The 144,179-nt window shown below is 34.8% G+C and overlaps 5 protein-coding genes, 1 long non-coding RNA gene and 2 pseudogenes across 11 annotated transcripts; 5 read left to right on the top strand and 3 right to left on the bottom strand.

Annotated features, from left to right (window-relative positions):
• Positions 1-13,125: 13,125 nt before the first annotated feature.
• On the top strand, positions 13,126-16,998 carry LOC126720352 (inosine-5'-monophosphate dehydrogenase 2). Its single transcript, XM_050422697.1, has 4 exons — positions 13,126-14,240; positions 14,672-14,851; positions 15,554-15,811; positions 16,525-16,998. The coding sequence occupies exons 1-4, from the start codon at positions 13,212-13,214 to the stop codon at positions 16,594-16,596; spliced, it is 1,539 nt and encodes a 512-aa protein (XP_050278654.1). The 5' UTR covers positions 13,126-13,211; the 3' UTR covers positions 16,597-16,998.
• Positions 16,999-30,550: 13,552 nt separating this feature from the next.
• Positions 30,551-35,264, top strand: LOC126720351 (54S ribosomal protein L51, mitochondrial-like). Its single transcript, XM_050422696.1, has 5 exons — positions 30,551-30,710; positions 31,755-31,838; positions 33,421-33,527; positions 33,622-33,795; positions 35,060-35,264. Exons 2-4 carry the CDS (start codon positions 31,759-31,761, stop codon positions 33,792-33,794), a joined length of 360 nt encoding a protein of 119 aa, XP_050278653.1. The 5' UTR covers positions 30,551-30,710; positions 31,755-31,758; the 3' UTR covers position 33,795; positions 35,060-35,264.
• Positions 35,265-35,656: 392 nt separating this feature from the next.
• Positions 35,657-39,098, bottom strand: LOC126720349 (ent-kaurene synthase TSP4, chloroplastic-like; annotated as a pseudogene).
• An 11,847-nt stretch (positions 39,099-50,945) lies between these two features.
• On the top strand, positions 50,946-53,159 carry LOC126720247 (exopolygalacturonase-like; annotated as a pseudogene).
• Positions 53,160-63,715: 10,556 nt separating this feature from the next.
• On the top strand, positions 63,716-64,871 carry LOC126720246 (uncharacterized). Its single transcript, XM_050422563.1, has 4 exons — positions 63,716-64,066; positions 64,278-64,380; positions 64,471-64,540; positions 64,745-64,871. Exons 1-4 carry the CDS (start codon positions 63,716-63,718, stop codon positions 64,869-64,871), a joined length of 651 nt encoding a protein of 216 aa, XP_050278520.1.
• Positions 64,872-65,430: 559 nt separating this feature from the next.
• Positions 65,431-67,727, bottom strand: LOC126720350 (uncharacterized). The gene is made up of 4 exons (XR_007653355.1): positions 67,510-67,727; positions 67,108-67,192; positions 66,015-66,171; positions 65,431-65,919 (listed from the first exon to the last, which is right to left on the bottom strand). It is a non-coding gene; the product is annotated as an uncharacterized LOC126720350 (long non-coding RNA).
• Positions 67,728-68,805: 1,078 nt separating this feature from the next.
• Positions 68,806-96,846, top strand: LOC126720348 (cytochrome P450 714C2-like). Of its 3 annotated transcripts, XM_050422694.1 has the most exons (6): positions 68,806-69,284; positions 69,998-70,224; positions 71,472-71,713; positions 72,047-72,416; positions 73,014-73,313; positions 96,505-96,846. In XM_050422694.1, the coding sequence occupies exons 1-6, from the start codon at positions 68,966-68,968 to the stop codon at positions 96,628-96,630; spliced, it is 1,584 nt and encodes a 527-aa protein (XP_050278651.1). In that variant the 5' UTR covers positions 68,806-68,965; the 3' UTR covers positions 96,631-96,846. The 3 variants fall into 3 exon arrangements, with proteins under 3 accessions (XP_050278651.1, XP_050278650.1, XP_050278649.1); XM_050422693.1 differs by lacking the exons at positions 72,047-72,416; positions 73,014-73,313 and adding an exon at positions 95,229-95,598 and having other exon boundaries at positions 96,205-96,846; XM_050422692.1 differs by lacking the exon at positions 96,505-96,846 and having other exon boundaries at positions 68,807-69,284; positions 73,014-73,601.
• On the bottom strand, positions 86,030-127,258 carry LOC126720347 (ent-kaurene synthase, chloroplastic-like). 4 transcript variants are annotated; one of them, XM_050422691.1, is made up of 15 exons: positions 127,118-127,258; positions 126,223-126,275; positions 125,842-126,127; positions 125,589-125,769; positions 124,973-125,190; positions 124,750-124,870; positions 124,485-124,582; positions 124,186-124,406; positions 123,975-124,087; positions 123,742-123,840; positions 123,151-123,366; positions 122,888-123,029; positions 122,044-122,289; positions 121,722-121,931; positions 86,030-86,282 (listed from the first exon to the last, which is right to left on the bottom strand). In XM_050422691.1, exons 1-15 carry the CDS (start codon positions 127,167-127,169, stop codon positions 86,187-86,189), a joined length of 2,352 nt encoding a protein of 783 aa, XP_050278648.1. In that variant the 5' UTR covers positions 127,170-127,258; the 3' UTR covers positions 86,030-86,186. The 4 variants fall into 4 exon arrangements, with proteins under 4 accessions (XP_050278648.1, XP_050278646.1, XP_050278645.1 ...); XM_050422689.1 differs by lacking the exons at positions 121,722-121,931; positions 122,044-122,289; positions 122,888-123,029; ... (8 more) ...; positions 125,842-126,127; positions 126,223-126,275 and adding exons at positions 86,605-86,850; positions 87,167-87,308; positions 87,430-87,645; ... (7 more) ...; positions 90,121-90,406; positions 90,501-90,553 and having other exon boundaries at positions 86,030-86,492; positions 127,118-127,256; XM_050422688.1 differs by lacking the exons at positions 121,722-121,931; positions 122,044-122,289; positions 122,888-123,029; ... (9 more) ...; positions 126,223-126,275; positions 127,118-127,258 and adding exons at positions 86,605-86,850; positions 87,167-87,308; positions 87,430-87,645; ... (8 more) ...; positions 90,501-90,553; positions 91,432-91,706 and having other exon boundaries at positions 86,030-86,492.
• Between the last annotated feature and the right edge of the window lie 16,921 nt (positions 127,259-144,179).

Below are 144,179 nucleotides of genomic sequence, written 5' to 3'. Positions count from 1 at the left end.
TTGAGTCCGAGGACCATACAATACCTTGGTTCTGTCCAAAACTTAGCTTTTTAAGTAGTTGGTTTCCCCATAGGTTTGAGTCCGAGGACCATGCAATACCTTGGTTCTGTCAAAAACTTAGCTTTTTAAGTAATTGGTTTCCCCATAGGTTTGAGTCTGAGGACCACACAATACCTTGGTTCTGTCCAAAACTTAGCTTTTTAAGTAGTTGGTTTCCCCATAGGTTTGAGTCCGAGGACCATGCAATACCTTGGTTCTGTCAAAAACTTAGCTTTTTAAGTAATTGGTTTCCCCATAGGTTTGAGTCCGAGGACCACACAATACCTTGGTTCTGTCCAAAACTTAGTTTTTTAAGTAGTTGGTTTCCCCATAGGTTTGAGTCCGAGGACCACACAATACCTTGGTTCTATCCAAAACTTAGCTTTTTAAGTAGTTGGTTTCCCTATAGGTTTGAATCCGAGGACCATACAATACCTTGGTTCTGTCCAAAACTTAGCTTTTTAAGTAGTTAGTTTCCCCATAAGTTTGAGTCCGAGGACCATACAATACCTTGGTTCTGTACAAAACTTAGCTTTTTAAGTAGTTGGTTTCCCCATAGGTTTGAGTCCGAGGACCATACAATACCTTGGTTCTGTCCAAAACTTAGCTTTTTAAGTAGTTGGTTTCCCCATAGGTTTGAGTCCGAGGACCATACAATACCTTGGTTCTGTCCAAAACTTAGCTTTTTAAATAGTTGGTTTCCCCATAGGTTTGAGTCCAAGGACCATACAATACCTTGGTTCTGTCCAAAACTTAGCTTTTTAAGTAGTTGGGGGGATTAGCCCCTCGGCCAACCCCTAGAACCATCCGCGCTACTGACACTTCGAAGCGTAGCCCTTAATAAAACTTTATGTTAGGGCACTACAACGGGCTGTTGGAAGTGATGGGGGGACTTTCTCGACCCACCGCCTGTGCCAACACACGAGCCTTCCCACAGACGGCGCCAATTGTAAGGTCTCAATTCGTAACGACCCCAAAATGATATTGGGTTCTTACGTTAAAAGGCCCAAACAATATAATTTGTAGAGCGTGGGTTTGAAAGGCTAGGCCTTGGTCACCGGACGGTAGTTAATCAGGGTTTCCATAGCAATTTGCACAAGGATGAACCTGAAGTGTTTAATAATAATCTATTCTGGTACGTCATGAGTGGCTCCGGTCCTTAGACCTTGTCCAAGGAGCTTCATGTTCTTATTATTCTCCCTTTTTTAGGACTCCATGGTGTGGGAGCCCCCTTTTTGGCGTATAAGTCTTCACATTATATAGCCCTTCTTGGTTGATCCTGGCCCTCCACCTGTTGATCAGGCAGGTGCCTATTCAAATACCTGTCCCATCAGCCGCCCTCCTGCTTTCTGTTAGTTGTAATAACCGAAGCCACACTGTTCAGAAGTCTTTTCTCATTAATATGGCTAGGACGTTTGTGGGCGCATTCAATTCGGAGGTGACGTGTTTACCTTTAACCACTCCCACTACGTACCTCCATGTAAGTCTCATTCTACTCACCTCTGCCTCTGGGGGCGCCTCGGAGGTTGCCTTTGATGACATGTCGCTTTTCCTTTTGAAGTTTTGGGATGCCGAGGACAGGGTCATCCTCGGCTGCCTCTATAGGCTATTTGGTCTTTCCCTACTCGTCCTTGGCAACTACCTTCCTCGGCACAGGCCCTGGGCCCTAGTGGAAAGTGGGCCGGGTTGTAAGTTCTCTAGCCCCACAATTTCATTATTATTTTATGGAAAAAGTTAACGGATACCATAAGGGTATTAGTTTAGAAAATATTTTAGAATTTTTTATGGGAATAGAAAAATATAATTGATTTTTTTAATAGTTTTTTATATTTTCCATAAAAGTTGTATAAAAAAAATCTAAAACTATCGTAAAATGGTCCATTAACAAAAACCTTAAAACGATGTCAAAAAAAAAAAAAAAAAAAAAAAACCTTGAAACACCCATTAGCCAGACCCTTATTTTATTTACACAAAATTTAAGGGTTTTTATTTTTTTTTTTTAGTTGAAAAAAAAAATTCAGGGTTTTATAAAAACAAATTATGTTTGTTTTATTTTTAAAATATTTTTTATTTTAATGTAAAAAATATGTGGGTTCACAACACCAGGTTAAAGAATGAGATTTCAGAACTATCTTTATTCTTTACTCCTCAAAACCAATTTGATTTTGTTTGTATATGATTAATGGTATGTTTGGATGAAGGGGGGAAGGAGGGGGAGTGGAGGGGAATAGAGTAGAATTGGATAAAACTAAGCTAATTTTGTACTAAATCTATTCTACTCTACTCTACTCTACTTCCTCTCCCTCAATCCAAACGGACCATAAATTTGAGAGAGAAAATAAGTAAAAAGAGATGGGTGATTTTGGCTGGTCACTGACTCACAAGTGAAGAAAGATAGTGGCATGTTGAAGGCTTGAAGAAAAAGAAAAAAAATTATACATAAAGTATGCATGTAACTTGATTTAACATATAATATTTTCTTATATATAACAAAAATATTTACATCAAGTTAATCTTTATATGCCTGAAAATATAGAAGTCAATATATACAAATAAATAAAAAGTATAACAAATAGTAAAAACTAAAGGATTTAACTCCTAAACATGAAATCAAAATTGTCCTTTTTTTTCTTAAAAAAAATCCTAGTGTTCATATTTCTTTTTTTATAAATGAAATATGAAAAAGAAAATAGAGTAGGTTTTTATTATAAATATTTACTTATTTATTTGTAAGAACACATATCCTAAATGCTTTTAAGTAGTACTACAGACACAAACTATTTTACAACATTTTTTTTTAACAAATTTTACAATATTTTTACAAAATACTGATGTAGCTTTAGTAATTTTCAAATAATTATTAGTAAACATAAATGTGATGTTAGTAGTAGATCCATATTAGAACTTGTAGGGTCGGGGAGCTTATGATCCGGCCCACGCTTTATCCGGGCTCAAGGCCCGTGCCGAGGACGAGTGATCAAAGGCCGAGGTGTTAAGGGGAACAGCTGTGGACGACCCTATCCTTGGCACTCCAGGACTTCGGTGAGAAGAGCAACGTCTTGGTGAAGGCTATCTCCAAACAGCCCCCTGAAGGGGATGTGAGCGGAATAGGGCCCACGTGGAGGTACGGTGCAAAATTGGTTGAAAGGAAAATACGTCCCCTCCGCATTAAATGCACCTGCCAGCGTCCTGATCATGTTAATGAGAAAAGATGCTTGGACGGTGTAATTTCAATTATCGCAATTAACAGAAAGTAAGATGGGACAGTTGATGGGACGGGTACAGAAGTAAGCACCTGCCTGACCAACAAGTGGAGGGCTAAGATCAACCAAGAAGGACTATATAATGTAAAAGTTAGTGCACCAAGAAGGGGGTTGGGAAAAATAGCCAAAAACCAGAGCCTCCCAGCCCGCCTCCAAGAGGAAGACTCTTAAGGCGAAACGACTTAATCATGTATGAACACCACGAGAAACCCACCGTTTGGTGACTGAGGCCTAGCCTTTCAAACCCACGCTCTACAAATGATATTGTTTGGGCATTTTTACGTGCGAACCCAACACTGTTACGGTTCGTTACGAATCGTGTCCTTATAATTGGCGCCGTCTGTGGGAAAGGCTTGTGTCTTGGCATAGGCGATAGGTCGAGACAGTTCCCTTATCATTTCTAACAGCCGGTTATAGTGTTCTAGCGTAAAGTTCCACTAGGGGCTATGATTCTTGACTAGGGGCTACGCTTTGTAGCATCAATCGCATGGATGGTTCTAGGGGCTTGGCCGGGGAGCTAATTCCCTTAAAGCTAAGGCCCCATGCCAAAAACTGAGTTTTGGACAGAACCAAGGTATTGCATGATCCTCGGACTCAAACCTATGGGGAAACCAACTACTTATCAAAATCAAGTTTTGGACAGAACCAAAGTATTGCATGGTCCTCGGACTCAAACCTATGGGGAAACCAACTACTTGGAAGAAAAATTGAGTTTTGGACAGAACCAAGGTATTGTATGGTCCTCGGACTCAAACCTATGGGGAAACTAACTACTTATCAATATCTATCAAGTTTTGGACAGAACCAAGGTATTGTATGGTCCTCGGACTCAAACCTATGGGGAAACCAACTACTTGGAAGAAAAATTGAGTTTTGGACAGAACCAAGGTATTGTAAGGTCCTCGGACTCAAACCTATGGGGAAACTAACTACTTATCAATATCTATCAAGTTTTGGACAGAACCAAGGTATTGTATGGTCCTCGGACTCAAACCTATGGGGAAACCAACTACTTGGAAGAAAAATTGAGTTTTGGACAGAACCAAGGTATTGTATGGTCCTCGGACTCAAACCTATGGGGAAACCAACTACTTATCAATATCTATCAAGTTTTGGACAGAACCAAGGTATTGCATGGTCCTCGGACTCAAACCCATGGGGAAACCAACTACTTATCAATATCTATCAAGTTTTGGACAGAACCAAGGTATTGCATGGTCCTCGGACTCAAACCTATGGGGAAACCAATTACTTGGAAGAAAAATTGAGTTTTGGACAAAACCAAGGTATTGTATGGTCCTCGGACTCAAACCTATGGGGAAACCAACTACTTATCAATATCTATCAAGTTTAGACAGAACCAAGGTATTGCATGGTCCTCGGACTCAAACCTATGGGGAAACCAACTACTTATCAAAATCAAGTTTTGGACAGAACCAAGATATTGCATGGTCCTCGGACTCAAACCTATGGGGAAACCAGCTACTTATCAAAATCAAGTTTTGGACAGAACCAAGGTATTGCATGGTCCTCAGACTCAAACCTATGGGGAAACTAGCTACTTATCAAAATCAAGTTTTGGACATAACCAAGGTATTGCATGGTTCTCGGACTCAAACCTATGGGGAAACCAACTACTTATCAAAATCAAGTTTTGGACAGAACCAAGGTATTGCATGGTCCTCGGACTCAAACCCATGGGGAAACCAACTACTTATCAATATCTATCAAGTTTTGGACAGAACCAAGGTATTGCATGGTCCTCGGACTCAAACCTATGGGGAAACCAACTACTTGGAAGAAAAATTGAGTTTTGGACAGAACCAAGGTATTGTATGGTCTTCGGACTCAAACATATGGGGAAACCAACTACTTATCAATATCTATCAAGTTTTGGACAGAACCAAGGTATTGCATGGTCCTCGGACTCAAACCTATGGGGAAACTAACTACTTGGAAGAAAAATTGAGTTTTGGACAGAACTAAGGTATTGTATGGTCCTTGGACTCAAACCTATGGGGAAACCAACTACTTATCAATATCTATCAAGTTTTGGACAGAACCAAGGTATTGCGTGGTCCTCAGACTCAAACCTATGGGGAAACCAACTACTTTAAAGAAACCTAGGCACTAAGCGGGACTTAGCGACTACACGTGACATCTAAAATGATGCCTATATCTTCGTTGAATGAGGGTTAGAAATGAGTCCAGGGCTCTGCGGGTGCAGGTAAGCTAGGGTTTTGAAACATGATGTTAAATGTATCGCATGCACAAATATTCATACGTGTTAAGATAAATTAGTTCAGAATTCATAAATAATAGTAGGTATCGACAAAGGCAACTAACAAGTAACCAAAAGGAAAAAGGAAGAAAAAGATTTCATATATACATGTTCAACAGGTTTAAACTACTAATAGATTACAAGGTTTTCAAAATGAAAAAGAAACAAGCTAATCGTTAAACTAAAAACAAATACGGAGCCTAGCCAGGGTTTCTATTTCTTTAGTTTTGCGTCAGCCACGTTCTGGGAAGGCGGAACGAAATCAGCTTTGACGCCCTGGAGGATAGTCCCTTCTAGGGAAGGCTGAACAGGGTCAGTATCGGTACTCTTGGGGACCACAGCAAGGGGAATTGCCTGTGGGGGCTGGGCAAGTATGGCTGGCTCCTCAGCATTAGGCATCTGAGTGCCAACCACGGGCTCAGTAACCTCTTTGGGTGCCTCAAGATCCGTATGCTGAGATATTTCTATCACGTCCTGAAGTTCTCCCTCTTTGAGCGTCTTGCTAGGAGAGCCGCTGACCTGTAAGTCTTCCGACTGAGTGACCCCTTCCTTGGGTTGGTCACCCATAGCCACGAAGCTGGAGGAAGTGGCCTCGCGGATGGCTGTAGGGTAGACTATGTTCTCCGCCTTCCATAAATCGGATGAAGCATTCACCCCAGCTCGCTTCAATGCCTCTTCCCAAACCTGGGAGCAGTAAAGCCTGCATACTCCGGGAATCTGGGCTTTAAGGATGGCTTGGGTTTCAGCTACCCCCGCATTATAACCATCATCCTCGATCGTTTCCTTGGCAACCTCAGCCTCATTTCTGGCAAACTCGGCCTCCCGCTTGGCCCTTATGACTTCGTCGCGGGCATACTCCGCCACACCTTTGTCATGCTCGACCGCGGCCAGCTTTTTACTTAAATCCTCGATCAGATCTTTAGCTATTTACAACTGATCCTCGGCTTCAAGTAGACGTTTTGTTTGGTCCTCGGCCTGTTTTTGGGTGCTAGCTAGGCCCGCTGAGGCGCTATCCCTTTCACGGATAGCAACTGTTAGGTCAGCCTTGGTCTTGGCGAGTTCATCCTCAGAGGCTTAGAGAGTCTTCGCGGCCGTTATGCGCTTGGTGCGTTCATTCTCGACCGCCTTACTCTTATTATTCACCTCTTCCTCCATCCTATAGGTGGCCTGGAGAGCCTGGCAAGGGAGATAAATGCATAGTTAATAACAAACCAGGAGCGAGAGTTAATAAAGTTTTAGGTTTCAAGAAACCTTACCATGCCCAAGTACCTCTTAGTACTAAGGAAGACCTCCTGCATCCTCATTTTCCTCAGACCATCCATGTCAGTAGGAAGTAGCATGGTTCTCCCTAGTGCGTCTGCCACGTAGCCACCCTCGCCATCTCCAAGGTCCCTCATGGATGCAGTTTCCAGCAGTGGACCCCCGTGAAGCATTGGGGCAGGAAGCCAGGCGCTTGGCAAGGACTGGGCCTCGATCCCCTTTCCCTTGCCTTGAGAGGATTGGATTTCAGTCTCTTTACCCTTGCTTTGGTGCCCAGTCTTCAGTTGTTTTGTACGCGGAGCCTCCTCCTTCTCCTTAGAAGGTTGGGATTTTCTCTCGTCCATGGTTTCCTTGCCCTTGGGGCTCCTCTTTCTCTTTGAATCAGTGCCTTCCGGCCGAGGAGGTAGAGATGGTTGGGAGGAAGCAAGAAGTTTGGGTGGGGGGATTGTGGCTGTGACTTGGTGGAAGATGACCTAGTCTGGACAATCTGGGGCTGAGGTGGTGGGAAAGGAACCTTGGGTTGTGGCGTTCCCTGCGTATCCTTCCCAGGTTGACCCTCGAGGAGTTCGAGTAGGGGAGTCGAGGGCTTTCTCTTGAGTCCCATCTCGGCCTGAGAAGAGGTGCCTACTGACGACAATTCTGCCTCGGACAAGGACGGGTCACCTATATCACCAGAAGGATCCTCGGATTGGTGGGCTAGGTCAAATACCCCAAAACCTTCCTCGGGCCGGTCTAGCTCGTCTTCGTCCTCTGCTACTTGATGAGACAAGGAGGGGCCCACCGGTGGGAATTTCTCGGGGACAGATGGTTCCTGGGAGAGTAAAAATCCTGTCTCGACCACGGTAATTTTTGGAAGCCAAGGACGGCTGGCGCTGATCACGTGCCTTGCGTCCGCAAATGACTTCTGAACAGGAGGGTACCCTAGTATTTTGTGAGCTGCTTGGACTTGACCATCTCCGTCATTTACGAAAATTGCCGCTTGTAAGACAGTCTCCAAGTCCGCCCGGTTGACTAAGTGAAAATGCCGTTGGTAGGCGTGTGGATCTACAAAAAGAAAAACACGTATGCATGGTTAGTTATCGAACAACATCAGATTAGAATGGCGTAAAGATTCATCGCCTTTCCATTCCCAGTACCCCACCTGGTTCTCCTTCTACTACGGGGCACGGATCGCCATCGTGCCATTCACCAGAGACGATGAGGAAATTCTTGTTTAATCCCTTGTTGGAGTCAGGGAGGCATTGGATTAATCGAACCCTTTCGTCCCTCATCTTCATGTAGTAGGTTTTTCCCTTCAAGTTTTGGAGATTATAGCACCGGTTCACATCATGGTAGGTCAGTCTTAACCCCATTTTCTCGTTTAAAGCGTCCACGCAACCCAGAATCCTAAAAACGTTGCCGGCGCACTAGGTGGGGGCTAATCGGAAGTGCCTGAGGTAACCCCTCGTTATCGGCCCCATAGGGATTCTCATACCCCCCCTCTACAAAGGCGAGAACAGGAATTACTATCGCACCCGTTTCCCTCTTATAGTGCCATTCCCCCATCTTATAATGCCTCAGACTTACGTTGGGAGGAATCCTATAATCGACGATGAACTTATTCATTGCTTCTTCAGTATCGACTAATTTCCTCAGTCTCAATTTAGCCATCTCTATGATTTACTAAACAAACCCAACCCGCGACGGTAGAAGAAAGGGAACCAAAGAAAAATAAACCCAGAAAAGAAAAAGCACGAGTTAATGGAGGTAGGGAACTTACATAAAAGAGGAAAGGCGCTTCGGATAGGCCTTTTGTGCTGGAGATAGACTTGAATTTGGACAAAAGTTCAGATGAACCCAGAATATTCGCGTTAGAACTCTTAAGTGCAAAACTGAAGAAACAGATCTGTTCCAAAAAATCTCTTATACTTTCTAGGGTAACTGCACAAATTTTCCTGCCCATAAAGACCAAGGGATCACCACCGTTCGATCTCCATCATGCCGTAGAACGTGGGAACCACAAAGCCGCCTGTATTTAATGAGGCCACGTTTCGCCTTCCAAGAGCTCTAGGAACGTGTCTCGGACAGATAAAAAGTCTCGGAAACCGATAAGTGACAAGGATGGACAGGCATTGGCAGATATCTGATGTCATCAAAACCCTTCTATCCGTTCGAGGAATCGGATAGCAGGATTTTGAGGGGCTATTGTAGGGCCGGGGAGCTTATGATCCAGCCCACGCTTTATCCTGGCTCAGGGCCCGTGCCAAGGAGGTAGTGTGCCGAGGACGAGTGATCAAAGGCCAAGGTGTTAAGGGGAACAGCTGTGGACGACCCTATCCTCGGCACTCCAGGACTTCAGTGAGAAGAGCAACGTCTTGGTGAAGGCTATCCCCAAACAGCCCCCTGAAAGGGATGTGAGCGGAATAGGGCCCACGTGGAGGTACGGTGCAAAATTGGTTGAAAGGAAAATACGTCCCCTCCGCATTAAATGCACCTGCCAGCGTCCTGATCATGTTAATGAGAAAAGACGCTTGGACGGTGTAACTTCGATCATCGCAACTAACAGAAAGTAAGATGGGACAGCTGATGGGACGGGTACAGAAGTAAGCACCTGCCTGACCAACAAGTGGAGGGCTAAGATCAACCAAGAAGGACTATATAATGTAAAAGTTAGTGCACCAAGAAGGGGGCTGGGAAAAATGGCCAAAAACCAGAGCCTCCCAGCCCGCCTCCAGGAGGAAGACTCCTAAGGCGAAAACGACTTAATCATGTATGAACACCACGAGAAACCCACCGTCTGGTGACTAAGGCCTAGCCTTTCAAACCCACGCTCTACAAATGATATTGTTTGGGCCTTTTTACGTGCGAACCCAACACTGTTATGGTTCGTTACGAATCGTGTCCTTACAGAACTAATAAGAATTTGTCACATCAACAGTTTGTAAAAATGTTGTAAAATAGTTTGTAACTGTAGCATTACTCAATTCTTTTTTATTTAATTAACGTAAGATATAAAGGTAATAAGAAGGAAAAAATAATGCATTGATTAATTTTTTTATATGACTTATCTCTTTTTATGAGAATATACTTTAAATACACTTTGATTGTAATTAGATATGTATAATATACAAATAATTAGAAAAAACAAAAATGATACATTAGTCATCTATAGAAGTGTTATACATACATACACACACACACATATATATATATATATATTAAAAAACCTAAGGCGGTCATTACTTAATTTTATATATGGAATTATATTTTTAAATTTGTATCCCAAATTGATTGATGGGTTGTTGTGGCAAGAGAGAGAATGAAAATAGAATATAGTGATTGGTGGGTTGTTGCGATGAGAGAGAAAGAGAATGAGAGGAAGAAAAAAGGACACAAATTTTATAACAAATTTTAACTTAAAAATGTTCATCAGTTTTTAATGGTCAAATGTTGAGTATTTGGCATATAATGATCTTTGTAGATTGAGATCCCATGCAATACCCTATAAAATTTTAACTTAAAAATGTTCATAAGATTTTAATGGTCAAATGTTGAGTATTTGGCATATAATGATCTTTATAGATTGAGATCCCATGCAATACCTAGGGTATTGCACGGGGTGCAATAGCTTAAATCTCATCCATTTATTCAATCCAATGCCTCTTAAATTTGACACATCATCAAATTATGAAAAAGACAATTTCACCCCTAAAACCCCGCTTGTATCTCCTCTGGAACAAAAACCAAAATTCAAAATTTACTCTCTCTCTCTCTCTCTCTCTCTCTCTCTCTCTCTCTCTCTCTCTCTCTCTCTCTCGGATTGAAGCTTTCTCTCTTCACAGCATAGCCACTGGCCCGGATCTCTGTTTCCGACAATACTGGCCTTTTTCTCTTCGGAAAATTCCTAAAATCCCCACTAATACAGTCATCGCCGGTGCCAATCAGATTTATCTGTGATTCCTAGGTCGTTTCCTATATCAGACTTCGCAAGGAGGTGAGTTCTCTCTTTTGTATACATCGAATCGAAATAAAAATTACTTATGAAAAATAGACACTCCATTGGATAAGAGGAGAGTAGGGTCTACTAGTGCTATATATTTCATCGATGGGATAATTATTTAGTTTTTTTTTTTTTTTTTTTTTTGGGTAGTCTTTTGTTGCCACGTTAATGTTGCACATTTTCAAATGGAGAATATGTGAAATTTGGTCTAGCAGAATTAAAGAAATGGATAATTAGTGCTACAGGGGAGATAGCTAAAATCCCTATTTTACAAGTTCGATGTTATAGACTATAGTGGTCGAATCCTATGCTTCTGGGTTCCTAATGTTTTTAGCCTGTAGTGTGCAAGAACTTCTTTATATGAGCTAATTTAGACAAGCTATTGGATTTCTAGTATTAACAATAATTGTTATTATTAGGGATTTTTTTGATGAGAAAAAGGCCAGAATCGTCAGAATTGAAGATCCGGGCCAGTGGCTGTGCCCTGAAGAGAGAAAGCTTCAATCCGAGAGAGAGAGAGAGAGAGAGAGAGAGAGAGAGAGTAAATTTTGAATTTTGATTTTTGTTCCATAGGAGATACAAGTGGACGCGGGGTTTGAAATATTTTAGGGGTGAAATTGTCTTTTTGTAATTTGATGATGTATCAAATTTAAGAGGCATTGGATTGAACAAACAGATGATATTGAAGCTATTGCACGGGATCTCAATCCAATCTGAAAATCCCCACACATACATGGACTTCACTTGTGAAAAGACCAAAGTACACCATCTATTATTTTCGTTTTAATCCTTTATATTTTTTATTTTTTATTTATTTTAATCCATTCATGTTTGATAAATTGATATTGATATGATATGTTCCCAAATTTGTTTTTTGAATCTACAAATTCAATTAAGTTTTTTTTTTTTTTTTTGTTTCCTTTTATGTTTCAAAATTTTTAATTTTTTTTTAATATAAGATAGAAATTCAAAATTCTATTCTAGCCTTAATCTAAGTGCATATGTGTGTGAAACTTCATTTTAGAGATTTGAATCATGATCTTTCTCCACACTTTACAAACATTTATACTTGTGAGGTGATTATCACTTTAAGGAGTGCACGGTGGTAAAATTTTTATTTTAAATTTCATGTTTGATTTAGTTTTTATTTGGTCAGTTAAGTTTTAAAATTTTCAATTTAATCTTTCATCAAAAATGAAAATTTGAATACTTAATTAAAGAGTAGAGGAAAGTGGAAACATGAGGTACCACAAAGGAAGATGATACTAATTAATATGCCACTAAACAAAAAATTGAATCAAACATAAATAACTAAAATAAAAATCTTTGAAACATTAAAAGACAAAAAAATAAAAAATAAAAAATAATGAGAGGTCTTGAATTTGGAGAACTTACTTCTCTTTGTATGCCAAAATTGGGAGGTCTCTTTGGTACATCAACAATAAGAAATGACATAACCCAATAGATATCGCTATCTATTTGAAGATGTGCAGCTTCCGTGTGGTCAATTTCATTATATTTGTTTTTTCTTTCAATGTAACAGTTCTAATAGTGTGGGTTTTTTTTTTTTTTTTTTTTTTTTTTTTTTTTTTTTTTTTTTTTTTTTCTCTGTTGGTAAGAACAGAAATGTATTTAGATAATAGAGCTAGTACATCAGAGTTGTCCATGAGACACCTATAAAAGATGCCTAATTATAAGAATTAAAGGACACTCTCGTGGAATTCCTATACACAAAAAGTCCCATAAATATTTACATAATACAAAAAATGGACATTCATAATACAATTCTGAAAGGCTAGCTCGCTCCCTCCCCTTTTTCCGTGAGACCATTTGTTACAGAGTTTGCTACATAGTATATGTGATGTAGATGAACCACCCATTCTCTACCGAGAAGCATCCAACAATAAAAAATTAAAAGAAACAATTACAGAGCCAAAATCTCATAGAAAAGTTACATATGTAAGAATAAAAGTAAAATCAACAGTAACATTTAAAAATTTAATACACATGTCCCTTACCGTAATTAAACCATGTTAAACAGCCCACAATTTAGCTTTATTATTGCAGAATACTGTTTAAGTAGTTTATGTATTTGTTTAAATATATCTTCACAAAAAATTTCTAACTTTCCTTAAAAAATAATGAAAAAAATTTAAACTTAAAGATTAATATGAAAATCAAATAAAAAATGAATTAAAAAATCGAAACCTTAAAGGGCAAAAATGTACTTTAACATTGGAGATGCACTCAATTACAATGAGACCCGCCACACCAATTCCACATTTGGACTTTCCCTCCACATTTATTTAACCAATCTCACTCTCGCGCTAACCAATAAACCCTAACTCTCTCTCTCCTCTCACTCTTTCTCTCTCTAAAAACCCTAACAATGGCGCCGCCGGAGATTGTTGAAGACGGGTTCGCGTCGACGCGTCTGTTCAACCAAGGCTACTCCTACACCTACGACGACGTGATTTTCCTTCCGCACTACATCGACTTCTCCACCGACGATGTCTCTCTCTCCACCAACCTCACGCGCCGCCTCCCTCTCTACACTCCGATCGCCTCTTCTCCGATGGACACCGTCACCGAGTCCGCCATGGCCGCCGCCGTGGCCTCGCTCGGCGGCATCGGAATCATCCACCCCAACCTCTCCGCTCAGGTCCAAGCCGCCATGGTCCGCTCCGTCAAGTCTCGCCGCGTCCCTTTCCTCTCTTCCCCTACTTTCCTCTCTCCCTCGCATCGCATTTCGTCCCTCGACGACTTCGACGCTTCGTCTCCGTACGTTCTGGTCACCGAATCGGGCTCCCCGAGGTCGAAGTTCGTCGGCTACGTGTCGAAGTCTGATTGGCTGAATCTCGAAGACGAAAGAAAAGGTTCGGAGGTGAAATCGTATATGAAGACTTCGAACGATATCGTTGTTCCGTGGAATCAAAGTTTGGATCAGATTGAATCGTTTTTCAAAGAGAAAGACTCGGATTTGGGGGTTTTGGTGAGGGGAAACGCTGACGTGGCGGCGGAGAGCGAGGTGGTGGATGTGGTGATGAAGGAGGATGTGGAGAGAGTGAGGGGGAATCCGAGATTGGGGCTGGGGGGTACTGTGGGGCCCGACGGAGGGTGGCGGGTCGGGGCGGCAATCGGGACGAGGGAGAGCGATAAGGAGAGATTAGAGGGATTGGTGAAGGAAGGAGTGGACGTGGTGGTGTTGGATAGTTCGCAAGGGAACTCAATTTATCAGATTGAGATGATTAAGTATGTGAAGAGAGTGTATCCGGAGCTTGATGTGATTGGGGGGAATGTGGTGACGGCTGCGCAGGCGGAGAATTTGATTAAGGTGGGTGTCGATGGGTTGAGAGTCGGGATGGGGTCCGGCTCTATTTGTACTACGCAGGAGGTTTGCGCTGTTGGGCGCGGGCAGGTATATCCATTTTTCGCTTCATTGGTTTGATGTGTATGTGTTTTGATTGTGAAATGTATTAGATAGCATGATAGTGTATTGGGATTTCATTTGATTGTTATTTATTTGTGTTTAATTTGTGGGGTTGTTTGGATTGTGTGTTTTTGATTTGATGGGTTATGGAGTGACGAAGTTTGGGTGAACGCTATGAAATGAGATAAATGGTGTGCTAGTAGTAGATTGTTAATTGTGTTGGCAGCTAAGGTTTCGTCTGAAAGAAGATTGAATGTGGGGGGAAGTAATCACAATATCATGTTTAATGAGCTACATTGACCAATGCTCCAATGCTTTGTTCAAGGAGAAAAGAAAATGATGCCTACATTTATTAGTGGTGGCATGCTTTCCATATACTTAATTAACATATTTTTCATTGTCTTATTGCTACTTTCTAGGCTACTGCTGTTTACAAGGTTGCTTCTATTGCTTCAAAATACGGTGTGCCTGTCATTGCCGATGGTGGAATTTCGAATTCTGGACATATTGTCAAGGCTTTGGTCCTAGGGGCATCTACTGTAATGATGGGAAGCTTTTTAGCTGGAAGCGAGGAGGCTCCTGGGTCTTATGAATATCAGGTATGACACTGCTAAGACAATTTCCTCTTTTATTGCTGAAGTAGATGATATACTGCTCAGCTGTGAAACAAATTTGTTTCTTTCACGGTTCCTTTATTGCCATTAAGCATTCGTCTCTTTTTTGGCATTCTGTAATTTTTTATGTGTAAATTTTGTATTGCTGGGAATGTTTGCAACTCATCATTGGATGTGATTCTACTTTAAAAAAAAGTATGTGTTGTTATATTCTTTTTGTAAATTATATTTTTTTAAAAAAATTAAGTTTTTTGCAAGCTGCAGGTGCAATTTAGTCTTGGATTCTCTTAATGCTTTCAGATAAATTTTGATTTAGATCAAAATTTGATCTTTAGTGCCTCATATCCTTTATCGAATGTGTTTTGTAGCAAAAATTCATTAGGATAAAATGGGGTTGTGTACGTGAATAGTACATATCTATTATAGATTTTGTGATTAAAGAGTCAGTGAATGGCTGAGAAGTCATTTTGATTTATGTACAGAAGATTGTAATATTCCTTGCATGTAATTGATTTGTGCCTGTCATGTGTGTCAAAGCTATTTGGAGGTGTGAGCTCCTTAAAAGTAGTCTTGTTTTCAACTTTTTATTGCTTCATGAAAGTTTTACTTTTTGTGGAGTGGCAAATGATTGGATTTTGCTTAAGTCAATATTTCAGTAATAATAAATTGTTAAATTTGCAATACCAGAATGGTCGACGGGTCAAAAAATACAGAGGTATGGGATCCCTAGAAGCTATGACTAAAGGGAGTGATCAAAGGTATTTGGGTGATACAACCAAGCTAAAAATTGCTCAGGGCGTTGTTGGAGCAGTTGCAGATAAAGGTTCTGTTCTGAAGTTTGTACCTTACACTATGCAAGCAGTAAAGCAGGGGTTCCAAGATCTTGGTGCTTCCTCTCTGAAGTCTGCTCATGATCTCTTAAGAGGGGGGGTATTAAGGCTAGAGGTATGGTTTATCATTGTATTTTACTTATTCTCCCTGTGGCTTTGAGCAGGATCTGATGTTCTTTATGGAACTATATATCAAGAAATTTGTGGCTGTAAACTTCGATAAGGGGTGGCCTTGTTATCAATTACGCAGGTCATTACCTATTATTCTGCTAAAAGCCATTAATATTATCCTAGCTCATCACTACAAATACCACCCTAATGATAAGGGAGGAAATTTGTACTTATTTGAAATAAAAATATAGCTATCTAGAATCCTACCATTGGATGCAACTTAAATGTGATATATAGTCATAAAGGTGGGTTTCATTCTGAAACTTTTATCTTAATATGTCTTCTTGGATGTTCCTTGTCCCTTTAATAACACCATTTTCCTCTTGAAATCAATTGAAATGGGTTTTTGAGATGGGGCATAGTGCATATGGCATTCCACCCTTGGTGGTGGTGAGTTTCATGGTTGGTGCGATCCCCATGTTAGTGCATGAGCGAAATGTCTCCTCTTCATTCTTCTTTTTTCTTTTTTTTTCTTCACTCCCCCCCCCCCCCCCCCCCCCCCTGGGGTTCTCCATTGCTATAATGAAAAAGTGTAATTTTTTACAAATTTCCTTAGACATTGGCTTGGTTTAGCTATTCTGCAGAAGATGTAATCTTGATGACTAATCAGTATATGATTATATGGACTGACCATGCTCATTTATTTGGTTTGTTCAGGTCCGGACAGGAGCTGCGCAAGTTGAAGGTGGTGTCCATGGCCTAGTTTCTTATGAAAAGAAACCATTTTGATATTAGACTCCCTTATGCTTATGTTATTGTTGCCGTGGCTGTGTTCTGGCCGGAAATTGTCTTTGTGGTTCACCCTGCAGTGGAATTGCTAATTTATAATGAGTAACATTCGGGTTAACCAGACTGGCTATCTGTTGTATGAAGTAGTTGATCATTCTCCCCTGGAGGCATCTGAAGAGAAGCACCCAAATTTTTGTTGTTGAGCATGATATCTTCAATCTGCCTTTATTCCATTGACAATCATGTGTGAGAGGATGATATATGAATTATTATAGCTTTTTATTACCTTTTTTTTATTAAAAAAAATAAAAATAAAATGTTATCAAGCATTAATGAATTTTAATGAATGCTTAATAGACTATCAACGTTTTAAGTTTATGAAATGATGCTTTTTATTATTCATTGCATTGTTCTAGTTTACTAAAGTACACAATAATTTTCCTTTAGATAGGTTTGTACATTATTGCCAAATGCAGATACAACAGTTTTCCCTGCTACACTTGCCCCCTATTTCTTTTATGTGGTTCATGGTGTTATACTTAAATTGTAAGGCTCTATTACAAGGTGAAAGCTTGAAATTTTGTTGTGAAAAAGATTATAGAATTTTGTGTCCCTATCATTACTTAATTTTGAATAGATAGAGTACTAGATTATAAGAATATGCCTTTATGCGTGGCAGAAAAAAGATATAAAGCCAAACGTATGGCAGTTCTGCCAAGTACTTTTAATCTAGAACAATAATTTAGAAGGTAGTGGTTAAAACTTAAAGCATATAAGAAAGAACGAAAGAATAAACAATAATTGTGTTGTATTGGCGCATTTCTCTGAGTCCGAACAGTTGCGAATGCCAGAGTTAACAGAGCAACCAGTACCAGAATCAAGAAACTAGTATCAGCCATGGATTCTCTGCGATTCTGAGAGAGAGAGATATTCTGAGGAGCTTGAATATTTAGGAGGGAAAAGCTGTTAGAATTGGTTGCTTATATATACTTTTTCTTTTATTGTTATTGAATCTAAGCCATTGATCTTTTCGGTGGAGTTAAGCAGAAATTTTGGACGGTGAAAGATGGACTTGGATAATGTTGCACCGGCGGGTAGTTAGTTATTTTGCAAAACAGAATTAGTCGGGTGCAGTGATGGAGTTACGACTTGGTGAAATCACTATCTCACGTTAGGACAAACCCAGGATTTTAAGCTAGCGAAAGCTTAAAAAAGTCAAAATTAACAAAGAAAAATAATTATAAATGCATAAAATCGTTGTTTCTAAATATATTAAAATACAATCATATATTAACAAAGACAAAAACAAAATAATATTTTTTTAATACAAGCTGTGCGGAGCCACATTGAGATCGAAGGGGCCTTGGCTCCCCAAAAATTTTGGAAAAAAAAAAGGAAATATATATATATATTTATATATTTGGAATTATCCTAATTAATTTGAAATTTTTTAAAAAACCCTTATCATTTTGGCCCTCATACTTGATAATATGCTTATATAGATTTAAGAAATATAACTTTCATTTAAATAGAATACAATCCAATTAGTAATAAATATAGATGTAAAAAAATTACAGTAATTAGACATTTTGTATCTTTAAAATGAACAAATAAATATTTTAACAATTACCTCAACAAATAAAAGGGGAATTTTTTTTAATCTTCATCCCATTGCCTCAACACATTGCTTAACTTGCACCACAATAGTAGCAAATTGGAAGGTTAGAGGCTTTGTTGATATGCCGCACTACCAAGTGTACCACACAATTGTAGAACATTTTGATTAGTAATCACACAAGTGTCTCTCTTTCTCACTCTCCATGTCTCCGTTTGCCTTTCTTCCTCTTTTTTCTTTCTAGTTCTTCTCTCCTTTAAGGTACACTACTGCAATTCTGTGATTTACAATATAAAAACTAACAAAACTTCCATGTGAATGTGTGAATAATAATGGCAAACTAGATTAGACAAGACAGACAAGGTTCTCCAAATTTCCGTGTAGGCTCCTGTGTGGCTGTGCTCCTGACCCACTCTGTTGCCCACTTTCCCAATTACCAGGTAATGCACTTTTCTTTTCATTTGTTTTCTTTTAATTTTCCTTACAATATATTATTTGTTACAATAATCAATATATATATATATATATATATATATATATATATATATCATATTGCATTATAAATACTTGATTAAAATATACTACTATATAACATTTAATTTATTGATAAAATAATGTAACATATTAACATGTATTTAGTTGTTGTTTATTAGATTTTTTTATTATTTTTTTTATGAGTTGAAATTTGAATGATTGTTTGTCTTTTATTTAGCAATCTTGAAATTATTAGTATTTTTTTAGTATTTTTTTTAAAATCTCAGTCATTTTATTTAATGGGTGATAATTTATTTTGATAAATCTAAGTTCATAGCTAAGTTTAGGACCGTTGACACATTCTTGAAATGTATATTGATTATTAAATTATATTATACATTACTATTCTAGATTTCATACCAAAAAAAAAAAAAAATAGTTGTCTAATTTTATGTATGGCTCCCTCTAAAGATAAATTCTTAGTGTCGCCATTGAATACAAGGTTGGTTAGGATTTTTTTTTTTTGAAGTTAGAACATTTATAGTGGTGATGTTAAAATTTTTAGCTTTTAGCACTTTAAAAAGCTACTTTATCTATTTTACCTCCTCACTTTACAGTACATCCAATATGAAATGTTCTATTTTTTTTATCACTTTATTTAAATAATATATACAACTCATTAAAATAATAAAGGAAGAGAGAACATTTGAGTTTTTTAATTGAAGGAAGAGATATAATTTTAATAAAATATTGATTTTTTTTTAACAACTTGCTATAACCAGCTGATATTTATATCAGTTTATTGTAGTTACAAAAAGTTTAGCTTTAGTTTCTCCTATAACACATGATTTTTTTGTGGTAAAAAAAAAAAAAAAATATATATATATATATATATATTTATATATATTCTAAAATTCAGTCACCATTGTGAATGATTTTATTGTTTTTATTAAGTTTTTGGGTTGGATAGTTGTTATTTGAGTGAGGTTAGCTAAACTTATTGAGAAGAAGGGACTTAAAGTGTTGGAAGAGAGCCCAATTACAAAAATGAAATATATAATAACAATAAATAAATAAATTGGACCCAATGAAGGCCTGGCCCCCTTGCCCCCACCTAGGTCTGACCCTGATCTCATGGTACTCCTCTAAAACTTATAGGATTTGAGAAATAATTGATTTATTATGACGAAATTACTCTTAATTGAACATGATTGGTAAACGCCAATCCCCCTGGCACATGAATAACACGAATAAGAATATATATATATATATATATATACTAGCATTATGTCTGTGCGATGCACAGTTTAATCAAAATTTATATGTAAATAATTTTTTTATTAATTTGCTTAAAATAAATGAATATTTTAATTTTAAGTTACATAATGAATGCATGTTGTGTGAAACTAAGGTATCATAATATGCATATATAAATATATATAATTGAATGGAAGATGGGAGAGGTACCTAAAATATATATATAAAATGATTTTCAATAATACATTGAACTTTAAGGCTCTTGGGTTTCAGTTTGCTCAACTGGTAAAGTCTTTGATAGTTGTATAAGAGATTTGGGGTTCAATCCCCGCCTACACCAAAAACTGATTGGTGTCTTGGTCTGATGATAAAAAACTATCATCAAGAGCGAACGCCATAAGTTGAAACTCTCTAAAAAAAAAAAAAAAAAAAAATTAAGGCTCAATTAATCACATATATTTAAATGGAAAACTCTTGAATTTAATAATTAAAAATGTCTGAAAAAATAATTGAAATAATGTTTAAGTGAAACCTCAATTCAATAATTAAGAACAATTTAAATTATTAAACATTTAAAAATTTGAAGTAGAGAGAGACTCACATGTGAATTTAATTTTTGTCCTTGAAAGCATGGAAGAAAGCACTGAAACTCAAGTGAGTTTCACCCTACCAAGTTTAAGTTTAAATTTAAAGTTTAAATCTTTTGCGTTGCATGCTACATGTGTATGTATATGCATGAAAAATGATCTAAATTTAATTTTTATTGTAAAAAAGAGGTGGAGTAGTCTTAACCCTATTTAAGTAATTCTAATTATAATTCCTTTGTATAGTGTGTGAATATGCATGAAAAATGATTTGAATTGAACATATATTTTAGAAAAGAGGTGGTGTAGTCTTACCTCTATCTAGCTAATTCTTATTATAATTCTTTCGTGTAGCGTGTGAATATGCATGAAAAATGATCTGAATTTAACATATATTGAGAAAAGATGTGGTGTAGTCTTATCCTTGTCTAGAAAAATAATTTTTTTTATTAATTTACTTAAAATAAATGAATATTTTACTTTTAAGTTACATAATAAATGCATGTTGTGTGAAACTAAGGTATCATAATATGCATATATATATATAATTGAATGGAAGATGGTAGAGGTACCTTATATATATATATATATATATATATATATATATATATAAATGATTTTCAATAATACATTGAACTTTAAGGCTCAATTAATCACATATATTTAAATGGAAAACCCTTGAATTTAATAATTAAAAACTATTCGAAACAATAATTGAAATAATGTTTAAGTGAAACCTCAATTCAATAATTAACAACAATCTAAATTATTAAACATTTAAAATTTTGAAGTAGAGAGAGACTCACATGAGAATTTAATTTTTGTCTTTGAAAGTATGGAAGAAGACACTGAAATTCGAGTAAGTTTCACCCTACCAAGTTTAAGTTTAATTAAACTTAAAGTTTAAGTCTTGTGTGTTGCATGCTACATGTGTGTGTATATGCATGAAAAACGATCTAAATTTAATATTTATTGTAGAAAAGAGGTGATGTAGTCTTACCCATGTCTTGTTAATTCTTATTATAATTCCTTTGTGTAGCGTGTGAATATGCACGAAAAATGATATGAATTTAACATATATTGTAGAAAAGAGGTGGTGTAGTCTTGTCCCTGTCTAGCTAATTCTTGTTATTGTCCATTTGTTTTGCAAGGAGGTAGAAAACCCCTCTTTTATATATATAAATATATATATATATATATATATCATATTATATATAATAAAAGTTGGACTTAGACGCCGTGGTTGCGCCTCTTGGCTTCACCAAATTGCAAAAATTTTATTAAATTTTTAGATTTTCAAAGAACTAAAAAGGAATAGTATACTACTAAGACTCTAATTCATTCTTATTATTAAATAAAATTAGATTCACATTATTTTTTTATTTGTTAGGATATATTTCTTAAATTAAGGGATAATATTTAACATACAAAAATTTAATTTAGATAATTTTTATCATCTAATTAACATTATTATTTTTTATTTGTCAAGATATATTTCTTAAATTAGGGGGATAATATTTAACATACAAAAATTTAATTTAGATAATATTTATCATCTAAATTTTTAAATTTTTAATATTATTAAATTAATATTATTTTATCAAAATATCAAGCTACAAAACTTGACTATTAAGGGATAAGCACAATCCAAATTCTTCAAGAGGTGATTAATATAAATCTATCTCAAGAAATAGTATATATCTCCAATAATTTGATAATCTCTATCTATTCCAAAAAAACAATATATATCTCCATTAATTTGATAATTTCTACATTGATGACATTTAAATATATATATATATATATATATATAGATATCAAAATTCCTTATAGCTATCAACCACGTTTTCTTTCTCTCTCTTTTTTTAAAATTTTAAAATTTTTATATGTTACGCTTATGTTGAATTAACTCCTTTCTTTTTCTTTTTCTTTTTTTTTTTCTTTTTTTGATTCTATTCATATGACCTTTTATTTTTTTAATTCCAATTTTTATGAAATAAAAACAAACACATTGATTAGATATCTTTAATTTCAATAAGATTTAAATGAATTATATTTCAAATGGAACTCTACCAATATATATAACCCTATATATCCTTTTTGAAGTGAAACTTATTTCAATATGTGAATGCCTAAATCCCATGACAATGCAGGTATGTATTCTTTCTTCTTTTATTATTATTATTTTCATTTTGTTCATTTTCTTTAGTGTTATTATTGGTTTTTTTGTCTTCATGTGATTTTAATTAATGAATTCAAAACATTCAAAAACATTGTCAAGTTTCTAAAGGCTTCTTCTTTGTTTTTGTATTTTGTTTTTATTAAATTGATTAGGTTTTGTGTATTGGTTGCATTTTGTTTAAACTAATTTTCTTAGCTTTGATCTAATTTATATGCTTAGGGTTAGGATCTTAGAATTAATGATTAAATATGGTTAGAATTAATGGATTAAATTTAACAATTTTCTTATTTGATTTTTATTTTACATCAAATTATCAAGATGTTCTACACGTGTATTCTTGAATTATCAACTTTAATTTTAATTTATAATATAATCAAGATTATATTAATTTTAGATTTATCAATTGTTTAGTATGTTTTTTTAAAATAATTATCAATTTAAAATTCAATTTGGAATTATCAATTTAATTTAGTTTTAGGAAGAAATCTTACCCCTTATTTTAGTAAGATAATTATTTACACTTGATAATTTTTTCTTTTACCTTTATTGAATCTATTAATATATACAATTATTTATACATTTATTTTATATATATATATATATATATATATTTTTTTTTTTTTTATAAAACCGTGCAATGCACGGGCCTATAACTAGTATATATAAAAGTCAGCATTAATATATAATAGCTAAGATATTAATCTTTGGAAGTAGTATCTCATACGGATTAGTATTTCAATTGTGGGTTTTGGTACTTAGAAGTTAGCGCATAGTAGTAAATAATTAGAAAATTACTTTGCAATTTTTTTAAACCAACCCCTTAAAAAAGTTTTAGAAGAGTTTAAATCACGTTAATAAATTATCTCTCTATTCATTTTTTTTAATCATGTTAAAAAAAGTTACTAATAAAATTATTATTAGTAAACATTTCTTAACCTTATCTATTTAGCTCTGTTGCCAAATTTATATAAACTCTTTTATTTTATTTTATTTCTTTTTTCTGAAGAATATAACACAACCTAAAACCTATAAACAATAATTTTTATTCAAAATAAAGAATATAATCAAAATTATTCATAATTTAAAATTAAGAAATTAACAAAAATTATAAATTAAGATATAAATTTAGAAAAACAATAAAGAATAAACCTGTTTATTTTCTCTATCACTTTGAGAGTGCATTTTTTTTTTTCACATAGTAATATAATTAAAAAAAAAAGGATTAGATGAAGAGTTTAAATTGTAATCAAATTAAATTTTTTTATCAACTTTTAAATTATAATAATAAAAGGATTAGATGAAGAGTTTAGATTGTAATCAAATTAAGATTTTTATCAATTTAGAAATTATAGGAGACGATAAGTACAAAAAAAATTATATTAATTTTTTTAAAATTCTAAAAAAATTTCTGCAATTTAGTGCAACCATTTGGCGCAACTACAACTTCCATGCCCAACTTTTATTATATAGTATATAGTATATGATATATATATATATATATATATATATATATATATATATATTTATATATATTGTAAAAATTGGCATTATACTACAATTATATAATCGGATTGTCTACTCATTCTAATTTCCATTTCCGCACAAATACAAGGGACTACCTTATATAAAAAAAACGTCATCACATCTTTGTTTTTGTTTTTGTGTTTTTTTTTTTTTTTTTGAGGGGGCATCACATCTTTGTTATTCAGTAAGAATGCGAACTTCATATGGCAACATTGTTCTCACTTAATAATAGTAATGCCCTTTTCACTATATAAGCTACATTATTTTTTTCTCAGTTAGATAAGATATTGTTGGTGATGAAATAAAATTGCGTGAGATCACTAATTAGGGTTATGCTGTTCACACCTTTTCTTCATCAATCATGTTCCATTTATGTTATCTCCTTAATTTCCAACCTGAATTTAAAATTTAAATTCTAAGTCGAAGTCATTAAACATGGAAGATTTTTTTGGAGAAATAAATCTGACTCTTCCAGTTTTTCATTTATTGTTTTGGTCCGGGGATAGGGCACCGGATGTTGATCAGAATGGAATTGAGTACTAAAATTCAAACTGATTGGAGGAAAATATGCCTCCACCAAGAAACTCTTTTGTAAGGGACTCTTTCCAGAACCACCATCCTTTGCACCAGGGCACCGCCACCAACCGTGACACCATGTCATGATCACCTCATACAAGACCAAGAGGTCCAGGATTGCTACAATCACCATCCTCTGCATCTCTACAAGGTGACATTGACTGATACTTGAATCAGGGTGGCTACTTGTATGAAATAAACGGATATGTAGCTTTGCTTTCAATTATTTTGTGACAAAGGGATTGATCCAAGTAATTCTTTTTACTAAAACTAAAAGTGACCTGTGCCGAGTGCATTTCAATGCAACATGATTGGTAAATGCCAGTCATCCAATTCCTAGACCATGAATAACAATGTAGGTGTGGGTGAGGTCATGGATTTTGAATCCATGGTGTTGAGTTCTTCTACCAAAAAAAGAAAAATATTGCAAAACAATTACGAGGGACTCCTTAAGCCTGTCAGTCTAAGAAAATAACCAAAATGATGTGCTATCTCTCTTTGGGTCAACATGAGAAAGAATTGAGCTTTTTAGTCACCTCCTCCTTAGGACTCGGCCCATGTAATGGAAACCAATTGACGAAGCATAGAAGCCAATGGTTCCAAGCATCAAGAAGACGGCGTAGAATATGCAAGCATTGTAGCCCAGAAACACTATCAGGTTCATTGAAATTCTGGTGTTTGCTCTAGCATAGAAATAGAGACCATACGCAAACATGAAAATGGCAACTGATCCCCCACGAAAGACAGATCTGCATTGTAGACAGACTTGGATCAATAGATAGATAGATAGATAGATATTAGATGAAAAGGCATTAGTATATTGCTTCATGGAAATAAAAGAACTACTCAGGTATAAGAGTTGTAGGCTTCACTTAGTTCACTACTACGCAAACATATGCAACATAAGACTTGAATGGCTTACAGATTTGCATCAGCATGCTAAATTAACAACTAAGGGAAGTCATTTTAGGTAAAACACCCATTAGGGGATGAAAATTTAGATAAGCATTAATAACTAGAAAGTTCCTTTTGAAATTAATAACTGAAAGTACCCTTTGAAATTAATTAGGTAGACTCCCATCATGATGGCTGTTCCTATAATTCTCCAAGGTATATGTTAGGAGATTCAATAAGTCTAAATGCACAACAAATTTCACATTTTTTTCCACAACTGCTAGGTGGTAGGTTGTGATTGGTGTGTAATAAAAATGATGTCAATAATAGTCCCATGTGAGAGTCATGTTGCACTAATCACATTCTTGCACCTCAAATGTAAATAAGTTGTGAAATTTATAGTGTCTATAACATTGTTGTAAGAGAATTACCTCCACCACCATTGGTGATCTTGCTTGTAAAACTGAGATCATGTACAGATGATTCCCACAAACACAGTTAGTGCAATGATAGAAATGAAGGCTGTAAACATTGTACTAAATGCACCACAAACTTTCAAATTGTACAAGCTTGCATAGATATCATCCATCATAGAGAAGATTAAGCTGAAAGGAAGAAGACCCCCAAGGAACATTTGAGTAGGTGTCCTCATGTACCAAGCTTGATTTGTAATCTCATTTTGAAAGTGTTTGGTGGAACAGGTTATTTCTGATTCATTTAGGGAAGTCCGCCCGAAGATGCCACCCACAGTTAGGAAACTGATACCAATGAATAAGTAAATGATAATATAGTAGGTTATATCATCATATTCTGGTAAATCTAACACCTCGCCTATTGTTATCTCCAATATAGTTACGACAAGACCTGTTAAGATCACTGGAACAAGGTACAGGGCCCCAGTTTGAACTACACATTCTATCTGTAAGAAAAATCATAAACCACATAATTAAAAACCTGAATTGTAGCCAGAAAAATAATACAGAAAATACAAGATACTATATGCGTTGATTATTACTCTTATCCATCCATGTGTTGTGAAGCCAGAGTGAAATGAAGTAACCTTGTACCCAGATAAACATGATGCGAGACTATATATCATGATGAGTGGAATACAGGCTCTTATTAGAGCAGACATATAGGTGACCTGTATATGCCATAACAAAGAGAATGCAAATTCTGCAAATGGAATTCATTAGTAAACTGTAGTTATGATAATATGACTTTTAAAAATCAATGCTTATGAAAAGTTAAGAAATTTGAAATTGTTGAATTCATAAGTGAAAATGAAACATCATTGAATTCATAAAAAAAAAAAAGAAGGCTATTAAAAGTATAAATGAAAATGAAACATAATGCATAGGATCATCTTCTCCAACTTGCTCTGACAACCCCCTGAGCCTGACCTTGTCTTGATTCTCCTCCTTGGATTCCAAATCTCCCCAGATGACAGAATAAGTGAAATTGACTTTGATTTCAGCATCTGAATCAGTTACATCCACGGCAGAATCGATGTCACCCAAAACATATACTTCTTTCACTCTGTTTCCTAAGTAACGGAAATGAAAGTCGAGGTGATTGATAAGATGAAACCATTGCATTTCTATATATGGATCTGTAGCATTTACTCCAACTTGCTCTCTCAAGCGAATGTTATCGTAGTACATCTCGTACACGGTATCGGCTGCAATGGCATCCCTGAATTTCGCAACTTCTTCTCTGTTCAGATTCTTCTCACAAAGAAGTTTCTTCTTTGTTTCCTTCTTGAACCTCAATTCATACCCAGTGTTCATATAGCAATCCCCTGCTATAACTTCTTCCAACGATTTTTTTCTGTAGGGTATTGGATCTGTATATCGTGATCGATGCTTAGGAATGATAATCATATTTATCACTAATTTTGCAACAAACCAAGGGCCAAAGAGAGTTATTCTTACTCCAGGAGGGCAGAATGGTAAATCAAAATATGAATATGCCTCACTGAATTTTTTTTTTTTTTTTTTCTATCACTAACAATGAAAAATTATTTACTTAACAAACGGTTTCTTAAACAAAATCAAGATATTGAGACCTAAAACTTCGTTTCTTCATTTTTCGACAGATAAAAAAGAAATTCTCAGCAACCAAAGTGAAGCTCAGAACATAGAGAATTGTAGGGTAAAATAAGCAAATATTAGAACCAAATCAAAAGAACAAAAATCAAATTCCAAGCTCAAGTTCACATAGAAGATCATAAGCAAAAACGTTGGAAAATATGAGATTTTCACAGAGAAATGAGGAAATTAATTACCATGGATTTTGATTAGGAAAAGCTGTGTTGGCGAAGAGAGGAATGTAATCGCCTTCCTTGTACTCCCGATCTTCCTTCCTTGAAGGCTCAGTTCTCAGAGTTTGAATTGCGAATACCAAAACTGGCAAAGCAATCAGTATCAGAACCAACAAACTTGTTGTTTCTCTAACAGCCATGGATTCTCTGTGATTCTCAGAGAGAGAGAGAGAGAGAGAGAGAGAGAGAGAGAGAGAATTTGAAGAGCTTGAAATTTAGGAGGGAAAAGCTGTTAGTGTTGCTTGCTTATATACCGTTTGTTACGCGGGTTCTTTCAATCTAGGCCGTTTATCCTTTAGATGGAGTTAATCAGAAATTTTGGACGGTTGAAGATTGACTTGGATTCTGTTGGACTGGCGGGAAGTTAATTATTTTGGATAACAGAATAATGTTGGGGCAGTGATCGAGTCACAAGTTGGTGAACTAACTATCTCAAGGTACTCATTGAAACTTCTGGGAGCTTAGGAGTTAAATTGACGAAATTACCCTTAATGGGAATGAAAATTTAACTGCACATAAATCTACAAATACAAAAAGGGCTAGCATTTCTTAATTGAAATACAATATATAATGATAGAATGTTAACTTATTCCCTAGTATGACTTGGATAAGTATGTGTTTATGACTTTACCTGCCTTAATTTATTACTTTATGTAAAAAGTATTTCTCACAAATGTGACCTATATTTTGATTTGAAGCCATTTTATTGGTGTCTTAAAAAATTAAAAAATAAGTCATATTGCAGGCTACTTACTTTTCACCATCTAGCTGAAAATGACCTTATACTTCAAAATTTTCAATAGATTAATTTAAGTATAGAAAAAATTAAATTAAACAATGAAATCACCAATGAAGAGTACATGATTGGAGATGTGTGGTAGAAATCTTAGTTAAACTCAAAATAAAATACGTGCACTAATGCCTATTACAAAAAGAGGTCAATCTATAAAGTCAAAATATGGTCAGAAGCATAGTTCAAATATCATATATGAAATGAGTAGTATGTTAACCAAAATTTTCTATTTCTCTCTTGTCTCTTTCAATGGAACAAGCCTCTCTCTCCTCAAACCCTAGCTTCCATCTAATCCTACATCAACAACATCAATCATCACGTCCTCGCTCCTCCAATTCCATCGACAATCGTATAATAGGAATGCCTACTTATTCTTATTTTCTTCTCCGTACAAATATAAGGGACTATTTTATACAAAGACATCATCACATCTTTGTTATACAATGAGAATGCCAACTTCATATAGTACCATTATTCTCACTTAATAATAGAAGTGCTCTTTTCACCATATAAGCTACATTAAAATTTTTTTTTTCTCACTTAGATCAAAATATATTTTTGATCATTAACATTGGTCAAACTTCTTTTTTGTGAGAAATATGTAAAAGTTGAAGGGTAGTATTTATTGTTGCTATGTTGAGCCACATCAACATAGCATTTTGGTGACAAAATCAATTCAAAGAAGAAGACATAAAAAAAAAAAAAAAAAAAAAACAAGGAAGATTTTTTTTTTGGGGAAATAAAAAATAAAATGAATATTTCTATCAAAACAGAAAAAGAATAGAGAGATTGAGTTTGATGAGTGCATGAAAAATTGGCCTACTCAACAAACATAAAATTTAACTAAAATTCTAGAGAAGTTGGTGTGAATGAAGTCAAACGATTAAGAATTGTGTGAGGAATTCTACCAAAACTTTTGCCACAATTTTGACTTGATAAACTGTAAATGGTTATCTATCACTTTCACATAAATCCATATTTTTTTCCTATCACTTATAATCAACCACATCAAAATTGTAGCAAAAATTGTGAAACAAAATTTGTTTCCATGGATTTTCTCAAGGATTAATTTTTCGTACACAAAAAAAAAAAAAAAAAAAATTGTCAACATCTTTTCACACCTGTTGAATTAGCAAGCTTTTACTTTTACTTTTTTTTTTTTTTTTTGGGATAAATGCTTTTACTGGTTTTTATCTTAACCCAACGTCATTAACAATCTTTCAAATTAGTAGCTATCAAATCTTTCATAGAAACAAGCCACTGTTTTGCCGCTACCCAGGGGCGGAGCCAGAAATTTTTGTTTGGGGGGGCCGATTTGTGTTGCTAATTTATTAGTCTATACAAACTTTTATACACATACATAAACACATGTATCTATACACACACAAAAAATTAGTATCTTTCATAATGAATCCTTAAAATTAAATGTTTCATAGAATTAAATTAATCTTTCACCATCTTCTATAGTGAAATCTTTACAATTTTCATTTTCAATATAAGTTACCAAATTGTCTATTATTGTGAGTAAAAAAATTTCAATTGAATTAATAAGGTGTTCAAAGACATAAATGATCCAAAACTTAAAAAAATACGAGAACACATTTTACCATAAAAAATGAATTTGAGAAACAATACATTATCTATAACTACTAGACAAATTGGACAACTTTTTTTAAGAACATTATTGAACCAACTCAAATATTTGGAGGGGCCAAGTCCCATTTTTTAGGGCTAATTATTAAAATATTAAATATTTCTATATAGTAAAAAAAAAATTTCAAAAATTTTGGGGGGGCCATGGCCCCCCACCCTAACATGTAGCTCCACCCCTGCCGCTACCAGTCACCATCGCGCCACCAACCACCGTCATCTCTAACTCTGCCAACGTCAAGGTTCCCTCTCTCTGTTTCTTTAGCAATGCCATTTTTTCTTTCTTTCTTTTACATATTAATGTTTTGTAGTTTCCCAGTTTTGGTTTGAATAAAGGGGTGATGAGAAAGAGGTGTGCTTTGAAAATTTTAGTTCTGCCCACATTTTGCTTTGTTTTATGGTTCTAACTCCATTTTAAAGTGAAATAGAAAAACATGTCAATAATAAATGGCTGTGGTGTGGTATTTGGTAGCAATGGGGCATGGGTTTTTTTTTTTTTTTTTTTGGTTGAAATCATTTAATTAAAATTAAGTCAGCAAAATTATTGCTCACATTATCTCTGACCAATATTTTATTACAGAATGGTGCCGTTGTTAATCTATTGTAATTTGGTGTCAATGCTATGCCATTGTTAATATTGTGTTTTATGATATCAGTAACTTACTAATGTGTTCTCATGTCCTTGTTTGGTGTTGGTAATTAGTCCTTAGTTTGACTACATTTATAAATATAACCTTGACTCATTGTGTTACACTCTTCCACTTAAGAGTTATGAAAACTGGTATTAGCTAACAGGTCATGTTAACCCAACACAACCCATTTATTAAACAAATTATGTGAGTTGTGTCGTGTCAACCCAATTATGTTGCTATTAAGTGGTGTAAAACAACATGAGAAGAGAGCAAACATTTGACTTTTTTCAAATTATCTAAACAAGAAAAGGAATATTTTTCTTACGCTTTATTGGCAACCAAATAGAAGCCATAATCTAATAAAAAGGAGTAAAAATCCTCTACAAGATTTGATTTTGAAAGTAATCTAAAAGAAAATTTGTTCTAAATATAATTATAATTAAAAAATTCAGGTTCAACTATGAGGTTTTCTTATGAAGCACTTAAATTCCTTACCTTTGTATTAGAATCAAGCATAGAAAATAAATATTATGATTATGATGATAGGAAAAGTTATATTAAAGTTTAAATCCTCAAAACTAATTTATTATTCTTATTATTTTGGTTTCAATGTTAATAATATTATTGTTTTATGTTGTTGTATTGGCTTTGAAGTGAGATGGCTTTGAGAGGTGCATGGCAACTTCAAAAGCTGGTTCTGAGCTTTTCTGATTTAGGAGGAAGTAGTAGGGGCATCAGGTATGCTTTGTATATTAATATATATATGTTATTTTTTGTAGATTTATATCTTAAGATGAAATTGATTGAAGTGAGAATGCCTTGGCTTTTGCATGGATGTAGTAATTTGCTATATTATAATAGATTCTTTGAAATTTTGTTTGTGTATTAATATATTGCCATTTCTGATGATTTATTGAACAAGATGAGGCATCTTAAGTTGAAATGGATGACTGTAAATGGCCACAATCATTTAGGCTAAAAACCAAATTAATTTGTGTGGGAATTCTTCTTGGTTTGATCTGAATTGTAGATTTTTAATTTTTTGGGTGTGTTAACAAAATTTGTTACTTGTCAAAAACAAATTCTTTTTTGGTGACAGTGGTGTGTACTAATCAAACATATTTATGAGTTATGCCAGATTGTAGAACTGTTCTTCTTTGGTAGGGTAGATGATTAGAAAAATCGCTCTATATTTTGTTCTCTCTCTCTTTCTCGTCTTGGAAAGATAATTACTTTAAAACGTATGTAATGTCAGTGTGTTCTATTTTTGCGAAGGACAATGATCTAAGGTAGTTCACAAGTTGGCGAAGGGAATGTGACTCCAGGCCTTTCTGTTATACTTTCTAGCAGGTTGAATTTGCATTTCTCAGGGTGCTGGGTTGAGTGTTATATGTTCCAGCATATTAAATTTGCATTTCTCAGGGTACTGAGCTGAGTATTATATGTTGCCAATAGCAAATTCTTGGATACTCCCACTTTATGCTATTTCAGAACCCACTGGGCTACAGGCAGGGTTGTTCACAGTTGCTTTTTTTTCTTCCCCCTAGAGTCATGAGGGCTTCAGAGGTATTAACTTCCTGATGAGGGTTCTTAGGTAGAATATGAAGTTGCGTTTGTTTCTAGTATACTATTTCCATGGAGTTAAGTTGAGAGGACTGAAAAAAGGGAGAGCAGTAAGTTAACTTTCTTCCGTGGAGTTAGAAATCCCAGCCATTTTCCTTGCTTCCACTATAGTTAATTTTTTAGTATCATGGTGGTGAGAATTCATTGAAACTACATGTACTGTGGTAGAGAAAGAAACTATCCAGAATTTGGTGTCAAAAATGGTGTCCACTCTTTGTTAGTTCCATCAATCTTGACAAAGGTGCTATATAGGAGTGCCCCTACTATTTACCATCTGTCTCTTTCCTGACAGGAGATCGATAATTCAGTGCAAAATGTGATTTGATTTGATTTTCTTTCTTTAGGGTCTGTTTTAGTGGGCTGGTCTTTTTAACCAAGTTTTATAAACAATTGATGGAAGCACAATTACTATGTTGTATACTTGCTTTCTACTCTGTCCATTCTTTGTAGTAGGCTTATCTATTTTTGCTGACTACTTTTTGGTCAATGCTGCTACAAGCACCACTGAAAATAATAGTAATATGTAGGTTCTGAGATGAGTAATTGGTTAAGATCCCTGAAGATAAAACTGGACATTTAGCAAGGCTCATTTTGTCAGGAATAAAGTGGATGCTAAAAAATTCATTAACAAAACAAAAGCGGATGCCCCCTCGTTTTACTTATTTAATGAATAACAAGTAAGCTATCAATATGGCAGGGCATTTATGGAGTCACATCTGCCAGCATTTGGAGAGAAAAATCCTCAGCTAGATGTTGTTTCTCAGCTAATTCGCAGTCAGCATCCACATTTGAAAGGACTTTACCGTAAGTATCTCTCTCTCTCTCTCTCTCTCTCTCTCTCTCTCTCTTCCTCTCTTATGTGAAGTTTAAATAAGGATTTCTTTTACCAAATGCACAGGGAACAAAAATGAAAAGGTGATATGCGTGAAGAATATGGATCCAGAAGACGTACTTCTACATGCAACCAGGCTAAGAAATTCTTTGGGAAGAAAGGTTGTGAAACTGAAGACAAGACATGTTGCCAAACACCCTAGCGTTCAGGGTACATGGACAACAGACTTGAAATTTTGAGGTACAAGAAACAGCTCCATGAGGAGCTTCCTTTGGTTTATTATTGTTCTGTTTATCCATAATTACAGGCCTAGTGGAACCTTCACTTATAGGAGCTTAAGGATTGTGATCAGTTGTGCAATCTGGCTGACACTTTATATAATGCAACAGCATTCTTAGCAATATTCAAAGTCACACATTTCAAAAACGTTTATGGCATTTACCCCAATTTTGTTTAACATAGAATTATGAAAGGTATATGGGTATTCACTTCCTTGTAATCCTATATACTTTGTTACAATGGAAGGGTTAATCTGAGAAAACTATGGTTTTTGCTTCCTACTAGTAGGTCAACCTTGAACTCAAGCTCATGTGTCTTTTTGCAGCCAATGCTTTTAGCGCTGTTGAGTGGACTTCTCAGTATATTGCTATGCAAAAAGTGTAATCTAATTAGCTATAGTAATCCCACTTGGATCCAATTGAAACGGAAACTAACCAAAACAAACAAGAAAATCAACACCCCAAATGAACAAAAAATATACAACCCATTGTGTACAAATGAAAGATTTGATCTTGTTAGCTATGGTAAAGGAAAACAGATTAAAACTTGAATGTGTGTGGCAAAAGGAATAGATCTAAACAAATGTTGAATTTATGTAACTACAGTCGCAAGATCTTTAAATTAGGTATAGATCTAGAACAACATTAAATTAGATATTGTAGTTGCTAATAGTGTAGTTACAGTTGCAATATCTTTTAATTGGGTATAGATCTAGAACAACATTTAACTAGATACTGTGGTTGCAAATAGAAAGAAAGCATTAGATATCCAACAAATCAAAGATTCTCTCTTTTCCTCTCTCACACTGCTTTTAGATTTAAGCCGTTTCTGACTTTGACATTGTATGTGACCAAGTGCATATGGATTAGATGACCAATTGCATATTCTTTGACATTGTATGTGAAATTTGGTTAGGCAGCCCCATTATAAACTATATTTGCTGAAAAACCTAATGCTAATCACCAATTCATGTGTCAATTTTCCGTGCACTAAATGTTAGTAGAAGGTAATATAGGTATGAGTTCATGTTGCAGTGCTTTTGAATGAAGCTAGGAGTTTTGTCAAGAGCGTCCACATTCAGTTATTGGTTCTGTAGCTGAAACTTAGACAAAGGATCTGCTAAATTGCAGCTAATTTTTATCAGTATACCTCATCACTATAAGAAGTGATTAAGCTTTGTAAGAATTGTATATAATTACTGAAATGAATTACATTTTTCATGCAGCGCACTGTTGAATTGGGGTTTGTTCAAATTGATTCTTCATAAAGGATTCAGAAAGCCTAAAAAATTTTTTTAACCTTCACCATGGCAGATTGAATAGTGTTTACTATTTCTTTAATATTGTTTACATTTCTCTCTCATTTTAATCCCTATTGATCATCTTTACCATGACTTTTGTTTTCCAAAAGAATACTCAAGCTTACAGGCATTTGAGTGGATGTTATCTGGTTGTTCTTGCATTGACTGTATGATAAGAAAAAACAAGGGAGGGTTAGTTAGATAGAGAAAGAGAGAGAGATAAAGCAACTAAGTCTGCCCAGTGTCATTGTCGCCTTCTAAATTCTAATTTTAGGTGAAATGTACCAATCTCTCTTAAATTTTCAGGCAATTGGACATGCATCCTTTGAATTGACTAACTATAAGGAGGTTCAAGGGATTAAGCGAAAAGACTTTGACTAATTGCCTCTATACCTGCCACCTCAACAACCCCAAGCATTTCATGGTAATCTCATACTTAGAACAATGCTATATATCATGGTAATCTCATGCTTAGACTTATTGCGCTTTGAAATCAAACAAGAGAACTTAATATTTCATGGTCTGTGCAAGTGCCTATACCTCAGCCTGCAATTAAAAAGGAAGGAAAAACGAGCAAAAGTAGAAAATTCCCAACATAGTGGAGAAGGGATTGAAGTGATTACTTACACTAAGAATTTGGAGGGACTGAATCAGTTCTTTATGCATACAATGTACATTAAAATGATCGATAACTGGTGCAAAGAGGTTTCTTCAGCTGTCTGACATGGGATACATATAAATCTAACATAGACAACTTCAAATTCGTTGACAACGATGGGTTCTTCAATGACTACCTTTACAGCATTGATCATCTCATGTAAAGTGAATCTGTCATCATTCATGTAAAACAGGTGCAACACTTTGGTCATTATCCAGAACAAATCCTTGCATGCTCTTGGAACAACACTGCTCTTTTCCCGCAAAACTATTTTCAGCAGTTCTCTCCTCTTTCTGCCAATAATACTATTCAACTCCTTAATGGCCACTTCTTCAGTAATAACTCCTCCACTGTGAATCACGCGCGGCGTTACAGCATTCACTTTCTCTTGTTCAGATTCCCTCTGCAACATTATCTAGAAAGATTACTAACTACAAAACTAACCATATAGGAGGCAAAACTAGTAATTTCTATCCCTTTTTCTGCTTCCCTTACCTTAAAGCTTTGTATATCATTGAGTAGATGGCCACGAATGCTCATAAGCTCAAATAGATGATGGATTTCTGGGGTTCCAACAACCTTTTCTGAAAGCTCAGGTCCAATAAAATAGAGGGTTGTGAGGACTGCAGGTCCTAAGGCAATTGATACACCCATTTTTCATATATTCATCCATAGTTGGAATGTACTTGTCTCTTGACCACTCAGCTTCCATCATCATAGACTTTAGTGAATCCAACCACTGCATTTACAAGAAAAAAAAAACCAAAGACCATCTAAATTCCCATTTCAAGGTAGTCTCCATGAGAGATTAAAATGGATCCAGTTCTTTCATTATTCCACATACATAACCTCTATTCTTGAGGCTAATACTTAAATCAATCTTTATATATCTACAGGTTACATCAAAGTGAAGTAATTGCATGAGCCTGAGCCATAGGGAGACTGGTAATGTTATCAAAAAAGCCTGCAAAAGTGATATACCCGAAATGCATGACAATGGAAATGTGGAAAAAGGGAAGATTTTATCTCATGAGTTCAATTATGTGACTTGTCACATTACGCCCTTGCCATGTGAATGCCTTGTCTCCAATGTCACAGATTGTGCTGTGAAGTGCCGAAAATATAATTTCAACATTCTCAGAACAACAGTCAGTGCTGACATTAACATCCCACCTGTGGTTCAGTTCCAATAGCATCATCAGTTTTATACTGGAAAGAATACTTAAAGACTCCAAACAAAAATCACTGACTGATGAGAGATTCAAGAAAAGAATGTGAAAAAGGGAAAACATACTACTTGACCAGTTGTATAAGGTTTACCAATTCCTCTTCAGAACCGCCGATGTCAAAGAAATCATCAACCACTGTTGCAAGCACCATACTTTTGGCCCATGATATTCGAGCATCAGAAAGTTCAGGGGAAAAAAAGGTGGCTGCACCAGAAAAGTAACAGTAGGCTTGTTTCTGCCTAGCAAACTTTAGCTTGTCTAATCTGTACTCTTTAACCCACCTGCTTACATGAGAATGAAAATTGAACAAAGGATGATATTCTACTTCTTTTCATTAGTTAAAGCAAGAAGTTATCTCAAAGACTGACAGTCTAATTAATTTTTCTTGATATCGTGGTCAAGTAGCAATCACTATCCACTAGTAATAAGGGCAAACCAGTGATTCCAGATAAAATGATTTTTTAGCCAACAAAAGGACTGAAAGTTGCTTCTAGTTCAGTATGCCAAACTTTGATCCTGCTATAATGAAAAATTCCAAGAAAGTGATAGTCATGATATGAAGATAGTTGATACTACACAAAGATATGCACCTCTCAATATGTTTGAGTTCTTCGCGATGTATTGATTGGCAGATGTTGAAGTCCTGTACTGCCAGTTTTAGGAAATCTTCATTGCAAGTATTTAAAGAACTGACATAAGAAGTGTACAAAGATAAATTAATAGTTACACTTATAATGGCTAATTATTTAGCAGAATTAAAATCTCCATATTCCATAAATAGAAAAGAATAGTGGACAAAGAAATCACCATTGGTTTACCTATATGCAGTTTTTAAAATCCTTATATTGCTTTTATTGTAATGCTTAATTGCTCTCCTGTTCGATATACGATCCAAGTTTGCATGGTAAGGAAACTTAAGAGCATCGTCTACCTGAAACAATCAAAGATTGAAGACTACTGGAAATCAACTTTGGATTATACAGTCAAGCATCACTGAATTAGTAAAAAGGGTTTTGTTGGAGGAAACTACCTGTAGGCCAACGTATATATTCTGTCCATCTGCATGAATTGAATCTTTGGATGATTCTTGTATCAGAAAATGACTGGTCAGGAAATTTTGTTTCTCTAGAACAAACTCATCAGGATGTATGATGATTTCTGAAGCCCTAAATAATTCCAAGACAGCACCAATGTCCTTCACATATCCTCCAAGGGAACTGGAGATATAATCTTCTGAAAGTCGGGTTAATGGATCTACAAAGCAGGATAAAGCTATTAAACCACACCTAAACTATCAAAAGCCTTTAGGCTATGTTTCCTATATCACAAAGTACCTGAATAAACATCATATCCATTAACACGTAACATCCGAAATGCCATGGCACAGGTGGCAGTATCTAAGAACATATCCTCCTCACCCTCTAGCTAGAATCTGCTTGTTGGCAAATGTCATCTTTTGCAGTAATAGAGAACTAAAAGCAATCTACAAACTCAAAATAATTTTTGGCTTGAAAAGTTAATTGAAGAGAAGAGTATGCATTTATTAATCTTCAAAATGACCTATCACACCATAATTGGTGCAATCACCTAAAAATGACATTATCTGTATGTTTCATCCAATACACTTCTGATCTCCTTCCTGAAGTGCCGATCAATTCCCAACATCTCAAGACTGTCAACCATACAAAGACCAGTATATATATCTAGAGGATAAACTGTTGGAACTGAAAAAAAAAATTAAAATTCAAGATATCCAAATAACTGTTAGAGAAATTGGAAATGTTACTAAAAATACATAGAAAACTATAGACAAGGGTGGAGGGAGAGACCTGCATCCCCGAATTTATCTAGTAGTGACTGGAGGTAACTAAGACAACCAGAATTCTTAAGGTGAGTAAAAGCAGCTGCTGTGGTGGACGGCGAATTAAACAGTGATCCATTCTTTCTTTGATATTTCAAGACCATTTCCCAGTCTTGTGACTTCCCCAGTCCCTCCGAAACATACACTAGGTAGGTCCTCTTCCCTTCCAAGTTGCTTTCATAACCTCTAAAATTAGATACGGAATAGAGATGGTTTAGTTAGGGGAATGGGGGGCATCATTCATAAACTAAAATGTTCCATTCTTTCCTACGGGCCATTTACCACTTTTTGCAGAAATTATTAGCAACATACCACTGTTTTCACAGAAATTATTAGCAATATACCACTGTTTACAAAATATGTAGTGCCACTTTTTGAAACTCGAGTTCGTGAAACTCGAGTTTGTTGTCTAAATCGAGTTTTAAACACTCGAGTTTCATAAAAAAAACTTGTGCTGACGTGGATTTTTAGTGAAAAAATGTTACATGGAACTCAAGCTTGGTAAACTCGAGTTCCATATGCAACACAATACTCGAGCTTACCAAGCTTGAGTTCTTTGTAAATACAAAACTCGAGCATAATGCTCTTTTTTTTTCCTTCTATGGTACTCGAGCATATCAAGCTTGAGTTCCTTGTTATATGGACATTGAGTTTTCTAAGCTCGAGTTCCTTATATATATATATATATATATATATTTTATAATCAACAAATAAACATAAACATAAAGATAAGTAATTTTTTTCATTTGAACGCACAAACATATGTTTTTATTTATTTAAATAGAAGCGTCATAAAATATAAAAATTTTAATTTTTAGGCCACTCATACCCCTTGTTCATTCATTTTTTAACACACTCATCAATTTCTAACTTCTTGGAAGCGTTATGGTCAAATTGGTATATTGGGGGTTACAATGATAAATTAGAACAACATGTAAAAGAAAAATCTCACTCCATTTTTAGCCATGGGCACACCGAAAGAAGTTTAAACTACATATTGTTACTTTATCAATCCTGTTCTGAATCACTGTATAGTCAAATGATTGATAAGTATTGCAGAATGAGTGGACCACTCAGATATAAAGAGGAACTTACATCTTACCACGTCTGGATATGTAAGTTCTTGACTTGCAGTGTTTCTAAGAGGAATGTGAAAGATTTTTTCAATACATCTAAATGTTTGGCTAATAATGTAAAAGTTGCTTTGGCAACTTTTTTTCTTGGCGAGTTGTAGCATTCTTGGTGAGTTGTATTCTTGGTGTGGTACAACTCACCAAGAAAAAATTACTAAAGCAACTTTCTCATCATCAATCGTGCAATAAACTCCAAAAGCCTTGGGCTTTTTTAGATTTTGATTTACTGGAAAAAGAACCATTGCTGTAGACCCTCCGATTTTTCAGATTTTGATTTATTGGAAAAAGAGCCATTGCTGTAGACCCTCCAATTAAACAATTCAGAAAAATCTCGAAAGAGCCTTGGGCTTTTTCGAGATTTTTCTTTTACATGTTCTAATTTCTCATTGTAACCCCCAATATTTTAACCAATTTGACCATAACGCTTCCGAGATGTTAGAAATTGATGAGTGTGTTAAAAATGAATTAACAAGGGGTATGAGTGGCCTAAAAATTAGGGCCTGTTTGGTAGAGGAGTTTAAGTAATGTTATTTTTATTTTTTAAAAATAAATGTGGGTGAAAAAGTGTGTGGAAATGTATGCAATGTTGTTTAAAAATTGAAAATAAGTTGTTAAACAACTCTACCAAACGGGGCTAGTATTTTGAAATTAAAATTTCTATATTTTACAGTGCTTCTATTTAAATAAATAAAAACATATGTTTGTGTGTTCAAATGAAAAAAATTACTTATTTTTATGTTTACGTTTATTTGTTGACTATTGGAAAAAAAAAGTATAAGGAACTCGAGCTTGCCAAACTCGAGTTCCATATTAGAAGGAACTTGAGCTTGGTACGCTTGAGTACCATAGAAGAAAAAAAAAGAGCATTACGCTCAAGTTTTGTATTTACAAAGAACTCGAACTTGGTAAGCTCGAGTATTGTGTTGCATGGAACTCGAGTTTACCATGCTCGAGTTCCATGTGGCATCTTTTCCAAAAAAAAAATCCACGTTAGCACAAGTTTTTTTATTTTTATTTTATTTTATGAAGCTTGAGTGTTTAAAACTTGATTTACACAGCAAACTCGAGTTTCAAAAAGTGGTATTGCTACTATTTTGCAAACAGTGGTATGTTGCTAATAATTTCTGCGAAAAGTGGTAAATGGCCGATTTGGCCTCTTTCCTACTACTATATAAACAGTTTTGATCATATATAAACTAAAAGTTCCAGAGCCTTTAAAAGCAGCACATTTCATATATGAACAGTTTTTATCATTACAAGAAATAAAGTTGTTAATTCAAAATACCATTTGATTGTTCTAACAAACCTAAAAAGCCAAGCTGATCAAGTTTCAGCAAAGGTAGCTCAGTATTGAGCTTGACTAGGCTTAACTGTACTAGCTTTACATCCCAAATATGAGATTGGATAATCCTTGTCATGCCCATTGCTGTCAAGGGCATTACTCAAACACAAGCAGTGAAGCACAAAAAAGTATATTCACTAAATAATAAAGCTGAACATAAAGCAAAGTTGAATTACAACTGTACCTTTTAAGCCCCAACTCTCTCTTTTGGAACAAATCATCTAAATTTGTTGTTCCTTGAGGGATAGTCAAATCCAAAATTTTGGCAAGCTCAATCATTGCGGGAAATATTACGTTAAATCCAATAGGAGAAGCTTGCAGCTATATTTGACTCAATATAGAACAGGCCTGCAAAAAGAGAAAATATCTCTGGACCAAAGTTGAGGAGATTTAAGTATGAGGAATAGCAGAATTGCCCTTGTTCATTTGTTCTTCACCAACACCCCATTGCTTTAGTGGAAGGATACATGCTAAGGTAGATAAGAGAGCATTTTTAACTAAAAAGGGATCACAGTAAGGAAGACCCCACGAGCCATCACGGAGTTGATTATGCAACAACCAATTCACACACTGAGGGAAAAAGGGGGCTTGTGGGGAATTTGGGCAAGGGACCATTGCCATCCAGGCGGTGTCATACTAGGAAACAGATAGTTCAACCTTATTTAACATTTTTTTAATTCTTTGTTTCGTCCCCTCAATGCACTGCATATATAAATAAAAAATGAAACTTTCATAGATACATTTGACTGATATACAAGAATAGAAAGGAATAATTTAACTGAATGCAGGGTGATCATACCAAAGATGGAGTCTTGGCTTTCGTTGCAACAATTGATCCAGGAACCAAACTAACTTCTTGAGAACACAATACCCCACCAGAGATTAAAGAAGGTATAGTTACAAAAGATATCCAATTGAAGCTACTCAAAGCATAAGTTATATATTAAGAGAACAGGAGTGGAAAACAAAAAAAATAAAAGGAATGGATTCAATTTTTACTTCATGTTTACAAGTTTCATTTGTGGTTATACTGTGAAACGAATTTGCTAGATGTTGCAGTCCCTCACTGTTTTGCTATTTCATATTCTTATCAAGGATTTTCTTAAAAGCTCAAAGGTCATCATGTAGTTTTGCACCATCTTAACCAATGTTCTTTACATCCATCCTCTTACCATGTAAGCTCATTCCAGTGAATTTTACTTTTCTCTCATATAGGTGCGGACATCGTACCATCTTAAATGACTTTTGTCCACCTTGTCTAGAATTAGAGTCATTATTTTCTGAAAGTCTTTGTAGTTCTTATTCTATCTTTTCTTGCATGGCCTCCTTTGGGGATAAATCATAAATGGAGAATATAAAGGATACAAGGTACAAATTTACTAATACAAGGAAACAGGAAATCCATGACATAATCAAACTCCTAGTAATTTATAAGTTATGACTTCTTTATCCATTTTCATGATTCTTCTTCTAGTTACCTTTAATTTACTCAATTTATGGTCTTACTCCCTTGATTTACACAAAATTTCCCTTTTTAATTTGATACTCCGTGAGCTATTCCTTGGAATTACTACAGTATTCACAATTCTCTCTCTTTCAAAGTAGCTCTTGCAACCGGTCACCATAAAACCACTTACACATTCACTTTCTCTTTATCTCTAAAAGAATATCTTGTTAACAAGTCATTCTTTTTCGTTCTTACCTTTAAACTTATTTCCACTGGTCACATTTAAGATAAATAAGTTTTTTTTTCCCCTTTTTTTTTAATACTAAAAATATATAATTAATGCAAAAAAAAAAAAATTATAAATTTCAAATTTTGATTTTAAAGTGAATCCGTCTCTCTTTGTGAAGGTTAAGGCTATTGAATTGTTTTATTGATAAATTTTTGCTAGCAATAAATAATACTTAACAAAACCAATATCAATGTGAAAATCTCACAAATGAACAAGAAAGACAAAAAATGTGATACTTCTTTTAAAGTTATCCCCTTAGGCCTAAAATTAAGATTGTATCAAAGCTAGGCCCTCATAGATAAAGAGGTAACACTCCTTTTGCTTATAAGTTATATCTATGATTCAACATGCAAACAAAAACCCAATTCCAAAAATAAATATTGAAAGAAACTTAGAGCAAAGGTTCCACAAAGGTTCAACATAATACAAGAAACCTATTATGACTGTTTTGCATAGTCCCAAAATCAAACAACCCCTCAAAATTGAGAGAGAGAGAGAGAGAGAGAGAGAGAGAGATGGAACCTGAATCAGTAGAGTGGGAGAGAGACATGGTTGTGCCAAAATGAAAAAAGAGGAAGTTGAACTTAAAAACATTTAGCTTGAATGAGAGTGTGTGTGTGTTTCAAAATTGGGTGTATATATAGCTGTGAGGTGGGAAAAAGGAATCTAAGGTAGATAGATAGAGTCAAGAGAATTGAAGGCCATAATACATCAAATCAAAAGTGGCTACTTTTTTTGTATTATATTGCCATTTTTGTATTAATGGCCATAATAGATAAGGGGTGAAAATAATGATTAACTTGTATCAACTTGTTTGAAACTCTCAAAAAAAAAAAACTTGTATCTTTCAATTACCTATACATGTCAAGGAAGTTCCTCCAATGTTAAATACTTGAATCTGTTTTGCAAGCCGATTTGGCTTCTTTAAGTTAATAAAGCTCAGTCTTTTTTTTTCAGTCTTTTTTTTTTTTTTAAAGAAAAAAAAAAGGACCCTGTCTGTAATGCAAGTCCTAATATATATAGGACAAAACTATCATTAACTAACAAGTGGATATCCATCCTAAAAAAAAACTAACAAGTGGATAAATTTTATTATAGGCATCAACTGTCATTGCAATTACTATCCACTTGTGTTGATAGATTTCATACAAATGTATTATTTGTTACATCAATATTTGATATCTACATAACCAAAAGACTAAAATCCACACATGAAACCCCATTAAAAAAAAAAAAAAAAAATCCACACATGAAAAAAAGAAAAGAAAAAGAAGACTATCTTGAGTCCTTGACCGATACTATCACAGGTCTTTCATACAACCTTTGTTTTAGGATTCGAATCTATGAATGCCATCATTTATATTGGGGACAACTAATTTTGCTTCAAACTAATTTGAAACTATCTCCTCCAACTTATTATGTGCTGATTTATAAGTTATTCTTATGTATTATTTGAACAAATTATCACATAACTTATTAGAAAGTGTGAATCATCTTTAAGAAAGACAAAATAAAAGAAATTTTCAACTGAAGTGATAATTAAGTGAAACACGTCTCATATTTGATTGGATATTGTTATCTCATTCTTGAAACCCCTTTAGTCTTTCAAGAAAATAAAGAACTTTCATAAATAAGACATGATGTCTTGATAACACATTAAAAAAATTGATATAATTTTTTTCTTGTCTATGTTATTCGAAGATAATAGACTATCATTTTATGAGATTTTATTTAATTCACTGCTCATATTATTTTTCTTACTACTTATTTGCAAAAATCCACATAAAAGGGATGAATCTTATGCTTGACATTATATTTAATTATTTATAAATTTAAGAATATTTTAAACAGGATAAATAATTCCAACAAGATTCCTCAAAACAGTCTAAATATGTATAAGGATCTCACATTCTCGAAAATCTCATCATATTCCCAATCAAGCTAAATGTGGTTATGGTTAATAGACATCCAAGTTCATGAACATTACATTCATGAAAAATTGGATGCCGAGGGACGTTTTAGATTCCCCCAGCTAAACATTTTGAAAAATAACAACAAAAAATTATAAATAATCAAATATCCTTCTTTTTTTTTTTCTTTCTTTTTTCTTTTTCATTTCCAACTCTTGTTAAAAATAATTTAAGAGAAATATTGTCTTAGCAATTTTATTATATCAATATTCACTATTAAATTTATAATGGTTATTCACTTATTCTCATGACTGGTCAATTTATTGTCCTTTAGAATTAGCATAAGTGCATTTACACATACAAAAATTAAAAAACTTCAACAGAAATGCAAGCATTAGCAAATTTCAATTTCATTCCACCCAAAACTAGGGGTGTCTCTCATCAAAAAAAAAAAAAAAAACCAACCTTATCCATCTTGTAATTGAGGAGAATAAGAAAATAATATCATTATTAATATAAATTGTAGTCATATTTTCCCCTTTTTCTTCCTCAAGCATTGCATGAACCAATAACTTATTCCATCTACCAACCAAAACCCACCATCTCCCTGTTTTGTCTTAATCACTTAAATTGTATTAAATAAATATTATAAGATGAAATTATATGCAACATGCTATATAATATTTCTCCTTTTTGGCTGAATAAGAAAATATTATTGCAGAAATTGACTGAAGGAGCAGAATGGAGACTGGAACAGGTATGCATATCTTAGAAATAAGAGCACAGGAAGCAAAATGACTCCTACGTTTTTATTTTATTTTTTATAGATATGATAATATTTTAAACTGTTTTACGATGATTTTTTTTTTTTCATTATCAGATTAAGACACCAATTGATTTTTAATGTAAACGGATTAAACTACAGATCTCTCATTTAACAATAATAAATTTTACCAATTAAAATAACTGAAACCCATAAAAGACTCTTAGTTTTTAGTTACGTAACTCCTGAAACATGCCATAACAATAAGTGTAAATATAAATATATAGCATAATTTTAGCTTGTTAAATAGATTCTTTTGTTGACGTAATGTTAAATAGAATGTTAAAGTGTTCCCATTTACAAATGCCACCACATGCCCAGATTCTATTTCTACCTAAACTGTAAATTAAGTCATGAAAGGTTAGGACTTAGGACACACACATTAATCAACAAGTTCGAAAAATTGTTTGTTTATCACTGGCATCCTGCTTTACAGCTGATATATAGGACAAAATATTTTGTTATCTATTATTTTTTTATAAATATTTTTATGTAATTTTAGGAATTTTCTAAAATAGAGTTTTATTTCTTTGTTCTAGAGAGTTTTTAAGAGTATTTTAATAATAAAAAAATAAGTTTTTCTATGATAAGGTATTAATTATGTTTGTTTAACAATATTTTTCTTGAAAAAACAAGTTTTCTAAAATCTTTAGATTAATACCTAACTTATAAATGAAAAGAAGTTCATTATCAATAAAATTACATTTAATTTCTTTCATCCCGTGGATACGGTGGATTCCAAGAATTTTTCTTATATTTTCAAGGAACCCATATAAATTTAAAGGTTACATCCAGCTAAAATGATATCTAACTTACTATACCTTTTCATTTAACACTTCTCTCTAGTAGATTCAAGTAGAGTGAGATAACAGTATAACACTTCTTTAACTTACAGTTATAGTACTTCCAAATCTTTGTGATCAATATGAAACATGGAGTCCTCATAGTAATAGCGAACTGGTTAAGTGTAATTGGAATAATAGTTTAGGGTGAAAAAAAGTAATTTGTCCTAGCAAATTTTTCGTTTCAAAAACTCTATTCTCCGACTTGAGTTCTTCCATTGCGTCATAGAACAGTTATATCACATTTTTGGTGCTACGAAGTTCCTTTCTTTCTTTCTTTTTCTTTTTCTTTCTTTTTTTCTTGAAAAAACAAGGCTCTTAAAATATTCCATAAAACAAATTTTAAAAAAGAAGAAGAAAAAGTAACCAAATCATTTGGTATGGAACTTTGCCATGGCAGATGGCCTCCTAAAGCTTGCTACAGTAAATTACCTTGTTATTATTGGTTACAAGTCATAGGGAAGTCTAAAATTTGTAGAAATGAATGGCAATGATTCTGTTAGAGATATATGTTAGCCCAATAATCAAGCCTATGCCCAATTATGTCTTGGCTTTCTTACCAAACATGACTGGGGCCTTGATTTCTCTAACAGATACAAACATAGAATATAGACTCATTGTAAAAATAAGAAACCCAATTTTAAAAACCCACTGAATGACCATAAACCCAACTCCAGTGAGGTGTCTCATCTTTTCTATTCACTAAAAGACTGATGGGCTTACATATTTCGAGCTGTATCAGGCCTATATATTCACAAAATATGTAGTACCACTTTTTGAAACTTGAGTAAGTGAAACTCAAGTTTGTTGTCTACATCGAGTTTTAAACACTCGAGTTTCATAAAAAAAATGTGCTAACATGGATTTTTAGTGAAAAAATGTCACATGGAACTCGAGCTTGGTAAACTCAAGTTCCATATGCAACACAATACTCGAGCTTACCAAGCTCGAGTTCTTTGTAAATACAAAACTTGAGCGTAATGCTCTTTTTTTTTTTCCTTCTATGGTACTCGACCATATCAAGCTTGAGTTCCTTGTTATATGGACATCGAGTTTTCTAAGCTCGAGTTCCTTATATATATATATATAATCAACAAATAAACATAAACATAAACATAAATAATTTTTTTCATTTGAACGCACAAACATATGTTTTTCTTTATGTAATTTTTTAACACACTCATCAATTTCTAACTTCTTGGAAGCGTTATGGTCAAATTGGTATATTGGGGGTTACAATGATAAATTAGAACAACATGTAAAAGAAAAATCTCACTCCATTTTTAGCCATGGGCACACCGAAAGAAGTTTAAGCTACATATTGTTACTTTATCAATCTTGTTCTGAATTACTGTATGGTCAAATGATTGATAAGTATTGCAGAAAGAGTGGACCACTCAAGTATAAAGAGGAACTTACGCCTTACCATGTCTGGATATGTAAGTTCTTGACTTGTAGTGTTTCTAAGAGGAATGTGAAAGATTTTTTAATACATCTAAATATTTGGCCGATGATGTAAAAGTTGCTTTGGGAACTTTTTTTTCTTGGCGAGTTGTAGTATTCTTGGTGAGTTGTATTTTTGGTGTGGTACAACTCATCAAGAAAAAAATTGCTAAAGCAACTTTCTCATCATCAATTGTGCAATAAACTTTAAAAGCCCTGGCCTTTTTCAGATTTTGATTTACTGGAAAATGAGCCATTGCTGTAGACCCTCCGATTAAACAATTTAGAAAAATCTCGAAAGAGCCCTGGGCTTTTACGAGATTTTTCTTTTAATGTTTTAATTTCTCATTGTAACCCCCAATATTTTAAATAATTTGATCATAACGCTTTCGAGAAGTTAGAAACCGATGAGTGTGTTAAAAATGAATTAACAAGGGGTATGAGTGGCCTAAAAATTAGGGCCCGTTTGGTAGAGGAGTTTGAGTAATGTTGTTTTTATTTTTTTAAAATACAGGATGAAAAAGTGTGTGGAAATGTGTGTAATATTGTTTAAAAATTAAAAATGAGTTGTTAAACAACTCTACCAAACGGGGCTAATATTTTGAAATTAAAATTTCTATATTTTACAGTACTTCTATTTAAATAAATAAAATCATATGTTTGTGTGTTCAAATGGAAAAAAATTACTTATTTTTATGTTTACGTTTATTTGTTGACTATTGGGAAAAAAAAAAGTATAAGGAACTCGAGCTTGCCAAACTCGAGTTCCATATTAGAAGGAACTTGAGCCTAGTACGCTCAAGTACCATAGAAGAAAAAAAAAGAGCATTACGCTCGAGTTTTGTATTTACAAAGAACTCGAACTTGGTAAGCTCGAGTATTGTGTTGCATGGAACTCAAGTTTACCATGCTCAAGTTCCATGTGGCATTTTTTTCCAAAAAAAAATCCATGTTAGCACAAGTTTACACTTTGCCAAGCACCCAATGTAGAAGCCGAAGAGAAAAAAAAAAAAAAAAAAAAAAAAAAAAAAAAAAAAAAAGCATCCACAGCTTGGCATGCCTCTTCTCTTTCTCCCTTTAGTCTTTTTACAAGCATCCACATTATTATTATAATTTTGATGGTGAGACAAATAAATCAAATAAAGTATTTGAGCATATGAAGAAAATCTCATTTAGGTCCAAAATAAAATTTACACACGCAACATTCAAATTGATTAAGAAAGAAATTGCATTTAGGAAATAAAATTTTAAAAAATGGACATAAAAAAACATTAATTAATTAATTATTCTGATTATATGATAATTAATATAATCATGCTAATACTATTGTAACTAAATTAGTTGACATCTTTGGAGTTCAAATTTCACACTCAAAAAATAAAAAATAAAAAATCTCACTCAACTATCTAATTATCAAAAAAAATATAATAATTAACATAATCACTAAATTATAATTAAAATACTCTAGCAAGAAAAGCGCTTAATCACATGTATATTAATATAAGGCCTTTTTTTTTTTTATTCAAAGTTATGGACTGATATAATTCATCCAAAGTCAAAATACGGGGCCAAAAAGAAAGAAAGAAAAAAAAGCTATCCTTCTTTTGAAAACAAAATCTATCATAATTGTGATAATATATATGCGTCATATATGTGTATATAAATATAGTTAAAGCCAAAATTTAGAGAAAAGTCCAATTAGATTCTAAATTAGAGTCCAATTTTACGCCACGTGTCTCATCTAATTTTTAAATTTTTGTATCAAGTAAATTATTAGGTGAAAAAATTGAAAAATCTAAATCCAATTTGATTTTAAATTGGATTTCAATTAGAGTTCAATTATGCATCATATGTCCTATCTAATTTGTAATTTTTAGGACAAGTGAATTATTTGGTGTAAAAACCGAAGAGTCAAAATCTATTTAGATTTAAAATTTTATATATATAGAAAAAAAAATATATATATATATAATGAAAAACTATTACATAATTTAAAAAATTCATAACTTAGAAAATATGTCAATTGTAACTCTAATATTAATTATAATTTGAACTCATATATGTGTATATTTGTGATTGTTTTTAAATATATCCGTGCATATACACATGGTTATACACTAATAATTAATTTTAAAAAATGCCCCTTTTTCTCCTCTTTTTTCCATCTTTATATGCTCCATTTTTAGCATTCCAAATAAAGATCATAAACAAGAATTAGTGAATTAGCAAAAATATATCATAAATACGCATTAGTAAATTAGAGCAGCCTAAATATAGCCACACTTCTTCCTATTTTATTTTTGTTTAATGTATGCATTATACGAGCGCAATTCCATCCTTTAGTAAAATTGATATTTTTACCTCGAGTAATGCTACAGCTACAAACTATTTTATAATATTTTTATAAATTATTGATGTGGCCAACTTCTTATTGATTTTTCATCTAGGCTCATTATTAACATCACTTTTTCATTTACCAATAACCACCCACTATATCAGCAGTTTGTAAAAAAGTTTGCATCTCTAGCATTACTTTTTTACTTGGTTAATCGCTAAAAATCATTTGTGTCTATGAGAAAATCAAGGGATTTGGATTTACTGGTTAACCGTTAATGGTCATTTTTGTGTCAAGGATTTGATTTCAGGGAATGATTTCAAGGAATGAGAGCTTGACAAATAAGGCAAAGTGAATTAAATCCCTTAAGTTTTTTAGCATAATTCAATCATAAAATTAGTTAACATTAGTTGAATAGCTCAATGGTGGTGAGCTCACGTATTGAAGTATAAATAGCTTCAAACCAAATGGGGTATTCAACATTCTGTACAACAAATTGGCAATAGCAAGGAAATAATTGAAGAACAATAAGATGGGAAAGAATTTTAGCATTGCAACAGTTTCCTTGCTATTGCTGTTGACATCCACCAATGCTGGGCAGGTCTTTGACGTTAAATCATATGGAGCACAAACTAATGGCAACATCACTCAGGTAAAAATATGTGTAGTGCAATTAACCATACTTAATTAACATGAAAAGTGTGTTCAACTTAATTCGTAAAGCCTTTTAACATCATATAAGAGAACTTAGGTTCAAACTCTATTTACACTAAAACCCAATTGGTTTCTTGACCAAATTGATAAAACATTAACATGAAAAATAATTGTAATATGCTGATTTTGATTTTTCATAATGTGTTTAGGCTTTGACACAAGCTTGGAAAGCTGCGTGTGCAGTGGCAAGAAGTAAAGTTGTGATTTCAACAGGGACTTACAAACTAGGTTTAGTGACTTTGTTGGGTCCATGCAAAGGTGCTATTGAGTTTAACCTTTAGGGCACCCTACAAGCCCCATCAGACATTGAATCCTTCAAAGGGAAAGATGGTTGGGTCGTTTTTGAAAGGATTGATAGTCTTACTGTGTCAGGCGGCGGAGTTTTTGATGGCCAAGGACAACTGGCATGGCAAAAAAATAATTGTGCGAAAAAGTACAATTGCGACATACTTCCTATTGTAAGATTTAAATATCAAAATAATTAGCATTTACATTTCCATAATTTTCTACTTAGATATATATAGTCACTACAACTTTACAAGCTTTATCCATTACTAAAAAGCAATTCAAGCATTTATATGTTAGAGAATGCTAAAGATAATATAAATGATTTGGCATAAATTTTATATAGTGATGTGTCACAACTCACAAAAGAAGTAATTCAACATTTATATATGAGAAAGCCTATGGAGTATGGACACAACATTTTGTGCCATAACACTAATGTGACTATGAGTGATAGAGAAAAAAATTATGGTTAAATCTGAAGGTGATAGTTCACCAATCACAATCACAAATGTCATCAAGTTGTGACAAAGTGTATGTGGTTTAAGATAAGAATTATTTATATAAGATGATATTGTTGAAGTAGTACCAACCACGTTCATTAACACATTAGGTTGTAAGTTGTTATGTGATAATATTTCTTATAATTTTTTTCATTTTTCCTATGTATTATGTTGATTTAATGATGCTAAAAAATTTATTACCAAACCAATTTGTACTTTTTTTTGAATCGTTAGCATTTTACTAAATATGACATTTTTTTAGGTGAATATTTAAATGAAACTTGAGCATTCATATTTGGTGTTTAATTTATCTAACTTGTAATCATGAACAGAATATAAGGTTCAACTTCATCACTAATTCAATAGTCCAAGACATTACATCGAAGGACAGCAAATTTTTCCATATCAACCTTTTGGAATGCAAGAACTTGCAATTCCAACATGTTACCATAACTGCACCTGGAGATAGCCCCAACACTGATGGAATTCACATGGGACGGTCATCTCAGATCAACATTACCAATGCCAATATTGGAACAGGTGATGATTGCATCTCCATTGGTGATGGAACCCAAGATATTACTATTAAGCAAGTAACTTGTGGACCTGGCCATGGTATTAGCATTGGAAGTCTTGGAAGGTACCAAAACGAACAACTTGTTTCAGGAATCAGAGTTATTGGTGCCACTCTTAGCAATACAAATAATGGTGTTAGAATCAAAACATGGCCTGCTTCCCCTTCTGGGACTGCTTCTGATATACATTTCGAGAATGTTATCATGGACAATGTTGGCAATCCTGTCCTCATTGATCAAAACTACTGCCCAAACAATCAATGCTCAAATGAGGTTATTATAAATATCACAAATATATACACACATTTTGATGTTAGAAGTTAAAAAAAGGATAAACAAATTACATATTCTAATATCAAATTCTTGGATGGATTTTTTGTTTGTTTGTTTTTTTGTTTTCAGTCTCCCTCTAATGTTAAGATCAACAATGTTACCTTCAAGAACATTACAGGAACTTCTTCAACATTGGAAGCTGTGAAGTTTGTTTGCAGTAAGAGTGTACCATGCCAACAGGTGGTGGTTGCTGACATTGATCTCGCATACAAGGGAAGTGGATCTGCTACTTCCACTTATGTTAACGTTCAACCTGCAGTTTCAGGCAAGCAGAACCCTTCTGCTTGTACCAAAAAAATTTAACTAATGTAGAATGAAGAAATACTATCTACAAACAGGTTATAGAAATTATATTCTAAATAGAATCTCATTTACTTGTATCCAGCATGTTCCCTTTAAAAAAAAAAAAATATTTGGGGAATGTTGCTTAGTTATTTTTTGAATTGTTTAAGTTCAGCCTTTTGCTGAAAGCTTCTATGATTTGTAGTGTTGTAATAGATAGTATTTATTATGTTATGTTATAGATGTTATTTATTTTGAATTGGGGAATTTTGGAGAATGTTGTATATATATTATAAAGAAAAAGTAAAATAAATTAGAGTAAAGAAACATAAATATTTTGAGATATTAAAAGTTAGTTTAGTAGCAACGCATCACTAAGATCTGTTGGGGATATTACACAGAGTAATAATGGAAGAACAAGGTTAACACAAAATACAAACAAAAAATAGATAACTTGAGGCACTATATCATTTTCCTAAGAGAATATTTGCCCCCCCCCCCCCCCCCCCAACACTTTTGTTGCTAAAGGGTTATCGCAAAGTTGTCCTTAGGATACAACCAAGATGTTGGGTTATACAGATAGCAATTCTAGAGAATGACCATAGGATTTCTTGTGTTTCTCTCAAACTTACTATTTTGTGGAATTAGTTGTTTTTTCAAGTGAACATAAGCCTCTATTTATACCCATAGGATTATATTTCATCAAAAGGCACGTATAGAGAGTTAAAACGTTTCATAAAACCGTTAATAAGGCTTGAAACCTCTTCAACCTTTCTGAACAGTCACCAGAAAATTCTATAGAAAATCCCGTTTCACGATTTTTGATCGGTGGAAAATTGCTTTCAATCTATCAAGTGCTCTTTTTGATCAATCAAACAGGAATCGAACTGCGATCAAGACATCCAGAGACTCCAGGATTATTTTCTTGCCATTTTCGATCAATCGAACCAAAATTTCGATCGATCGAAAATGTTGTACTTCGAATTTTCACTTAGAAAATTCCAGAACTTGAATTTTCATTTTATGAAACAATATTCTCTAAACTCAAACATCATTATTACAACCTATCCTTGTATATACCTATATATACAACAAGATCAACCTACTTAAACTATCTAATGACTCAATGACAAAGTTTTCTTTATCACAACAATGAGTTAAAGATTAAAAATAGAGAGACAAACTATGAAGGAAAGAAAATTCAACAATGTAACAACAAATATAAATATTTTCTCCAATATTCAATCCTAGATATGAGAATGTAAGAGAGCTTTCATTTATATCAAAGCAAAGCTACCATATTAAATTTACCCATGTAGTAGAAAGAAATGTTTAATTACCACATGGTGAAAATTTCCCACCTTCAATTGAACACTAAAAGCTTATCCGATATATAACTTTTTAAATTTTCATGGAATAATTTCCAAGTAAATCTTAGCAAGTATAAAAATTAATAATAATTTCTTCAAGTACTCTTTAATAGAAATGAATATAATTTGGAAGGATTTTACACAGATTTGAAAATCTTAATCATTTTGTCTTGTGACTGGTTGGCAAAGCCACTGTCTTCCATTTTTTTTTTTTCATTGCGTACTTATCATCCTTAACTTAGACATAGACAAAAGAAAGAAAGAAAACAAATAAATAACAAAGTAATTTAAAGAGCCCAAGTATAAACAATGAGATATACACAGTTTTCACGTAAATGAGTGTAAGGCCAAAGAACAAGGAATGAACATTATGGCAAATGCCCCTTTCAAAAAAAAAAAAAAAAAAAACTAACATTTTTCCCCATTTCCCAAACTAATTAGGGAAATGCCCCTCTTTTGAAACTCGATTTTCTCAAAATCGAGTTATAAAAAAAAAAAAAAAAAAAATCTAGAGCCCTATAGTGGCGTTTTAAGGAGCCTATAGTGGCATTTTGTAATCCGATCTCCATGAAGTCGAGTTACATGCAATTTTTTTTTTCTTTTTTTTTTTTACCTATAACTCGACTTTATGGAAATCGGATTACAAAACGTCACTATAGGTTCCTTAAAAACGTCACTATAGGTTCCTTAAAAACGTCACTATAGGGCTTAACTCGATTTTGAGAAAATCGAATTTCAAAAGAGGGGCATTTTCCCAATTAATTTAGGAAAGAGGGAAAAATGCTAGATTGTTTTTTTGAAAGGGGCAAAAGCCAATTTTTTCCCCAATTTTGCAAATAACACCAGGCGAATGCAGATTAGAATGCACTAAACAAATGACTTCTGTTAGATTTTAGACCCCTGTAAAACACAATTTGTTTAACCTAATTTATTAGCCAAGTTGTTACTTAATAATTCAGATCTAGGTTAATCATTCATCACATGCAATAAACATAGCAAAAAAGTAAGTACCACAAAATGTGATGACCCAGGAAAGCCAATGAAATAATCTAGTTTCAAAGTAAAAAATCTGGGGAGGATTTAACCTAAACAATCCACAAGACAACAATTCACTAATAGAATGGAAGTTTTTACAATAGATTTAGGATACTAATATAATGGAAGTTTTTACAATAGATTTAATCCTAAATCTATTGCGCTACCTCATGTAGTATTTAGTCATGTGACCACACATAGCTCCAAATCTACAGACTCTTTTATTATGAATTTGTTGCATACAAACGCTCATGTTTGTGACTCTGAGAACTCCACTTAAAGGTTTAGATCATCAACTATAGTTGATTTGATGCAGTAACTTTAGATCTACTAGTTCTAATGGTATGAGAATGATTTCCAATAGTGACTTTTAATGGAGAAGGCACAACACCTTTTAGATCTCAAAAGAGAAGCTCTGAAGTTATTAACAAAACATGCCTTAGAGTTTCCTTTAAATACTTAGTGAAATAGAAACCCTAATCACTTGATGGGCTTAATGGGTTGTTGGGTTTAATTAAAATTCTACAGATCCATGTCTTGATCAGTCGAGCCTGGCATATTTTGAATTTCCTAAACCTGCAGCTTCCTTGTTCTTGTATTTTGACTTGCAATACCTTGAGCATTGTCTAATTATACTTATAGATAGGGGTGTGTGAAAGTTCAAAAACGTGTACAAAACACCTTTGAACGTTTAGACCCCCAAATTACAACTTAACCAATACAAGCAATATGTCAAACAACTAGTGTGCGGAAACTTAACACATGCTATAATACGAAATTGGTTAAAGACTATCTAAGCCATAACAAAATAAAACCACAGCAGATAATAAAAAGGCAAAGATAGAGAGGAAGGAATATGCAAACACAAAGACAACACGCGATGTGTTATCGAAGAGGAAACCGAAGTCCTCGGCGAAAAACCTCTCCGCCGCCCTCCAAGCGGTAAACAATCCACTAGAAAATACAGTTGGGATACAAGGACAGCAATAGACCCTCCAAGCCTAATCTACCCAGTGCACCTAAGCCCTCCAAGCTTCTTGCTCCAACGAGGTTGCGCCGAACCTTTTTCTTTTCTAGCTTCCCGGATTCCGCTACTAGACCGTAGCATCAACCAATGAAGATTGGTTCCTTCCTAACTGCTTCCCAGAAATCCAAACAACTGTCTCACAGTGATGATGATGGTGAGAACCAGGTTTGGTATAATGCCTCTCAAGGATTTGACAATGGAGAGGAAGAGAGTAGAGGAATTTGAAGAGACTCTAAGGTATAGATTGTGGGTGAAACAATCTTGTTTTTCTTTAGGGTTTCTCTCTCAAAATTCTCTCTGGAAGCCCCCTTTCAATCGTGGGTAAAAGGGGTATTTATACTGGAGTGGGAGAGGAATGTGAAACGTCAGGTTTTACAAAATAGGGGTGGCTCGCTGCTTGACCTCGCGGCTTGACTAAGTCGCGAGATCCAGTCGCGAGTTAACCGTATGGCCAGTTGTCCTGTTTTGTCCTGTAGTGCTCCAGCTAGCATGACTGTTCATCTTCCAGCATGCTTGGCACGTGTGCTGCTTCTAGCGGCTTGCAGTCGCGAGTCACCCGCGAGTCCCAGCCGCGAGTCTCTGTTTTCTTGCACACTCTTGAGCAATCTTCACTCTATCTCACTCACTACCCTTACAACAAACCCACCTAAATACAGGGTTACTAAATGCTGAATTACAAGCAAATTTGGCATGGAATAAAGCCAATTAGATGGTTGAATAAATTCAACCTTACAGTGTGCATGGGTCGGGTTGGGTAAGATTAAGGGGATTTTTTGACCCAATCCAAGGTCAAAAAAATTCAATCCAACCCATCACATAAGTCCAACCCAACCCACATGGGTCGGGTTGGGTCGGGTTGAACCCATGGGTTGGACAAATTTATTATTATTATTATCGTTAAGGACAAATTTTGTGTAATTGGCTAATCCTTTGACAAAACGCACTTTACTTGTAATTGAGTAGATCTAGGATGTATTTAATACTTCAAGAAAAAAGAGTTCAAGTCTAGTATTGAAGCCATGCAAATCTGTCCAAGAAATAAGTGAAGAAGTGCTGATTTTTTAAAACTCGATAGCTGCTCAACACCTCTCGACAGCTAGGGTATTTGTCGAGCTCTTAAGCTATTTCTTATCGCAATCTCGATAGCTTCTCGACAACTAGTCGATCGATCGAGATATCTTCTGTCCCCTCGACACCTGCTTGACACCTCCTCGATCGATCGAGAATTACTAAGCTTTTATGAAATTCAGTTTTTCAGATTTGATTTTCGGCCCATGCTAACATGTATGTGTAGGGTTTTTTTTCACATAACCCTAGACATATATAAGACTTATTTTAGAGGCCGTCACATAAGAGAAACAAGGGAGAACATATGCAAAAGGTGACTGATGCCTTATTCTTTCTGAAAGAAGTTACTGCGTCTTTGCACCTTAGGGTTTTGTAACCAAGTGCTTCTTAATCTTCATTGTTGATGAAGTAAAGAACTTTGCAGCCAACATTTTCTTCTAGTTGGTGATTAAGTCGCGTACTGGGATCCACGCAATTGGTTAGCCACGTACTAGGATTCGTGCATCAAAGGGTGGCGTTCATATATTGAAGAGTTCAAAGATTCTGAAGCGGTAGAAGGTTTCTGCTATGAGTTCATCTAGGAAGATTGTAGATTCTAGGGACAAATGTTTTGTACTAAATCTGAAACTTCTCTTTACTATAGTGGATTGCTTTTCAGGAAGGTTTCCCCCCCAGGTTTTTTACTATGAAACTAATTTGTTTCATTGGTTTTCTTGGGTTATCATATCTTGTCTTATTTATTTTTCTGCTGCATAATTTTGACATGATATTGATGTTTGTTTGTTTTTACAAGTTTTATTCATAATAAATCTAATTAACAACTTGGGTTTAAAACTTGTTAATTCTATCAATCGGTGTCTAAATTTCCCAACAATTATTATTATTAAATTGAATAAAAAAATATAAATATAAATATATTTTAAAAATCCAAAGATTAGTATTAATGAAACTCCTTAAAAGCAAACAACACTAATGACTAAACAACAATAGTAATTTATTAGGGTTTGTGTGAACTAATTGACTTTTATATAGGCTAGGAAGAGCTAGTTATTTTAAAAATTTTATTAATTATACAATATATTTTAAATATATATATATATATATATTAAATATATGGGTGGGTCGGGTTGGGTTTGGCGGGTTTGGAATTTTATGACTCAAACCCAACCTGACCCGCTATCAAAAAATAATTTTGTAACCCAACCCAACCCACCAAGCCCTAAAAACCGACCCAACCCGGCGGGTTGGGTTGGGTCAAGTCAGTTTTGGTGGGTTGGCGGGTTGACTGCACACCCCTAGTTATAGACTTAGTAATCTATATCTAGACAAGTTTGTGTTCATGATTTGCCAATTGTTCTAAACTTTTAAAACCTAACAACTTCAATCTCTAAAGCATAAATTTTGTCAATGGATATCTTATTAAAATTAGTTTGTGGTACTGCTAAGCTTTTTTTTTTTTTTTTGAGAAATTGTGGTACTGCTAAGCTGATTGAGAAAAATGTTAACATACTGCATAATCTCAAAAAACCTCATATGGCTATCACTCAAAGCCTTTTGCCAATATACAATGTAACAATGGCAATATCCCTTGCCTTAACCCTCAATTCCAAAAAGTTAAGATCAATTTTTGCTTCATGTTTAGCTATATAAGGTTGGAACAACTGTTACGTAGGTATGATATAACTTAAACAAAATAGTTCTCTAAGTTTAATATGTCCAAGGCATATCTTTCTTTTGAGATACCAAAGGCAAGTGAAGAATACCAATGTTCTTTCACTGCACATTTGTAGCCTTCTCAAGGTAAAATTAATTATTAAAAAAAATCATGAAATCAAAACTAAATGCAAGAGAGTAACATGACAATGAAAATCAATTAATTTGTGTTGTGTTCATAGATTTCATACCATAAAATAAGTGTATGCCCAACATATTAGTAATGGTAAAATTTCATTTAACAATCCACAAAAATTTCGTGCTTCTCTATCTCCCCAAGGCCTTATCGATCTGATTAGTTTTTAGTCATTAATTTTTTTTTTCTTTTATTCTTAATACAAAAATGGTGGGTATGCTAAAAGACATGAAGAAGAGAGAAATATGTGTTTTAAGCTTAGGCAATTAAGGAGAGATGAATGAAATAATAGTAAAAATAAATTAATGTGATATTTTGGGTAACAGTAAAAAAAACTTAATGAAAAGAGGTAAAAAAAAAGCTAAAAGAAAAATTAGAGTTCCATATCGCAGGACCTTATGCACTCCTACAAGAGGTCTTTGCTTTTATATATATACTAGTCGCTAACCCGTGCTATGCAGGAGAACCTACCTATTTGTGAGGTAGACTAAAATAATTTTATAAAATTTTAAATTGATTAAAAAACTACACCATTACATGATTTGTTCTTGTATGACTTCAATTTGTGTTACAATTTGACAAAGAAGTCATTACTTGAACGTACAATGGCTTACAAAAAATTTGTCAGACAATTTCAGATACTACAAAAAAATAGCTCAAAAATTCAGATATTAAAACTTTTGAAAGACCAAAAAATATTAAAGAATTAGATGATTCATTGCTTAGAAATTATTGAAACAAAACAAAATATATATGACTAAACAATAGAGAAATATAAGAGAAAGATGTATTACATTCAAAAGAATAATCCATGGCTATAATTATTGAAAGGAATCAGAAAAGATTCAGAGCCTACAAATTATAGATAATATATATATATATATATATATATGTGTGTGTGTGTGTGTGTGTGTGTGTGTGTGATTACACAAATTCATATATTAAAACTTCCAAATTCTAAAAAAGATATATAATTAAAGAATAAGTTATTGAAACAATTCAAAAAAGTATATGACTATTCAAAAGAGAAATATAAGAAAAAAAAAGTACACGAACCCATAAGCAATAAGTTTTAAATTTTAATGGGTCTAAACTTTAAACGAACCTTATCAACATGTGGCCCATGCTAAAAAATGTTGAGCAAGAGCCCACGTTAAAATAATGAAAGTCATACCTTCTCTTAATATATCGTGTATAAGCTTTCTGCCCTAGAAATTAACATACTTTCATATCGTGAGATGAAACAAAGACATATGTAGTAGTAGCAACCTTGAATTTCATTTATTGCAAGCTTTTTTTATCGGAAAAAATAGCTAAAGAGAATTTAGTGGTTCATATGCGAAAATTACTTTTTTTAAAAATACATGAAAAACCATAATTTTTTTTTAACAAACCATAATTTTTTTTTTTAACAAAGTAAAGGAGAAGACAATAACAAAAGAAGAGCTTATACCTTTACTCGGCTTTAAAAAAAAAATATATATATATATATATATATATATATATTGGGGTTTGCACTATTTTTATAGTGTTCATGATTAACTTTGCAAATTTGGAGATAAATTATCAACGTTTGAGTTTGAGTTTAAGTTTGAGTTGTTAGAAAGATAGAGTTTCACTCATTGTTAAGTTTGGACTAAACAAAAATAATTTTATAAAAAAAAAGATAATGATGTGGCAAGATCTGGAGATATCAATAAAAAGTTAAAGGCTTCGGTTTATATATATATATATAAACTAGTTGTTAACTCGTGCGATGCATAGGAATAGCTGTTGAATGAGTTTCAAGAAAAAAAAAAACGATTATTTTTTAGTAGGAGTAGCAATCGAAAATGCATGAAATTTAAAATAAATAAATAAAATGATATTGAAAGAAATAACACAAAGTTTTATTAGTTAGGCAGAAGAAAGCAATGTTATTTTATTTATTAGTTTTTTGTAGGAAGGAATAAAAGACATAATGTTGCGTCTTTAGTTTAGTCTATGTTGTATATATAGGTATATATAAGATATGTTGTAAAATATATGCCAAAAAGTACCTATTGAAATGTCATAACTCTTCAAATTTGATATACCAAAAAAGTATCTACTGAAAGGTCATAACCCTTTATATTGTATATACCAAAAGGTGTCTAGCCGAAAAGGTGTCTATTGGCCAAAAAGGTGCCTATTGAATGAAATGTGCCTATTGAAAAATGAAAAGTCATAGCTGTTTGGTATTTTTGAATGTATACATGATATTAATTTATGTAGCCATGTGATGCAATAAGGAGTAGTTAATGAAAAGTCAAAAGGTGCCTATTGATCGAAAATGTGCGTAATTAACTGAAAAAGTGTCTAGTGAAAAATGAAAAGTCACAACTATTTAGTATTTTTAAATGTATACTAAATTTATGTAGTCATGTGGTGAAATGAAGAGTGGTCACCTTCAAATTTGATATACCCAAAAGTCTTTATTGAAAAGTTGTAACTCTTCATATTGGATATACCAAAAAATGTCTATTGGTATATTCACATTAACTTTTGACCCGTGCTTACACAATCTTTTTCTCCGTACAAACGCAAATGTATAAATTTTATTTTTGTAGTTATTGTTATGGACAAAAATCAAATGTTTTTTTTTTTTTTTGACAATAAAATGTTTATTGTTAATGTAACTTATTTTTGTAAGCATCAACATGTAACTGATTTCTATTATCTACACTCATAACTTCTCGTATTCGCCTTGGTGTTGAGTGCTTGTTATTAGCATTGGTTTACTGTATAAAATAAATGCGTAAATGCACTTTTAGTCCCTACATTTTGGTTTTTTTCCATTTTAGTCCCTACATTTTAATTTTACCACTTTTAGTCCTTAAATCAATTAACGCGTTCCATTTTGGTCCTTTCCATTAACCCACTAATAGAAATTGCTTAGGTGGTAGACGGACCTATTAAAATAATAATAAAAAAAGGGTAAACTATGTATTTGGTCCCTATCCTATATATCATATTTCAATTTGGTCCCTAACCTTTCAATTGTGTCAATTTGGTCCTTACTGTTATTTTTTGGGTGAAAATTGATAACGTGTCTAATGGTCAAAATGAAAAATTAGCTTTCGTTTATGTGACAATACACTAAAATTTTATTTTGACTATTTAACATGTCATCAATTTTCATCTAAAATATAACAATAGAGACTAAATTGACATGACACTGAAAGGTTAGGGACTAAATTGACACAACTGAAAGGTTAGAGACCAAATTGAAATATGCTATAAAAGATAGGGACCAAATATGTAGTTTACCCAAAATTTTATTTTACTATTAAAAATGCCACGTCAGCTTATAAATTAAAAAAAATATTTATTAATTTGAACTAAATAAAAAAAATTAAAAACAGATCATTTAAAAAAGAAATTAAATTAAAAAAAAAAATTCTTTACATTATGTTCTTCCCAGTCATCATGAAGAGCATGTTCATGTTCTTCCTTAAATAATATGTTTGGTTGCCAAGGAAATTAAAAAAATCAAGAACATGCCAACATGGAACACATAAAATCAAAGGGCACTGATCTAAAAAATACAAAGACCTTCAAAGATTCAAAACACAAAGAACACAAACCCAAAACCAACCCTCAATCTCTAGCAAACCCAGAACATCACATGAAAAATCAAACCCTCCATACAAACATCAAACCCTAAAACAAATCCATAAATTTCAAACCCAAATTCGAGAAACCCGTAAACAAACCTAGAAATTTTAAACCCACCGATCTAATAGAGACCCACTGATCTGTGAGAGATTGGAGGTAAATACACTTTAAACCCAAATCCAAACCATCGCTGACCTCAGCCCCTCCACTGTTACCAATCAGTCCATCAAGCCACTGCAACCCACACCAACGTCAAACCCATCCAACAATCCACCCCCACCAACCACCGGACCAACCACCACTTCACAACCATTGATTCGAGAGAGAGCTTTAAAGTGTGTAGGTGACATTGGCATCAAAGAGTGAATGGTTAGATGCATTCCTGGCTTATGATTTTGACAAATCATACTTCAACAACATTGATGCTGGTGATGATAATGATGATGATGACTGGTGGGGTTTAGAGTGTGATAGCGAAGATGAAGCAAAGTTTGACTTTGTGAATCCTTTGGTAGGTAAGATGTTCACCTATATGCAGCGACATTATGATAAATAGCCCATGCGTTATAGTATCCTTACGGGCCAAGGAAACATGGATGAACTTGACAGTAATCCTAATAAGTGCTTTGAGATGTTTCGCACGACACACCCATATCTGTTACATTTAGTGGATGAGTTGGTCAGTCATGGATACTTAGAGGAAGGGCAGGGTGATGTGGATGCCACGCAGGTGGCCGCCATGTTGTTATACATACTCGGCCACAATACTCGAATGAGGTGTGTTGCAGACAGATTCCAGCACTCAATTAAGACAGTGTCCCGCCACTTCCGCAGGGTGTTACGGGCTCTTCATTCATATGCGAGACATCTCATTAAGCCAGATCCAGATGTAATTTGCCTCCCCAAACATCTTCGAGTGAACAAGTACTACCCATGGTTCAAGGTAATATATATCACTTAATTGTATTGTAAACGTATTCTATTTAACTAGGTACATACATCATCAGTACTTATGTCATGTGCAGAACTGTGTTAGGGTAATGGATGGCACCCATGTGAGTGTTCAGCCTCCTAAACATGCGACTTAAGCATACAGGAGCCGAAAGGCTACTGTAACCACCAATGTGTTGTGTGTGTGCAACATGGATATGCAGTTTGTTTATGTTCATGCAGGGTGGGAAGGTAGTGTTAATGACTCACAGGTGTTGGAGGAAGCGATTGGTGACCCGAAGCATGGATTCCCATGGCCACCTACTGGTACTACAATTAATCTCAAAGGCTATCAATTTTTGCATGTTTTTGTTATAGTTATTGTAGCCAATTCTAAATAGTTTCATAAACATGTAGGAACATACTACTTGGTGGACTCAGGCCTGCCTATTGGCACAAGTTTCCTTCCACCTCACAAATCAACTAGGTACCATGCCCAGGAATTTCATTCTAGTAACAGGAATCCAACAACCAAGAAAGAGTTGTTCAACTATTGACACTCTTCCTTGTGAATGGTTATTGAACAATTGTTTGGGGTGCTAAAGGCTCATTTTCCCATCCTCAATTTAATGCCAAACTTCAAGCGCAGTAGGCAACACTATGTGATTACTGTATGTTGTTGTCTACATAGTTTTCTACGCATTAATAACCGTTGTGATGAATTGTTTAACACATGGGACAATGTTGAATATGAAGGAAATCCTATTGTTCTGCCCGATAGTGGCAACAATGGAGCTTCCACCAGCACCGCAAACTAGAGGCATGTTGTGGAGATGTCGGAAGCATCAAAGAGACATATGGCCCACTTTAGGGATGACATCACCGATGCTATGTGGGTTGATTATGTCGCTCGTAGGCATTGATTTCGCACATGAATTGTATTGTAAATGCTTACATGTTGATATTTATAGACTTGGTAGCATAGGGCAGGCGATTAGCATTTACTAGGTGCATGTTTAGCACATGTTATGTATTTTTTTTATAACAGTATTAACGCTATTTTGGAACCACGAATGTATGATGCGCATAAGTTCGGTATTTAGTATTTATACCATTGTATTATGCACTATTATTGTAGGGTCAATGGTATTTGAAGTTTCTGTCAAGTCCACATTTTGCCCACTTTTTACTTTGGTGATGATGGGTGATTTCATAATGGTATAGCATGATTTTATAAACTATGTGCAGTGAACTATAGAAGGATATTTGGAATTAAATTCTGCTTGCCCTATTTTTATTCATATCGATGCTTAAATACACTAACAACACAACTGAATCATAAACAATAGGAAAGGCAAAAAATAAGAATGCTACCAGTACAAAACAGCAATGTTATATATAAGGTTACAATAACTCTGTCATTCAACACATACGTTGCCAGGTCCAATACCTACACTAGAAGGCACTCCTAACACCTACAATACATTTTCATGTCCAACCACATGATAGAATTTCATTACGCAAACCACTAATCCAAATTCAAAATCATGGCAAACACATTTGCCGTAATCACCAAGTGAAAATATAAACAACACCACAAATGCCAACCATGACATAAGTAGAGCAATTTGATATTTACGTGCTTGCGCATTGGCCATACGAAGGGAAACCCTTGCTTTTTCAGCACTACACTTTGCTACTCTTTCCCTATGGAGTAGGTTTGCTATCATTGCACGGGCTTCCATCTCATTGTTTTTTGCCATAGCTGCCTTGGCCTCAAGCCTAGTAAATTTCGCAATGACACTCTCCACGCCTACATGGGATGCCATCCAACCACTTAAAGGACTTACAATGTTCGTCGCTACCCTGCATATTAAACAAAGCTGGTAAGTACATGAGCTGAGGAGCATAGCAACTTTAACCATAAAGGAACGATGATAGTAAGCATAGCTGATACTTACAGGCTTCCAATGTCTACAGCCATAAAATTGTCTACCGAAATTATGGAGCTGCAAAGATGTCCACAACACACACTGATCCATGTCACACACATGCCCCCTATAGTTGGAATTATAGCTACTAGCACTTGCCTCCGACATTGTGGTGAAATGTCCACCCCTACGAGGCATATTCAATGTCATTCAACACATAGCTAACCATACTAAAAAATTTCATTAAGTTGTATGCAGTAAGAGATAACACTAGTGCAAATTGAATTGACTATTTTGGTCAATGAAATCTTGATCTACTTTTTCTTAGCTCAACTAATTATTTGAGAGCCTAAAAGACATTGAGTTTTTCTAATGTTGTAATTCATGATCTTAAGAACTGCGTGCTGGAATGTCAAGTGTTTTTCTCTGCATAATAGAATAAATTAACTAATTTACATGAGAAATCAGTAGCAATATCTCCCACATTCCATGTTCCATTACCTACTTTGATGCCATTAAGAGAATAGTTAGATAACTCTTCAAAACAATTTCTAGTATGCAGACCTGATTGCATACAAATAATTTTTATTCATTTGTCTATTCTAAATTAACTTTCAATAGTGTCTAATTTTCATGCTCGGATTTTGCAGGTCATCTATCTTGCTAGGAGGAGATGGTACACTTCTTTTACTTTTCAGCATTGCTGTCATTTTGGGGATTTGGCATTAGAAGACCCCCTGCTAGAGTAACAGCAATATATTGCCTTCACAATAGACCAAAGGCAAGAGAAAGAAGATATTCTTCTATCTATATTGTTAAAAATTGTATTCAACAAGATTTAAGAGACTCATTGTACCCTTCACGCCTTTTCCAGGTACCATTGCTTCACAGGTACTTACCCAAAAAGTTCCTGTTTCTCAAGGAATAGTTCTATGTCAATTCATAGTGTGAGGAATTCAATTTAAAGTCCTTCAAATTAACCGTTCCAAATAGTGAGCAAGTAGAATATGCTGAACTTGCAATAGGATGAAAACAATGTGCAACTTGAACTTAAATTTATAGGGAATGCAACCAAAGGAAAATCTTACAATTTCTTAAAAAACAGAGAGAGTTTTTTCTTTACCTTTTTAGCAGAGAGATACTAAAATCATAGATAGAATCAAACTTGCCCTGCTGGCTCCAGGCATGTAATCAGCTATGTGTGCCCTCTACAACAAGCAAAATAATAATCCTTAAAATATTACGACAAAATCCTAAGTGCAAGAAATTGAAAGTAAGACTTTCAATAAGAACAAAAATTATAGCAACATGGGCTATGAGGCGGCTGCCACTGCCCCAACAACGATAATGTATTTCTTTATCCATGCTGCTCAATGTTAATAGCATAGCAGTAAAATTGAATGTTCATGTTCAAAGAGATAATTGTTTCTCAAAAATTTTTAAAAAAAAAAAAATGTTCAAAGAGGTAAAGAACCCATGTCAGATATATCTCTCTTATTATATACTAACAATTATCATCTTTTACCTAAGCAAAACTCTCTGACCTCAACAGACCCACAGAATTGAAAGCAGAAAATGAGAGGCGGAGTGAGGGTTTGGAGAGCTGAAGATTTGTGGTGAGAGAGTGGAGACGCTGCTGTGGTGTGTGGGTTTCTGAAGTTGGGGACAGAGTGTTTTGTTGTGGAAAAGGAGAGAAAGAGACAACGTCGGTAGGCTTGGTGACCGTTCTGAACACCTGATTAGCAATTGATTTTTGTGGGACCCAGTGAGTGATATATTGTGAGCGTTTGAATTGAAAAATCCACTGAGATATTTCACCCAAACAACCCACCAAGCAAAGTTAGAAGAAAAAAAAACTAAATAAGCCTAAATAAATTAACTAGGGTCCGGTTAAGCCATCTATTTTGGGAAATATATCCTTAAAAATTGAAAAAACTGTTGATACTTTTTTAATTTAAAAAAAAAAAATTTAAAAATAAAAATGATTGTGTGTTTTAAAGATACACATTAATAAAATCCAATTAACTATTGATGCTCAAAAAATAAATTAAAAAACAAGTCAACAACGCGTAGAGTCCAAAACTTCTTTTTCAATCTCGTGTGGCGTGCAAACTTTAAGTAAAAGAAAAAAACTAAACAAAATCCCAGAAATTCACAACCACAAGTCCACTATCTGGTACCCACCCACGTGAAGGCTTTCAAATCCCACTTTTATCCCAAAAATAATATAATTACTGTTGCAGTGATTATGATTATTGTAATAAATATCTTTATATTATTGTAATAGTTATATTATTTTATTATGATATTTATAATATTTTATTATATTAAAAGTTAACCTACATCTATATTATTGAATATTTTGTAAAGTGAATAAATAAAATAAATAAAATAATTTTTTATGTTGCCAATTAACTAAAATTTTTGTGGATGTTCTTAGACATCCTCTTTCCAAATCCTTCTTTGCCAGCCGCACGGTAGCCTTTTAACTTTTGCCACGGCTATCCCTTGAACTCTATCATAATTACCAATTTTATTATGCACTCATCAGGTAATATAATACTTAGAAAAATAGTTGAGTCGCTAAAACTTATTATTATTATTATATTTTTTTTTTTGAAAAACTAAAACTTATTATTATCCAAAACTAACTTGAAAAAGACATTTAGGGACAAAGTGTTGGTGCACTTATCAATCAATCACCATTATCGTAACGAAAAACTGGACCATATAATAACCTGCAATATCAAGGTATAATTTATAGTTTTATACTAATATATTATATGTCTCAGTTAGCCAAATTGGACTAGTCAAATCAATTAAAAATCCAACACAATATAAAATGAGAAGGGGTTGTGTCCAGTGAAGGTCAGAAGAAAAATAGAAAATCTACACCACGTGAAGGAAAATAGTACACAGAATCTAAAGGGTCCTAGTTTTGATGGAAGTCTAGTGAGAGAAGAAGCAGAAGAAGCAGAAACATGGAAGCAAACCCAATTCTAATGGCGAAGATCACTGTATCAGTGGTTATAGGAGGGTTTATATTGTTGTTAATGCAACTCTATAACCTTTTGGTTTTGAAACCAAAACTTCTCAGAGCAAAACTTCAAAGGCAAGGTATAAGAGGACCTTCTCCTTCTTTCTTCTTTGGGAACATCCCCGAAATGAAGAGAATTCAACTCCAAGTTCATTCAACACCAAAAACTACTGCTACAAAGGAGTATGACTGCCCTGATGCTATTACTCATTACTGGCCTTCCACTCTCTTCCCACATTTAGAGCAGTGGAGAAATGAATATGGTACTTCACTTGTCATTTCCTTTCTTCTTCTTCTTTTTCTCTCTCTCTCTAACTACCAAAGTAGGATGAAATATAGTTTAGGGAGTTGAAAATTAAAATATGTAGACAATAGCAGTAGTCATAGAGGGTGCAGCTCAGATTTTAGACAACTTTTGATGCCAGAATATTCCAATTGTAATTAGAGTTATAAACTTTTATAGTCCATATTTATGACAATGACCTTGTATTTGTATTAGATGGTTCTTCTTCTTCTTCTTTTTTTTTTTTTTTTTTTGGCATCTTTATTATATTTCTCTAACAAAAGCATTTTTCAGAAGATAAATTAATAATAAAAGTTGGTACTTTTCTGTTTCCAAAAAAAAAAAAAAAAGGTTGTCACTTTTCCAATAGGTACACTTGGACATGGATTGGGATTTGGGAATGGGAATTATAGTAGATTTCATTTAAATGATGAATACACATTTTTACTTGTAACAAGTTGAACAAACAATGGCATGTTTTGTCATAGCAAATAGTTTCCTCTAATTTTTTTTTTTTTTTTTTGATGAGTCCTCTATTTTGTAATCTTTAGCAATTAGTCCAAGACATGCCTAGAATATTAACTATGGACCTCTTGAAGATCATATGATAAAATATGCATATCAGCACTAAATATAAATCTTAAATTTATCTTTTTCAACCTTGCTCACCTAGCTAGTATGCATTGGTGGCAGGACCAATATTCTTATATTCATCTGGAAACATACAGCTTTTATACATAACAGATCCAGAGATAGTGAAGAAAATCAGCCTTTGCACTTCTTTGAGCCTTGGAAAACCTTCTTATCTATCCAAAGATCGTGGGCCACTTCTCGGCCAAGGCATTCTGTCGTCAAATGGCCCAATTTGGGCCCATCAAAGGAAGATTATTGCTCCTGAATTGTACATTGATAAGGTTAAGGTAAATCTCACTTATAAAGTCATAATATGCAATGTAATCCTCTAGAAAGACATAATCGGAAACCACTCTTTTATTACCTTTTTTTAACTAACTTGGAACAAGTTTTGTCTTTTTTTTTCTTTTTTTTTTTTGGAATAGTCCAGTTTTGACAATATTGATATGTCATTTTGGACAATGCTCAGCAACAATCCCAAAGCACAATATTGTTTCAGCTTCCCAATTGTTTGGGTGAAGATTGCGTTTTAATGTTGTTACTTCACTGTCCCATCATATTAAGCTTTAAAAATTTAAATTTAATTAATCACTATTTAGATTCTAAAAGTTTAGAATAATTGCTATCGTGAGCACAAACTTGCCTAGATATAGATAACTAAGTTCATAGGTATGATTAGACAATACTCAAGGTGTTGCAAGTCAGGATACAAGAACAAACAAACTGCAGTTCATGAATTTGAAAAATGATAGGCTTGACTGATCAAATTACATTTCTACAGAAATTAAGTTTGGCCCTATGGCCCATTAAACCCAATAAGTGATTAGGGTTTCAGATCTAATTCACATAAAATTTAAAGGAAACTCCAAAGCATGTTTTGAAGAGACTTTGGAGCTTCTCTTTTGAAATAAAAAATGTTCTGTGTCTACTTCTTTCAAAATCAATATCGAAAATCGATCTACATACTTTTAGAACCAGTAAATCAAAAGTTGATAAATACCAGTAATTAAAGGTGTTAGATTTAAACCTTCAAGGGTGGTCTTAGAGTCATAGACTGGGGGTCTATATTGGAGATCTAAAGCGTGAGTTGGAGGTTCATGTTAAAGCAGATCCACGTCAAAGAAGTCTAAGAGCTTTAGAGTTAGATTTGATAATTATAGTTAAGTTTACTATGGATTTATATTCTTGACTGTAAACTTCTATTTGATATAGTGAATTGTTCTCTTGGGATTGGTTTCCCCAAGTTTTTTTTACCTTAAAATTGGATTGTTTCATTAGTTTTCCTGAGTCATCATATCTTATGTTAATTATTTAGATTTTCCGCTGCATGATATGTTTGATATATGTTTAACCTAAATTTACATAATTGACCTAAATAACAACTTGGCTATTGAATTAGTAAACACAATGTTTTCAGAGGTCTAAAAACTAGCAACTACTATACCATTATTTAATAAATCTCTATAGACCAAGGCTTGCTTGTTGTTGTAAACTTTTATATTGCTACAAATAATATATGCATTTCCTTCTGAAGGGCATGGTAATTCTAATGGTGGACTCAACATTTTCAATGCTAAGAAGTTGGGAAAGTAGAATTGAAAATGAGGGAGGGATTGCAGACATTGAAATCATTGAGGATTTCAGAAGCCTATCCGCAGATATAATATCAAGAGCCTGTTTTGGAAGCAACTATTCCCAAGGGCAAGAAATATTCTTAAAACTCAAAGCTCTTCAAGGAATCATGTCCAAGAGAAATATAGGAGTTCCTGGTTTTAGGTATGGTAATATTTTGAATCCACTGATCTAAATAACAAAGACTAGAAAACTATAACATTGACAAATTTTGGTTTGTTGTCTGTGAACATCTTTGATTGACTAGTGTTATTATAGCCTAATGATACTTCTATTTAAAAGAGTAGGATTTAGATTTAACACTGGCCTTAGGATTTAGATTCAATCCTAGCCTTTTACGGGCTGTGACGATTTATGAGATAAGAGAACTAGGGGTATTTCTATTCTTTTATAAATAATGGGGAAAAAAAAGAGAGAACATCGCTAGGGATGAATGTTCCTAAATATTTCAAACTTGATGTTATGTATAATTTATAGATTCTTGCCGAAAAAAAACAATAGAGCTTTGTGGAAACTTGAAGAAGAGATCAACTCAATGATATTAAAGGTGGTAAAACAGCGCACTGAAGCATCATATGAGGAGGATCTTTTACAAATGATTCTTGAGGGTGCCAAAAGTGATAATGGCTATTATGGCCCATCAACAGATAATTCTCGCGACAAATTCATTGTGGATAATTGCAAAAGCATATACTTTGCTGGCTATGAGACCACTGCCATCACAGCCTCATGGAGCTTGATGTTGCTAGCTGCACATCCTGAATGGCAAGCTCGTGCTCGTGCTGAGGTGCTTGAAATAGTTGGGGATAGTCTACCGGATGCCAACATGCTCCGAAACATGAAAACGGTATGTATTTTTCTTTAAAATTTATAATTCTAGTTACTGTATTATAGTACTATTAGTTTTAGCTATTTCTGTACTTGATTTTATCAAATTATCTTCCAAGAAAACACTACCACTACATATGGATGCATGTTAATTCAGAATATCCCAGCAAACAAGAGAGAAAAAGAAGAGTGTATTATATGGTGCTTCTGTGCATATATATTATATGTTTGGAAGAATGCTTCTGCACATATATTGGTATCATATGCACTTATAAATGCAAGATTTCCTTAGAATTGAAGGTGGTGCCTAGAAAAACGTTCAGGAATGAATTTTCATCCGCCATTGACGTATCGTCGAAAAAGTGACTTCAAGTGGCTAGTAACATGATTGAATATTCTTCCTATAATTATGCCTTTGAGGTTGAAAACATTTTTTTTTTCATTTAATTACACACATAAAGAACTTAACACATTAGTTACCAAATATTTCAAGGAGAGATTAACATCAATGCTTCACAAATTCTGAAACCATGTACTCAACATTGAGAAATTAATACATGAGAGTTGACACACCCATACATTGACATAGGTTCACTAACCTTGTATTTGATGGCAGTTGACAATGGTTATCCAAGAGACATTGCGTCTTTACCCACCTGTGACTTTTGTGGTTAGAGAGGCCTTGGAAGACATAACATTCAAAGACATTATGATCCCAAAAGGCATAAACATGCAGATTCCAATCCCAATATTGCAACAGCACTATGATTTGTGGGGACCTGATGCACACAAATTCAACCCAGAAAGATTTGCTCATGGTATTATTGGGGCTTGCAAGACTCCCCAGGCTTATATGCCATTTGGAGTAGGGTCTCGTGTCTGTGCTGGCCAACACTTTGCCATGACAGAACTGAAGGTGATTTTATCTCTCATTCTATCCAAGTTTTGCTTCTCACTATCGCCGACATACCAACACTCCCCTGCATTTAGATTGGTTATTGTTCCTGAACATGTAATTACTCTCCGTGTGAGGACAGCTTAACATTTCCTAGCTTTGAGAAAGGCTTTGGTGGTAATAAGAAGATAAAAAGATGAGAGAGATGTAGACTATATGTATTATCTTTATGTAAGGGCACATTTGATGCACACATCTCGTGTCATTACTCTGTAGCAATTGGAGAAGTTGTTGTAGTTCCTTTGGTTACATTGTTTTTTACTGATCGTAAATATTTGAAGCAATAATGAACAGTAATTGGGATGCTTGAATATTAGAAATAGGAGCCATGGTCTAATCTTGTAATACTAAGCAATTTCTAGCAACTCTCTCTTCTAAAGCCGCCCTCTCTACTGGGACAAAAGTTTTGTATGCACTCGACACATGAGATACCTTTTCTTCTACCAGGTTTTAAGTAGATGATGACGTCTGTCCACAATGCAAGATAGAGCTGGAGACCCTAGAGCATCTCATTTTCAAATGCCCATTTGCCATTATTGGACCAGCTCTTATGTTAGAGGATTGGCAAACAGGGATGAAGCACACGCTATTTTGTTGGTGGCAAAAGAAGCATCCATGCTACTTTAAAGGCTAGATTTTTGTTGGACTCTTCTTGTTTTGTATGGGTTTCAGGTTTTGTCCCCTGGCAAGATAATTTTTTTGGCCCATAATGTGATTTCTTGGGCTGCGTTGTGTCCCACTCCCATCTCTACTATTTCCAAATGAGTCTTTTGCCCAAGTAGAAATGGTTTGGTACCCTAAGCATTTTGGGATTTGGATGGTTCAATAGTTGGCATTATGCAATTACCATTTTAGTGTGAAAAGTAAAGGTTTAAGGTTAAAAAAAAAAAAGTAAAAGGATAAAAATATAAAATTTAATAAATTTTTTGATTCAAAGTGAACTTTCAAGTTTTAATCTCAAAACTTAAAATTGGTATTACGACATTTAGTAATCTCATTTTTACTGAGAATAAAAATGAAAAAAAAAAAAATGTAGGGAGAGACCCTTTTTTGGCTTTTGAGTTTTGGCTAAGAAATTCCTCCTAACCTATTGCATGCTGATGATGATGTGAAAGGGATTTTTGGTTACCTTGACCTTAACTATGTGATATCTGGTTCTGTCACAAAAAAAAAAAAATGACATCTATTGCTTTGGTGTGCTTCTACTTGTTTTCTTGACTGGGAAGAAACCTGACAATGCAGGACGGGGAACAAAATTTTGCTCAATAATTGAAAATGGGAAAGTTCACATTCAGAATGATTGGTTTAGTATAATTTTTTACTCAAAAATTTTAGGAGAGGGAGTGAGCAAAGATCAAGCATGACAATTAAAAGATTTTCTAGCACTGGTCTGTACCATAGGCAAACATCAAGCAAGGCCAGATATGATTGATGTGGCAAAAGAACCCATGCAAATTGAGAAGCCTATCTCTCCTTGATAGCTCCATTCAAGACTAGATTGTGAGAGACCGCGCCCTAGCCTGTTTTGGAATTGGGCCAAACCCTATTGCCTCTCAAAATAGAGGTTATATTTTTCCCTTTAGATTAAGGGTTTCACAATGCTCACGCGCCCACGCGCCTCCATGCGCCACTGCACATCTGTGTTGTTTCTCCACGCGCTCCCACACGCTGCGTCCTCAAGTCACACGCCTTCACGCGCCTGAACCCTCCTGCTGACGTTATTCTGCCACGTCAACCCTATTGCGTCATCGCTAACATCACTTGCTTGCGTTAGCCGTTGACTTTTTTCCAAAGTTGGCTTTTTGCAGTCCAAGTGCTCTTTTTCCAATTTTTTATGTAGATTTCATTTTTGCAGTCCATTTTTACATATTTTGCCTCTAAATGAAGAATAAGGACAAGTCTTCTTCCTTTTGCAACAACCGTTGCCAACAATCCAACAAACGTTTTGGCCATAATATTGAAACTTGCTATTAACGCAACAAATCAGCTGTTTCCATTTCTGCTACTACAGTTGCTGACACTAAGAGTGTCCAACCTATGGCTCCCGTCTCTGCACAGTCTTAATCTTTTGGATCCACTTTCACCATTTCCAGAGATGACCTTATAAACATCATCGCTAATGTCATTCGTATGGTGGATAATGCATATTATTCCTCTTCTCTCTCAGCTTTATCTGGTATGTCTCCTACCTCTTGGCTTATGGATTCTGCTTGTTGCAATCACATGACACCTCACCCATCCTTATTTTCTAACCTTAAACCTGCACCGCACCCTCTTAATATTCGCACAGCAAATTGTTCCACAATGTGTAGTCATAAATATAATATAGATTCTATTTCGACCTCTAATCTCTCGGTTCCTAGGGTCTTTAATGTTCCTAACCTTTCTTACAATTTATTTTCTATGGGACAATTAGCTTAGTTGGGTTATCGCATTATCTTTGATTATTCTAGGTGTATTATGCAGGATCCGAGGACAGGACAGGAGCTTGGGACCAATCCCAGAGTTGGGCGTATGTTTCCCATGGACAACCTTCGTCTTCCACTTGTTGCTGCTGTTTCTTCTATTCCTTCCCTTGCACTTTGGCATCCTTGACTTGGTCACGCATTTTCCTCTCAAGTATAACAGTTGGCTTTTAGAGGTTTGTTAGGTTCAGTATCTACAGAAAATTTTGATTGTGTTTCATGTCAGTTAGGAAAACAACCCGCTTTGCCTTTAAATACAGTGAATCAATATCCACTAATATCTTTGACCTTATTCATTCTGATGTTTGGGGGCCTTCCTTTATCTCTAGTATTGGTGGATCTTGATATTTTGTTGTCTTTGTTGATGATTACTCTCACTATAGCTGGATTTTTCATATGAAACATCCTTCTGAATTATTACAAGTATATTCTAATTTTGCAAAAATGGTTGAAACTCAATTTTCCAAACGTATCAAAATTTTTCGATTTGATAATACTCTTGAATACACTCAATATGCTTTCCAAGCTATTTTGCATTCCTATGACAGTATTCATCAACTAACTTCTCCAGGTACCTCTCAGCAAAATGGTAGAGCCGAACGAAAATTTCGTCATATTCTTAACACTGTTCGTGCTCTCCTTCTCTCTGCCAAAGTTCCTGCTCCTTTTTAGGGTGAAGCTGCTATTTTATGTTGTTCATGCTATTAATCGCATTCCAAATCCTATTATCCAAAATCAAACTCCATATGAGTGCCTTTTTGGGTCACCTCCAGACTATCACCACCTTCGCTCTTTCGGTTCTGCTTATTTCATTCTTCTTCAGCTACATGAGCATAACAAACTTGAGCCTCGGTCAAGGCTTTGTTGTTTTCTGGACTATAGTGAAACTCAAAAGGGGTATCGATGTTATGATGCTGTCTCTCATTGTCTTCGTATCTCCCACAGTGTTGTCTTTTGGGAACATCGCTCCTTTGTCAAGCTCTCTCACTTCCGAGCCTCCCTATCTTCCTCTTCTATCTTAGATCTTTTTCCAGATGAGGCACATATTCCTTTTGTAGCTGTTCCTAATCATCCTATAACTGCTCTTGATTCTCTTGTAGACTTCTCTGTCCAACCACCAGATATCCTTAATCCCTTTCCTAGTTCACCCTTTAATGAACAGGTTGAAGACGAGTTACCCAACCCTAAGCTTTGATCCCTTGCTCCTGTTCCACCTAAAGACCCTGCACCAGACATTCCACCTCGTCACTCAACTCAGGTAAGATCCATTCCTGCACATTTACTTGACTATCATTGTTACACTGCCCTTGCAACACTGCATGAGCCTCACACCTATCGTGAGGCTTCCACTGACCCTTTATGGCAAATTGTAATGAAAGAGGAACTTGATGCATTATCTAAAAACCATACTTGGGATTTGGTGACTCTCCCCCCTGGAAAATCTGTGATTGGTTGTAAGTGGATCTACAAGATTAAGACTCGCTCTAATGGGTCCATTAAGCGCTACAAAGTTTGTCTTGTTGCAAAAGGTTTTACACAGGAGTATGGGATTGATTATGAAGAGATCTTTGCTTCGGTTACTCGTATCTCATATGTTCGTGCCTTTTTAGCTGTTGCTGCTGCCAGTAAATGGGACCTTTTTCAGATGGATGTCAAAAATGCATTCCTTAATAGGGATTTAAGTGAAGAAATTTATATGCAACCTCCTTCTGGTCTCTTCGTTGAATCAAACAAGGTTTGTCACTTTCGACATGCACTTTATGGCCTTAAACAAGCTCCACGAGCTTGGTTTGCCAAATTCAATTCGATCATCTCTCGCTTGGGTTACATGGCCAATCATTATGATTTTGCCTTATTTCTTCGTCGCATTGACAAATGCACTATTTTACTTCTCCTATATGTGGATGATATGATCATAACTGGTGATGACCTCAGTGGCATTCAAGAACTCAAGGATTTTCTTAGTCAGCAGTTTGAGATGAAAGATCTTGGACATCTCAGCTACTTCTTAGGTCTTGAAATCACCCATTCTACAGATAGACTTTATATTACTCAAGTCAAGTATGCCTCTGAACTCTTGTCTCAAGCTGGACTTACTAATAGCAAGACTATTGACACTCCAATTAAGCTTAATGCACATCTAACTCTCTCAGGAGGGAAACCATTGTCTAATCCCTCTCTTTATAGACGCTTGGTTGGCAGCCTAGTTTATTTCACTATCACTCGTCTAGACATTTCCTATACTGTTCACTAGGTGAGCCAGTATCTGTATACTCCACAATTAACTCACTATATTGTTGTTTTGCGCATTCTTCGATACCTAAAAGGCACTCTCTTCCATTGTCTTTTCTACTCTGCTCAGTTTGCTCTTATTCTTTATGCATTTTCTGTTGCTGATTGGACATGAGATCCCACTGATCACAAGTCCACCACTGTTTATTGCTTTTTTCTTGGTTCTTCTCTGATTTCTTGGCGAAGTAAGAAACAAACTCATATGGCCCGCTTCAGTACTGAAGCAGAATATCGTGCCTTTGCTGATACCACATCTAAACTTCTTTGGCTATGATGGCTTTTGAAAGACTTAGGTGTGTTCACATCTTCTACTACTCATCTTTATTGTGACAACCAGATTGCCATTCATATTGCTCACAATGATGTCTTTCATGAACGGACTAAGCAAATCGAGATCAATTGTCATTTTATCCGTTATCATCTTATCCATGGTGCTTTCAAGCTCTTTTCAGTCTCCTCCAAAGATCAACTTGCAAATATCTTCACTAAGTCACATCCTAAGAGACGCCTTCGTGATTTGGTTGACAACCTCAAGTTGGTCTCACACCCACCTTGAGTTTAAGGGGGGCTGTTAACGTGTATAGTGTTGTGGGCTTTAGACCCACCTAGATTACTTGTATAGCACACATGCTTGTACTACACTCTTACTTGTATTGCATACATATCCTCCTATATAAAGGCTCCCATGTACATTCTTTAACTATGAAATACAATACTATTGAATTCAGTATTTCTAACATATAACATATGGATTCAATATTCATGGGAGATACATGTTTTCTAAATCTTATTAAAGAAAACTACATTAAAAAAAATAAAAATAAAAAAAAGAAAAAGAAAAGAATCTTTAATGCTTGGCACCTGGATAGTACAGTTACTACAAATGCATCGAGCTAAATCAATGTGAAACTATCATGCAAAAATGGTGTCTTCTTATGATTGATTGAATTCTCAAAAGACTTCTTTTCGGCATAGACTTACTGTTATTGATTTGGACCTATCAAGGTACCTCTTACGAAGCAGAGAGCATCATCAATCTATATATGTAAGGGACTTTTCATATCAAGTACCATTATATAGTTAATTCACAAGCTATTGACCGGTTGTTCATTTTACGTGGTTATCATATTTAAGCTCAATAGAGTAGGAAATGACATCAAACAAATATATATAAAAAACTTATCACAAATGCCATGCAAACTCTTTAATAAGATGATAGCAATCTATCACTACAAAAATGTTTCTTCTTATAATTGATGGAATCCTCAAAAGACTTCTTTTCGGCATAAACTTATTGATTTGGACATATCAGGATACCTCTTACGAAACAGAGAGCATGTTCAATTTACGTAGTTAATATCATATTTAAGCTCAATAGAGTAGGAAATGACACCAAACAGATACAAGCAAACTCTTTAATAAGATGATAGCAATCTATCCACAAGCAATACTAAGATCGATCATGCTATCTTTCGTTCTGTCCTCTCTTTCTATCGGCATGAAGATTTCTTTTTTGAACATGTCCTTTTAATTTTCTTTTTCCAGTTCTTTTAGGTATTGCTACTAATTACTTCCTCTTCTTTTTCCTCCCCCCAAAAAAAAAACACCCTTAATAGAGATTAAAGCTCATTTCTATTGTGCTAAGACGAGCTCTAATTAAATTTTCATTACTCTATTAACAAATAACAAATAATAGAAAAAATACCTACTTAATGTTATCAAAAGTTGTAGCATAGCTTAACAATTAACAAAGACCTTATATATATATATATATACAACGACTAAAATATAGGTAGGCAAATATGGATATGATACCATGTGATGCAAGCCTTCAATTAGAGTATAACCAATAATTTAAGCCATGCACGTTGTCCACACATACTTTTCAACATTCTTAGATTTTAACTACCCTAGCTTCTTTAATTGAGAGAAATATATTACTAAGAAAATAATGTGTACATATTTTGGACACCCAATGGACATGAAGAATTCTTTTTCACATGACATATGCTTTGGACACATCCATAATCCGTCTCCAATATATTAAAAAATAGGCTATCCATTTTATCGAAACCTCCAAAGTTTCATGGAAATTGTTGTGCACAAACCGCTTCATTGTCGACTTACATGCGACATATTAACTATTAAGTATATTAATTCAAGGATGGACTTCATTGTGAAATTTTTTGTAAGGACCATGAATCACCAACACTCCTAAAAAAATATAAATGTGTTGCAAACGGTGAATTTATCTAATGAAAATTTTAGTGTCTAGGGGCGCAATATTTGTCCTCCTCAATAAGGTCAAAACTTTGTGTTGATCAGTGACACTGACAGTGCCTTTGTTCATTTCTTTTGTTAATTGGGTTCACTTCTGTGTTGCAGTACTGTGTATATTTCTAAGTTTATAGGTTGATGCTTCAGATATTCTATATATGGATGCTTTTTATGAAATTTTTATTTGTTAGGTTTATAATTTGTAGGTTGGACAACCATGAAAGAAAGTTAGTCCTGTAAGCTTTTTTAGAATCTATTTCAACTTCAAGACTTACTATGCCAAGAACTGCTCAAGAACAAGGAACTCAAAGCTAGTCGATCGATCAAGGCTGGCTCGACAACCTCTTGATAGCTTTTCAATTAAATGAGAATCATAAATCCTAACTCTCAGTTAGACCCATTAATTCGTTCAGACTGTAGAATTTTGAGCCCTACTTGTTAGATTATAAAAGGACTTTAGGGAGGACTAAAAGAAGTTTTAGAGAGGTGCATTTTTGTAGACTTAAGGTATCGTGACCAAGTTCTCATTCACCATCAAATCAAAGATCAAGAAATTGGTGATTAAGTTGAAGCTACTGCATTCAAAACGGACTTACTATTGTGAGAAGTTCCAAGGCAGTCCTTGAAGTCATAGACAAGTTGTTCTTGTGAGAAGTTTTTTTTTTTTTTTTTTTTTTTCGAAAAAAAAAATGTGATCAAACATTTCTTGACTTGAAACTAAATGAGACTATCTTATAAGAATTAATTTTTCCAATATTTACTTTTATTATCTATTTAATTAATTTTCAGATGTTTCACCAATTTCAACCCTTATAGCTCTACTCATTAGTATTAAAAAGAATATGTTAAAAACAAAAGAAAAAAAGAAGAAGAAAAGACATATATATTATCCTGGAATCATATATGGTCCCTACTTGTAAGCATTTTATGCTATTTCCTATGAATAGTCACGTATGCTCACGATGTGGTACCATAAATTTTTAGCGAGTAACTAAAGTTTTGTTAATGATTATGTCCAAAAGAAAAAGGTTAAGGTATATTTAATTAGTTAATGATTTAGAAGTTACCGCTCTTGAGGTTTGAACAAATGATATTTCACCTCAAACCTAAGGAAAAACACTCTCTCTCTTAGGGACGGAACAAGGATTCAAACTTTGGAGGGGCAAAGTTTTTTTTTCAAGAATTTTAGAAAGTTGAAATATTAATACTACAGGTTAACAATCACGTGATAATGAATGGTAACTTTGAATCTTCAACTATGTAAATAATAAAACTTTTCCCATCACTACATTAATTTAGCTAAGACACAAAGTTTATTACCAATAGACTAATTACACACATGCTCTGGGGCAGTCTAGGTAAAACACAAAACAATAGATTGTTGTTTCACACATGTATTGCATTTATGCATGCATGCCAAGTGTGTCATAAAGTTAATAAAACATTAAAAATTAATAAAATTCTATCATTCAAAAAAATAATAAAAAATTTGTACAAGTTGTTAAAGAGCAGCAGCTTTTTAAAAAAATAATTTTTTTTCATGAGTTGAGTTAAAGAGTAAAGACACCAACTGATCCAAGTTACTGGTAACACTAATTGGTGTGTGAATGGAGTGATTAGCAGCATAGGAGTTGTCTTAGTGACTATGGGGTGGAGTCATTTGAGAGGGACAAAGAGCTCTCAAATGAGAGGTAAAAATTGGTTAAAGATTATTGGGTTTTTGTAATTTATTTTGCTAAGATTTATAATTGATTTTGAAAGCTCGAAATGTGTGAAAACACAAGAGCTTATTTAGACCCCCAATTTAAATTACGGCTTGGTTGATTTTACACTAACTTAATACTAAGTGTGGAATAGTGTAAACGTAAGCAAATAAGCAAAAAAACTACTCTAATTCATATTTAAAGCAATCACAGCAGTAAAATGAAATGAACAAGAGTAAGGAAGAGAGATGCAAACACAGATAACACCGAGACGTGTTATCGAAGGGAAAACCGAAGAACTTAGCGAAAAACCTCTCTGCCGCCCTCCAATCGGAAATCGATCCACTAGACAATCAGTTGGGATACATAGGTAAGCAAGAGACCCTCCAAGCCTAATATACCCTCTGTACCTAAGCCCTCCAAGCTCCTACTCCAACAAGACTTCTCGAAACCGTGTCTTGTCTAGCTCTCTGGATCCCGCAACAAGCTCCATGTTGGATCGGCCATCCTTGGCTTCTTCCAATGCTTTTCAGCAACACCAAAAACACTCACTACACTCTGAAAAGGTGTGGATTGTGTTTGGGTACAAATCTCCTTTCAAGGTATAATAATGGGAGAGGGATGGAGAAGAGGCTACAATGATTTCTCACTAAGGATGAGTAGCTTTCTCTCAAGAGGATGGGTGTGTGTGTTATAGAAAACCTATCTAGGGTTTTTCTCTTTGAATAGTCTCTCTTACATTTGTGGGTAATGAGGGTATATATAGTATGGGTGAAGAGTAAGGAATTCACACATAAAAATCCTCTAGGCAAAATGTTTCATGACTGTCGCAAGAAGGCCTTACCCGCGAGACACTCGCAAAAACGACAGTCTGGCACGACTCTTCAGCTTCCAGTTATGTGCTCCTCACATGCTCTTTCACGGCTTAGCTTCTCGCGAGCTTCTCGCGAAATCCACTGATTCTTCATATAAGCTTGAGACTTCACCAATCTTAATACTAAACCTAATACAATAAAATCCCACAAAATACAAGGAACAGAATAGGAGCAATTACAACACTTTTTGTCATGGAATAAAGCCAACATAAAACATAGTTGTAAATCACAACTTTACAGATTTATTATAAATTTTTTTTTTTTTTTTTTACTTAAACTGTGTCCAAATGTTTTTTTTTTTTTTTTTTGATTATCTAATATGTGAATTGTTTTGTAGGTTTTCCTTGTTGTCCAGATTTGTAAATTGTCCAAATGTTTAACTAAATGTTTTTCTTGATATTCTTAGGACAAACAGACAAGGGATGATTTGATAAATTTTTTTTTTTCATTTTTGGTTTCATGGGTCAACTTGTAAATTGTTTGGGAGAGGGGGGCCAAGTATATTTATTTTAGAGCCAAAAGTAAATTTTTTATGCTAATATATATACTAGGGAAATTTTTTTCAAAGGCTTGGGGGGGGGGGGGGGGGGGGGAATGGCCCCCCTTAGCCCCTAAGGTAGTTCCGCCCCTGCTCTCTCTTGATATATCTTCTTGATATTCATTTGACCAAAACTCTGTTAAATTGATTTTAAAAATATTGTCTAATAACCTACTACTATTTGCTTAAGGGAGGTTGTGGTGAACAAAGTTCGACCAGTACCAAGCTCAAGTCGAGGCCCATTAATCCTTAGCCCAACTTGCGTATCAAGGTCCAAGCTAGACCAACATGTAAACCATCAAGTTACCACGATGGGGTCCGAATAGATGCCACTTACTCCTTAAGGGGGGGGGGGGGGGAAATAATATCGACGAGAAATAATGCTTTAAGGGAGTCCGCCATCCAAGCACAGAATTCGATGTCAAGTTCAAGTTACTAGGGAATCATTACATTGGTGGAATTACAGGGCCCTCCCTCTAACATGAGATTGGACATGCTGGAACAGTAGCCTAGACCCAAGGAGCCACCCAAAAATTGTAAATGGTAGGGCCTACGCATAGGTGGAATATTCTCATCATCATTACAAGTCCACTAATGAAAGTGTATAAAAGGCAAGAGATTGGGGAGAGTTGGGGGTTGAAACATTTCAAGGGGAGAGAAACATGATTGAATGAGAGGTTATTATCTAATATTTGGAAAGAAGTGGTCCAACTTGGGGTACCTCAACTACCTGAGAACCTCCTCAAGTAGTTAGATTCGTAGTAAAAACCACCCACAACCGTACCTAACTACCATCTATTAGCCAAATTCCTCTCAAGATCTCTCATTGTGAGTTATACCCAGAGTATCATACAAATTAATTGGGAGTCCAAGCCCAACAATTCATACATTATCGTGGGCTGAACCACCACAGTAGGTTTCCAAAATTAACAAGGGCGGAATTAAGAATCAAACCTAGGAGGGGGAGGGGGCAAATTTCTTTCTTCAAGAATTTTGAAAAATTGGAATATCAATACTAGAGGTTGACAACGATGCATTATTAGCACTAATTATTTTAATTTTTTTTATTTTTTCTTTCAAAAAAAAATTAATAATAGAAATTTATAATCAAGAGTTCTGTAAGTTAATTAGCACATCCTGAAATGTTATTGGGTTTTTGTGATTTGTTTTGCTAGGATTTGTAATTGATTTGTGTAATTGTTTTTGTTTAGACCATGTCCAAAGATTTTTCTTATTATCTTGATGTTATGATCCTAGTATTCCATATGGATTAAGTATAAGTTTAACTATGTGTTTATAAGCTCTTTAGTACCCTTTCCTTGCAAGCCGATTTTCAAGGGTGACTTCTACTCATTGATTCCTAACATTTGGTATCAAAGCTAATCACAACCTCAAGTAATCAGGTGTAGCTTATTGAGTATGGGATCAAATGAGTTGCGATTTTGTGGTTGGATCCCGAAAGGAGTAACCTAGAGGCTAGATTAAAATAATTGATAGATGAGTAAGCGCGGTGATATGTTATGATTCTAATGTCCAACATGAATTAAGTATAAAGTTAACCAGGTGTAGTTTATTGAGTATGGGATCAAATGAGTTACGGCTTTATGGTTGGATCCCGGAGGGAGCAACCTAGAGGCTAGATTAAAATAATTGATAGATGACTAAGCGTGGTGATATGTTATGATTCTAGTCTCACATGAATTAAGTATAAAGTTAACCATGTGTTTATAAACTCTTGAACATCCTCCCTTTACAAGCCAGTTTTCAAGAGTGAGTTCTACATATGGGTTCCTAATACCTGATATGTGAATTTTTTTGTAAATTTTTCTTGTTTGTCTTAATGTTTGGCTAACGGTTTTTCTTGATATTCTTGGGACAGCCAAACAAGGGATGATTTGATAAATTTTTCATTTTTTCAAGTATATTAATTTTAGAGCCAAAAGTACATTTTTTTTCTACTAATATATATATATATATATATATACACACACATACTTGGGGATTTTTTTTTAAAGGTTGGGGAGGGGAGGGGAGGGGAGGGGAGGGGGGGGGGGGGGCCTTAGCCGTTAGCCCCGAGGTAGTTCCTTCCCTGAAAATTAACCTCCTTTTCACAATAAAATCTATTCTTTTTAACTTTTTAATTAAAGAGTATTTTCAAATATTCAATGACTTTTGCTTTATTTATTGTTTTTCCCCCTTTTTTCAAAGGGTTGTGGAGAAATTTGTTGTGGCAAGTCTTTTGGTGCTTTAGAAGTGAATCAAATAGACCAAAGTGGACCAAATCGACCAATCTGGACCAAAGTAGACCAAAATGGACTAAAGTGCACTTAAGTGAATTGAAATGGACAGAATTGAACTAAATAGACCGAAGTGGACCAAATCATCTGCCACATCACCACGAAGAAAGAAAGAGACATACAAAAAAGAAAAGGCAAACAAATAAACAAAAATGCCATGAGCCGTATGCACATGATAAGCATACAACACTTTCTTTCTGCCTTCTAATAGTTGAAATTGCCAAGTTAGCTCATGCAAAGAAGTCATAATTTATAAAGAAGGATGTGAAGGAGGGGCAGAATCAGCCCTTTATGCATACAATGTGCATTAAAAAGGCCGATCACTGGCACTGAGCAATTCCTTCAATTGTTTCACCTGGGATACAGGTTAATCTAACGTACATAGACTTACAATTTATTGAGAACGATGGGTTCTTCAAGCACTGCATTTACAGAATTGAACATCTCATGCGAAGTGAATCCGTCATCCTTCATGTAAAATAGGTGCAACACTTTAATCATTTTCCAGAACAAATCCTTGCATGCTCTTGGAACTACACTCCCCTTTTCGTGCAAAACTAATTTCAGAAGTTCTCTCCTCTTTCCAGCAATAAAACTCTTCATTTCCTTAATGGTCTCTTCTTTAGTACAATCTCCACCACCATGAATCATGCACAAAGATACTGCATTCAATTTTCCTTCCTCAGATTCCCTCTGCATCATAGCATAAAAAGATTAATAACTCCAAACTAATCATTTATGAGGAGAAACTAATAATAACATTTTTATCTTTTTCATTTTGGGGAGGGGGGTGGGGTTGCTGTACCTTAAAGGTCTGTATATCATTTAGAAGACGTCCACAAGTGCTCATAATTTCATATAGATGATGTAATTCTGGAGTTCTAACAATCTCTTCTGAAAGCTTAGGCCCAACACAATAGAGAGCTGGGAGGACTATAGGTCCTAAGGCAAATGACACGTACCCATTTGTCATATATTCATCCATAGATGGCACGGACTTGTCTCTCAACCACTCTGCTTCTTTCAACATAGACTTCAGCAAATTCAACCACTGCATGAAAAGCATTGCTCATATAATCTCTGGTTGAATGAATAAATAAATGCAAAATGAGATTGTCCAAGCTTCCTTTTTTCTTTTTTTTCAGGGTAGTCTCCATGAGAGATGAAAATGAAGCAAATTTTGAAGTTATTCCACATACATAAACTCAAGTCCTAAGGCTAATATTTTAAACAAATATCTACAGGTTACATTAAAGTGAAGTAATTGCATCAGTCACAACCATGGGAGAGATCAGAAAAGCCTACGAAAGTGATACACCCAAAACGTATTACAATGAAAATGTGGAAAAAGGAAGGTCTCATCTCACAATGTCAATTATGTGACTTATCACATTACGCCCTTGCCATGTTAATGCTTTGTCTGCAAAGTCACAGATTGTGCTGTGAAGTGCCGAAAATATAATTTCAACATTCTCAGAACAACAGTCAGTGCTGACATCAACATCCCATCTGTGGTTCAGTTCCAATAGCATCATCAGTATTATACATTAAAGACTACTTAAGACTCCGAACAGAAATCACAGACAGATGAGAGATTCAAGAAAACGAATTTGAAAAAGGGGAAACATACTTCTCAACCAGTTGTATAAGGTTTACCAATTCCTCTACTGAACCACCAACGTCAAAGAAATCATCAACCACTGTGGTAAGCACCCCATTTTTGGCCCATGATATTCGAGCATCAGAAAGTTCAGGGGGAAAAAGGGTTGCTGCAGCAGAGAAGTAACAGTACGCTAGTTTCTGCCTGGCAAACTTTAACTTGTCTAATCTGTTCTCTGTAATCCACCTGCTTACATGAAAATGAAAATTTTACAAACAAAAGATGATAATCTGCTTTCTTTCACTGTTTGAAGCAAGAAGCTATCCCAATGACTGATAATCTAATTGGTTTTTCTTGATATCATGGTCATGTAGCAAATATTATCAACAAGTAACAGGGGCAAACCACTGATTCCAGATTATGTTTTGCCAAAAAAATAAAAGTAAAAGGTCTGAAAGTTGCTTCCAGTTCCATATGCTAATGAAAAAATGAAAGTAGCTTCTAGTTTAGAATGCCAAGTTATCCTGTTACACATGCCAACCTTTGATCCTGCCATAATGAATATTCCAAGAAATCCCAGTGATGATATCATGATAGCTGAAACTACACAAAGATATGCACCTTGCAAGATCTTTGAGTTCTTCACGCTGTATTGATTGACAGATGTTGAAGTCCTCAACCGCCAGATTTAAGAAATCTTCATTGCCAATATTTGAAGAACTGACATAAGAGCAGTACAAGGATAAAGCAATTGTTTAAACTAATGACAACTAATTTTTTTTTCTATCAGAATGAAAATCTCCATATTCCATAGAGGGAAAATAAAGGACAAAGAAACACCAAAGGTTTACCTATAGGCAGTTTTTAAAACCCTTGTATTATTTTTATTGTAATTCTCAATGGCTCTCCTGTTTGATAACCGTTCCAAACTTGCATGGTAGGGAAACTTAAGAGCATATTCCACCTGAAATGTTTAAAGGTTGCAATCTGCTGAGATTTAACTTTGGACTATACAGTAAAACGTCAGTAATTCAGAGAGAAGGGTTTTATTGCAGGAAAAACCTCTTGGCTAACATATTTATTCAGTCCATCTGCATGAATTGAACCATTGGATAATTCTTGTATCAGAAACTGACTGGTCCAGAAATTTTGTTTCTCCAGAACAAATTCATCAGGATGTATGAAAATTTGTGAAGCCCTAAATAATTCCAAAACAGAACCAATGTCCTTCATATATCCTCCAAGGGAACTGGAGAAATGATCTTCTGAAAGCTGGGTAAATGGATCTACAAAACAGGATATAGATTTTAAACGTTTCCTAAATAATCAAAATCTGGTAGGCTGTCTCTTAAATCACAAAGTACCTGAAGAAATATCATATCCATTGACACGTAATATCCGAAACGCCATTGCACAAGTGGCAGCATCTAAGAATATATCCTCCTCACCTTGTAGCCAGTATCTGTTTGTTGGCAAATGTCATCTTTCCTGGTAATCAAGAACTCTATGAAATCTAAAAACTCAAACTATTGCCTGACTTGAAAAATTTATTGGAGAATAGTATGAATTTATTATTCTTCAAAGGAGCATCACACCATAATTGGTGCAACGACCTAAAAATGACATTACCTGTACGTTTCATCCAATACACTTTTGATCTCCTTCCTGAAATGCCGATCAATTCCCAACCTTTCAAGACTATCAACCATACAAAGACGAGTATATATATCCAGAGGATAAACCGTAGGAACTGGAAAAAATTAAAATTGAAAATAACCAAATAACTGTCAGAGATATCAGAAATGTAACTAAATATACATAGCAAACCATAGGCAAGTATGGAGAGAGGGACCTGCATTCCCAAACTTATCTAGGAGTGAGTGAAGGTAACTAAGACAACCAGAATTCTTAAGGTAAGTAAAAGCAGCTGCTGTGGTGGATGGTGAATTAAAAAGTGACCCATTCTTTCTTTGATATTTCATGATCATCTCCCAGTCTGCTGACTTCCCCAGTCCCTCCGAAAAATATGCTAAGTAGGACCCCTTCCCTTCCAAGTTGCTACCATAGCCTCTAAAAGTAGATATGTAAAAGAGATGGTTTAGTTAGGAGAATCTAAGGCCATCATTCACAAAATTAAACATTCTATTCTGTTTGTACTACTATTCACATGTCATATATGAACAGTTTTATCATTAGAAGAAATAATGTTGTTCATCCCCTGATTCAAAATACATTTAATAGACAAAGCAAGCCAAGCCAATCAAGTTTCAGCAAGGTAGCTCAGCTTTTTGAGCTCAGTGCTCACCTTGACTAGGCTTAACCCCACTAGTTTTACGTCCTGATTTTGAGACTGGACAATTTTTGTCATGTCCATTGCTATCAAGAAAGGTACTCAAACACAAACACAAAAAAGCAAATTCACTTAATGATAAAGCTGAACAGAAACCAAAACTGAATTAGAAATGTACCTTTTAAGCTCCAACTCTCTCTTGTGGAACAAAGCATCTAAATTTGTTGCCCCTAGAGGGATACTCAAATCCAAATTTTTGGCATATTCAATTAGAGCAGGAAATATTATGTCAAATCCAATAGGAGAAACTTGCTTCTCATCGGTAGCTGCAGCTATATTTGACTCAATAAAGAACAGGCCTGCAAAAAGAGAGAGAATCTATCTATTGGAACTCGATTAACGAGATTTAGCAAGAAGAACAGCAGAAATACCCTTGTTCATTTGCTCTTCACCAACACCCCATTGCTTTAGTGGAAGGATACATGCTAAGGTAGATAAGAGAGCATCTTTAACTAAAAAGGGATCGCGATTAGGAAGACCCCACGACCCATCATGGAGTTGATTATCCAACAACCAATTCACACACTGAGGGAAAAAGGGGGCTTGTGGGGTATTTGGGCAAGGGACCATTGCCACCCAGGCGGTATCATATGAGGAAACAGATAGTTCAACCTTATCAAACATTGTCTTAATTCTTTGTTTAGTCCCCTCGATGAACTGCATAAATAAATAAAAATAACTTTTGTGAATCTAATTGTCTGATATACAAGAACACAAAAAAGTAATTATACTGAATGAAGGGTTCTCATACCAAAGCTGGTTTCTTGGCTTTTCTAGCTTCAATTGATCCAGGAACCAAACTAACTGTTTGAGAACACAATAACCCACCAGAGATTGAAGAAGGTATGGTAAAGACAGATAGCCAGTTGAAGTTACTCAAAGCATGTCTCTAAGTTATAAATTAAGAGAACTAAATAGAAAAAATAAATAAATAAAAGGAATTGATTCAGTTTTTACTTCATAGTTACAAATTTCATTCTCTGATGGTTTTACAGTGAAATTGAATCTTCTAGATGTTACAGTCCCTCTTGTCTGAGGTCAGATGCACAATCACCATTCTACCACTTCATTTTCATATCGAGGCAAGTCAATTAAGGAAGAAACAGTGAGTATGACTTTGGATAGAATAAAAATTATAGTTTTGCACAGTCTCAACCAATGCTCTTTACATCCACCCTCTTCACCATGTAGCTCATTCCAGTTAATTTTATTTTATCCCTCATAACGCAGACATCAAACCGTCTTAAATGACTTTTGTCCACATTGTCCAGAAATTGGAGCTATCCTTATTTTCTGAAAGTCTTGTTCAATCTTTGTCTTGTATGGAGAATACAAGGTGCAAAGTTACTAGAAAAGGAGACAAGAAATCCATGACATAAACAAACTCCTGGATATTATACCGACCCAAAAAACTCTCTCTCTCTCTCTCTCTCTGAAAAAGTAGCTCTTAAAGCATACACTAGTTCCTCTCAATCTCTAAAAGCATCACTTGTCAAGAAGATTCAACATGCAAACAAGAAACCCAGTTCCAAAAATAAAATATTGAATGAAACTTTAAGACAAGGATCCACAAAAATTCATTCAGATAGGAGATAGCATGGATGTAACATAAAACAAAAAACCCAAAACAATGCAACCCGCCAAAAACAATCAATCAAGAGAGAGAGAGAAAGAGATGGAACCTGAAGTAGAGTAAAGAGAACACCAAGGTCTGCTGGAGTGAGAGAGAGACATGGTTGTACTTGTGCCAGAATGAGGAAAGTATTTGTTGTACTTACTGTGGCTACAGAGTCAGACTCACACAGTCAGCTAAATATAGCCATAGTATATATAAACATGACATAGATGTGAAGTGGGACCCAGGAATCAAAGGCAGACCGATACGGTGAAGTAAAGGCAGCAACACAACAAAAGTTTGAAAACTATATTAAAATCCTTCTTTAACAAAATTTTTAACTCAGTAACTGTGGATGCTCTTAGACATCCTCTTTCCAAATCTTCTTTTCTCTCTTGAAACATCCAAAGATAGGCTAGTTAAAATCTCAGCTTTTCAGTTTTTGCCAGCCGCACGTTAGCCTTTTAGCTTTTCCCATGGCTATCCCTTGAACTTTATCATAATTACGAATTTTATTATGCACTAATCAGGTAATATAATACTTAGAAAAATAGTTGAGTCGCTAAAACTTATTATTATTATTTTATTTTATCTTTTTTGAAAAACTAAAACTTTATTATTATCCAAAACTAACTTGAAAAAGACATTTAGGGACAAAGTGTCGGTGCACTTATCAATCAATCACCATTATCGTAACGAAAAACTGGACCATATAACCTGCAATATCAAGGTATAATTTATAGTTTTATTCTAATATATTATATGTCTCAGTTAGCCAAATTGGACTAGTCAAATCAATTAAAAATCCAACCCAACATAAAATGAGAAGGGGTTGTGTCCAGTGAAGGTCAGAAGAAAAATAGAAAATCTACACCACGTGAATGAATGTAGTAAACAGAATCTAAAGGGTCCTAGTTTTGATGGAAGTCTAGTGAGAAAAGAAGCAGAAGAAGCAGAAACATGGAAGCAGACCCAATTCTAATGGCGAAGATCACTGTATCAGTGGTTATAGGAGGGTTTATAGTGTTGTTAATGCAACTCTATAACCTTTTGGTTTTGAAACCAAAACTTCTCAGAGCAAAACTTCAAAGGCAAGGTATAAGGGGACCTTCTCCTTCTTTCTTCTTTGGGAACATCCCTGAAATGAAGAGAATTCAACTCCAAGTTCATTCAACACCAAAAACTACTGCTACAAAGGAGTATGGCTGCCCTGATGCTATTACTCATTACTGGCCTTCCACTCTCTTCCCACATTTAGAGCAGTGGAGAAATGAATATGATACTTCACTTGTCATTTCCTTTCTTCTTCTTCTTCTCTCTCTCTCTCTAACTACCAAAGTAGGATGAAATATAGTTTAGGGAGTTGAAAATTAAAATATGTAGACAATAGCAGTAGTCATAGAGGGTGCAGCTCAGATTTTAGACAACTTTTGATGCCAGAATATTCCAATTGTAATTAGAGTTATAAACTTTTGTAGTCCATATTTATGACAATGACCTTGTATTTGTATTAGATGCTTCTTCTTCTTCTTCTTCTTCTTCTTCTTCTTCTTTTTTCTTTTTTTTTGGCATCTTTATTATATTTCTCTAACAAAAGCATTGTTCAGAAGATAAATTAATAATAAAAGTTGGTACTTTTCTGTTTCCCAAAAAAAAAAAAAAACAGTTGTCACTTTTCCAATAGGTACACTTGGACATGGATTGGGATTTGGGAATGGGAATTATAGTAGATTTCATTTAAATGATGAATGCACATTTTTACTTGTAACAAGTTGAAGAAACAATGGCATGTTTTGTCATAGCAAATTGTTTCCTCCATTTTTTTTTTTTTTTTTTTTTTTTGATGAGTCCTCTATTTTGTAATCTTTAGCAATTAGTCCAAGACATGCCTAGAATATTAACTATGGACCTCTTGAAGATCATATGATAAAATATGCATATCAGCACTAAATATAAATCTTAAATTTATCTTTTTCAACCTTGCTCACCTAGCTAGTATGCATTGGTGGCAGGACCAATATTCTTATATTCATCTGGAAACATACAGCTTTTATACATAACAGATCCAGAGATGGTGAAGAAAATCAGCCTTTGCACTTCTTTGAGCCTTGGAAAACCTTCTTATCTATCAAAAGATCGTGGGCCACTACTCGGCCAAGGCATTCTGTCGTCAAATGGCCCAATTTGGGCCCATCAAAGGAAGATTATTGCTCCTGAATTGTACATTGATAAGGTTAAGGTAAATCTCACTTATAAAGTCATAATATGCAATGTAATCCTCTAGAAAGACATAATCCGAAACCATTCTTTTATTACCTTTTTTTAAACTAACTAACTTGGAACAAGTTTTCTCATTTTTTTCCCATAAAAAAAAAAAAAAAAAAAGTTGTCATTTTTTTTTTTTTTTTGGGGAATAGTCCAGTTTTGACAATATTGATATGTCATTCTGGACAATGCTCAGCAACAATCCCAAAGCACAATATTGTTTCAGCTTCCCAATTGTTTGGGTGAAGATTGCGTTTTAATGTTGTTACTTCACTGTCCCATCATATTAAGCTTTAAAAATTTAAATTTAATTAATCACTATTTAGATTCTAAAAGTTTAGAATAATTGCTATCGTGAGCACAAACTTGCCTAGATATAGATAACTAAGTACATAGGTATGATTAGACAATACTCAAGGTGTTGCAAGTCAGGATACAAGAACAAACAAACTGCAGTTCATGAATTTGAACAATGACAGGCTTGACTGATCAAACTGCGTTTCTGCAGAATTTAATTTTGGCCCTATAGCCCATTAAACCCAATAAGTGATTAGGGTTTCAGATCTAATTCACATAGAATTTAAAGGAAACTCTAAAGCATGTTTTGAAGAGACTTTGGAGCTTCTCTTTTGAGATAAAAAATGTTCTGTGTCTACTCCTTTCAAAATCAATATCGGAAATCAATCTACATACTTTTAGAACTAGTAAATCAAAAGTTGCTAAATACCAGTAATTAAAGGTGTTAGATCTAAACTTTCAAGGGTAGTCTTGGAGTCATAGACTGGAGGTCTATATTGGAGATCTAAAGCGTGAGTTGGAGGTTCATGTTAAAGTAGATCCACGTCAAAGAAGTCCAAGGGTTTTAGAGTTAGATTTGACAATCATAGTTAAGTTTACTATGGATTTATATTCTTGACTGTAAACTTCTATTTGATATAGTGAATTGTTCTCTTGGGATTGGTTTCCCCAAGTTTTTTTTACCTTAAAATTGAATTGTTTCATTAGTTTTCCTGAGTCATCATATCTTATGTTAATTATTTAGATTTTCCGCTGCATGATATGTTTAATATATGTTTAACCTAAATTTACATAATTGACCTAAATAACAACTTGGCTATTGAATTAGTAAACGCAATGTTTTCAAAGGTCTAAAAACTAGCAACTACTATACCATTATTTAATAAATCTCTATAGACCAAGGCTTGCTTGTTGTTGTAAACTTTTATATTGCTACAATAATATATGCATTTCCTTCTGAAGGGCATGGTATGGTAATATTTTGAATCCACTGATCTAAATAACAAAGACTAGAAAACTATAACATTGACAAATTTTGGTTTGTTGTCTGTGAACATCTTTGATTGACTAGTGTTATTATAGCCTAATGATACTTCTATTTAAAAGAGTAGGATTTAGATTTAACACTGGCCTTAGGATTTAGATTCAATCCTAGCCTTTTACGGGCTGTGACGATTTATGAGATAAGAGAACTAGGGGTATTTCTATTCTTTTATAAATAATGGGGAAAAAAAAGAGAGAACATCGCTAGGGATGAATGTTCCTAAATATTTCAAACTTGATGTTATGTATAATTTATAGATTCTTGCCGAAAAAAAACAATAGAGCTTTGTGGAAACTTGAAGAAGAGATCAACTCAATGATATTAAAGGTGGTAAAACAGCGCACTGAAGCATCATATGAGGAGGATCTTTTACAAATGATTCTTGAGGGTGCCAAAAGTGATAATGGCTATTATGGCCCATCAACAGATAATTCTCGCGACAAATTCATTGTGGATAATTGCAAAAGCATATACTTTGCTGGCTATGAGACCACTGCCATCACAGCCTCATGGAGCTTGATGTTGCTAGCTGCACATCCTGAATGGCAAGCTCGTGCTCGTGCTGAGGTGCTTGAAATAGTTGGGGATAGTCTACCGGATGCCAACATGCTCCGAAACATGAAAACGGTATGTATTTTTCTTTAAAATTTATAATTCTAGTTACTGTATTATAGTACTATTAGTTTTAGCTATTTCTGTACTTGATTTTATCAAATTATCTTCCAAGAAAACACTACCACTACATATGGATGCATGTTAATTCAGAATATTCCAGCAAACAAGAGAGAAAAAGAATGCATATAGGAGTGTATTATATGGTGCTTCTGTGCATATATATTATATATTTGGAAGAATGCTTCTGCACATATATTGGTATCATATGCACTTATAAATGCAAGATTTCCTTAGAATTGAAGGTGGTGCCTAGAAAAACGTTCAGGAATGAATTTTCATACGCCATTGACGTATCGTCGAAAAAGTGACTTCAAGTGGCTAGTAACATGATTGAATATTCTTCCTATAATTATGCCTTTGAGGTTGAAAACATTTTTTTTTTCATTTAATTTCACACATAAAGAACTTAACACATTAGTTACCAATTATTTCAAGGAGAGATTAACATCAATGCTTCACAAATTCTGAAACCATGTACTCAACATTGAGAAATTAATACATGAGAGTTGACACACCCATACATTGACATAGGTTCACTAACCTTGTATTTGATGGCAGTTGACAATGGTTATCCAAGAGACATTGCGTCTTTACCCACCTGTGACTTTTGTGGTCAGAGAGGCCCTGGAAGACATAACATTCAAAGACATTATGATCCCAAAAGGCATAAACATGCAGATTCCAATCCCAATATTGCAACAGCACTATGATTTGTGGGGTCCTGATGCACACAAATTCAACCCAGAAAGATTTGCTCATGGTATTGTTGGGGCTTGCAAGACTCCCCAGGCTTATATGCCATTTGGAGTAGGGTCTCGTGTCTGTGCTGGCCAACACTTTGCCATGACAGAACTGAAGGTGATTTTATCTCTCATTCTATCCAAGTTTTGCTTCTCACTATCGCCGGCATACCAACACTCCCCTGCATTTAGATTGATTATTGTTCCTGAACATGGAATTACTCTCCGTGTGAGGACAGCTTAACATTTCCTAGCTTTGAGAAAGGCTTTGGTGGTAATAAGAAGATAAAAAGATGAGAGAGATGTAGACTATATGTATTATCTTTATGTAAGGGTACATTTGATGCACACATCTCGTGTCATTACTCTGTAACAATCGGAGAAGTTGTTATAGTTCCTTTGGTTACATTGTTTTTTACTGATCATAAATATTTGAAGCAATAATGAACAGTATTTGGGATGCTTGAATCTTAGAAATAGGAGTCATGGTCTAATCTTGTAATACTAAGCAATTTCTAGCGACTCTCTTCAAAGCCACCCTCTCTACCGGGACAAAAGATTTGTATACACTCGACACATGAGATACCTTTTCTTCTACCAGGTTTTCAGTAGGTGATGACGTCTGTCCACAATGCAAGATAGAGCTAGAGACCCTAGAGCATCTCATTTTCAAATGCCCATTTGCCATTATTGGACCAGCTCTCATGTTAGAGGATTGGCAAACAGGGATGAAGCACGCGCTATTTTGTTGGTGGCAAAAGAAGCATCCATGCTACTTTATAGGCTAGATTTTTGCTGGACTCTTCTTGTTTTGTATGGGTTTCAGGTTTTGTCCCTTGGCAAGATAATTTTTTTGGCCCAAAATGTGATTTCTTGGGCTGTGTTGTGTCCCACACCCATCTCTGCTATATCCAAATGAGTCTTTTGCCCAAGTAGAAATGGTTTGGTCCCCTACGCATTTTGGGATTTGGATGGTTCAATAGTTGGCATTATGCAATTACCGTTTTAGTGTGAAAAGTAATGGTTTAAGGTAAAAAATTTTAGTGTGAAAAGTAAAGGTTTAAGGTTAAAAAAAAAAAGTAAAAGGATAAAAATATAAAATTTAATAAATTTTTTGATTCAAAGTGAACTTTCAAGTTTTAATCTCAGAACTTAAAATTGGTATTACATAACTATTAACTATTGCAGCGAATGACATTCAGTAATCTCATTTTAACTGAGAATAAAAATGAAAAAAAAAAAATGTAGGGAGAGACCCTTTTTTGGCTTTTGAGTTTTGGTTAAGAAATTCCTCCTAACCTATTGCATGCTGATGATGATGTGAAAGGGATTTTTGGTTACCTTGACCTTAACTATCTGATATCTGGTTCTGTCACAAAAAAAAAAAAAAAATGACATCTATTGCTTTGGTGTGCTTCTACTTGTTTTCTTGACTGGGAAGAAGCCTGACAATGTAGGATGGGGAAAAAACATTTTGCTCAATAATTGAAAATGGGAAAGCTCACATTCAGAATGATCGGTTTAGTAAAATTTTTTACTCAAAAATTTTAGGAGAGGGAGTGAGCAAAGATCAAGCATGACAATTAAAAGATTTTCTAACACTAAAAGTTCAAAAACGTGTACAAAACACCTTTGAACGTTTAGACCCCCAAATTACAACTTAACCAATACAAGCAATATGTCAAACAACTAGTGTGCGGAAACTTAACACATGCTATAATACGAAATTGGTTAAAGACTATCTAAGTCATAACAAAATAAAACCACAGCAGATAATAAAAAGGCAAAGATAGAGAGGAAGGAAGATGCAAACACAAAGACAACACGCGATGTGTTATCGAAGAGGAAACCGAAGCCCTCGGCGTAAAACCTCTCCGCCGCCCTCCAAGCGGTAAACAATCCACTAGAAAATACAGTTGGGATACAAGGACAGCAATAGACCCTCCAAGCCTAATCTACCCAGTGCACCTAAGCCCTCCAAGCTTCTTGCTCCAACGAGGTTGCGCCGAACCTTTTTCTTTTCTAGCTTCCCGGATTCCGCTACTAGACCGTAGCATCAACCAATGAAGATTGGTTCCTTCCTAACTGCTTCCCAGAAATCCAAACAACTGTCTCACAGTGATGATGATGGTGAGAACCAGGTTTGGTATAATGCCTCTCAAGGATTTGACAATGGAGAGGAAGAGAGTAGAGGAATTTGAAGAGACTCTAAGGTATAGATTGTGGGTGAAACAATCTTGTTTTTCTTTAGGGTTTCTCTCTCAAAATTCTCTCTGGAAGCTCTCTTTCAATCGTGGGTAAAAGGGGTATTTATACTGGAGTGGGAGAGGAATGTGAAACGTCAGGTTTTACAAAACAGGGGTGGCTTGCGGCTTGACCTCGCGGCTTGACTAAGTCGCGAGATCCAGTCTCGAGTTAACCGTATGGCCAGTTGTCCTGTTTTGTCATGTAGTGCTCCAGCTAGCATGACTGTTCATCTTCCAGCATGCTTGGCACGTGTGCTGCTTCTGGCGGCTTGCAGCCGCGAGTCACCCGCGAGTCCCAGCCGCGAGTCTCTGTTTTCTTGCACACTCTTGAGCAATCTTCACTCTATCTCACTCACTACCCTTACAACAAACCCACCTAAATACAGGGTTACTAAATGCTGAATTACAAGCAAATTTGGCACGGAATAAAGCCAATTAGATGGTTGAATAAATTCAACCTTACAATCTCCCCCTTTGGCTATTCCGTGACAAAACCCTAAAACAGACTCTAGACTTAACATGTGAGTTGGGAACAGTTGAACAAAACTCACTCACACCTAACTCTAGAAGCTGTGCAGCTCTTGAATCATATGAACATGAATCTCCTGAAACACAACAATACACCATGATCATTGTAAGCAGAAAATTATAAATGCATATGAAACAGGCAATATGTGATCAAGCAAAGATGGAGTTAAGAAACAAACCATGGCTTGATCAACCAAGTGAACACCACAAGGTAGTGATCACAGTACTCATTCACACTTGGAATGAACACAAGGACATACAAGTTAACAAGTACAAGGCAAGACACTTGTATGCTCAACACTCAACCAATGCATAACACACAAGACATATGCATCTAGGAACAATCCTACAAGGGCACAAGAGTGACAGTACATAAACCAAAATGCAGAACATTTAGATTAAAGTACTGATTTCAACATAGCATAAAGGCTGCATTAAGCAAGGTACATACCATAAAGCCTACAAACTATGCATAAAACATTAACCCTAAAAGCTTACAAAAGCACAATATATCAACTTAAAGAGAAAATTGAAACTGAAGAAGAATGTAAAGACACTCCCCCTTAGGTAATGACACTCCCCCTTAGGTAATATCCTCCCCCTCTGATCATGCCTATCACTCCCCCTTTTTGTCATGGAATAGGCTAAAGGCTCTCGTCCAACTTTCGTTGAATATCATCTAGCTGATTCTCCATAGTCTCGAGACGCATTTGGACATGGTTGTTTGTGGAGTTGAGAAGTGCCACAAGCTCATCAACGCGTTTCTGAATATGCTCAAGTACACTGCCGACTCTATCAGTATGAGGAGCAGTCTGTGCTTGCGGAATACTAGCCGGTGAAGCTTCAGGAACAGCACGTGATGTAGATGTGGTATGTGCAGGTGTCTCTGAGTCAGGGGCAGATAGAGTAACCGGAGAGATGTGAGCACTCCTTGGTGATTTAGAGGAGTGACTTCTGCTAGCTTGAAGAGTGAACAAGGAAATGGGACGTTGACGAGTCAACATTTTTCCATCTGCAGGAGGAATAATGCCTTCACGAAGAATGAGCTTCATGATGAGACTGCAAAATGGAATAACTCCTCGAGCTGCAGATCGACACGCGGTCTTCCTCAAGGTGTAGTAGATGTGAGCACATATATCAATGGGGGCTCCTGTAATAAGGTCACAAAGAAATAGAGCTCTCCCAAGATTGATGAATGTAGTGTTGGACAGTGGGTAGAGATTGGTGAACATGATCAACTTCAGTGTGGTCAGCTCAGGTGCAAACTTTGCGGTGCTGATGGATGTTCCTGCACTGGATACTTCATGATCGTATCCTAGGATTTGTAAAATTTCTCCAACTTCTGGATTTCGTTCATCGTAAGGAGTTATATTCACATTCTGAGGTCTGGTGATGCCGAGAAGATCTACGATGGAGTCTGGGGTAACATTAAACTCTGTTCCTCTGACCCAGAAAATGAGTTCAGGTCCAAGATCAGTTGCATTAGAGAAGCATTCTTTGACCAGCTCATCCATTGGATCATCAAAGTTCCCGAACAAGTTTGCCCAATCTCGTTTCTCAAAGATTCGAGGGATGAAAGTGGTCCCTAAGGTGTTGAACTCTACCACCCGTTCCACTATAGTGGTTGACTTGTCAAACACGTTTGAGTAGACATGTGAGTTAAGCGGAAGTCTGAACCTATCCTCATTGGGATCTTGAGATGCCTGAGATGATAGTCGAGTCCTTTTAGCAACTGGTGTTGCTGGTTCGTCAGCAACAATGTCTTTACCCCTGGAAGATCGACGAGACATCTGCAAGAGAACAGGCCCACAGCAAAGAACCAAACAACAATACCACACAAGATAATTGTCAACAAGATTCAGTGTAAACAAAATTTCAATATATAAACACAAACTGAAGATAGTGCAGACCCAACCAAACTTCCAACAATACAAAGAAGCACAAAATAACAGGTGCAGCAAAATGGTGATAGTGCACCAAGACATAGATAGACAACACAACTGACAAAACTGTCAATGAGACAGGTTAACATGACCATGATATGCAAACAGATACAGCATTCGAACATTTAGAGCAGATAACATAAATCACTCTACCAGAGATATGAACAAGGGGAAAATATTTCAACATGAAGAAACCAATCATCCACACTAGAGCACATGGTTAAGAGACATACATTATGTATTCATAAAAACTCAGTAACCAATACCGAACACCAACATCAATACTTAAGCAAGTGTAATGAGTAAGTCAAATAGACACCAAACTCATTTAAGAAAAGATTTTCAGACTCAATAATAGGCAAATATTAGAACAATGAAAAACACATTGTGACTGCTCAGCATAAAAACAGGTGAGAACAATATCAAACAAGACACGCCATACCCATTACACAAAGAGAGAAGTATTTCGAACACAATATCAGCCCAAACGGAAACAAAAAATATGCAGGAAAACGGAAAATGAGATTGAGAAAGCAAAACCCATACCTTTTCTTGATGATTTGGATAAGAAATGAAGCACCAATGAGGTTTGAAAATGGATTCACGAAGTGTTTGGAAGGAAGATAGTTTAGAGAGAAGATGAACAGTCACAAAAGTTCGAGGGAAAACTGAAAAAGATTTAAAAACTGCTCTTATTTCTGCAAAACACGCGTTTTTCGCGACTTGATTAAGTCGCCACACAGTCGCCAGCTCAAGCCGCCAAAGCACTCAAGAACAAAAATTTGAAAAATTTTTCTAAGTGTTTTTCGCGACTGGAAGGTCTACCCGCGAGTGAGTCGCGAGCTGAGCCACGAAAATCTCTGAGTGAACCTCGCGACTGGACCTTCCACTCGTGAACAAGTCGCCAAAAATGACCAGCGAAAATGCGACTGAGGCTCGCGACTTAACATACCCGCGACTGAGCCGCCAAAACAGGGCAAAACAGGATTTTTGAAATTTTCAGATTTTTCAAACAAAATACTTTCCAAAAACACCTAAAACACTCAAAAATATTTTTGTGCTTGAATTAACAAAGATTGAGCATGTGAAAACACATTTCATCAAGTACAATCACACAAATGAATATGGCATTTATTGAACATAAACTTGTGTGTTGTGTGTGGATATCAACAATGAGATAGTCCTTCGTCTAATGTGAAGCTTCAATGATCGATTCAACCAAGGCATACACAATTAGCACTAGATCATGTAACCTATCTCAATTATAGAAATATGTATATATGACCTCCCACAAAACTTGATAACATGACTTGGAGCTTTACATTTTACTCCACTTTTAATTATAACATTTGATCTTTTTGATCTTTTGAGGCAATCACCTCTCATTGTGAGAGTGATATTTGACATTTCACTTTAATGAACAAGCCTTTGGCTTTTTGAATAAACATTCACTTTAATATAAGGTCGCTTACCCTTTTTCCTAGTCGAATACTAGAATGTGCGACAGGCTTTTACAGCTCAATATCTTTTTTCATTTGGAGATTTACATTTGGTGAGCTCTTTTTAGCAAAACAAAAATAAAGAGTGGGAAGATATATAGATACAAGTCTATGCATGTCTCAAGATCAACATAACCATTCACTAATCATTTATGATAAGTTTGAAGATCTATTTACAACAATCACATAGATTTCAAGATTTTTCCCACAGTGATATAAGTGCATGAAAACAAGCAATGCTCGAAAATACACAAAGCCATTAGCACAAAGGTACAAGGCAAAACAAGTTTTGAGACAAAACTCAACAAAGTCAATCAAGCTTTTTGATTTTCTAATTTTTTATGTGATTTTTGGATTTTTGACACAAGAAACAAAAAGATTGATAAAAAAAAATTAAAAATATTCACAAGTAGACAAGCAAACAACCAACATCAAAAACAGCAAGCAAACCAAACAAACATTGTCACAAAGCATAGGAAGTATTAATGCATGGACATGTTGTAATGCTTATGCATGAGTACCCTTTTTCACCCACACGTCACTTGCGTTTGGGGTGATTTCCTTATAGGATTGGGTACGGGAGTTAGGGCTTTCAAACCTTCGTGAGAAGCTTTCCAAGCAGTTGGTGAATGCACCAATCATCTTCATCACGTTCATCATTCCGGGATCTCCATTTTGATCTCTAGATTGATCACCTGCCCAAATTCTCCTATCATTGCTGGGTCCTCCTGACCTTTGAGGAGTTGCACTGTTCTTTGCTCTCAGCTTTTGGCAATTTGGTCGAGTATGCCCTTGAAGTCCGCAATAATGGCACACATAAGTTCCTCTAGGACCTCTTTGTGGTCGTGGACGTGACTTGGCACGAGATTCAGACCTGCCCACAGACTGATTACGGGGATTTAACATCCGTTGGTTCACCACATTCTTCTTCTCCTCCACCTCGAGCTTCTCACCAGTAAGGTTAGCTACAACTGGATCTTTGGCTTTTACAAACTTCACTTCTTTAGTGACATTTCCAGATGAACTACTTCCTCCGGTATATCCCAATCCGGATTTGTCTGAAAAGCTCTTTTGAGATGAGATAACATCATCTAGCTTCTTGGTGGTGACCCTCTCTACTTTAGCATTTGCTTGCACAACCTCATTCTCAAGAAATCTTACTTTTGTGTAAGCTTCGGACAACTCACCATTCAGTGTTTCTATCTCACATTTGGCCTCCCTATATCGGATTAGGAGACTTTTGTAGTCCTCCTCAGCCTTCTTCATTTTTCTCACAGCAGCCTTGGCCACCCTTGTGTACTCACCCGACTTCTCCAAGAGTGAGTTATAATTCTCTTGAAGATTTGCTGTACTTTCATCTTCTTCAGCATCTGATTCTTCAACAATTCCTAGTGATTCATCATCACTATGTTCTCCAAGATCTCGTACAAGCAGATTCAACTCATCCGAAGACTCAACATGAGCAATAGTCATAAAAGCCGAATAGTTCCCCTCTCCATCACAGCTCTCTTCAGATTCTGAGTCAGACGAATCCGAGTCACTCAAGGTCGTGGCATACACTTTACCTTTCGATTTCAAATAATTCGGACATTCCTTCTTAAAGTGTCCATGTCCGTTACATTCGAAACAAGTGACACCTTGTATGGGTTGGGATTCTTTTCCATCTTTCCTTTTGAATTCCCTTTTCTCCCTTCCAGGACTTTGGAATTTTCTTTTATCATCAAATTTGCCATTATTTTTGAATTTCAAGAACTTTCTGAAATTTTTGACAAGGTAAGCAACATCTTTGTCAATCACATCTTCTCCCGATGAGTCTTGATCTTCCACCTTCTCATTAATGGTCTTTAGAGCAAGGGATTTACTCTTCCGTTGATTGGGCAGCGACATCTCATAAGTCTGCAGAGAACCAACCAGCTCCTGTACTTTGATGTCATCAAGATCCTTGCTCTCTTCAATTGCTGTCACTTTAGCACGAAAACTTTCCGGCAATGATCGAAGGATCTTCCTTACAATCTTTGAGTCCTCCGTTTTCTCCCCCAAGTTGAACTTACTAACCACCACCTCATTTAGCTTCCCATAGAAAGAGTCAAAAGACTCATCCTCACTCATTTTGAGCTCCTCAAACCGAGTGGTCAGCATTTGCAACTTGGTGTCTTTCACTTTCTTCGTGCCTTCATAGGTGGTTTCCAAAATCTCCCATGCTTCTTTGGCAACGGTAATATGAGAAATCCTGTGAAATTCATCTGGAGACACACCACAGAAAATAGCATTGAGTGCTTTACTGTTAGCATTAGATACAGCAAGTGCTGCCTTATCCCATGTGGATTTGGCTGCCTCAGGTTTGGTCCAACCAATCTCAACAGCATCCCAAACGGATTCATCAATAGAACACAGAAAAGCTCTCATGCGAACCTTCCAAAAAGCATAATTACTACCATCAAAATATGGAGGTGCATTTAGGGATTGAGACCTATCCATCTCAAAAGGGAGTCAAGGATCACACAATGGTAATGAAACCAATAGCAGTGTACCCGCTCTGATACCAATTGAAAGTTCAAAAACGTGTACAAAACACCTTTGAACGTTTAGACCCCCAAATTACAACTTAACCAATACAAGCAATATGTCAAACAACTAGTGTGCGGAAACTTAACACATGCTATAATACGAAATTGGTTAAAGACTATCTAAGCCATAACAAAATAAAACCACAGCAGATAATAAAAAGGCAAAGATAGAGAGGAAGGAAGATGCAAACACAAAGACAACACGCGATGTGTTATCGAAGAGGAAACCGAAACCCTCGGCGTAAAACCTCTCCGCCGCCCTCCAAGCGGTAAACAATCCACTAGAAAATACAGTTGGGATACAAGGACAGCAATAGACCCTCCAAGCCTAATCTACCCAGTGCACCTAAGCCCTCCAAGCTTCTTGCTCCAACGAGGTTGCGCCGAACCTTTTTCTTTTCTAGCTTCCCGGATTCCGCTACTAGACCGTAGCATCAACCAATGAAGATTGGTTCCTTACTAACTGCTTCCCAGAAATCCAAACAACTGTCTCACAGTGATGATGATGGTGAGAACCAGGTTTGGTATAATGCCTCTCAAGGATTTGACAATGGAGAGGAAGAGAGTAGAGGAATTTGAAGAGACTCTAAGGTATAGATTGTGGGTGAAACAATCTTGTTTTTCTTTAGGGTTTCTCTCTCAAAATTCTCTCTGGAAGCTCTCTTTCAATCGTGGGTAAAAGGGGTATTTATACTGGAGTGGGAGAGAAATGTGAAATGTCAGGTTTTACAAAACAGGGGTGGCTCGCGGCTTGACCTCGCGGCTTGACTAAGTCGCGAGATCCAGTCTCGAGTTAACCGTATGGCCAGTTGTCCTGTTTTGTCCTGTAGTGCTCCAGCTAGCATGACTGTTCATCTTCCAGCATGCTTCGCACATGTGCTGCTTCTGGCGGCTTGCAGCCGCGAGTCACCCGCGAGTCCCAACCGCGAGTCTCTGTTTTCTTGCACACTCTTGAGCAATCTTCACTCTATCTCACTCACTACCCTTACAACAAACCCACCTAAATACAGGGTTACTAAATGCTGAATTACAAGCAAATTTGACACTGAATAAAGCCAATTAGATGGTTGAATAAATTCAACCTTACAAACACTAGTCTGTACCATAGGCAAACATCAAGCAAGGCCAGATATGATTGATGTGGCAAAAGAACCCATGCAGATTAAGAAGACTATCTCTCCTTGATAGCTCCATTCAAGACCAGATTGTGAGAGACCACACCCTAGCCTGTTTTGGAATTGGGCCAAACCCTATTGCCTCTCAAAATGGAGGTTCGACTGATTATATTTTTCCCTTTAGATTAAGGGTTTCACAATGCAGTCGCTACTTATTTAATTTTCAGAATAAATAAGAAAACCATAATTGAAAATTTTATCATTTTATTGATTTGAGAATGAATGTACATTGATCAATGGAAATTACATGGTTTTGGTCCTAGATACAATTTAAAATAAAGTACATGACTTTGTTTCCTAATTACAATCTAGAGATTGACAATTACTTGGATAAGTACTTGAACCCTTGATCTAAGCTCGGAAGCTATGTTACAAGAAGTGATGGTGTTAGGCACCCACCTTGCCTAATGAAGCCGGTCTTCTAGACTATGGTGACTAACATTCATATATCATCCAATATATTATCAATCAATTGCAAGTTGAATTTAATGTGTGTGCATGTGATAAACACTAACTCCATATATTAATTATTGCATTTGGATTGAAAAATAAATTCTTTCTTAACTATGAATAAGGGATTTTAGTTTAAATTTCATCTACATGAAAAATCAATTGATATCTTAGTCTAATGATAAAATGCAATTTTCATAGAGCAAATACCATAGCTTTATATCATATTGTATCTAAAGAACAAAAGAGAGAGTTGTTGTATATAACTGGTCCTTATTCAACTTTCTTATCATAGAATTTATTGTTTTTCATTTTTTTGCTCTTTTTTTTTTTTATATAAAAGAAATTATAATATGTTTAATGAAAAAAAGTTTAAAAGGTACAATGTAATTGTTTTTCAATTTTATTTGTAACGTTTGGTGTAAGAAAAGAGGATATACTAGGGCTAAACAAATCTTTTTTTTCCTTTATTCCTAACTCCATTTTATGAGTAGAAAAGAGAGATTTCATTAGAAAATTCTTCAAGTTTGTATCCATACGAATGATCAAAAGGTTGAAACTACAGAAATTACGTCAAATCATCAAGAAGCCTTGGCATGACCAAGAAATTGGTTTGCGATCGACTTGCAGCAACAAGTAACATTGAAGGCACAAGACAAGAGTCTGTAATTGCCAGCCAGAGCAGGGAGCTCGAGTACTTAGTATGAATACATATACAGGAAGTCACATGAGTAACATATCAACTGTCAACACAAGACATTGGGGTTTACTAAAGTTTCGACTTGATAGCCAGAGCAGGGAGCTCGAGTACTTAGTATGAATACATATACAAGAAGTCACATGAGTAACATATCAACTATCAACACAAGACATTGGGGTTTACTAAAGTTTCGACTTGAGTCATACCTGCATTAACAAACTTACTAACCATAGGGCTAGTGTCGTTTTCTATAGATCCCCTCTTTGAAATGAGCAGATACTAATATTCACATAATAATATTATTTATATAGAGCAATAGTTTTTGTTTATCTTAGGGATGTCTCATGCATGATCATACAAAATATAAGATACAGCAAAAGTTAAGAGTCGGAGGAGGCTCAACATTCTGCCTCTCTTTGACGCTAGCAAGCCAGTACAAAACTTAGGTTCTCAATATAGGACAAAATGTACCCATGATTCGATCAGTGATAAATACTAAAATATACCAAAAAAGTTTTGGTGAGGTGTAAAAACTATGAAGCAAAGACATGGATTAGATGCTACATTAATATTAAGAAGCTTGAAAAATGAGAAAGTGCTAAAACGGTTAGTGACAGTGACAGCCATGGCATACTAATCTAGTGGTGCTATAACGACCCAAGTAAAAGCGCTCGCCACATCTGCGCTATACCTCAAAAGGACTAATCACAATTGAGACTCCTTGTAGTTGTTAATAAAGCCCAGTTCAACCCAGTAAATACCCGATGTGGGACTCATCACACACCCACACACATCACACAATCAATCAAATTGGGTTATCACAATCTCCCCCACTTAAATCCCTAACGTCCTCGTTAGGGCCCATTTTGTGGGGTAGTGTTTCCGAGCCCACGCAGGATTACCGGGCCAACTCTGATACCATATGTAACGACCCAAGGAAAAGTGCTAGCCAGATCTGCGCTATACCTTAAAAGGACTAGTCACAATTGAGGCTCCTTGTAGTTGTTAATAAAGCCCAGTTCAACCCAATAAATACCCGATGTGAGACTCATTACACACCCACATACATCACACAATCAATCAAATTGGGGCATCACAGGTGCAGTTTCTAAATTTTATTTGTTGGTCAACAACTGAACTAGAAGCAATATACATCTTACCTGTAATCTTCATCAACTACTCTCTTTTTGTAACCACGCTTGGCATTATCTGGAGAGAATCTATTGATATTTCATGCATGGCATCAACTGCTGGAAAAAAAATGCATGTTTAACATATAAATTATGAAGAAATATAATGTTAACGTGTATAGTGTTGTGGGCTTTAGGCCCACCTAGATTACTTGTATAGCACACATGCTTGTACTACACTTTTACTTGTGCTGCACACATATGTCTTCTATATAAAGACTCTCATGTACATTCTTTAACTATGAAATACAATACTATTAAATTCAGTATTTCTAACATGGTATCAGAGCCACTGCTTTGACCTTTTCTTAGCAGTCTTGTCTTTATTAGTGCTACTCCATTCTCAACATCGCTTCCGCCATCATAGCAGCTGTCGCAGCCTCTTGCCGTTGAACCTCTGACGTCTTCCAGCCGTCGTCCCTAGGTTCCGGACCTGCAACCACCGTCGTTGAGGAGTTTTGCACTGCAAAGATCACTACCGCATCACCACCACGAATATTTCTCCGATTAATTTTCTGTATGTACCACTGAGATCGTGTTGCGCCGATGTACGAACTCATGGAAGCCTTGAAGCCATCAGAGACCACACGCACCCCCACATGCCGCTCAAAGGTTCTATTCCGCTGCTCACGCGCCCACGCGCCACTGCATATCTATGTTGTTTCTCCACGCGCTCCCACACGCTGCGTCCTCAAGTCACACGCCTTCACGTGCCTCAACCCTCCTGCTAACGTTGTTCTGCCACGTCAACCCTATTGCGTCATCGCTAACGTTACTTGCTTACATTAGCCGCTGACTTTCAGTAGGTTTGACCGTTGACTTTTTGCAGTCCAAGTGCTCTTTACCCAGTTTTTTGCATAGATTTCATTTTTGCAGTCCATTTTTACATATTTTGCCTCTAAATGAAGAATAAGGACAAGTCTTCTTCCTTTTACAACAACCGTTGCTGACAATCCAACAAACATTTTTGCAATTTTTGCAAATGTTTTGGCCATAATATTGAGACTTGCTATCAACGCAACAAATCAGCTGTTTCCATTTATACTACTACAGTTGCTGACACTAAAAGTGTCCAACCCATGGCTCCCGTCTCTGCACAGTCTTAATCTTTTGGATCCACTTTCACCATTTCCAAAGATGACCTTATAAGCATCATCGCTAATGTCATTCGTATGGTTGGTAATGCATCTTATTCCTCTTCTCTCTTAACTTTATCTGGTTTGTCTCCTACCTCTTGGCTTATGGATTCTGCTTGTTGCAATTACATGACACCTCACTCATCCTTATTTTCTAACCTTAAACCTGCACCACACCCTTTTAATATTCGCACAGCAAATTGTTCCACAATGTCTAGTCATAAATATAATATAGGTTCTATTTCGACCTCCAACCTCTCGGTTCCTAGGGTCTTTAATGTTCTTGACCTTTCTTACAATTTATTTTCTGTGGGACAATTAGCTTAGTTGGGTTATCGCGTTATCTTTGATTATTCTAGGAGTATTATGCTGGATCCGAGGACAGGAAAGGAGCTTAGGACTGATCCAAGAGTTGGGCGTATGTTTCCCATAAACAACCTTCGTCTTCCACTTGTTGCTCTTGTTTTTGTTGCTGCAGCTGCTGCTGTTTCTTCTATTCCTTCCCTTGCACTTTGGCATCCTCGACTTGGTCACGCATCTTCCTCTCGAGTATAATAGTTAACTTCTAGAGGTTTGTTAGATTTAGTGTCTACAGAAAATTTTGATTGTGTTTCATGTCAGTTAGGAAAACAACCCACTTTGCCTTTCAATACTTGTGAATCAATATCCACTAATATCTTTGACCTTATTCATTCTGATGTTTGGGGGCCTTCCTCTATCTCTAGTATTGGTGGATCTCGATATTTTGTTGTCTTTGTTGATGATTACTCTCACTATAGCTGGATTTTTCATATGAAACATCGTTCTGAATTATTGCAAGTATATTCTAATTTTGCAAAAATGATTGAAACTCAATTTTCCAAACGTATCAGAATTTTTCGATCTGATAATGCTCTTGAGTACACTCAATATGCTTTCCAAACTGTTTTGCATTCCTATGGCACTATTCATCAACTAACTTGTCTAAGTACCTCTCAGCAAAATGGTAGAGCCGAACGAAAATTTTGTCATATTCTTAACACTGTTCGTGCTCTCCTTCTCTCTGCCAAAGTTCTTGCTCCTTTTTAAGGCGAAACTGCTCTTTTATGTTGTTCATGCTATTAATCGCATTCCAAGTCCTGTTATCCAAAATCAAACTCCATATGAGTGTCTTTTTGAGTCACCTCCAGACTATCACCACCTTCGCTCTTTCGGTTCTGCTTGTTTCGTTCTTCTTCAGCTACATGAGCATAACAAACTTGAGCCTCGGTCAAGGTTTTGTTGTTTTCTGGGCTATAGTGAAACTCAAAAGGGGTATCGATGTTATGATGCTGTCTCTCATTGTCTTCGTATCTCCCGCAATGTTGTCTTTTGGGAACATCGCTCCTTTGTCAAGCTCTCTCACTTCCGTGCCTCCCTATCTTCCTTCTCTATCTTAGATCTTTTTCCAGATGAGGCACATATTCCTTTTGTAGTTGTTCCTGATCATCCTATAATTGCTCCTGATTCTCTTGTAGACTTCTCCGTCCAACCACTAGATATCCTTAATCCCTTTCCTAGTTCACCCTTTAATGAATAGGTCGAAGACGAGCTACCCAACCCTAAGCTTCGATCCCTTACTCCTACTCCACCTAAAGATCCTGCACCAGACATTCCACCTCGTCACTCAACTCGGGTAAGATCCATTCCTGCACATTTACTTGACTATCATTGTTACACTGCCCTTGCAACACTACACGAGCCTCACACCTATCATAAGGTTTCCACTGACCCTTTATGGCAAATTGCAATGAAAGAAGAACTTGATGCATTATCTAAAAACCATACTTGGGATTTGGTGACTCTCCCCCCTGGGAAATTTGTGGTTGGTTGTAAGTGGATCTACAAGATTAAGACTCACTCTGATGGGTCCATTAAGCACTACAAAGTTTATCTTGTTGCAAAAGGTTTTATACAGGAGTATGAGATTGATTATGAAGAGACTTTTGCTCCAGTTACTCGTATCTCATCTATTCGTGCCCTCTTAGCTGTTGCTACTGCCAGTAAATGGGACCTTTTTCATATGGATGTCAAAAATGCATTCCTTAATGGGGATTTAAGTGAAGAAGTTTATATGCAACCTCCTCCTAGTCTCTCTGTTGAATCAAACAAGGTTTGTCACTTTCGACGTGCACTTTATGGCCTTAAACAGGCTCCACAAGTTTGGTTTGCCAAATTCAGCTCGATCATCTCTCGCTTGGGTTACATGGCCAATCATTATGATTCTACCTTATTTTTTCGTCGCACTAACAAAGGTACTATTTTACTTCTCCTATATGTGGATGATATGATCATAACTGGTGATGACCTCAGTGGCATTCAAGAACTCAAGGATTTTCTTAGTCAGCAGTTTGAGATAAAAGGTCTTGGACATCTCAGCTACTTCTTGGGTCTTGAAATCACTTATTCTACAGATGAATTTTATATTACTCAAGTCAAGTATGCTTCTGAACTTTTGTCTCAAGCTGGACTTACTAATAGCAAGATTGTTGACACTCCAATTAAGCTTAATGCATATCTGACTCCCTCAGGAGGGAAACCATTGTCTAATCCCTCTCTTTATAGACGCTTGGTTGGCAGCCTAGTTTATTTCACTATCACTCGTCTAGATATTTTCTATACTGTTCACTAGGTGAGCCAGTATCTGTCTACTCCACAATTAACTCACTATGCTACTGTTTTGCACATTCTTCGATACCTAAAAGGCACTCTCTTTCATGGTCTTTTCTACTCTGCTCAGTCTACTCTTGTTCTTTGTGCATTTTCTGTTGCTGATTGGGCATGAGATCCCACTGATCGCAAGTCCACCACTGTTTATTGCTTTCTTCTTGGTTCTTTTTTGATTTCTTGGCGAAGTAAAAAACAAAGTCATGTGGCCTGCTCCAGTACTGAAGCAGAATATCGTGCCTTTGCTAATACCACATCTAAACTTCTTTAGCTACGATGGCTTCTGAAAGACTTAGGTGTGTCCACATCCTCTGCTACTCCTCTTTATTGTGACAACCAGATTGCCATTCATATTGCTCACAATGATGTCTTCTATGAAATGACTAAGCAAATCAAAATCGATTGTCATTTTATTCGTTATCATCTTGTCCATGGTGCTCTCAAGCTCTTCTCAATCTCCTCCAAAGATAAACTTGCAAATATCTTCACCAAGTCACATCCTAAGAGACGCCTTCGTGATTTGGTTGACAACCTCAAGTTAGTCTCACACCCACCTTGAGTTTGAGTGGGGCTGTTAAAGTGTATAGTGTTGTGGGCTTTAGGCCCACCTAGATTACTTGTATAGCACACATGTTTGTACTACACTCTTACTTGTATTGCACACATATCCTCCTATATAAAAGCTCTCATGTACATTCTTTAACTATGAAATACAATACTATTGAATTCAGTATTTCTAACATATAACATATGGATTCAATATTCATGGGAGATACATGTTTTCTAAATCTTATTAAAGAAATTCATATCAAGTACCATTATATAGTTAATTCACAAGCTATTGACCAGTTGTTCATTTTACGTGGTTATCATATTTAAGCTCAATAGAGTAGGAAATGACATCAAACAAATATATATAAAAAACTTATCACAAATGCCATGCAAACTCTTTAATAAGATGATAGCAATCTATCACTACAAAAATGTTTCTTCTTATAATTGATGGAATCCTCAAAAGAATCTTTTCGGCATAAACTTATTGATTTGGACATATCAAGATACCTCTTACGAAACAGAGAGCAAGTTCAATTTACGTACTTAATATCATATTTAAGCTCAATAGAGTAGGAAATGACACCAAACAGATACAAGCAAACTCTTTAATAAGATGATAGCAATCTATCCACAAGCAATACTAAGATCGATCATGCTATCTTTCGTTCTGTCCTCTCTTTCTATCGGCATGAAGATTTCTTTTTTGAACATGTCCTTTTAATTTTCTTTTTCCGGTTCTTTTAGGTATTGCTACTAATTACTTCCTCTTCTTTTTCTTCCAAAAAAAAAAAAAAAACACCCTTTATAGAGATTAAAGCTCATTTCTGTTGTGCTAAGACGAGCTCTAATTAAATTTTCATTACTCTATTGGATTGAAATAATAAATAACAAATAATAGAAAAAATACCTACTTAATGTTATCCAAAGTTGCAGCATAGCTTAACAATTAACAAAGACCTTATATATATATATATATATATATATATACAACGACTAAAATATAGGTAGGCTAATATGGATATGATACCATGTGATGCAAGCCTTCAATTGGAGTATAACCAATAATTTAAGCCATGCACGTTGTCCACACATACTTTTCAATATTCTTAGATTTTAACTACCCTAGCTTCTTTAATTGAGAGAAATATATTACTAAGAAAATAATGTGTACATATTTTGGACACCCAATGGACATGAAGAATTCTTTTTCACATGACATATGCTTTGGACACATCCATAATCCGTCTCCAATATATTAAAAAATAGGCTATCCATTTTATCGAAACCTCCAAAGTTTCATGGAAATTGTTGTGCACAAACCGCTTCATTGTCGACTTACATGCGACATATTAACTATTAAGTATATTAATTCGAGGATGGACTTCATTGTGAAATTTTTTGTAAGGACCATGAATCACCAACACTCCTAAAAAAAATATAAATGTGTTGCAAACGGTAAATTTATCTAATGAAAATTTTAGTGTCTAGGGGCGCAATATTTGTCCTCCTCAATAAGGTCAAAACTTTGTGTTGATCAGTGACACTGACAGTGCCTTTGTTCATTTCTTTTGTTAATTGGGTTCACTTCTGTGTTGCAGTACTGTGTATATTTCTAAGTTCATAGGTTGATGCTTCAGATATTCTATATATGGATGCTTTTTATGAAATTTTTATTTGTTAGGTTTATAATTTGTAGGTTGGACAACCATGAAAGAAAGTTAGTCCTGTAAGCTTTTTTAGAATCTATTTCAACTTCAAGACTTAGTATGCCAAGAACTGCTCAAGAACAAGGAACTCAAAGCTAGTCGATCGATCAAGGCTGGCTCGACAACCTCTTGATAGCTTTTCAATTAAATGAGAATCATAAATCCTAACTCTCAATTAGACCCATTAATTCGTTCAGACTGTAGAATTTTGAGCCCTACTTGTTAGATTATAAAAGGACTTTAGGGAGGACTAAAAGAAGTTTTAGAGAGGTGCATTTTTGTAGACTTAAGGTATCGTGACCAAGTTCTCATTCACCATCAAATCAAAGATCAAGAAATTGGTGATTAAGTTGAAGCTACTGCATTCAAACGGACTTACTATTGTGAGAAGTTTCAAGGCAGTCCTTGAAGTCTTAGACAAGTTGTTCTTGTGAGAAGTTTTTTTTTTTTGAAAAAAAAAATGTGGTCAAACATTTCTTGACTTGAAACTAAATGAGACTATCTTATAAGAATTAATTTTTCCAATATTTACTTTTATTATCTATTTAATTAATTTTCAGATGTTTCACCAATTTCAACCCTTATAGCTCTACTCGTTAGTATTAAAAAGAACATGTTAAAAACAAAAGAAAAAAAGAAGAAGAAAAGACATATATATTATCATGGAATCATATATGGTCCCTACTTGTAAGCATTTTATGCTATTTTCTATGAATAGTCACGTATGCTCTCGATGTGGTACCATAAATTTTTAGCGAGTAACTAAAGTTTTGTTAATGATTATGTCCAAAAGAAAAAGGTTAGGGTATATTTAATTAGTTAATGATTTAGAAGTTACCGCTCTTGAGGTTTGAACAAATGATATTTCACCTTAAACCTAAGGAAAAACACTCTCTCTCTTAGGGACGGAACTAGGATTCAAACTTTGGGGGGGGGCAAAGTTTTTTTTTCAAGAATTTTAGAAAGTTGAAATATTAATACTACAGGTTAACAGCGATGCATTATTAGCATTAATTTTTTAATTTTTTTAAATCAATAATAGATATTTATAATCAAGAGTTTTGTAGTTAATTAGCACGTCTTGATATTTTCAAGATCTGGCTGAGATTAGACCAATTTTTTATTCTATCCACATTATAATTTTTTTTTTTAAATCTATTTATTCTTTTCACATAATTCTATACCTAATAACTTCATAATGCTATATATAAAAGATTCTTAAAAAAACAAAACAAAAAAAAAACAAAAACAAAAACAAAAACAAAAACAAAAACAAAACAAAAACAAACAAAAAAAACAAAAACAAAAACAAAAAAACAAAAACTATAGTTAAAAGTTCAAATCCATGTCTAGTATTACATTAATAAAACAATTAAATATAATAGTTAATCAACATCATGCACTAAAAAAAGGGTGAGACAATCATTGGTATCTAGGTTAAAGATTTTTTTTATTATTTATAATTACTTGGTTAAGGTTGAGGTAGCATAAAGATGTGAGATCTTTTCCTTTAAAAAATTTCTATTTTGAAAAAGTAGTAAAAAAAAAAAAAAAAAAAAAAAAGAGATATGTTAAACAATCACGTGATAATGAATGGTAACTTTGAATCTTCAACTATGTAAATAATAAAACTTTTCCCATCACTACATTAATTTAGCTAAGACACAAAGTTTATTACCAATATACTAATTACACACATGCTCTGGGGCAGTCTAGGTAAAACACAAAACAATAGATTGTTGTTTCACACATGTATTGCATTTATGCATGCATGCCAAGTGTGTCATAAAGTTAATAAAACATTAAAAATTAATAAAATTCTATCATTCAAAAAAATAATAAAAAATTTGTACGAGTTGTTAAAGAGCGGCAGCTTTTTAAAAAAATAATTTTTTTTCATGAGTTGAGTTAAAGAGTAAAGACACCAACTGATCCAAGTTACTGGTAACACTAATTGGTGTGTGGATGGAGTGATTAGCAGCATAGGAGTTGTCTCAATGATTATGGGGTGGAGTCATTTGAGAGGGACAAAGAGCCCTCAAATGAGAGGTAAAAATTGGGTAAAGATTATTGGGTTTTTGTAATTTATTTTGCTAAGATTTATAATTGATTTTGAAAGCTCGAAATGTGTGAAAACACAAGAGCTTATTTAGACCCCCAATTCAAATTACGGTTTGGTTGATTTTACACTAACTTAATACTAAGTGCGGAATAGTGTAAACCCAATCAAACAAGCAAGAAAGCTACTCTAATTCATATTTAAAGTAATCACAGCAGTAAAATGAAATGAACAAGAGTAGGGAAGAGAGATGCAAACACAGATAACACCGAGACGTGTTATCGAAGAGGAAACCAAAGAACTCGGCGAAAAACCTCTTCGCCGCCCTCCAAGCGGAAATCGATCCACTAGACAATCAGTTGGGATACATGAGTAAGCAAGAGACCCTTCGAGCCTAATCTACCCTCTGTACCTAAGCCCTTCAAGCTCCTACTCCAACAAGGCTTCTTGGAACCGTGTCTTGTCTAGCTCTCTGGATCCCACAACAAGCTCCATGTTGCATCTGCCATCCTTGGCTTCTTCCAATGCTTCCCAGCAACACCAAAAACACTCACTACACTCTGAAAATGTGTCGATTGTGTTTGGGTACAAATCTCCTCTCAAGGTATGATAATGGGAGAGGGATGGAGAAGAGGCTACAATGATTTCTCACTAAGGATGAGTAGCTTTCTCTCAAGAGGATGGGTGTGTGTGTTGTAGAAAACCTATCTAGGGTTTTTCTCTCTGAATAGTCTCTCTTACATTTGTGGGTAATGAGGATATATATAGTATGGGTGAAGGGTAAGGAATTCACACATAAAAATCCTCCAGGCAGAATGTTTCGCGACTGTCTTGCGGGAAGGCCTTACCTGCGAGACACTCGCGAAAACGACAGCCTGGCACAACTCTTCAGCTTCCAGTCATATGCTCCTCACGTACTCTTTCACGACTTAGCTTCTCGCGAGCTTCTCGCGAAATCCACTGATTCTTCATATAAGCTTAAGTCTTCACCAATCGTGTTATCGAAGAGGAAACCAAAGAACTCGGCGAAAACCTCTTCGCCACCCTCCAAGCGGAAATCGATCCACTAGACAATCAGTTGGGATACATGAGTAAGCAAGAGACCCTTCGAGCCTAATCTACCCTCTGTACCTAAGCCCTTCAAGCTCCTACTCCAACAAGGCTTCTTGGAACCGTGTCTTGTCTAGCTCTCTGGATCCCACAACAAGCTTCATGTTGCATTTGCCATCCTTGGCTTCTTCCAATACTTCCCAGCAACACCAAAAACACTCACTACACTCTGAAAATGTGTCGATTGTGTTTGGGTACAAATCTCCTCTCAAGGTATGATAATGGGAGAGGGATGGAGAAGAGGCTACAATGATTTCTCACTAAGGATGAGTAGCTTTCTCTCAAGAGGATGGGTGTGTGTGTTGTAGAAAACCTATCTAGGGTTTTTCTCTCTGAATAGTCTCTCTTACATTTGTGGGTAATGAGGGTATATATAGTATGGGTGAAGGGTAAGGAATTCACACATAAAAATCCTCCAGGCAGAATGTTTCGCGACTGTCTTGCGGGAAGGCCTTACCTGCGAGACACTCGCGAAAACGACAGCCTGGCACAACTCTTCAGCTTCCAGTCATGTGCTCCTCACGTACTCTTTCACGACTTAGCTTCTCGCGAGCTTCTCGCGAAATCCACTGATTCTTCATATAAGCTTAAGTCTTCACCAATCTTGATACTAAACTCAATACAATAAAATCCCACAAAATACAAGGAACAGAATAAGAGCAATTACAACATTTTTTGTCATGGAATAAAGCCAACATAAAACATAGTTGTAAATCACAACTTTACAAATTTGTTATAATTTTTTTTTTCTTTTACTTAGACTTTGTCCAAATGATTTTTTTTTTTTTTTTTTTTTTGATTATCTGAATATGTGAATTGTTTTGTAGGTTTTCCTCGTTGTCCAGATTTGTAAATTGTCCAAATGTTTAACTAAATGTTTTTATCGATATTCTTGGGACAACCAGAAAAGGGATGATTTGATAAATTTTTTTTTCATTTTTGGTTTCATGGGTTAGCTTGTAAATTGTATGGGAGAGGGGGGCCAAGTATATTCATTTTAGAGCCAAAAGTAAATTTTTTATGCTAATATATATACTAGGGAATTTTTTTTCAAAGGCTTGGGGGGGGGGGGGCATGGCCGCCCTTAGCCCCTAAGGTAGTTCCACCCCTACTCTCTCTTGATATATCTTCTTGATATTCATTTGACCAAAACTCTGTTAAATTGATTTTAAAAATATTGTCTAATAACCTACTACTATTTGCTTAAGGGAGGTTGTGGTGAACAAAGTTCGACCAGTACCAAGCTCAGGTCGAGGCCCATTAATCCTTAGCCCAACTTGCATGTACAAGGTCCAAGCTAGACCAACATGTAAACCATCAAGTTACCACGATGGGGTCCGAATAGATGCCACTTACTCCTTAAGGGGGGGAAATAATATCGACGAGAAATAATGTTTTAAGGGAGTTCACCATCCAAGCACAGAATTCGATGTCAAGTTCAAGTTACTAGGGAATCATTATATTTGGTGGAATTACAGGGTCCTCCCCCTAACATGAGATTGGACATGTTGGAACAGTAGCCTAGACCCAAGGAGCCACCCAAAAATTGTAAATGGCAGGGCCTACGCATAGGTGGAATATTCTCATCATCATTACAAGTCCACTAATGAAAGTGTATAAAAGGCAAGGGATTGGGGAGAGTTAGGGGTTGAAACATTTTGAGGGGAGAGAAACATGATTGAATGAGAGGTTATTATCTAATATTTGGAAAGAAGTGGTCCAACTTGGGATACCTCAACTACCTGAGAACCTCCTCAAGTAGTTAGATTAGTAGTAAAAACCACCTCACAACTGTACCTAACTACCATCTATTAGCCAAATTCCTCTCAGGATCTCTCATTGTGAGTTATACCCAGAGTATCATACAAATTAATTGGGAGTCCAAGCCCAACAATTCATACATTATCGTGGGCTGAACCACCACAATAGGTTTCCAAAATTAACAAGGGCGGAATTAAGAATCAAACTTAGGGAGGGAGGGGGAGGGGGCAAATTTCTTTCTTCAAGAATTTTGAAAAATTGGAATATCAATACTAGAGGTTGACAACGATGCATTATTAGCACTAATTATTTTAATTTTTGTATTTTTTCTTTCGAAAAAAAAATTAATAATAGAAATTTATAATCAAGAGTTCTGTAAGTTAATTAGCACATCCTGAAATGTTATTGGGTTTTTACGATTTGTTTTGCTAGGATTTGTAATTGATTTGTGTAATTGTTTTTGTTTAGACCATGTCCAAAGATTTTTCTTATTATCTTGATGTTATGATCCTAGTATTCCATATGGATTAAGTATAAGTTTAACCATATGTTTATAAGCTCTTTAGCACGCTTTCCTTGCAAGCCGATTTTCAAGGGTGACTTCTACTCATGGATTCCTAACATTTGGTATCAGAGCTAACCACAACCTCGAGTAATCAGGTGTAGCTTATTGAGTATGGGATCAAATGAGTTGCGGTTTTGTGGTTGGATCCCGGAAGGAGCAACCTAGAGGCTAGATTAAAATAATTGATAGATGAGTAAGCGTGGTGATATGTTATGATTCTAATGTCCAACATGAATTAAGTATAAAGTTAACCAGGTGTAGTTTATTGAGTATGGGATCAAATGAGTTACAGCTTTATGGTTGGATCCCGGAGGGAGCAACCTAGAAGCTAGATTAAAATAATTGATAGATGAGTAAGCATGGTGATATGTTATGATTCTAGTCTCACATAAATTAAGTATAAAGTTAACCATGTGTTTATAAACTCTTGAACATCTTCCCCTTACAAGCCAATTTTCAATGGTGAGTTCTACATATGGGTTCTAATACCTGATATGTGAATTTTTTTGTAAATTTTTCTTGTTTGTCTTAATGTTTGGCTAATAGTTTTTCTTGATATTCTTGGGACAGCCAAACAAGGGATGATTTAATAAATTTTTCATTTTTTCAAGTATATTAATTTTAGAGCCAAAAGTACATTTTTTTTTCTACTAATATATATACACATACTTGGGGATTTTTTTTTAAAGGTTGGGGAGGGGGGGGGGGGGGGGGACCCCCTTAGCCCCAAGGTAGTTCCTTCCCTGAAAATTAACCTCCTTTTCACAATTAAAATCTATTCTTTTTAACTTTTTAATTAAAGAGTATTTCAAATATTCAATGACTTTTGCTTTATTTTTTTTTCCCCCTTTTTTCAAAGGGTTGTGGAGAAATTTGTTGTGGCAAGTCTTTTGGTGCTTTAGAAGTGAATCAAATAGACCAAAGTAGACCAAATCGACCAATCTGGACCAAAATGGACCAAAATGGACTAAAGTGCACTTAAGTGAATCGAAATGGACAGAATTGAACTGAATAGACTGAAGTGGACCAAAGTGAACTGAAAGGACCGAAGTGGACCAAATCATCTGCCACATCACCACGAAGAAAGAAAGAGACATACAAAAAAGAAAAGGCAAACAAATAAACAAAAATGCCATGAGCCGTATGCACATGATAAGCATACAACACTTTCTTTCTGCCTTCTAATAGTTGAAATTGCCAAGTTAGCTCATGCAAAGAAGTCATAATTTATAAAGAAGGATGTGAAGGAGGGGCAGAATCAGCCCTTTATGCATACAATGTGCATTAAAAAGGCCGATCACTGGCACTGAGCAATTCCTTCAATTGTTTCACCTGGGATACAGGTTAATCTAACGTACATAGACTTACAATTTATTGAGAACGATGGGTTCTTCAAGCACTGCATTTACAGAATTGAACATCTCATGCAAAGTGAATCCGTCATCCTTCATGTAAAATAGGTGCAACACTTTAATCATTTTCCAGAACAAATCCTTGCATGCTCTTGGAACTACACTCCCCTTTTCCTGCAAAACTAATTTCAGAAGTTCTCTCCTCTTTCCAGCAATAAAACTCTTCATTTCCTTAATGGTCTCTTCTTTAGTACAATCTCCACCACCATGAATCATGCACAAAGATACTGCATTCAATTTTCCTTCCTCAGATTCCCTCTGCATCATAGCATAAAAAGATTAATAACTCCAAACTAATCATTTATGAGGAGAAACTAATAATAACATTTTTATCTTTTTCATTTTGGGGAGGGGGGTGGGGTTGCTGTACCTTAAAGGTCTGTATATCATTTAGAAGACGTCCACAAGTGCTCATAATTTCATATAGATGATGTAATTCTGGAGTTCTAACAATCTCTTCTGAAAGCTTAGGCCCAAAACAATAGAGAGCTGGGAGGACTATAGGTCCTAAGGCAAATGACACGTGCCCATTTGTCATATATTCATCCATAGATGGCACGGACTTGTCTCTCAACCACTCTGCTTCTTTCAACATAGACTTCAGCAAATTCAACCACTGCATGAAAAGCATTGTTCATATAAGGTCTGTTTGGATAGAACTTATTTTGCTGAAACTGAAAACTGAAAACACTGTAGCAAAATAATTTTTAAATGTGTGAATAGTATCGTGGGACCCATTTTTAATGAAAAAGTTGTTAAAAAGTGAAATTTGTGGGTCCATGAACAGTGCACGAATGCACTGTTCACGGACAAAAAGTCAACAAGTGCAGCTACCCAAAAAAAATAAAAAATAAAAAAAAAAGAGCTGAAACGCATTGTGAACAAAACGTAGACGCAGGCAGCTGAATCCAAACAGTCACATAATCTCCGGTTGAATGAATAAATAAATGCAAAATGAGATTGTCCAAGCTTCCTTTTATATTTTTTTTCAGGGTAGTCTCCATGAGAGATGAAAATGAAGCAAATTCTGAAGTTATTCCACATACATAAACTCAAGTCCTAAGGCTAATATTTTAAACAAATATCTACAGGTTACATTAAAGTGAAGTAATTGCATCAGTCACAACCATGGGAGAGATCAGAAAAGCCTACGAAAGTGATACACCCAAAACGTATTACAATGAAAATGTGGAAAAAGGAAGGTCTCATCTCACAATGTCAATTATGTGACTTATCACATTACGCCCTTGCCATGTTAATGCTTTGTCTGCAAAGTCACAGATTGTGCTGTGAAGTGCCGAAAATATAATTTCAACATTCTCAGAACAACAGTCAGTGCTGACATCAACACCCCATCTGTGGTTCAGTTCCAATAGCATCATCAGTATTATACATTAAAGACTGCTTAAGACTCCAAACAGAAATCACAGACAGATGAGAGATTCAAGAAAACGAATTTGAAAAAGGGGAAACATACTTCTCAACCAGTTGTATAAGGTTTACCAATTCCTCTACTGAACCACCAACGTCAAAGAAATCATCAACCACTCTGGTAAGCACCCCATTTTTGGCCCATGATATTCGAGCATCAGAAAGTTCAGGGGAAAAAAGGGTTGCTGCAGCAGAGAAGTAACAGTACGCTAGTTTCTGCCTGGCAAATTTTAACTTGTCTAATCTGTTCTCTGTAATCCACCTGCTTACATGAAAATGAAAATTTTACAAACAAAAGATGATAATCTGCTTTCTTTCACTGTTTGAAGCAAGAAGCTATCCCAATGACTGATAATCTAATTGGTTTTTCTTGATATCATGGTCATGTAGCAAATATTATCAACAAGTAACAGGGGCAAACCACTGATTCCAGATTATGTTTTGCCAAAAAAATAAAAGTAAAAGGTCTGAAAGTTGCTTCCAGTTCCATATGCTAATGAAAAAATGAAAGTAGCTTCTAGTTTAGAATGCCAAGTTATCCTGATACACATGCCAACCTTTGATCCTGCCATAATGAATATTCCAAGAAATCCCAGTGATGATATCATGATAGCTGAAACTACACAAAGATATGCACCTTGCAAGATCTTTGAGTTCTTCACGCTGTATTGATTGACAGATGTTGAAGTCCTCAACCGCCAGATTTAAGAAATCTTCATTGCCAATATTTGAAGAACTGACATAAGAGCAGTACAAGGACAAAGCAATTGTTTAAACTAATGACAACTATTTTTTTTTTTTTTTATCAGAATGAAAATCTCCATATTCCATAGAGGGAAAATAAAGGACAAAGAAACACCAAAGGTTTACCTATAGGCAGTTTTTAAAACCCTTGTATTATTTTTATTGTAATTCTCAATGGCACTCCTGTTTGATAACCGTTCCAAACTTGCATGGTAGGGAAACTTAAGAGCATATTCCACCTGAAATGTTTAAAGGTTGCAATCTGCTGAGGTTTAACTTTGGACTATACAGTAAAACGTCAGTAATTCAGAGAGAAGGGTTTTATTGCAGGAAAAACCTCTTGGCTAACATATTTATTCAGTCCGTCTGCATGAATTGAACCATTGGATAACTCTTGTATCAGAAACTGACTGGTCCAGAAATTTTGTTTCTCCAGAACAAATTCATCAGGATGTATGATAATTTGTGAAGCCCTAAATAATTCCAAAACAGAACCAATGTCCTTCATATATCCAAGGGAACTGGAGAAATGATCTTCTGAAAGCCGGGTAAATGGATCTACAAAACAGGATAAAGATTTTAAACGTTTCCTAAATAATCAAAATCCAGTAGGCTGTCTCTTAAATCACAAAGTACCTGAAGAAATATCATATCCATTGACACGTAATATCCGAAACGCCATTGCACAAGTGGCAGTATCTAAGAATATATCCTCCTCACCTTGTAGCCAGTATCTGTTTGTTGGCAAATATCATCTTTCCCAGTAATCAAGAACTCTATGAAATCTAAAAACTCAAACTATTGCCTGACTTGAAAATTTTATTGGAGAATAGTATAAATTTATTATTCTTCAAAGGAGCATCACACCATAATTGGTGCAACGACATATAAATGACATTACCTGTACGTTTCATCCAATACACTTTTGATCTCCTTCCTGAAATGCCGATCAATTCCCAACCTTTCAAGACTATCAACCATACAAAGACGAGTATATATATCCAGAGGATAAACTGTAGGAACTGGAAAAAATTAAAATTGAAAATAACCAAATAACTGTCAGAGATATCAGAAATGTAACTAAATATACATAGCAAACCATAGGCAAGTATGGAGAGAGGGACCTGCATTCCCAAACTTATCTTGGAGTGAGTGAAGATAACTAAGACAACCAGAATTCTTAAGGTAAGTAAAAGCAGCTGCTGTGGTGGATGGTGAATTAAAAAGTGACCCATTCTTTCTTTGATATTTCATGATCATCTCCCAGTCTGCTGACTTCCCCAGTCCCTCCGAAAAATATGCTAAGTAGGACCCCTTCCCTTCCAAGTTGCTACCATAGCCTCTAAAAGTAGATATGTAAAAGAGATGGTTTAGTTAGGAGAATCTAAGGCCATCATTCACAAAATTAAACATTCTATTCTGTTTGTACTACCATTCACATTTCATATATGAACAGTTTTATCATTAGAAGAAATAATGTTGTTCACCCCCTGATTCAAAATACATTTAATAGACAAAGCAAGCCAAGCCAATCAAGTTTCAGCAAGGTAGCTCAGCTTTTTGAGCTCAGTGCTCACCTTGACTAGGCTTAACCCCACTAGTTTTACGTCCTGATTTTGAGACTGGACAATTTTTGTCATGTCCATTGCTATCAAGAAAGGTACTCAAACACAAACACAAAAAAGAAAATTCACTTAATGATAAAGCTGAACAGAAACCAAAACTGAATTAGAAATGTACCTTTTAAGCTCCAACTCTCTCTTGTGGAACAAAGCATCTAAATTTGTTGCCCCTAGAGGGATGCTCAAATCCAAATTTTTGGCATACTCAATTAGAGCAGGAAATATTATGTCAAATCCAATAGGAGAAACTTGCTTCTCATCAGTAGCTGCAGCTATATTTGACTCAATAAAGAACAGGCCTGCAAAAAGAGAGAGAATCTATCTATTGGAACTCGATTAACGAGATTTAGCAAGAAGAACAGCAGAAATACCCTTGTTCATTTGCTCTTCACCAACACCCCATTGCTTTAGTGGAAGGATACATGCTAAGGTAGATAAGAGAGCATCTTTAACTAAAAAGGGATCGCAATTAGGAAGACCCCACGAGCCATCATGGAGTTGATTATCCAACAACCAATTCACACACTGAGGGAAAAAGGGGGCTTGTGGGGTATTTGGGCAAGGGACCATTGCCACCCAGGCGGTATCATATGAGGAAACAGATAGTTCAACCTTATCAAACATTGTCTTAATTCTTTGTTTAGTCCCCTCGATGAACTGCATAAATAAATAAAAATAACTTTTTGTGAATATAATTGTCTGATATACAAGAACACAAAAAAGTAATTATACTGAATGAAGGGTTCTCATACCAAAGCTGGTTTTTTGGCTTTTCTAGCTTCAATTGATCCAGGAACCAAACTAACTGTTTGAGAACACAATAACCCACCAGAGATTAAAGAAGGTATGGTAAAGACAGATAGCCAATTGAAGTTACTCAAAGCATGTCTCTAAGTTATAAATTAAGAGAACTAAATAGAAAAAATAAATAAATAAAAGGAATTGATTCAGTTTTTACTTCATAGTTACAAATTTCATTCTCTGATGGTTTTACAGTGAAATTGAATCTTCTAGATGTTACAGTCCCTCTTGTCTGAGGTCAGATGCACAATCACCATTCTACCACTTCATTTTCATATCGAGGCAAGTCAATTAAGGAAGAAACAGAGAGTATGACTTTGGATAGAATAAAAATTATAGTTTTGCACAGTCTCAACCAATGCTCTTTACATCCACCCTCTTCACCATGTAGCTCATTCCAGTTAATTTTATTTTATCCCTCATAACGCAGACATCAAACCATCTTAAATGACTTTTGTCCACATTGTCCAGAAATTGGAGCTATCCTTATTTTCTGAAAGTCTTGTTCAATCTTTTTCTTGTATGGAGAATACAAGGTGCAAAGTTACTAAAAAAGGAGACAAGAAATCCATGACATAAACAAACTCCTGGATATTATACCGACCCTCTGAAAAAGTAGCTCTTAAAGCATACACTAGTTCCTCTCAATCTCTAAAAGCATCACTTGTCATGCAAACAAGAAACCCAGTTCCAAAAATAAAATATTGAATGAAACTTTAAGACAAGGATCCACAAAAATTCATTCAGATAGGAGACAGCATGGATGTAACATAAAACAAAAAACCCAAAACAATGCAACCCGCCAAAAACAATCAATCAAGAGAGAGAGAGAGAAAGAGATGGAACCTGAAGTAGAGTAAAGAGAACACCAAGGTCTGCTGGAGTGAGAGAGAGACATGGTTGTACTTGTGCCAGAATGAGGAAAGTATTTGTTGTACTTACTATGGCTACAGAGTCAGACTCACACAGTCAGCTAAATATAGTCATATAGTATATATAAACATGACATAGATGTGAAGTGGGACCCAGGAATCAAAGGCAGACCGATACGGTGAAGTAAAGGCAGCAACACAACAAAAGTTTGAAAACAAGTTTGAAAACTATATATATATATATATATATATATATGGATTTTACTAATGTGTGTCCGATAGACATACATTAATTTTCATTTTTAGAAAAAATTTTCTCGAGTATTGAAAAAGTAATAACAGTTTTTTCAATTCTCGAGAAAATGTTTTCAAAAATAGAAAGCTTAATGTGTGTCCTTAGGACACACATTAACCAGACCCTATATATATTAATTAGATGGTTGGAGATATAGGGAGAGGAAGATTTGAACTTCCACGGTAGGACATTTTAAACAGCCATTTTTAATTTTTAAACAATATTATACATTTTTTTTACCTATATATATTTTTAAAAACTACAAACAATACTATTCAAACTCCTCTACTAAACGAGCCTCACAATTCTTTGAAATTCGTGATATTTGAAGTTTGTCAATTTTTTTATTTTTTTGATTAAGGGTTAGAGGCAAGTTGACTAGTATTTGGTTTGGTGTAATGTCTTAAAATTTTCAGGTTTGGTTGTCGGAACATGGTTTGGAGAATATGGGGTTGTTTGGTACATTATTTTAAATACATGCTTTTAATTTTTAAACAACATTACATATATTTTTACACACTTTTTCACCTACACGTATTTACAAAAAAATTGAAAATTTTTGTTTAAATACACATACTAAACGAGCCCTATATTTTGCACACTCTCAATATATATTCCTTTTAAAATCGCATTTTGAAAATATGATTTCATTCTATGTAGCCGTATGATTTTTGCATAATATTTATTGTTGTTTCGCTCTTGTTAAGTCACATCAGCGGCCACATTATCCACAATTTCTATATTTTCTTTCCTCTTTTTAAACTTTTATTCTCCCCAAAAAAAAAAAAAAAAAAAACTCTTCTTCTTCCTATTAGTTCACACCTACTATCACACTTCTTGCAACTTTTCTCATCTCTTTCTGTCTCTTTATCTCCCTACTACTTTATGCTTTACTGTTACACTTCATTTATCATTTTATCTTTCTTATATTTTGACTCTTCTTCTCCCTATTTTATTATGTATAAATTCGATATCATTTTTTCCACACAAAAATGTGAGTACTCTCTCTCTCTCTCTCTCTCTCTCTACTTTTTTTTCGCAAATTTTTGTTCTTTCTTATAACTCTAATTAAGGTTGATAGATCCTTTTTTTTTTTTTTAAATATGTGTTTTGGTATTGTGTGTGTGTGTGTGTGTTTTTTTCATCATAAAAGTCTTCTCTTTTTGTATTATAGTTTTGATTGAAATTTGATTTGGGTTAATACTTGGATTTTTTTTTTTTTTTTTTTGGAAATAGTAATTTGAGATTATATCAAAACATAATCTACGTGACTATAAATTTGAATATTCCTACCAACTGTTTGAGTAATAAATTATTATAAAGTCTAACTTTTATTCCTTTAGTTTCATTTTAATTTTGGTTAAGATAAAGTTGTAATTTTGTGATGAGTTTTGATTATTATTATAATTTCCTTATTCCTTAAGAGATGAAAATTTTGAATAATAAATTTGAAATTGATAAAGTTTAATTGCATATTAGGCAAATATAACACACTACAATAGAAGTTAGAAGAATATAGTTCACCTTAAAAAATTATTAATAAAAAAAATGATATATTTATAGAGATAAAAAGATGAAAAATACTTGTAGAAATATTTATAAAAAAATAGACAATATTTGTAATGTATAGAATGAGAGAAAGAATAATAAATTTGAATCTAATACCAAAAACAGATTTGGCAATTGTTCATTTTAAAATAAGGAGGTATTGTGTTGCAGTGGTTAACGTAGTTCATAAAACTTACCACCAAAAGGGTTATACACGCATATAAGCTACTAAAACTTGAACGATCTTGTAATAATTGGTCAGATAAGAAGACAAACGATTCTTGCTACAAAACCAACAGCACTGCACCAGAACATCCAGAAGAATTTGAGCCCGTATATACTTCATGATATCTATAAACTATCATCAATCCATGAGAGAAATGAAATGAATTTGATTCTGCATCAGGTGTATTTTGATCAATTGACATTACTCCTTCAGCCGGTGCTTTACACCACTGAAATTTTGAGCAATAAATTGAGGCACCATGTACAGCCTAAGCCATGGGAGTCATAATTGAATATACAGAACTGACGGTATGTGGGAAGAGAATTAAAGTTGACCTCAAGGTCCAAGACCTAAGCTATTTATGTAATATACAACTAAACTCATGTATGTAATCTCCTTATTTTTAGTCACGGTTTTTACAATTAGTATTTTATTTACTATCTTTAGTATCCTTTATTATTTTTTATTTTTTGCAATTTTTACTTTGCTGAACTTTTCATTTTTTTCAACTATTTTCTTCTTAATTCAATTTTTCATCTCCTCCAATCATTGTTTTTAAAAAAATTTCATTTGATTCCCTCTATAGATTTTTAAATTTTCTCATTTATATATCCTTTAACTCTATCGTTTCACTTTGTTCAACATTTCATTTACTTCCACCATTCCTATTCCATCTTAATTTTTTATATAAATTTCCTATTATTTCATTTCCACTCTTCTTCTCTATTCCTTCCAAGTTGTCCACGACAAAAGAGGTCAATACTCTCTCTCTCTCTCTCTCTAATTTTGTTTCTCTATCGGTGGAATTTTTTTTTTTTTTTGGTTTCAACCACATATTTTTAGGATTCCAATTGTAAGATATCTAATAATGAAACCATCACTGGAGTTGAGATCTCATTCAAAGAGAACGATATCAAGTATTTGGAGTTTCTTTTTTTATATTTTCTACTAATGGTTCTTTTTGTTATTGTTGATTTAATTGTCACATCATATTTAATTGTTGATTTAATTGAGATCTCATTTTTAGGTATTTTGGTATTCCAGTTCTTGATCATAAGTTTTTTCTTTATCCCATTGGTTTGATTTGATTTGGGTTAATAATTCGTTGTTTTGCAAGTTAAAATTTGATTATTTTTAGTGATCCATTTAAATGTTAAACTATGAGACTTTACTAAATTTTGTTTATTTTTTAATCTTTTTGGGTGATAAAATTTGTAGTTTTGTAGAGAAAGTATTCTTAATAGTTGTATTAGAAGTACTTTATAATGCCACTTATTCAAAGAAAAGCAAAGGTTGGTCAAACGAAAATAATCGGATATATTTTAGCTTTTGCAATTGTATTTTCATTATTATTATTTTACAACTATGCATATATAGAAACTTAATTCTATTTGTTTATTTGATAATCACTTTTGGTGGATGAATTTGTAATTTCCACAAAGAAAATAACCTCAATATTATCAACAACAAATTTTTTTCCTAATTGGTCTAGTTAATCATTGTTAAGTTTTATTAATTTTTAAGATACGTTTTTCGGTGTTTTGTATTGAAGGGAAGAAAAACTAGGGTTTGAGAAAGTTTGTTTAAAACTAAAAGAATAATTTCCAAATTTTATATACTTTTCAATGATACACAAAATGTTATAAATAAATTTTATTAAAAAATGAATATGTTCACTAACTTGCCTTTTGAATTCCTATTAAAAATTGTTTTGTTCTCATTTTGATACCACATAAATTATATATATTACATTTTTTATTGTTCCTATAATAAATGTGTTCGTTTTTAGACCCCTTAAACAATTGATTTAACCTAGGTAATTAGCCAAGTTGTTACTTAGTCCAATTAAACAAGTCTAGGTTATCACAATAATAAAGATCAAATCATGCAAAGCAGCGGAAAATAAATAATACAAGATATGATCACCCAGGAAACCAAACCGATAAAAACCTGGGGAGGATTTAACCTAGCTATTCTCAAGGTAAAAAGCAAGTCCACTAGAAAGAATCGAAGTTCATACAATAAGACTTACAAGCCCCCACGCTCGACTTCTTATTGCTACCAACCAGTAGAACTTACTGACACGACCACGTGCAAGCTCCGAATCTACGGACTCCTTCTTTCTTGGATTCCCACCAGCTACAAGCACACCCGCTTGTGTAGTCTTTAAGCTTTAATGGCAGCAACTGAATTGATCATTAAGGTGTAGAAAATATCTCCTCCTTGAAAACCCTAAGTTTGTGTAAAGGAAAACTCCTCTAGATCTCACAAGAGATTTACACAAACCGCAAATATGAGCAACCCTAAAACATGGCTAGAGTTTTCCTTTTATACTTAGGACAAATAAGAAACCCTAAAAACGTTTTAAAACAAATAGGGCTGAGTTGGATGAATCTGCAGAAAAGTAATCTGCCCGAGCTTCGATCGGTCGAGCCTAAGCTTCGATCGATCGAGCCAGGCCGAAAGCCACAGTGCTTCCTGCTTTAAACTCGATTCCAACTTTACATTAACATACAACTTTGAGCTAGCTTTAAACACTTCTAAACACATTATTTTGATCATGGTTTGCCAACAATACACATTAGAGTTCTAAATACATAAAATCCTAAACTTTAGAACCTAACAAACTCCCCCTTTGGCAATCCGTGACAAAACACAACTTAGAAGCTCAGAGTTTACAAAATGAAAAACCCTTTACAAAATAATGCTCATAAACCAAATTCAATCCTAACTACTATCCATCAGTTGCAAGTGTAGACAGCAGCTCAATTGAATCAACCTGTATATTTCCTGAAACACTAAACAAAATGCATAACCGCATGTGTGGAAATAATACAAGTAAACAAAATAACTTCTTGATTTCAAACAACACACAAATAAAGACATATATCAATGAATAACTCATAAATATAAATCAATAAGCAGTTTGAAACAAGAAACAAATAAAGTACCAACAAAAACATAAAACTTCCCCTAACATGAATATCCCATCAAAAACAAGGTAAGAGCTAAAAATGTTAAGTACACAGTGAAGCACCTAGATACAATCTAAAACTCCACAAGCTCCAACCAAAAACAAATAATCTCCCCCTGAAAACAAAAAACCTACAAGTACTCCCCCTTTTTGTCACGTATTGACAAACTAATCAGAAGGTAGACAGAAAACATACGCAACAGAGTAAGAGAAAATAGAGACAACACCCCCTATGAAGAGCAACAACTCCCCCTAAGAACCACAAAGGTTAAAAAAAATTTCTCCCCCTATAAAAATAGGAAAAACAAAACAAGTTTTGAGAAAAACAATTTTGGGGAAAAATAAAGGGGTTGGGGATAAATAAAAAGACACAAACCAAGTTTTAAAAAAAAACTAAGTTGAGGATACACATGAAGAAAAAATATTCTCTCTTTCAATAAAATGCAAACATGGCACTATGTGACCCATAAATAGTTGCATGAGTAGAGAAAATATTTGCACATTGATTATCCATCATATCTCTTAAGAAAAATATTTTCTACAATTCACGCATAAAAATAGCATATACTAGAAAGTACATAACTCAAAAATTAATCAATCAATTTTTAAATCAAGTTATGTACCCAATTTAGTAAAGTGTATGCATGTTATGTGTGAAAACAATAAGAGATATGACTGCAAAACTGTAAGATGGATACAAAATAAATCAATGCAATGCATGTGAATCCTAAACATAAATGATGCATAAAAAAATTTGGTCAAATGCTTAAAATTTGAAAATTCTTCACTCCTCAAAGCACATTGTATTATGAATAAAATGCATGAGTATGAAACGAAAAGTTTTTCAAAAACACTTGAATTCAACCCAGATTTTCAAAAACAAGTTTTTCAACCAATTGTCCTCAAAAACTCAAACATTAAGCACATTTTGCATCAAAATTAAGGAACTTTAATCTTGGATGGCCAGAACAAGATCACACACAATATAATGTACCAAGTTTAACAAAAAGTAACTTGTGTAGTGTATGCAACTAGCAAAAACTTGAGATACATGTGAGGTGATATGTAAATAGAAATCAATCACAATGTCTACAAAATTCATCACATAAAATTTGAAAGAGACTATCACCTAAAGAGTTACATCATATAACTCCCACATCTCCTAGATCATAAACTTGCAATCATGTAAGTTTCTTGAATTATGCCTCATAATATACATACCAATTTTAAGTTATGTGATTTTGGCATCAAGCCTAATAATACACACCAATTTTAAGTATTAAGCAATTAAACCGAGGCTACACCTTATTATCTTTTTGTGCATGTGCTACACTTCCTCGAGCACAAAATCTTACGATATGCACTAAGGTGTTCATGATTGGCTAGTAAACAGTGGTGAGATGGTTATTTATGCCTTTCTCTAAAGGTTCAAGTCCGACAGTCAAAGACATGTGACTTCAAGATCAAAACAAAGTGATCAAAACCATAAACATCTCCCATACAACATGCACTACAAAACTTCAACTAGTCAAGTGCAATAAATAAGCTCATTAAAGTTAAACAAGGTACATAAACTTGTTATGTAAAGATAATATGGCCAATCCTTGATTATAAATCCAAGATGTGAAATACTAAACACAAAAATCTTTTTGGTTTTAAAAAATTTATGACCAAAAACAAAAAACACACATTATGCTAAATGAACAATGCAAATGCAATGCATGACAATGCTTCACTAAGCTATAAAGGGTACACAAACAAGAAATATCAATTTCTTAATTAACCCTTGAGTACATGTACAAACTAGTACATACTCATACAAAATAAAAAATAGCTTAGCACTTATATAACATATACTATTCAAGTTTCTCCACAATGTCAAGCATGTTCTAAATCAAGAGAGATATCATAATTCATGTAATCCTCAAGAAAAATAAAACAAGACTCAAAATAAAATATTTTTGTCTTTTTGAAATTTTTCAATGTTTTTGGATTTTTTTTTTTTAAAAAAACTAAAAAACAAAACAACAAAAACAAAACATGTCCACAAATAATTGAAAGAATTAAATTAGGGACAAGTCAGCAACACTCACCTTGGAGAATCTTTTCTCACCCATCTAGCACGAGTCTTCGGCTTTGTAGGTGAAAATCCATGTGAAGCAGAGTGTATTTGAGGGATTACACTAATTTTCTGAGAAAGACTAAAATCCTGCAAATTCCTTTCACAAGCCAACAAGCTTAAAATTTTCAAAATAATATGAAACAATTTATATGGACTTATGGCAGGAGAAATATCATCACATATCCTAGATTGAAACACAGAATGCTTAAATTTCAATTTATGACAATTAGGACGAATGTGACCGGAGACACCACAAAAGTGACAAACATGAACAAATTTAGGAACATCAGTATTCCTAACAACAAGTCTAGTCTCAGATTTTGGTTTTTGCCTCAACAAAGAACAATTTGGTCTAATATGACCAACTACACCACAAAGGTGACAGGTAAGCACAAAAACAGATGTATTATGCTCTCTAACAGTAGGTTTAGACTTAGGTTTAGAAATTTCAGCGTCTACATCAGAACTTTTACCTTTGTCTAACGTAGCAAAATAAGCATTTTCTTTATTATTCCTCTTAAAAGGAGGGATATAAACTTTCTCAGTTTTAGGCTTAAGAGAAACAGAAATACTTCTGTTATTAACAGCAGACTTGGTACAAGTCAAATTTTCAATTTTAGTTTTAGATTCAATTAACTCTTGTTCCAAGCTTTTCATCTTCTCATCTTGAGAGGAAATTTGATTTCTCAAAAATTCATTCTTTTTATTAGATTCATCTAATCTAACAACCAATTCCTCTTTTTCAAGATTAGCCAATTTTAACTCTTCCTTGAATTTCTTAGCAATTTTCATAGATTTCAATTATTCCTTACGAAGAGTTTCACAGGCATCAATAAAATCAGCAGAAGCATGAGCAGAAACATGATCAGAAAGACACTTCAAATTATCCATGACAACAGGGGTCAAGGATCAGCTCTTAGATCAAAAGATCTAAAATAAAAGAGCTACCTACTCTGATACCACTTGTTCGTTTTTAGACCCCTTAAACAATTGATTTAACCTAGGTAATTAGCCAAGTTGTTACTTAGTCCAATTAAACAAGTCTAGGTTATCACAATAATAAAGATCAAATCATGCAAAGCAGCGAAAAATAAATAATACAAGATATGATCACTTAGGAAACCAAACCGGTAAAAACCTGGGGAGGATTTAACCTAACTATCCTCAAGGTAAAAAGCAAATCCACTAGAAAGAATCGAAGTTCATACAATAAGACTTACAAGCCCCCACGCTCGACTTCTTATTGCTACCAACCAGTAGAACTTACTGACACGACCACGTGCAAACTCCGAATCCACAGACTCCTTCTTTCTTGGATTCCCACCAGCTACAAGCACACCCGCTTGTGTAGTCTTTAAACTTTAATGGCAGCAACTGAATTGATCATCAAGGTGTAGAAAATATATCCTCCTTGAAAACCCTAAGTTTGTGTAAAGGAAAGCTCCTCTAGATCTCACAAGAGATTTATACAAACCGCAAATATGAGCAACCCTAAAACGTGGTTAGGGTTTGCCTTTTATACTTAGGACAAATAAGAAACCCTAAAAACGTTTTAAAACAAATAGGGCTGAGTTAGACGAATCTGTAGAAAATCAATCTGCCCGAGTTTCGATCGGTCAAGCCTAAGTTTCGATCAATCGAGCCAGGCCGAAAGCCACAGTGCTTCTTGCTTTAAACTCAATTCCAACTTTACATTGACATACAACTTTGAGCTAGCTTTAAACACTTCTAAACACATTGTTTTGATCATGGTTTGCCAACAATACACATTAGAGTTCTAAATACATAAAATCCTAAACTTTAGAACCTAACAAAATGAAAACATGGTTATGAAATACATTACTCATTACTCTTTATTAAATTACACTAGATTGCAAAAAATAATAATAATAATAATAATGAGATCACTATAAAAAAATTTATCACGCGCAACACACAAGTTTGCGACTAGTATATATAATAACTCCTCCACCATGAATAATGCACGATGTTACAAGCATTCAATATTTTAATAATTTCCCTTGCTCTAATTCCCCCAGGTCTATATATCATGCAATAGACTCCCATAATTGCTCATAAGCTCAAATTGGTGATAAATTTTTGACGGACTGATGTGAATGCTCTTAAGCCCAACAAAATAGAGAGCTACAAGGACTATAGTAATAGCTCCTAAGGTAAATGATATGCACCCATTTGTCATATAATAATCCATAGTTGGCACAAACTTGTCACTCACCCACTAGGCTTCCTTTAAGCCAAACTTAAGCAAATTCAACCACTGCATTGAAAACATTGCTCCTATAATCTCTATTTGAATGACTAAACATATACAATATGAGATGTTCAAGAGTTCCTTTTTATAATTATAAATGGGTTTGGCTTACCTCCAGTATTTTTTTAATTAGATATTTCCTTTTGTTTTAATGGGAAACTGTCACATTGCCTACTAACTATATAAAATATGGAGAAAAAAACCCACTATCACTTGCCGTAGAATATTTAAAACAAAAGGAGATGTTCAATTAAAAAAATACTTGAGGTAAGCTAAATTCATTATAAATCTAGATATCATGGGTGTCCCTAATTAATCTTTTGAAGATCTATAGCCAACCCCAAAAATTTGGAATTAAGGCTTCTTGTTGTTGTGGTTGTTCTATAAATTTAGATGCCATCTAAACTCCATTTTTAGGGTAATCTCCACTAGAGATGAAACAAAATACAATTTTGACATTATTCAACATATATAAACCTTTATTTGTAAGGATAATATTTAATTCAATCTCTATAAATATATACTACATTAAAGAGAAGCAACTACATCAGTCAGCAAGGTCAATTATGTGACTTGTCACATTACATCCTTGCCACATGAATGCTTTGTTTCTGTATATATTAGCAACGTGATGTGTATACTATGCATGTTGTATATGCTAGAGTGGATGTGTATACCATGTTGTATGTGCTAGAGTGGATGCAGAAGAGGAAGTATAGAATAGGAACACTGAGAACATGAGGGTTACATGGTTCAACTTTGTCAGCCTACGTCCACAGAGGAAACCCTTAAGGGCTACATCTTTATCATGTAAGAGTGTAATACATAACATGTGTTACAATGAATCATAACATGAGTATATATAGGCAACTAAACCCTAAACTATTAGTACAAATAGGAGTAGGCTTGGGCCTATTACATTGGACCCATATGTCTAATATATCTCTATCAGTCTCCAATGCCAAAGATTGTGTTGCAAAGTGCCGAAATAAAATTTCAACATTCTCAGAACAACAGTGTTGACGTTAACATTTTACCTGTGGTTCAGTTCCAATAGCATTATCAGTTTTATATTGAGAAAACTACTTAAGATTATAAACAAAAATCACAGATGGATGAGAGATCCAAGAAAAGAAGAAAATGAATAATGTGAAAAAGGGAAAACATACTTCTCAACCAATTGTACAAGGTTCACCAATTCCTCTTTAGAACCAACAATGTCAAAGAAATCATCAATCACTGTGTAAGAACCCCATTTTTTGCCACAATATTCGAGCATCAGAAAGTTCAAGGGAAACAAAGTTTGTTGCACCAGAGAAGTAATGGTTCTGCCTAGCAAACTTTAGTTTTATCTAATCTGTTCTCTGTAACCCACTTGCTTACATGAGAATGGAAATTTTACAACCAAAAGATGATATTATGTTTCCTTTTTCTTTGTTATATAGAATTATAACAAAGAAACACCAGGTGTAACTCTTTATTAATGTTACACTGCTTAATAACTTTTTATTAAGTTAATATTTTGAAAATCTTACAGTTAAATTACATATCTTCTTTGTTCTTGACACCAAATTTCATGTTAGTTGACAGTCGAATGTTATTTACTTTTTGATCCAAAAACTAATGTTTTGTGTATAATTTTAAAGTATATAAAATTTGAAAGATAAACATTTTCTATATGACATTTACTGATCTATGATCATATTGATATTTTACCAGCATGAATGGTATAAGAAGACAATGTAATCTAACAATGGATTTGTCAAAAATATATCCAATTAAAAGTTATTAAGTAATGTAACAATGACAAAATTTATACCAAGTGTAACTTGAATCTAGTGTGTGTACTACCATTGATAGGTATAAGAGGTTAATAATAATAATAATAATAATAATATTATTATTATTATTATTATTATTATTATTATTATTATTATTATTATATCAATTGTTGTGGTAAACTCTTTGATACCGTGCTTTTTGAAAAAATGGCGGTTTCAAAAAGTGCAGTATAAAACTGAGTATTTTTTTTTTTTTAAAACAGAATGTTTGGTAAAAGCTGTTAAAAAGTGTTTTATGAAAAATCTAAATATTTCATTAGCACTTATCAAATTTGCAGGTTGAAGTGTAGATTACCATAAAGGACAAAATATATATGGCAATTATTTGTTTTAATTATAAATTTTGATTAAATCTACACACACAACATTTTGTATAAAAATTTCACAACAAATTTCTTATGACAATCTATTATTAAATAATAATAAAAATGATGTATGATGGAGTTAAAATGAGAATCAATAACTTGTCACTTAAGCATTATTATGAAATTATTGTAAAAATATTGTGTTAATAATAGCAAAATTTTATATTTTTTTTATTTTTGTACATTGCCTTACATAGTTACATTACAGTTGACACATGAAGGCAACATAAACACTTAGAGTATGTTTGGTAACTATTTTTTCCCTTATTTTCTGTTTCCAAAAATAATTTTCTATTTTTGAGACTAAAAAACTTGTTTGGCAACCCAAAATGGACAGAAAACAAAAACAGTTCTTAAAACTCAATTTGTGAAGGAAACTAAAAGTATGCAAAATGTTGTTTTTAGTTTCTAATTTTTAAAAGTCAATGAAATCACGCATTTAATTTAATAAATCTGTCTAGCATTAGAGTTCAAATTATAATAACAACATATTTTAGTATTTTCTATTTTCTTCTTTAAAAAAGCTATTTTTTTTAATTTCAACTTACCAAACATGTTTTTAATTTCAAAAATATAAGAAAATTGTTTTTCTTTATATCCCCGAAAACAAGTTTTTGAAAATAGAAAACAAAAACTGTTACCAAACATTACTTTACCCTTTTTTTTCTCTTCTTTATTCCTTTTCTTTTTCTCATCTACTCATTTCTTCTCATTTCCATAAAAATTTTCTCCTTTTCCTTCTCTTATTATCCTCTAGAATCTTCCATCCACTCTTTTTTTTTTTTTTTTTGGGTAATAAAAAAGAAATGGGTGCAACACGCAGACTTCCTAGGGGATCATCCATCCTATTTCTACTCTCGTCCAAACACGCTTGATGGGATCCAGTGCATTAGTTTTGGTATGATTGCACCCTATCCACTCATTTCTTCACCCTCCTTCTCTTTCTTCCTATAACCCCAAAGCAACTCTAGAGGTTTATGGCTAATTAATATAAACACATCTCTCTCTCCATAAACCCAAAACCAATTCAAATCTATCTGTCCGTAACCCTAAAAATTCTAATTCCTAAACCCATGACCTAGATCATTGCAATTTGCTTATCTTTGTAGGATTTTCTATAAGTATTTTGTGGTTAAATCATTGCAATTTGCTTATCTTCGTATGATTTTCTATGGATATCATTATTTTTGTGGTTAGATTATTGCAATTGTTTATCTCCGTATGATTTTCTTATAAATATTTTGTGGTGAAAGAGTTTGGTAAAATGGAGCTTTCATGAGAAAGCTAAGGGTATTTTATAGATAAAAAGTAAAAGTTCCAGCATTAATGTTATTATGATTTCTACGTTTTGCAGTTGCAGCTTAGCTGGTGGAATATTTATTAGAGCCTGTTTGATAGCAAATTTCAAGTATTGTTATTCAAAATTATGTGAAAACTGTGGTTTAAAGAGTGTTGTGAAAACATGTGTTTAAAGTATTCATAATGTAAAAAATTTGTTTTATACCATGTTTCATTTTTTTTTTTTTTGATAATCAACATAAGATAAACTTTCATTAATCCAAAACAAAGTTCAAATTGGTTACATCACATTTTATTTGATCCTCAATAACTAAAGGGATATCTTCTATCCAAACAATACAATCATCCACCCTTCTGGCATGTTTTGCCAGTATATGGGCTGCCCTGTTATTGCCCCTACTGATATGAATAGCCTTCCACAAACTTAATTGCCTTAAAGACATTTCGATACCTTCAATTACCTTTCTGATGGAGCTTTGAATAGGACCTTGCCCTCTTAATGCATTCACCATGATCTGCGAATCACTCTCAATGATGATTTCTTTTAGTCCAAGATCCCATGCCAACTGTATCCTTTCCTCCATAGCTTTAGCTTCCGACTCTAGTGCACCCAACAACAACTTCATTCGTTTACTCATCAAACCCATCAGCTGGCCCCTCTCGTTCCTAATCACAACTCCCACACCGTAGCAACCAACGTTTCCAAAAACAGCTCCATCTGTATTAATTTTGTACCAACCCATGCTGAGGGGAGTCCAAGAGAGCATACCTGAATTGGAGGAACAGGATAGGACTTGTTGAGGTTGCCTCACTTCCTTTACATATTCTACTGCAAACCTTACCATTTCAGTTGCTATTTTGCCTCTCCCTTCATGTCTGAGTTTATTCCGATTACTCCATAAACTCCAACCCGTGGTTGCAATCAATTCCCAATCTACCTCGAGGCATCTCTCCCTAATTTCCCAGACAATGTCCATAATATCCAAGTGAGTTTCAGGCAGCAAAGGAAGCTTCAATTTTGTTGCACTCCATACCTCTACTGTTGTTTGGCATCCCCATAGAATGTGACTAATAGTTTCATCTCTTCCACATACGTCGTAGCTGGCTTCCACCTCCAATCCTTTTGACTTTAGGCGACACTTTGTTGGCAGAATATTTCTACATGCCCTCCACATGAAATGCCTAATTTTGTTTGGGCAGTCCAAATTCCAAATGAGCTTCCCAATGGCTTTAGATTTTGACCCATTTGAGCTTTCTCCTCTTTCTCCATGTGGATTTAGCTTTGGCATCAATTTCTGAGCTGCCCTATAGGCACTCCTAACAGAAAAACGACCATTGGGAGTCCAAGCCCACACTAGGGAGTCATTAGGAAGCTTAGGACTAAGTGGAATTCCCATGACAATTTCAGCTTCATGGGGAAGTAATGAGTTTCTTACCAGATTAGCATCCCAACCACGGGTCTCCCTATTGATGAGGTCCGATACCATAACAACATTAGTTGAAAGACCTCTCGGGCTGATTACTTTGAACTAGTCCAGGTTTGGAATCCATCTATCCTCCCAAATATGAACCCTTACCCCATTTCCAATGACCCATCTAGATTCCATCACAATTAAATCCTTGGCTGCCATGATACTCCTCCATACATAGGATGGTCTATAGCCCAATTGCGCCTCCCTAAATGAGCTCCCCGCAAAGTACTTTGCCTTAAAGACTCTATGGACAAGGGTGTTTGGGTTTTGTTGGATTCTCCAACCTTGCTTTGCTAAGAGCGTTAGGTTGAAAGTTTTTAAGTCTCTAAAGCCCACGCCCCCTTCCATCTTCGACATGCAAAGTTTTTCCCAAGAGATTCACGCCATTTTTTGTTCCTTATCCTTCTGCCCCCTCCAGAAATTTCTCACCATGGAGTTCAACTCCTTGCATAAAGAGTTCGGGAGTCATGGTATAGGTAGGCGTGGCTTGGGCCATGACTTTTATAGGGATCTCTCTCCCTGCATTGGAAAGGAGTTTTCCTTTCCACCTCACAATTTTCCTTCCCACCATATCTTTAATGCGGTTAAAAGCTTTCTTTTTCCCCTTTCCAACTAAAGGCAGCAACCTAAGGTACTTCTCATGATGTCTTATAATTTGAGCTCCAAACAAACCTTTTACTTGGTCTTGGACTTCCCTACTTGTATTCTTGCTGAAAAATAGGGAAGTTTTCTCCTTATTAAGCCTTTGCCCCGAATCCCCTTCATAATCCTCAAGCACCTTCATAATCTTCAAGCACCTTCATAATCTTCAAGCACCTTCATGACCCAACTCGCTTCATCAAGGGAAGCCCTACAAAAAAACTATGCTATCATCCGCAAATAGAAAATGGGAGATTCTTGGGGCACCCCTACACACCGTGACCCCTTTTATATTCTCGATTAACTCCTCCTTTTCAACATAACCGTTAAACCCTCCGCACAAAGTAGGAAGAGATACGGAGAGATTGGGTCACCTTGTCGAAGCCCCCTTGATGGGATGATTTTTCCCTTGGGTTCACCATTGATCAAGACCGAATAAGTCACCGATGTCACAAACATCATCATAAGGGCTATCCACCTATCATAAAACCCTAACCTTCTCATCATTGCTTCCAAATAGCCCCATTCTACCCTATCATAGGCCTTGCTGATATCGAGCTTTAGAGCCATAAGGGCTTCCTTTCCTTTCCTTCTTTGGTCTATACAATGCATTGTTTTAAAAGCCACTAGCACATTATCTATAATGAGTCTTCCTAGGACAAAAGCACTTTGAGATTCATCAATCACAACTACAAGGACTCTTTTCAGCCGGTTAGCTGAGACCTTAGCTATTATTTTATACAGAACATTGCATAGACTTATCGGTCTAAACTCAATGATTCTTTGGGGGGTTTTTGACTTTTGGAATGAGGCAAATGTAAGTTTCATTAAGACCACTAGGAAATATCCCAACATTCAGCACATTCAAAACACAATTAATAATATCAGTACCTACCAAGTCCCAATATTTTTGATAGAAAATCGGGGACATACTGTCTGGTCCGGGTGATTTTGTTGGGTGCATCTATTTGATAGCTCGCGCCACCTCGTTTGCCTTGAATTCTGCTAGTAATTCATCGTTCATTTCAGGAGAGACTCGGTTATTAATTGCACTCAAATTGGCCTCAAATGAAGAAGGATGATCTGACTTAAAGATAGCAGCAAAGTACTCCAAGATTAGGCTCTCAACCCTTCCCTGTTCCTCCTGCCACACCCCCTTCAAATCTTGCAGCCCCACTATACTGTTCGGCCTTCATCTTTAACTAGCTATGGCGTGAAAAAACTTTGTATTTCGATGTCCCCACTTTATCTAGAGAGCTCTGGACCTTTGGTTCCACATAATCTCCTCCCTTAGTAAAGACTCATTTATTTCTAACCTTAACTTCCTAATCTCCTCCGCCTTCTCATTCCCACGTTCTGTGGCTTCAAGTAGTTGGAGTTTTGACTATTTTTGCTTCAGCACCTTGTTCACATGCCTAAAAACTCTCCAATTCCAACTTTGCAATTGATCTCGACAGCGCTTCAATTTATCCATGATTGTTATTCCTGAGTCGCAGTACCATGTTTCAAATAACATATTCTAAAATGTGAAAATACATAATTGTATGTTTGGTATGTGTATGTGTTTTTTTAAAAAACTTATGAGTATAGTAAAGGTATTATTATTTTATTTGAAGAGAGAGAAAATTCTCTCATCAGGTGGGGCTTATAGTTTTTAACATATTTACAAAAATGTTATAAAATAATGTTATATGAAATTTGAACACTAGTATGGATGAATTATTTAAATATAGTGTTCAAACACTTTAAAATGAGAAACGTAATTCAAACAATCCTAAATTAAATTTCCTACCAAATACGTTGTTTTTTTTTTTTTTTTTTTTACCCACTTAAACATTGAAGACTGTTATTTGGAATCTTTTATCAAACTAGCCCTAAATTCACATTTGCAATGGAAAAAAGCACGTTTATGAAAATTTACCAAACACCTAAATTCACATTTAGAGACTAAAAATGTGCTTCCCCCCCCCCCCCCGCCCCCCA

The sequence above is a fragment of the Quercus robur genome, chromosome 4, assembly GCF_932294415.1.
Source record: "Quercus robur chromosome 4, dhQueRobu3.1, whole genome shotgun sequence".
In the NCBI taxonomy this organism is placed as follows: Eukaryota; Viridiplantae; Streptophyta; class Magnoliopsida; order Fagales; family Fagaceae; genus Quercus; species Quercus robur.
This window is presented reverse-complemented; position numbering and strand designations above follow the sequence as displayed.

Excerpts from the sequence above, each read along its gene's own strand:
- LOC126720352 (XM_050422697.1), top strand. The coding sequence starts at position 13,212 with ATGGCGCCGCCGGAGATTGTTGAAGACGGGTTCGCGTCGACGCGTCTG. Across the intron at positions 14,852-15,553 it reads CTGGGTCTTATGAATATCAG|AATGGTCGACGGGTCAAAAA; the intron begins GTATGACACTGC and ends TTGCAATACCAG. Across the intron at positions 15,812-16,524 it reads GGGGGGTATTAAGGCTAGAG|GTCCGGACAGGAGCTGCGCA; the intron begins GTATGGTTTATC and ends TGGTTTGTTCAG.
- LOC126720351 (XM_050422696.1), top strand. The coding sequence starts at position 31,759 with ATGGCTTTGAGAGGTGCATGGCAACTTCAAAAGCTGGTTCTGAGCTTT. Across the intron at positions 31,839-33,420 it reads GGAAGTAGTAGGGGCATCAG|GGCATTTATGGAGTCACATC; the intron begins GTATGCTTTGTA and ends TCAATATGGCAG. Across the intron at positions 33,528-33,621 it reads ACATTTGAAAGGACTTTACC|GGAACAAAAATGAAAAGGTG; the intron begins GTAAGTATCTCT and ends CCAAATGCACAG.
- LOC126720246 (XM_050422563.1), top strand. The coding sequence starts at position 63,716 with ATGGATGAACTTGACAGTAATCCTAATAAGTGCTTTGAGATGTTTCGC. Across the intron at positions 64,067-64,277 it reads AGTACTACCCATGGTTCAAG|TTTGTTTATGTTCATGCAGG; the intron begins GTAATATATATC and ends ATGGATATGCAG. Across the intron at positions 64,381-64,470 it reads ATTCCCATGGCCACCTACTG|GAACATACTACTTGGTGGAC; the intron begins GTACTACAATTA and ends ATAAACATGTAG.
- LOC126720348 (XM_050422693.1), top strand. The coding sequence starts at position 68,966 with ATGGAAGCAAACCCAATTCTAATGGCGAAGATCACTGTATCAGTGGTT. Across the intron at positions 70,225-71,471 it reads TGTACATTGATAAGGTTAAG|GGCATGGTAATTCTAATGGT; the intron begins GTAAATCTCACT and ends TTCCTTCTGAAG. Across the intron at positions 95,599-96,204 it reads TGCTCCGAAACATGAAAACG|TTGACAATGGTTATCCAAGA; the intron begins GTATGTATTTTT and ends ATTTGATGGCAG.
- LOC126720347 (XM_050422689.1), bottom strand. The coding sequence starts at position 127,169 with ATGTCTCTCTCTCACTCCAGCAGACCTTGGTGTTCTCTTTACTCTACT. Across the intron at positions 89,150-89,251 it reads AGATAAGTTTGGGAATGCAG|TTCCTACGGTTTATCCTCTG; the intron begins GTCCCTCTCTCC and ends AATTTTTTCCAG. Across the intron at positions 88,862-89,028 it reads GTATTGGATGAAACGTACAG|ATACTGGCTACAAGGTGAGG; the intron begins GTAATGTCATTT and ends GCCAACAAACAG.